Source organism: Aythya ferina (genome assembly GCF_964211825.1).
Source record: "Aythya ferina genome assembly, chromosome: 4".
Taxonomy (NCBI): Eukaryota; Metazoa; Chordata; class Aves; order Anseriformes; family Anatidae; genus Aythya; species Aythya ferina.
This window is the reverse complement of record NC_140300.1, coordinates 35407028-35551206: the sequence shown is the minus strand read 5'-3', so window position 1 is coordinate 35551206 and position 144179 is coordinate 35407028. Positions and strand designations below refer to the sequence as shown.

The 144179-nt window shown below is 37.8% G+C and overlaps 1 protein-coding gene, 1 long non-coding RNA gene and 1 pseudogene across 4 annotated transcripts; 1 reads left to right on the top strand and 2 right to left on the bottom strand.

Moving 5' to 3' along the window:
- Positions 1-17928: 17928 nt before the first annotated feature.
- LOC311436034 lies at positions 17929-25823 on the bottom strand. The gene is made up of 3 exons (XR_014692564.1): positions 25764-25823; positions 18559-18816; positions 17929-18202 (listed from the first exon to the last, which is right to left on the bottom strand). It is a non-coding gene; the product is annotated as an uncharacterized lncRNA (long non-coding RNA).
- A 51604-nt stretch (positions 25824-77427) lies between these two features.
- Positions 77428-142723, top strand: LOC311436696 (uncharacterized protein). 2 transcript variants are annotated; one of them, XM_084519056.1, is made up of 11 exons: positions 77428-77489; positions 77880-77956; positions 113606-113677; positions 117393-117559; positions 131481-131725; positions 133703-133971; positions 135603-135657; positions 136025-136105; positions 136290-136410; positions 142142-142201; positions 142395-142723. In XM_084519056.1, exons 8-11 carry the CDS (start codon positions 136057-136059, stop codon positions 142492-142494), a joined length of 330 nt encoding a protein of 109 aa, XP_084375182.1. In that variant the 5' UTR covers positions 77428-77489; positions 77880-77956; positions 113606-113677; positions 117393-117559; positions 131481-131725; positions 133703-133971; positions 135603-135657; positions 136025-136056; the 3' UTR covers positions 142495-142723. The 2 variants fall into 2 exon arrangements, 1 of the variants encoding a protein (XP_084375182.1); XR_014693035.1 differs by lacking the exons at positions 77428-77489; positions 77880-77956; positions 113606-113677; positions 117393-117559; positions 131481-131725 and adding an exon at positions 132500-132546.
- LOC311436694 (sorting nexin-7 pseudogene) lies at positions 108514-110255 on the bottom strand (annotated as a pseudogene). Its single transcript has one exon. The product of its transcript is annotated as a sorting nexin-7 pseudogene (transcript).
- Positions 142724-144179: the final 1456 nt, after the last annotated feature.

The window sequence follows — 144179 nt, the reverse complement described above, 5'->3', positions numbered from 1 at the left end:
GTTCTGAACTGTGACTTCCTCTTGTCCTAGTGCAAAGTGTTATAGCACTTTTGGAATCCCAAATTCTGTACAAACTTGTTATTCTAGTAAGGATCACTGTATACCTGGAAGATGACTTCTAACAGTCCTGTCTTGCATTGTGTATATATGTGTAAAGTGCTTTCTTGCCACTTGGGACAGGCAAAGCTGTAACCTTGCAACAGTCCAGGAAGCAAAACACACATCAGGAAGTTACTCTGGCTAATGTGCAATGCTAAAACCACTGGAGAGAGGTACACTGGAAGCATGGAGAATATCACTATAATAATAAAAAAGGGGCTGAGTCAGTCAAAGCTCTACATCCTTTAATTTCTCCAGCTGAAGGGTGAGCAAGTGGAAGACTGTCCTCAAGCAAAGAACAGACAGCTGCTGCCTCAGGCAGCTCAGCTACTATAGACACAGGTAAAAGAGTCAAATCTTGTGTCCTCAAGAATCCGCTTCTTCCAGTTTCTGTCTCTGGAAAAGACAGCCTGGACCTGGGGATGCAGGCCCTGTCCTGTCAAATAGCTGACCCTGCTTTGAGCAGGAGGCCAGACTAAATGACCTCCTGAGGTTCCTTCCAAACTGAATTACCACATGATCCTTTGATAATAGTCTTTATTGAATCACCCTTTACTACAAGAAATCTAATAGTGTAAGGAAAACCATCAGTACAAGAATGCAAAGTAATTGATGGCAATAGGATTTTCCAGCTTTCTCCTATGATCCCTTGATTTTGTTGATCCTTCTATCTGTGATCAGTCTCTGTATTTTTGCCTAAAGAAGCAATTGCTGCTTTACATCTGGGTTAAAGAATAAGAGTTACAGCCACAGAAAGTCCCTGTGTTTCTCTTGCTTCTGACCCTACTTAGGAACGCTATTTTCTATTACTGATGTTATTGCTATTAGTTTGAGAGACGTGTGTTATTGGGTTGCCCAGAAGAACAGATTGGATCTGAATCAACATTGGACACCATTACATTTTTGTTACCCTGGCTTAAAGACAAATATGACTGAAATTCATGTGGCCACCACACGTGAAACAAAGGTCTGGTAGTTGGAGTTCAGAAGTGAATTTACTGTAACGTGGAAGCACAGACTAAGCATTTTCTTCTGAGTTGAAAAGGACAGTGAGAGAACACAATGTCTTAAAATACTTTGGAATAAAACCAGTTAGTTTTTTAGCCCTCAAATGCCTCTGTTTCCCTGGAGTACTTTTATTTTTTATGACTGCATCCTGAAGCATCCTATTGGGATTCAAATGTTTTATGTTTCATGTTGTACTGTATGGATGGGAAATGCATCACTCTTGTCTTTCCTCTTGGATTTTGATTTCTTATGCATTCCTTTTGGGTGGCACTACCAGTTCAGAACTGGCTGATGTGTATTTTTTTGGGGCATTTACAGAATTTACTTGCTATGAAATGTTACTAATACACATGAAAGGCCAGCTTTCTGGGGAAAACAAATCATAGCTGTTTCTACTGTTAGTGTCCATCACTTTCCTCCTCACTCAGAAGAAAGCCTGTAAAATGGCTGCAGTGATATGCTGCTGAGTATTAGTGATGAAATGAAGGACTTGTAGCATGTCAGCCTGCAGATCTCTTTGCTGATCTGCAGGCCAGGTGAAGTTATGACAGAGGACTCTGCAATGTGCTTTCCACGCTGCCCTGCCAGGACAGTTCATACTTTTTCCATGTGCATTTCCCTGGATGGGCTCTATGGAGCTTCATTCATTGTACCCACAGTAGAAAATGTTTTTGTCTAGACATTTTCATTTTTTCATAAAAGTAAAGGAAAAGTGTTTTTAATGTATTTCTTCTGGTAATTTTCTGGAACCATCTATTTAGAAAAAAAAAAAAAAGTGCAGAGAATTTCTTTTTCTCGTTATTGAATATTATATTTTATATCAAATACCAGAGGATTTATTAAACTGAATCCTTTCATTACCTTTTTATAATGAGAAAAGTTTATTAGAGAACATAGGGTCATAAAGCATTTTTCTATAAACATCTTAAATGCTCTATTTAGGCTTCAGTCTGCTCTTTCAACTCTTTCAGACAATATCACCTCAGTCACTCATTGCCAGCCCGCCTAGTAATCTCTTCAGGCTGCTGATAAATGTCTGTTTTTCTTGCAGACCTCCCTGTGCCCTGCCTTCTGGCTTACTCTTGCTGTTCCTTCTGGCACAACAGCTTCCTACTTTTCCAGTCCAGAAAGGATCCATTTGGGGGCTCTGTGCTAACCTTTAGCACAAGGAGAAGAATTCCAAAATATAAAGGGGGAAATACCCATGTTTCCTCTGGCAAGTTTACCTGGGTTGAAGTCAGTGATGTCTCCCCCCAAAAAGTAAGTGCCTGCCTGCTATTTTATCAAGCTGCAATTTCACTGTTCTGTTCTGCTCTTGGTGGCCCAGGTGAAGGCTGTGGGCAGAGGAACTAATTTGCAGTCAGTGGGGTGTGTGAGTACAGCATTGTGCTGGACCTAGACCTGTTGTCATCTGATGGCAGTGCATGAGCTTGAGTGCACAGTATGGACTTCATGGACCGATGGTAGCTGAACAATCCTGTTGCATAATGTCCCAGCAACAAAATACTGGTTTCTGTATATAGAGGAAATAATACAACTTTTAAAATCAATTGGCACTGAGGAATTGAAGCATTTTGCTGTTTCCATTGTTTATTTTGGGATGTCTTGTATGCACAAAGTCAAATGAATTCTGAATTTTGTCTTGAAAATCAGTGAAAATCTGTTTGAGAAACCGTTGTGAGAAAAATCTCAAATAATTTTCTTCAGACAGGATCTTCTGTGAAGCTTATTTTATTCGCGATTGCAATGGTGGGTGTCCTGTCAGTGAGGAGTGCATTTTAGTAAACAAATCATAACCTTTGATTCCCTATCACCCAACACCTGATCACCTCCCCTGTTTCCTCATTGGCTGAGTACTACAGGTTCACAGGCTACTCAATGCTCCTCTACACCCTATATGTACAATTTTTCTATTTTTCTTTTTTTCAACCCTTCAATTTCTCATTTCTTATGTTTTGAGAACTTGTGATCTTTGTTTTACAGTTCTCACACTGGTCATCCTGTTTTTCTCAAGCTTCTACCTTATTTTTGAGTCCACTTATTTACTTAGCATTTCTCCTTATTTAGTATATCTCCTTATTTAGTATATCCAACTACCTTAGAATACAGAAAATTAGTTCTCTACTGCAAAAACACAACTTCGTTTCTCACACCATTAAATATGTAATTATTATTTAATTATTAATTCTGAATGCAGATCTTTTACTGAAATGCTTGAGAGTTTTTATAAGTTTCAAGGGAAAAAGCCTGGAGTAAAATATTCTTTAGGTCTGTTGCCCAATGAGTCTACACGGTTGTTGCATATACAGCAGTCTGTCACTTAGCTGTAGTCCCTGCATACCTGAAGGACATCTTCGTACTGTGTTTTTCTCTGTGTTTATCACTGATACAGCTGTATCCATCAGAAAAAATGTTGGAGTACACAGATGCCTTTTCTGCACAAATAAAAAAGAATTATATTGTTTCATGTCTCAAAAGTTCCTCTGGCAACTATAACATTGTATTAATTCAGTGAAATTGGCAAATTGACTGTATGGGAAGAGGTTCAAAAGTTGCATCAGTTGAATCTGAATTAGTTCCTGACTGGATGTTAGATATTTCTGCTGTAGGCAACATACTCTACACTTGAGATGCTACCTTCCCATGTTTGGAACACTCTACCCTCTGAAACTCTCAGAAGAATAACTGCATATAGATTTTAACTTATAACATAGAATTACTGCAGAAGTAACTTGGTGAATAAATCATACATGCTTTTTAGGAAAGATAAATGTTACTGTAATCTTCAAAAACCATGGTCAGGCCTTAAAAGTTTTAAGGAAAGGGAGAGAAGTAAACAGAAATGATGAAGGAAGTTTGAAGTTATTTTAAAGACTAGTTATAATGCTTTTTAATTGATTATCAAGAAAGAGAAAAAAAGTAAACAGTGAGGGTATGGAAAATAATTGCAATAAATTTAATTGTTTAAATTTAGCTGTATTTGAGAAAGTGCAGAAGCCTTTCTAATGATATACTATGTGTGTAAAGCTTCATTAGTAGGAAGTAATATGGTGAAAACAAATTCCTTTCCTGAATAATTTTCACATTTAAGGAAACAAAAAAATCTGCAACAGATTATTGGAGTAAAGCTTTTGGTATTGATCTTTCTTCTCGTTTTTGACTTCTTAATAAAAATTGCAATACTAACGATAGTATCTACTCTTTGAAATTAATACAGGAAATAAATTGAATATGTTTGGATTATGGGATTCATAAATGATGTGAAGCAAATGTTGTTTTAACTTCTGCAAATACAAAATTAAGTAGTGTTTTTTGTTTGTTTGTTTTTAAAAACTTACTTACATAATGTTTCCTAACTAGAAAAGGCAGCACCTAAAAAATATCATTGGAAAGTAAGTTATCTAGGATGAGTGTGTGTTACACACCAAGGACAATACTGAGAGGAGACTAGCAGGCCTTGGGAAATCTTTAGAATGTATAAAACGTTTTCCTGTCTTCTCCAAAAGGAGTAGCATTTGTTTTTGGCTATGTACCTGGACACCAGATTTAAAAATAGCTGGGTTCCTTCCTGCCTGAGGAAGAGAGAAAGACATAAGCCAGATTTATTGGCTGACCTACAAGCTTTACATTTAATTTCTTTCTGGTCACATTTCTTGAAGACATTGCTTTACAGACAGGGTGGTCAAAGGAGCAGTTCCTCTGCTGATCCACATTAATCTAGATATTTACGGATTTATATGCAAACGTATTTGTTCAGGTGCCTCATTCAGAGGAATACACACTCCCTCCCAAACATTTATGTACACAAAAATACTTTGCACAAATATTCCCAGAAAAGCGAAACAAAATTTAGCTTGCTTAATAATACAGTGGGGATTTTCCAAAGTGCTTAGCGTTGCTTGGATTACGCTCCCCATTGTTTGTGAGAGTCTTATCACTGCCTGCAGTGAAGGAAGAGTCAAATTTAGCTTAACCCTGTACAAAATTATATTAGTTTTTGCTTCCACTTTTTTTTTTTTTTTTTTTTTTTTTTTTTTTTTTTTTCAGAATTGGTGGAGATTCATTTACATAGTGGTACCTAATGGGTAGAGATTCTTCTGATGTAGGATGCAAAATGCATTATATGGTTTCCTTGGTGTTTTATCATGAAGTTATCATCTGAGGCAGCATCTGCCAACCACATAGGGAGATGGTAAGAGGAAGGACAGGTACATATTGATTTTTCAACTCAGTATATTTATAGTGCATAAGAAGATAGCTCACTCCAGGAGAGGTGTCGTGAAGCAAAAGTAATAAATAAAGTGACACAGCTGCAACTGGCTTGCTTTTTAGGAAGACTTGAAGGAGTGTGGTGGCTGGTCCTGACGTATTCAATGAAATTTAGGAAACATATACTCTTGAGTAAAGCTGTCCAAGATTATAATGTTTTTGCTACCATTTGCTCCACAAAATAACATTTTATTATAACAATATTTGACTTTCAGAAAAAGAAATCCAAGCACAAACTTGACTCTGTGATCTGTGATAGTTTATGTAGTGCTGATACAGATTAATGTAAGTTTTGCAACATTATTTACCTATTAATGACGATGGTGTCCAATTGTATGACTAAAATAGATGTCTAAAATTTATATAATAACTGATCATGCATGTCTACACAGTTGCAGATATGCACACTCTATATAAATATATATAAATATGCATGGGGTTTTGTGTATCATACCTGTCATTTAAATATACAAAGTCATATGAACTTTACAGAACTTTCCCATTTTGGGAGATGTTTCCTAAAGGCTCTCATACCCACTGCACTGCATTGGTTTCCAGCACCACAGTCAGTGTAACTTTTAATCTTAAGAGTAAATCTGTTTATAAAAACAGAGGTATTTGGCACGTGCTAGCATACCTGTCTTAACTCATTCTACTTAGCATGATAAAATAACAGTGAAGTTGAGATGGCACCGGTTTTTATATATATCAGAAATGGAATACCAACTCTCCCAAGACTGTGGTTATAAACTGTGATCCGAGACACAAGGTAGAACCCATGATACTTTTTATTCACTTCTGTTTTTACTTGAATTGGTTAAAGATAGGACACATACTGTCACATGTGCTTCAATCACCATTTTGAATTCTTTTTTGATGACATCTGAAGTCATTGCAGGATTTTTGAAAATCTTCTCTGTACCACTGCAGTACAATCAAGGAACAAAAGATACCAACTTTCAACATCTCCATTAGAAGATGAGAATTTTGAGAGCTAGAGAAAAAGCACTGAGACTAAAGAAGCTGTTGATTACACTATAATTAAGAAATTATTAAGTAATTTAATATTTTGCTGAGTTAAAGTTTCTGTCATCTTTTACCTGGTGATTCTAAAGCCTTGTTGTTGTCTGCATGACTGTTTATGGAGCCACGTGTAATTTTTGTATGTTCAGAGAGTGTATATCTTCATTTTCTTTTGATCGTTTTGCATAAACAAAGTGGCCAAATTGCCAGAAAATGCCTGAAGTCTTACTGAGGATTTCTCAGCAAGTCTGAATTATCATTCCCTGGCTCCAATGGAGGTGGAATTTGGTGTGGTAAACTGAATAATGTTGTATGCTTGGGACTTTCTGTAGTAGCGAAGCAGACAGTGTTTAGAGGCTTGCACCAGTAGTTTCCTAAGTCTAGATATGGTTTAAACAATTCTTTATTGGAGAATAAAGTTTATCATCTGAAAAAGCTGTACAATGACTCCATGTTCTGTAGACCTTGGTATTTAGGATCAGTCAAAAGCGGACAGTTCTACTCTGCAATGAGTAGAAATGGAAATGGGAGCATTAAAACTGCTGAACTGTTGAAATAAAATAGCAATAGTGGGATAAGAAGACATGACCAGAAATTTTCTGAAGAACCTGCATTTAGATCTAAAAATGAAATGGCCTGTGGACAATTGTTTCTCTTCTAAGTAGGATTGAAAGTTTACATGAATGAAGAACATGTCTCGTTTCCTTCTGATTCTTAATTTCTTTGTTTTCCAGGCACCTCAAGCATCACAAAAAGGCTAGGAACCTTGCATCCAGAGCCGAATATGGGCTTTCTCACATGAATGAATTTGCTTTCAGCTGAGAATTTACTTTTAACAAATAAGCTGTTTTACAGGTGAGCAAAATCTATCATTCCAAGTGCTAAGCTGTGAGCAACGGTTCTTTCAGTGCTCAAAACATTTGAAAAGTTGGAAACAACAACAGATTGGCTGTGAGATGAAGCGTCTCTGCTAACAGTAAGAGCGGTTTTCAAATAATATTGATTTTCATCACCAGGTTGTCATAACTGTGACCCTCAGTTTCTGATGTATTTCCAATACCAAAAGGAATCTATGAGAAGTCTTAAGACACAGCATGAGTAAGTCAAAGAGAAAGACATGGATTTCTGAGGACCTGGGACTTGAACCCAAGTAGGACTGATTTGCTTTCCAGTTTTTGAAGAGCTCACATTAAAACACGCAGCTCAGTCACTAGAGCTTGAGAGATAGCTTTTACATTGTAGTTACACTGTGTCTGCAAGGGTTCAGTTATTCTGCTAACTGTATGTGAGGGATCTGCAAAAAAATCTCCAGATTTGTAGGAGAAAAATAAAATGAATGCAATCTGCTTCATATAACTGCCTGTAGTGAACAATAAAATGGCTGTAACTGGGATCATTTCTTCCCATATGGAAAAAATATAAGTTTTCTATGTATTTGTAATACATTTGCTTAAAATTTATGGCACATATATTTAAAATATATATCCCCTGTATAAAATACTGTATGTTTAAAATGGGACAACTTTGCCAATTTTCATAATATTTCAAATATGTGGTATAACAAAATGCATTCAAAGTATCATTAAAAATTGATACTTTTGGAACATTTAAAGTCTAGTTATATGTTGTCCTGAGTATTTTTAAAGAGGCATCTGCGTGGAAGATTTTTGAGAGATAACTGATGAACAGAAAATGGAGATTTTTTTCCTACCCTTCTGTAGAACCTTTGATAAGATTTAGTCCAGAATGATAGTATTTAACAGATTGAAGGTTTTTTCATGTTATCTCCCTGTGCTTTGTGTAGTAGCAATGTAATACTTTTTACCAGAGAGACTCAGTAGAAAGTCCTGACTTTCCTGTGCTGCAATGATGCAAAGTATCCATAGGCTTGTCTAAACCCAGATAAGCCATATTTACAGCTGTTTTGAGTTGCCAAAGGAGTGCAAAGCAGCTGGAACTTATTGGTGAATCTGGTCTTATATCTTTTCAGTGCGTTCAGAAACCAATGTGGTTGTGTGTTTAAAAAAAAAAACACAAAACAACAACAACGAAACAAAAACAAAAACATACAGCAGGTTGTTCTGTGTAACACTACTCTAGAATTCTGTGGGAATGGCTATATTCTGTGGGAATGGCTGTTTTGTATCCTGAAACAAGAAGCGAGCATGGTTCAGAACTCACAGCGCCTTGATGTGCAGTGTTTGGGCCAAGCTCTGCCTTCAGAGATAGGATATAAGTAACTGGGAGCAATACATTTGCTTTGATGGGCAGATTTTTTTTTCTTGGAAGTTGCTCAGAAATGAGCCTGGAGCACTAATTCTCTGATAGCATTTTAACAAAAATGGAGAGAATAATTGAAGGTCCAGGAAATCCTTTGACAGCCAAATGGTGCGGGGGTGAGCAAGTTATGCCTAAAGCTGAACATGAAATAGATTTCCAGGCCTACTGAAAAAAAAAAAAAAAAAGAGTGGAGAACTTTTCCTACTTTATATTTGGATGAAAATAGCAATTAGAATTAAAAATAAAAATCAAGAACAAGAACCTTCTGCCCATATATTGTGTAGATTGCTTCAGCTTTGCAGGAGCCTGATGTTCAAGAACTTCTTTCTTAGTCACACCAGGATTACACCCTATTTTTTGTACCTGAGATGGGACTCCTGATGTCTAGCCTTTCAGATATTGTAGAAGGGGTAGTGGAAAGAAATCTTGCTGTTTAAACAGAATTTGTGTCATTGAAGTTTAAATAGATATAGTCCTAGAAAATTTTTGGTTTTGGCAGATCTGCTGTATTTGAAGAGAAATGATTTTTTTCCCCCCATTTTTTCTTTTTCTAAATCTTAACAGCTGTAGTTAAGCAGCTGTTTTGGGCCAAATCTGCTTCAGCACTCCAGCACCTAAATCCTGTGATTCATGTACTAAGCATCTAACAACAAAATTCCACTTTTCAAAAGTCATGTTCAGCTGCTGCCCAGCCCCAGTGCTTCTTGATGCTTCAGGTTGCTGCGCCAAAGTTTCTTGGGTTCCAAAAGCACTGTGCCCAGAAATGCCTTCTGTTTTGGGGGTATTCAATGTCAGTGTGCTGTGCTCTCATCAGTCTCTTGTCTGAGTAAACCACTGGGGTGCAAGTTCACATGAACTAGCTGAGCACACCTAATAAATAGCATGGGCTCCCTGAACAGAGGAAGCTCTGCTGTGGCTGCTCCCATCTTATCCAACTGCTCAATGTTCTGTCCGGTCTCCAGGATGACAATTGAGTTTTTCTCCCTGCCTGAAGTAAATCAAACACTTCTGCTATGATGCCTAGCCACTGGAACATGAGAGAGGGAAGATGATGCTTTCTCATTCCATGGATGCCTTTAACGTGTGCAGTGCTCCAAGGAGTACAGAGAACGTGCTTTACTGCTTAACACAAGATTTTGAAATGTTTACTAGAACAAGGACTGTAGCTCAGTTTTCCCTCATGCTGGGAAGGTCCATGGTGATCTCATGCTTACTCTTTGCTCCAGTTACTATATAATAATATTTAATAGAAGGGACTGAGACTATTTCTCTGTAAGCTATAGAATATTTTAGAACAGGGAATATTAGGGCACAGAAAATCTAAGCAGCCTGTTTAAGGGTATACAAAGAGATTCTAACAACTGAAAATGGAATAGGCACCTTTTGGTACCTTGTCCTCTATTTTAGCCATAAGCTCTGTTTTCTTGGTCAGTAATGGTACCAAAAGTATTTACAACTTTGATATTTTCCTGTAAACTGAGTTTTTGCTCTCTTGATTTTCTCCTGAATGCAGCACCTTTACTTGGCACATAGGTGTACAATGGCAGTTGTGATCAGCTGTGTTTATTTTGCAGGATGCAAAGGTAGAAGGGGTGGAGTGTCTTATGACTTACTACAGTGTGGGTGCAGCCACTCACGTGATTTCTGGATCCTCATGTGTCTGCCTTGCTTGTTTGGACAAGGTAATCAATTCTCATGGTCCTGTACCCTTCATTCATCCTAGAAACTAATTTCTTATTCTGCCTTTGTTACTTCAGGGAAGATGACAGGCAGTTTTTCTTTTTGAGATATTTAGCTCCTTAAAGTACCTTGTGGACAGGTCGACATTGTTCTCAGCTTTTTTCCTAGACTACCCAGATGCTGCCTGGAAACACTGGGACTGAGTTACAGACTATTTTTGAGGGAAGGAGAGCTTATACTGAGTGAATACCAGGAGCTATTTAGAACTGCCTCAGACAGGTTATTTTCCCCTCAGGATATGCAATAGTGTCTGTGGCTTCACAGCTGTTGAGCTCTGGTGGGCTCCATGCTAAAGAGCTCTAGTGGCAAGGGAGAAACAGGGCTTTGTTCTTCATTTCCTACAAATTTAATTATTTTGAAGGGATTGTCAACTTGATTGTGAACATGCTTTGACATTTTTGTTGACTTTTACATTTCTTTTCCATTAAATGGCTAGACAGTTAAAAAGTTAGGCATAGAAATCATAATATACTGCAACTAAATATGTAAAATCCAATAATAAAATTATGGGGAAAAACCCTGAAGACATTAATAAAGTAATATAGAATAAAAGTAAAAAACAGACAAAGAACAACAAAAAAGCCCCAAAGCATGGTGTATTTCATAGTTTCAACCATGATTTCTTTTTATAGAAAGATAGCCCACTTATAGATTAAGCAACTGTTAGAAAACTGTCTCCAGATATCTCCATTACTTGAAGAAGCACTGCAAGCTGTATTCTGTGTGAAGTAGGCTTCCTTCTCTGTAACTCTCTTCTAAGGGCAAGGAGGAAGTATAGGGATAGCACCTTCTCAGCTAATAAAATGTTGGGGAAGAATTGTTGGAGGGAAAGGATTAGGAATTTGGAATCAGCTGAAATTGGGAATAGTTTTATGCTTGTTGTAATGTAAAAGTGCATAAATTTTTTCTGTGTTTTGAAAACGTATTATCCTGTGAGCTTGTAAAGGACAACAAAAGACCTAAAAGTACATTGGATCAGTTTTGTATTTTCATTCAGAGTCTTACGTATTTCAGTTCCTTTTTTCTCACCGTTATAAACAGTACTCTTTAAAGTCTTTTTTATATATTTATTTATTTATTTATTTTTTATTTTTGTCCTGCAATTCTGTATCTTCTACAAACAGGATTACTTGCTGGATGTTGTGCTTACTGTTAAGTATTTACAGGTTCAATTAATTGGAAGTTAAACCTGGAGGCATCTTTATAATTGTGGCCAATAATATATATCCCTTGAAAAATCTTGGTTAAGTTGCTTGAGTAGCATAATGATGAACAATCTATTTTAACAGAATAATAACAATCCAATCAGACTAAATCTTAAAGGAAAACAAATACTAATTGTTTTCAACAAATTTCCAATGAAATGGTTAGCTTTCCAATACTGTTTGATTATGATGATTAAACTTAAAAATCTAGAATTATGAAGAGAGCAATCTTATAGCTCTTTCTATCCATTCAAATCGAGGACCACTATAAATCTCAGGAGAGATCCTTTTCTCACAAGAGTTATTAGACCAATCCTAAATCAGTTGCTGGCCAAAATGAAGTTCATAAAATGTTAAGCACATATTCTTTACTCCGTTTGTAGTTGTTTTGGAGGACAGCTTAATCTGTCCTCTCATCAGCATTGTTTTTTGGTTCCCAAAGGAATATTCTACAGTATGTTTCCTTTGACATATGATACAACTACATTTCAGCATAATCTGTTGCAAGATGGTTGTGTGAAATATATGGAAGAAATGTTTTGCAATAAGATTTTGGTTATTTCAGTAAAAATTAACTGTTAGGCCCAGGTACCAAACCTGTAAGATTCCTTAAAGTTGGCTGAACTAGTAAGCACAGGACCCTTTTATGCACTTTGAGTTTTGCGAAAGCAAAAGCAGAAACCTGAATGGAATGCTGAAATGAGTATTAGAGCTCACATGGATGAAGAGCTGCTATAAGACCCATCTCAGTTTTACCTTTATTTTGTTAAACTATATATAGATTAGGCACAGTCATGTCCATTAGTAATTTCTGTCTTCCACTCATGTAAGCATAAAACTAGTTTAACAGAGTTTCCTGGGAAGAGCATGATGCATCCAAAACACACAAGTCCTCATCCAGCTTCCTGTCTGTAGGTAATGCTGCAGTCATTTTGGATTAGCGATAAACGGTCATGAAATTGGAAACAGGTTCTCCCAGCTTTACACAAGAATCTGCAAAAACATGAATACTTGTACCCAGAAAGTGTGATTCCAATTCAAACATCATAAAATAATATACAGTGCATGCTTAACTGCATGCAGGGCCATAAGAACATATTAAATGACATTGCCAGATGCCAAAGACAAATACGGTTTCAGCATTCAAGTGCGGAGGAACCTGGAGGAGTCTATGGTTTAGCTTGAACTACTGTCAGGGCTTTATTTCTATAAAATTATTTTCTTCCCCCATCAATTTTTGCCCTTCATTTCTGTTATGGAGGAATGAAGGGTTCCTCATTAACAGAAGGATTATGCCTTGTTCCTGGCATTTATGTTTAAATGTCATATCATACATCTGAACCAGTTCGGATACAGCCTGAGCACTGTTCTTCTGTGCTGGTTGAGTGACCTACTGTCACCATTCTTTGAACCTCTTAAGTGTGCAAGTCCCCTCCTGGAAGTGCAAAGTGGTAGAGATACTAGGGAAGCCCTCATCAGGCTTAATGCACAATGTATATGTGCTTGCTTTCTTTTTCTTCCCCCCTCCCTCCCTCTTCCCCCAGGCTTTTTGATTGAATTACCACCCACAAGCTTTCAGCTGAACAGGTTTCATTCTTGTTCTCAGGTTGTGCAAGGTGGGAGATCTGAGAGATGAGAAGGTGGATACAATCATCTTTGGTTCTTCACACAGCTACTGTAGTTTCTACAGGGTACTACTGGGATCATAAAAACGACAACTAGAAATGTTGATCTGAACAATAGCCCTGTCCAGTTTGAGAGAAAAACACAGGTAGTACAGTGAGTGATTCATACTATTCATTATTCTAAGGATTTGGAGCATGAAACTATTCAAATTTAGAATCCAAACTAAAGAAATATGTCATAATAAAATGATGCAAGTTGGGAGGGAATAATCTGAGAAATCACTTACTCTGGCTATCTCATCAAAAAATTGGGGTGTATGTAGGGGGGTGTCATTTGTCAGCACATAAATCTAAATCTGGAACTCAGCTGAAGTAGTCCAGTATGAACATCAACATCTTTTTGCTTATGCTTCTTGAAATGTTTAGGCTGCAAAAGACGAATGCTAGCAAACCAAAAAGAAAGCCATGAGGAAGACCTGTAAAAAAGGCTAAACTAGCCAGACTGCTGCCTTCCAAAATGATTTCATGTTTGAAAAAAGTTAAGCATTTTCAAAGGTTTTGAAAGTGGCCCTGACATATGACTTGAGAGCCAGATGATAATATCTATCCCAGTAGGAACTGAATCAATACCCTAACAATATAAATCAATGATCTTCAGCTGAAAACGAAAGATCCTACATACTTACCATTGTAAATGTAGGTTAAATTCTGTGACTTTATTTCTTAATTTTTAATGGTAAATGCACACTTGCAATCACAGTTGCTTCATATCCTGTAATCTGTCATACCAATGGAGTTTTTGCAGTTCTCCCATCTAATGCCACTCTCCTGGTACTGGGGCAGTGACGAATTTGAGAGAGTCTTGTTCTCTCAAATAATCCACATTGGCCATTCATCATATCTAGTGTGATATTCTTCTCCTAGAAGACTAGGGCAAATATTTCAACAGCCAGATGTAGAATTGAAAGACCTTGTGGTAAGAGGTTTGCAGCTCTGATGTGACTGAGTCGTGAGCAAAGATCCAAGGTCTGTTTATCCACGCTGCCGGAAAGCACTCCTGCAAGCTGGTGAGTGAATTTTCAGCCATTTGCTTTTCCATTAAGCTCTTCAATAAGGGGTCTTCTACCCTTCTACCTTTTTTTTTTTTTTAAATAAATAAATATTATTATTATTATTATTTTTTATTTTCAGCAAAGCTTTGAATTTTCTTGCAATGTGAATGGAAATTTGATTTGCCTGGGAGTAGACTCATATTTTGTCTTTGACCTTTCTCTTTTATGGATGCAACCACTCCTCCAAAAGTTAGGTACAAAAATAAGTTAGCATTGTGAAACATGCACTTAGTGATTTTGTCATGAAGCAGAAGTAACAAATTAAACCCTTTCCAGCATCTACTTGAATGTTTTAAGATGGATTTTCTGTACAATTTGAATATTTTTTCTACAGTGTCTAATTTCACAGATAAAAATGATAACGGAGGAATATGGAAGCCTTGTGGATTTACTGGTAAAACTCCATCTCAAACATGTCAGTCATGGTACTTGTGAGAATCATTCTACTGTTACACTTTCTTTCACATACAATAGCAGTGGCAGAAGCCCACAATATTATTTCATGGTCACATTCTGGATTTGCTTTAGTAATCTCAAATTAAGTGTGAAGTGTAAGGAAAGTCCCCCAGATAATTCCTTCAGTTTTCTGTCTGATCTTAGATATTTATCTTTAGAATGTGAACTCAAACAGACATGCTAAAGCATTGTGGAGAAAATAAAGTAATTTTATACCATGTCCTTGTTTTAGCTATGTTTGACTATGTTAGTTATGTGTGACTATGTTTCTGCCCTTTTTACTCTTTTAGGCAAGTTTTGTTTACCTGTGTTGTCCCTTATCAGCAAGCAAAGCAGTTTTTTTTTTGTAAGAATAACAAAGATGGTTCTCTAGGATTTCATTTCTTAAGTTTTCAGATACTACTCCTATTCCCAGAGAAATGAGTTTCAATAAACTAACTAGTAATATAGTTAAGATATTGCCAGAATATTTTATTCTAATATCAACTGTATTAGTAGTTACTAATGATAATAATCAATTAATTAGCATTAGTATTACTGAGAGATTAATTTTACCTGCAGCCTTTTTTTATTTATTATTATGATTATTATGATTATTATGATGATTATTATTATTTAATTTTTCTTTTCTTTTTTAACCTAGTAAAGAAAAAATATCTAATAAAGCCAAGAAAAAAATCCCAAACCCCCTAGATACCGGTAAGCTCTAAGGGACTAGGATGTATTTGCAGTTAAATAACCAAACAGAAGAACTGCAAGCTAGCTTCAATGAGCCAGATACTTGAACTTTCACAAAGCCGATGTTGAACTGTTGTTTTTGCAGAACCACCACGCTCTACAGGTCATAAAGGATCAACTAGGAACATATATATATATACACACACACACATACACACACACATATATATATCTTAAAGCACAACAGTGCTGACTTGGGCATGTGTAATCTTTCTGGAACTGCAAACACAGAATGCAGTAGCTTAGGCGGCATGCTTCTTGTCAAACTGCTGCCCTGCTTTTCTTTAGGGGATCTGAAGACAAACAGTTGTGTAAATGGAATTCTTCACATCTTTCTTTCCTCTGTAAAAGTTCTGCTGCAGGGACAGTTCATACTCACTGCACTGATGTAACCTGCAAGCTAAATTGGTGGGCTAACCAGTATGAATGGTGTAAACTGGGTAGGCTGGGAATTGTGCTGCAGCAAGAGACGCTGTCTCTCAGCTCCATGGTCTGTAAAATGTACCAATTTTCTTATCCATTTTGGATCCAGAAGTCTTACCTGGTAACACCTACATCAGCTAGAGATGGGTTCAGGCTGGTCTTAGTCAGAGCTGTGATGGTGACAGCAATTAGTGAGGGGAAATAGAGCAAGGTAGTGAATCTGCTTGTTGGACCTAGCAACTGCTGTGAGACTTCTGGGGGCTTTTTTCAGTATTCCTACATCTACAGACTTAGTAGTGATGTTGGCAGGAGGTAAGGGCAACCTAAATGCAGGTTCGCACTTAGGTTTACCCATGTTAGCATTCCATATTTGAGGTCTCCATGGCATTCCTTCCTCAGGGGAGCTGTTGAATGAAAGAAGGTAATAAAATAATTCAGTGAGCCATGTAAAATACATAAATAAATAAACCTTGATTGTACAATTTTTCCCCAGTCCCTCAGGGACTGGTGGACCTAACACTGATTTCTTTTGTTTTGGATTATGTAATGACTGGAGAGACTCTGGTGGTGGAATTTTTAACCCTTTCTGCTCTGGAGAACCTATATACTGACCTTAAGGTTTCCCATGGGAAATAAGAGAATTTGCTTAATCTCTTTGTATGGGACTAGCCATGGGTTATTGAAAATGACCTGTTGTTATTGTGCCAGTGAATAAAATGTCACAAGTAATTTTGGCAGAACTAAAGAACAAATTAATTGAAGGACCAGCCAGTGAAAGTCAGAAAAAAGTCATCTGTTTTTAATATCTACATAGGCTCAAATTCAACTTTTATTTCACATATAAAGATATAAACTCTGAAGTATGCACAGCTCTTTCTAGTATTACCTATGGCACTATTTTTATGAAGTTGCATTAAGCAATTTGATCAATAATCAAAGGCACCCAGATTAAAATTTAAAGGCAAATTGCATTGGTTGTTCCTGGTTTAAAAGGAACCTTAGATGTCTGAAAGGAACAGGCTTCTCTTAAAAAAGATTATTTTAGGGGATATCTAGGAAAAAAAAAATTAGCAAAACCAGTTTGCAACTGGCAATGTAGGATTATGTACTTATGAATCCTCAGGCCACATGTTGCATGGAGTTGAAGCAATTCCTTAACCTTAGAGATGGCTGCTCATAACATAAGAATGTGTAAATACAGAACACTCCCTGAATAAATACTATGGTTAGGAGCCAAGGGTTCTGCAAGTTAACAATGAGTTATTGTTGCTGTTATTGTTTATGATATTTTTTAATGGAATTGAAGAAGCAAGATGTAACAGGTCTACACAGGAATGGACGTATTACAATGAGGAAAATTTGCAGCAGAGGCTGCACTTGGTCTTCAAATTGTTTACTGGTAAATGACATCATACACTATCTACTCACTCCCCAGCACCTTTTATTTATAAAATCCCAATGGACTGTGGCCTTTTATTTCTTTCACTACCTTCAAAAAGGGCCTGGCTAATGCGGAGTTGCAGACTTTCATATGATGTGAAGTTCCTGCCAGTTTATACCCTTTATTCTTTTAGTGTGTGTCATGAAAATAAATCCACTACTTCCATCAAGATTTTCTGAAGAACAAAGTGCGAGGACAAATTCTTTTCAGCATCACACTGAGGCAATGTGACTAACTAAGGGACTGTATGATGTAACTGGGAGCAGTTTGGCTTTTGCTGTATAGTATATGTATAATAGAGATGAATGGAAAAGTCAGCAAGGGAATATTTTAGGCTGAATGTCAGGAATTGTTTCTTTTTACAGTGAAATCTTTTACAATAGAGAATAGTCCCTGGAGGAAAATGGTGGGAGCTCCTTTACTCAAGTCATTAAAAACTGGACAAACCTCTAGGAACACTGGAACAGTCTTAGATTGGCAATTATATGAACCATGAGCTCTTTTTCATCTCCAATTTCCATGAAAGATGGATAGATTGACAACTATTGAGGTAGTTTTACTGGTGTACTGCTAATGCAGCTCTTATATTTGCCAGACCAGGTTTTCAAAAGACATTTGGACAACAGTGTTTGAAGTTGTTCTTAAATTACACAGCAAAACTCTGTTCTTCAGGGAGGTGGCTTTCAGCAGAAAGAATTCAGTGTGTTCACCATTGTCCTCATCAGATTTTTTGCTTGTTTTTCTCTTGGGCAGCTAGGTCCATGTGAAAGACTTTCCTGTGAACTAATGGAACAATGGTCATGATGTACCCATTAAACATCACCCAAACTGAGCCCCTGTCTATCACTTCAGTCACGGTTGCTATGAAAAGTGTCTGGCTTGGAGGATCTCTTCAGTGAGTTTTAGAGTAGTTGATGTGCCTTGGCCACACTAACGTCACCTCCCTAGTAGAGAGGATCTATTTACTTGTAGGGGGAATAGGGAAATCTGAGAATTAACTGAGAATGAATTGGAAAGGAGTTTCCACCTGACCAAAAAGTTAAGGAAGCTTAGAAGTGAAATAAGAGCACACAGATGGAAACATTTCCCACTGCTGGTGTAGAACCTTTTATAGAGAATTTAAGCCATTTAATACTCACTTGCTTTTCTCATTTGCCTTTCACAGATCCTTTAAAAGTAGTTCACGGGTGCTGATGAGAACCAGTAGTCTATGTTCACAAACATCCATGAAAGGAAATGGGAGTGAAGAGCTGTGCTCTGTACAGTGATTTTTGATCACTGTACAGTGATTTTTGATCATCAGAAGGTGACTTCTACTCACTTTTCTTCTCTGTCTTTAAAAGTAGCCATTACTGGACCTTGTCTTCTCACTTGCTTCAAGTTTCTGAAGTTGACAACTGTAAAGTAGATGTAAACAGTATGTCTTACCAGAAAAATTCTGAGTAGCCTGGGTTGATGCATGTTGTAGGTCTCTGCTTCTGGCAAAGAGTGTCTCTGCTGTAGTTGCAGCCAAGGAGCTCCAACAGCAAACAAGGAAAGAGAGAGGTGGATCTGCTTCCCTTTAAATAAAAGTTCTTCATTGCTACAGGAAAATAATTGGTGTTTCATGCCTTGTGATACTTTTTGTGTTCTTATTAAAAATACACCAAGGTCTGACTTTATGAAGTTTTGTATTATGACATACTTGGATTTAAGGAATCGTTTTGGATTCTCTGAACACAGTACAGAACTGCTGCTGATCTCCCTGTCCTCACTAATGCTGAATCACGTATCATTTATTTGTTTTGTATGTGTAGAACACATGACAGTGTTAATGCTTGTTAAGAATAAATGAAATAAAACTTCATCACCAGGTTTCCTGCTCAATATATTTCAAAAGTAGATAAGAAGTATACGATACACCTGTACAATAATTATTAGAAACTGCATATTAGCTGCTTTAGCACAGATGTTCCTGATGGTGGCATTTACTTTTGTTATTCCTTCCAGGTAGAGAATTTATTGGCTGTTGATGTTAATCTCTGACTCTTTTCCATCTCTTTCATGTTGGCTCCAGAAATCAGGATGTAAACCTTAGTTGAAGGTGCCTAAAATCCCAGGTAAAGATGAAATCCATTGTATTATTTAAACCGTACTCAGAAGTGGCAGTCAAGAAACTGCAAGTTAGCTTATTTAGTTAAACAATATGCCAGGATTGTCTTGTGGAATTAGATAAAGCCAAAAAGTTTTAGGTGAAGAATGTAGAGTGTGAGCGAAAACAAAGGTAAAGATGTTTCCTGCAAGACACAGTGGACCAAATTAACCTTAGAGTAATATTTTAAAATTTATTTTAAATGAAAAATATAATGATTATAAGAAACACCATGTTTTAAATGAAACCAAAAGAAAAAAGGGTTGTAAGTGGCTCAAAAGAAAAAAATGTGACTATTAGTACCTTTATTAGAAATATTTATAAAGCCTTTAATCAGATTCAAGTTCTAGAGCCATAATGCAGTATTTGCATGGTTTCAAAGAAGACCACTGCTGCTTACTACTGCTACTTTGTCACTTACAGATGAGCTGGGAGGTATCTGCTCATCTTATGTCATTTAATTTGAAGAAGTACTTTTTAGGAAAAAAGAGGAAGAAATTTGGAAGAGGAAGCAAAGATCTTAACCAATGAATAATTATTATTACAGAAATAATAAATAATGATCATGCAAACGATCTGACAGGATATTAACTGTGATGAAAAATCACCTCATCTTGTAAAGTAACCTGCCAAAAGCTGCATATATTTTAATATGTCATTTGCCTTATTGTGCTTATTTAAATCCTATGAACTAATACGGGGAAAAAACAAGACTTAGATCAGCCTATTTTTAGTTTCCAATGTGTGTGACAAGGAACTTCTCCCAGTGCACTTGGTTAAAGAAATAAAAAAATGAGCAAGAAGAAGGGAAGTTTGGTATAGCTAATATATATATATATATATATATATATATATATATATTATATATATATATATTATTATTATTATTTTTTTTTCATGGCACAGGCCATGAACTGAACTGTGTTACTAGCTGGGAGCAAGAAAACCAGTTGCCAGCCTTTCCTGGCAATTCTGGTTTTTGGCAGTGAAACTGGGAAAGCTTTCCAGCTGGGGAATCGTGGTGGAATCATTTTGCCTGGGGAAAAAGGCCTTGAAAGGAAGAGCACATGTGAAGAAGAGGGCCCTGCTCTGCAAGAGGGCATCTTTGGAGGGGTTGGTACAAGCAGTCCCACAGCTGCATGAAGGAATTATGCTGTGAATGCTAACAGATTAAAAAGAGCACTCTTTCAAGCCTCTCAGAAAGTCCTTACCTGACCTTGGGACAACAGAGTCAGAACGTATTAGATTAAACCAATCATCAAAGGCAGGAAAATTAAGTACTTTGAGCCTGTTTTATGAGCCATCTCTGTCTATCTGCCTTTCCTTCTACACACACACACACACACATATATATATGCATGTAACCTATTTTGACTGCACAGTATGTGAGTTCTAACACCATTTGGAAGTGTTACGCTTGGCACGTGTAGAGAATTTCTAACATGCCAGATAAAGCCTGGGTCCTTTGGAAAGTTGAGATGGCAGTCAGTCTGATTCCCTGCAGGGGTTATGCATCATTTATAAGCTTTTAATCATATCTCAGAGTTTTGAAATAATGTTTTTGGGAGCTCAGCCTATTGTTTTCATCAGTTCTGGCTCTTTCAGCACTGGGAAGCCAATAATTTGGGGATCATCACTTGCTCCTTCACAGAAGGTGTTAGGACTTATGAGAATATGAATGGAGCTTGATAGGTTGCAAACGGCTAAATATGTCAGCATTTTGCTCAGCCATGAACTTTTGACTAAGATCACAGTAAACAGACAACAGTCCTGGTGGGCCAGATTTCACAGAATTGCCTCACGTGAGGTAGAGGTATAAAACTGTGATTCTTAACGTGTTTCTTTGATTAAAAAAATTCCATTAGTTTTCCAAGCTGTGTCTTTGCACATATTCCCAAAAGTGTATTCAGTTTACATGGCAAGTGCTTGGTAACAGGAGGGCTGCTGGGGTGGCCTCTGTGTGCAGAGCCCAGGAGCTACCCTGTGTCAGATCAGAGCTGGCTCCAGCTGGCTCCAAAAGGAACCTGGCACTGGCCAGAGCTGAGCTAGGGAGTGATGCTGGTTGGGCCTCTGGGAGAGCAGATTGAAGACAGGGAAAAAAAACTGCTGCACAACAGTAGCTGGGAGAGAGGACACCAAGCTCAGAGAAGAAGGGAGGGCAGGAGGTGCTCCAGGCATGTAGCAGCAGTTCCCCTGTGGCCTGTGGAGGAGCCCCCAGTGGAGCAGGTGGATGTGGCCTTCCCCAGCCCCATGAGAATAGATCCTCTGCAGAAGGTATAAAGCATTACCCAGGATTTGGACTAAAGTTCATATGTGATGTGCAAATTGTGAAGCTATGTATGATAAAATAAGTATTATAGTAATTTAACAAACATGTATGCTATGGCAATATAAATAAATGTATAATATGCAACCTGTAGTTACTACTGGATTTATGCCCTGCCAGACTCTAAAAAATAATTTAGCGGCAACAACAACAACAAAAAAGCAAAACACCAAAAGCATAGTAATAACTGTCATACTACAGAGCACATTTGTAAACATACTCCTGATATTAAAGATGAGTTCTTTGGGGTTTAATATAAAATAAGAAAGCAATTAATTCCCTCCCCCCCCCCTTTTTTTTTTTTTTTTTTTTTTTTTTTTTGTGCTTTAGGAAATCCTATTTTCAACTCAGCATTGAACTATCTTTAATTCTTATCTGCATCAGCATGGTTATTATTAGTGCTTACCAACAAGAAAAAAGATTTAAGCATTAACATCTACAGGATGTAAAGTGACTGGTTTGTAAAATGAACTGGTCTTCAAAAATAGAGTTCAGCTTCTTGCAGTGTAGCTCTCTGAATTTTGGAGGAAATCAGGAACTTGGGTTTACATGGGAGGTATACAAAAAATTATTTTAGGGTATCATCAAAGTCACCACAAAAACTCATGAATTCAGAGCTGTTGTTTCTGAGCAGCCATAATGTGAGCAAATTGAGATTCTGAGCTTTGGAAAAAATGCAAAGATTTGCTTAGCAAGACTGATGAGCTGTTGAGGTTTGAAGTTTTAGGCTGGCAAGGGGAAGCTTCTGCCTTTGAAAGTTGTCTTTAGTGTTATTAGTGAAATTTTAGCTACATTGCAACAGAACAAGAGGAAGTCAGAACAAGATAGTATATTGTAAGAATCTCAGGCAGGCACTGTTTAACCAATTGGTATTTTCAACACGTCTAAATCTCATGATGGCCTGAGAGATGGATATTAAAACACAAGCTTCATTTCAGATGGATGAATCTCTATGCTATGCTTCTATTGATAGATTGTCAGGAGCTCTTCTAATCTATATAAGACAGGGAGTCAAGTGGATGGAGAACAACTTCACAGAAAGGGAGCTGGGCGTGCTACCTCAACGGAAGCCAGCAGTGTGCCCTGGCAGCCAAGAGGGCAAATTGCATTTTGGAGTGTATCAAGCGTAGCATAGTCAGCCAAACAAAAGAGGTGGTTCCCCTGCTATATTTAGTGTTGGTTCAGCATCACTTTGAGTATTGTGAACAGTTTTGGTCTCACAATATAAAAAGGATATTGATAAGGATAAAAGGCACTTGAAAACCTCCAGAGGAGGGTGATGTATCTGGTGAAAGGGCTGGAAGGCCTGTCCTGTGAGGGGAGGCTGAGGACACGTGAGGCGCCCAGCCTGGAGAAGAGGAGGCCGAGAGGCAACCTCCCTGCCCTCTGCATCTCCTGAGGAGGGGAAGCACAGAGGGAGGCGCCGGCCTCTGCTCCCTGCTCACTGATGTCAGGACGTGTGGGAACGGCACAGAGCTGTGCCAGGGGAGGTTTGATCTGGCCACGAGGGAGAATTTCTTTGTTGTGAGGGTGGCTGAACACGAACACTGGCACATGCTTCCTAGAGAGGTGGTTGATGCCCCACTCCTGTCGATGCCCAGGAGGCTTTTGGGCACTGCCCTCAGTAATGTGCTTTTAACTTTTGGTTATCTGTGAAGTGGTCACGCACTGTGACTCAATGATCTTTGTAGGTTTGTTTCAACTGAACTATTCTATATACATATTTGGTATATATAATCAAGATTGACAAACATAACTGCACTGCATAATAAACTATAATTTAATGTATAGATGTATATAATATAATGCTATTCCAACTACATCAGGTTGCCCATAGGTCAATCCCAGCGTGTACCAGTGTCTGAGTAAAATCAGAGCAGATTTTTTGGATGAAACTTCATTCTTCATTTATCCAAAACAGAAACTTGCAGAAAGTATTACACAGATATTCCAGATGCACATCTTATCTTGACTTTGAGGTCAAGAATTCTTTTATAAATATTTGATCTCTCAACAAATGTTACGAAAAATTATGTATTATTACTTCAGTAGGAGAGTGACAATTTTTTCTTCAGAGTTCCCACCCCCCCACCCCACACAGGCTAGCTTTGATTTAGACCTGACAGTTAAAAAGAGATAGTTATGTAATTCCAATTTAAAAAAGGTAAATTTTTATTAGATTTACCTATGTTATGAAATGTTATGTAGTTCACTCACCTGTTTTCCATGTGAAGTGGTATCAGGGAATCTGCATTTAATACCATTTAATAAATAGCCAAATGCTAATAAGTGTGACATTCCAGCTCTTTGAGATCAAGAGATTTCAAATCACAGGAGAGAAATGGTATTATCTCCTCTGCAGAGCCTTTTGAGAGGGGAAGTAACAAGGCAGGAGTTTACAAATTAAATTGGAGGTGCTGGATATATACAATGACATTTACTCAGTTTAGATTGTCATAATTTTGTCTTCTGAAACTAAAAAAGCTACAAATCTAAATGATGTCCTTGAAAATCCTTTTGAGACTGACTTCAATTTCTATCCACTTTGCATTCTAGGAGCTTTTTTTTTTTTTTTTTTTTTTTCTTTATGGGAATAGAGCACTACTGAATTATTATTTAGCCAGTAAAGACAAGATCTACTATGGGATTTAGCAGATCCAATGATGAGCAGAAGGAGGTGCATTGATAATGACTTCAGCAGAGCAAGAAACAAGAATGATACCCATTTAGTATCCTTCACGTGAAACAATGCAGCATCAAGGTTTTAAGCACAGCTGTTGCAAACCTCTTTGGGATCCTAACTCTTCTCTCTCTCTCTCTCTCTCTCTCTTTTTTTTTTTTTTTTCCCCCTCAATGAATCTTTGTCAGTGAATGCCAGAAATTTCTAGAAAGCTTATTTCATTATCTGGAGAGTGGGGGAAAACCTACGTAACAGTTAAGCAGATAAAGGATTCTATACATCTACCCATGTTTTTCTCATTCCTCAAGGGTATTTCTTTTTTCCTCTCTTGGAGCTGGTAATAATTTTTTATTTTCCTGTATTTTTGAGAAAACCCACCACCAATTTATCTTCCTTATATGTATTTTCTGGTAGTTCTAATTTCAAATGTGTTTAAGATACTACCTGTTTATTAAAATTGGTAATAAATGACCACAGCTAGTAAATCTTAATCCTAGAAAACAAGAAACATGATTATCGTATCTCCTTCTCTGGAGATATTCAAGGCCTGTCTGGATGCCTACCCGGGCAGCCTGCTCTGAGGAACCTGCTTTGGCAGGGGGGTTGGACCCGATGATCTTTCAAGGTCCCTTCCAACCCCTACAGTTCTGTGATTTTGTGATCATGTCATTTAAATGCTCAGATATGATGGAAAAAACAAAACAAAACAAAACAAAACAAAAAAAAAAAACATGAAATATGTAATGATTATGTGTAATATTGTAATAGGTAATTATTTGAACCCCTGAGCCTTTTATCATCCTTTTCCTCTGAGGAGGATGAGTGAGAGAGCAGAGTGGAGAAGCTTCACTACCTGCCCCTGTGAAAATATGACACTGTTCTGAAAAGAATTTCTGTAAGAAAGGTCAAGAATTTCCTTTCTGAATCTTTCTGAAACTGGGGAAGTTTAACTCCCTCTGTAATTCACCATGGGGTGCTTTTGCTTTGGCTGGTGAAGATGCGGGTAAGTGAAGGCAGTCATCACATCCTTGTAAAAGCTTTCTATTCATTTCCTTTCTGAGGGAAGAAGAGGACCTAAGAGCAGTTTCACCAGATCAGATCACTCAATCAGCAACCTGTCTTTGAAGCCAAAACTAGATGTTCATAGAAAAAATGTATGAGCAGAATCTGAACAGTGATGATTACATAAGAGATGTCTGTTTCTCACCTGTGGGTTGAAGTCTAGCTTCTGTGCATGGAAAAGAGAAGCAGAAGCTATGTCCTCACTGGTCATGTTCCTCCTAGCATGTTTTCTTAAATACATTTTGAGATGGGAGATTGCATTTTTTAATCAGGATGTCCAGCACCTGATACAAAAACAGGTGGCCTAGTGAGGCTGTTCATTTGAATTGCCTTTTTTAGAGGTATAGAACTCATATTTTCACAACACTGCATCTATCACTGCAAGATCTTTGTTCCCAAGAGGTAATCGGCATTTTTATGAACAGTACATTTTTATGAACAAAGTCAAGATTGTTTTTTCTTTCTACATGTGCTATATTGTACATTTGTCTACATTAAATTACTTCTATCACCTTATTCCCCAATCACTTAGGCTCATAATTTGGGCCTCCATAGTTGGATCTCATCTTTATTATCTTGGAGTCCCATACCATAGCATTTCCCATAACAAGCCAAACATTTATTTGGGAGCTGAGAGGAATAGGAATTTGAGTTTAGGTTTTAGTATCACTGTGTTTGTGTTTTTTTTTTTTTCAATTTTGCATAAATTTTTCTTCTTTTTTATTTTACTTTTGGAGAGGAAGGGGCTCTGGACTGGACCTGGGCTGTTACAGTCAGATACCAGTGTCAATTCCATCTGCTGTTGGCTTGAGAACTGTGAGGACAGTTTGGATGTTGCCATAAGCACTCTGTCTCTCAGCACATCCTTTGCTATGAACTTGTCAGTACTGGCTCTGCGGCCCCCCCAGTATCTGAAGCACAGTCCTCAAAGTCAAACTTTTATTTCCATTCTATTTCTCTTCTCAGGCTAATGTGACAGTGAAGGAAGTATATGCTGAAGTCACAGTCCATTTCTTAACACAATCACAATTCACTTCATGCGGTTATTTTGGATGACAAACACACTTAGAGTGATTATATTTGTAGCATTTTCATCTCTCTGTGGCATTCCTGGCAAAATTCTCCGTGGGTAAATGGAAGGGGCCAGGGAAAAACAAGAAATGCCTGCACTCTTACAGTTTCCTCACCAGTCTTAAGCATTGTTCATTTTAGGTTGCAGAACTCATCTTCTCAGATATGTTTTTCTGATTTGAATGAATCTTCTGCATTCAATCTGCTCTAGATCTGGATGATTCACAGCCAAAGACATGCCTTCTCCTTACACCCAGTCTTTCTGGTTATCTTCCTATTGTTCTGCTTTTCTAATGCCAAGAGCACAGTGTCCTCTCCTGAAGAAACTGCTCTGTGCAAAGTGCAGTGTACAGGTAACTTGGAGTTGTGTGCAGTGGGAACTCAGCAGTGAGGTGCTGTTCACCCCTAGTTTGCTGGGGCTACAGGCAGCCCAGAACCTGGAGAGCTGATGCAGCAGCCAAAAAGGCTTTCAGTGAACTGCAAGTTCCTCAGGTGCACCTGACTCCCTTGCTTTCCTCCCCAAATCAGTATTGACGTCTGAACTGTTTAACTTATTTATATATTTGTTTTAATATTTACTATATTGTTTAACCTGTTGCTCTGAATTTCAGTGTGTATGTTAAACAAATCTGAGGTTATTCTGGGTTATTTTCTTTGCCTTCTATCCACTTACTAATAATTATTTTTAATCCTAGCACTTTAATGCTAAGGAACATCCAGATCCTGGTAAAATAAGCAAGGGAGTTAGATTCAGCAAGATCACTATTTTCCACTCTCTCTGTTATGATGGCAAGTTGTAGCTCAGTATGATTTTTGCTGGTATTAGAAAAAGATCAAATGCTTGGTAGTGACCTGAAACCAGGGTTTCAGGGCTGATCTTGTCTCAGTGGCCGCAGTGTTGTTCAGCACCTCCCCTGCTGGCACTGGCTCCCACAGTGCTGGGGTGGAGAGGCCTGACCTCCATTCTCATTCATGGGGAACCAGCAGCAGCCCCCTGGATTTTGCAACTTATAGGCTTTTGCTAGGAGCCAGTGTTCAGGAAGGAGACTGCATCATCGTCGCTCTTTTGCAGCTGCCTCTCCCTTCGGTGCTTGTAACCTGCTTGCGTAGAACCTGACCATGGTATCGACCAGGCAGAAAACCGTGGCCTCCGCATCTCGTGAGGCATCTCCAGCCACGGTCGCCAGTGTGGCTACTCAGACGGAGGGCTCGGGGAAACACGCAGCCGTCCAGGTCCTGGGCTGCAGAGTGTGCCCCAGCCTTCTGTCGGTCTCTGACAGCAGTGGTGGGTATGCCTGTGGGAGGTGTGCCCAGGTTGAAGAACTGCTCAGCCAGGTAGCGGAGCTCCGGGAGGAGGTGAACAGGCTCAGGACAGGTTGGAGAGCTGGGCGATCACCAACCGCATGAAGTTCAATAAGAGCAAGTGCCGGGTCCTGCACCTGGGACGGGGAAACCCTGGCTGCATGTACAGACTGGGCGATGAGACGCTGGAGAGCAGCCTAGAAGAGAGGGATCTGGGGGTCGTGGTAGACAGCAAGTTGAATATGAGCCAGCAGTGTGCCCTGGCAGCCAGGAGGGCCAATCGTATCCTGGGGTGCATCAAGAACGGCATCGCTAGTAGGTCAAGGGAGGTGATTGTCCCGCTCTACTCTGCGCTGGTGCGGCCTCCCCTCGAGTACTGTGTGCAGTTCTGGGCACCACAGTATAAAAAGGACATGAAACTGTTGGAAAGTGTCCAGAGGAGGGCTACGAAGATGGTGAAAGGCCTGGAGGGGAAGACGTACGAGGAACGGCTGAGGTCACTGGGCCTGTTCAGCCTGGAGAAGAGGAGGCTGAGGGGAGACCTCATCGCAGTCTACAACTTCCTCGTAAGGGGTTGTCAAGAGGCAGGAGACCTTTTCTCCATTAACACTAGTGACAGGACCCGCGGGAACGGGGTTAAGCTGAGGCAGGGGAAATTTAGGCTGGACGTCAGGAGGGGGTTCTTCACAGAGAGGGTGGTTGCACACTGGAACAGGCTCCCCAGGGAAGTGGTCACTGCACCGAGCCTGTCTGAATTTAAGAAGAGATTGGACTGTGAACTTAGGCACATGGTCTGAACTTTTGGGTAGACCTGTGCGGTGTCGAGAGTTGGACTTGATGATCCTTAAGGGTCCCTTCCAACTCAGGATATTCTATGATTCTATGATTCTATGATTAAGCTGATGTATAAAATCAACCTCCTACCATGAATGTTATCCTCCCAGCAAAGACCTTGGGATTCTGATGGCTCATCAACATCCTCTCCTGCTCTTCTTAAGCAAGACAGAAACTTTCACCATCAGGATGCCCAGAGACACTGGAAGGGTAAGTGTAACACCTGAGAAACTAGGAAGGTTTTTTGGTATAAAATTTAAGAAAATATTAATGATGCTTTCCTATATTAGATAGTTTGGACTATGTTGTTAAAAAAAAAAACCAAACACCACAGTTGAACTAACAGTAAATTCCTGGTTCTATAGTGTTTTCCTTTTGGTGCATAACAAGATGTTGAGTGTAAAAAAATCAAGGGCAAGGACAGAGGAAGACAAAATGTATTTTACATATCTTAAGAGCAAAGTCTACTCTACTTTAAAGGACTTGATTTTTGTATAGGAAGAGAAGAGCAAAGAATTGTAAGAAAGACATTTTTTTACCAATTAAATTATTTTCTGAAAAAGGATGATTACATGTAAGCATTGTGGAATGGGGAGAGTACATGCAGCATTGTATGGATACAATATGCCACTTAAATACATTTTAACCAATCTCTGTGTGAGCAAAGACTCAAATAAGAGATGACAATTTTTAGAAAGTAGAGCAAAGGCTTATTGAGAAAAGGATTAATGCTGCAGAGGGCCTCTCTTTCCACCTCAGAGACTTCTGGCAGACATGACTGCCTTTTGGGAAGCAACAAAGGGAAATGGGTTTCTTCCCCAACACACAGACTTTTGGCCAAAAGTAGATGGTGTGAACTGGTGTCTGGCAATTTAGCTGACTTCTCTAGATGTTATTAGCAATGCAGATGTAATCAAAAGCCTAGTTTGTTTTTAAGAGAAGTCTTACTAGAAGTCTTTCCATGTCTTTGGTACATGTTGTAGTTCATAAAAAGCATTACCTAGACAGGAGATGTGGTTCCATGCATTTGACTGTGTGTTTACACTGGATTTTTTCTGGAGGCACAAACAAACTTGTCTGTGTATGTAGAACCAGAGGATGGTGATTTCAAAGTGTGCTTTTTTTTCTGGTTTAGCTAAACTCTTTGTAGAGTAACTAATGCATGAAGACTACTACTGTAAGATTTTGCAGATTTAAATGTTACGAAGGGGAACTCAAGGATTAAAACAAAGACATCAAAATATCATATGCTATTTTTTGTCTGCTAGAGAATCAATTCAGCTGCATGTAACTTTAGGTTCTTATTACTGCAGAGGTGAAAAATGCAACCTTAATGTGCCTTGTAATCAAATCCAAAACCTTGGATCCCAAGCCACCATGCAGTTAAATGCTCTGGGAGATTGTTCTTTATCTTCTTGGAGGTAAAAATAAATCCATGAAGAAAGTGCAGTAATTCTTCCATATGTTTGGACATTCTCATTCCCCTCCTGTTCATGAATGTTCTTTAATGTTTCCCCCACTAGTGGGTTTCTTTTAGCCTTGTACAGATACCTGATGGATGATCGATGTCCTGGAGCCTCAGTTCTCCTGGGGCTTCCAGCCTAACCTCGAAGCCTTCAGGTGTCATATATATTCAATGCCTTGGAATTTTTTTCCATCCATTTTAATCCTCTATCATCAATCTGTTAACAATCGCTGTATGTTTTGTTTCATCTCAAGAAACATCTGGAATAGTTGTACATATTTAGTATTTTTTGTTGAAAGGATCTTTTTTATTTGGTCTCATATGTCATTTTTCTTCTTTCATATACTTTGCCTAGCTACCTATTTTCACTTAAATATATCGGGTCATGAATTTGTAAAGTGGATCGTTGGCCTGCCATCAAATAATTTGTCTTTGAGCAATTGACTATGCAGCTTTTTAGTAGTGAGTAAGTCTTCTGTATTATCTAAGAGATGTTTGACACCCTTTTAGAGAAGTTTTCAAATCTTTTCTAAACAACCAATTGTTGTGACCAGACACAAACTTAGCAGTGCAAACATTTCCAAATAAAACAATAAACGATTAACTGACAGATAAAAAGCTAACCAAAGGCAGAAATGCAGAGTTTGTCTAACATCATGGTAGCCGTGGTAGTTTCAATTCAAAATAAAGAATAATAGTTATAGTGTAAATTTTTGGTATAACAGTCTGTTGGGAAGAGCACTTTTCTGGGGAAATAAATGGAAACAAACAAACAAACAAAAACAAAACAAAAACAAACAAACAAACAAACACTACATTGTGCCCATCTCAGTTCTCTGGTCACATCTTGGAGGACAATGCTTCAAACACCAAGCTAACAAATAGTAATAAAATGGTGGTAAATGGGTAGAGGTGGAGGAATCGTTTGTTTTTCCTGGAAGTAATGCTATGTAGAACTTGTAGTAGTGCAAGAATGTGAAAAAGGGCCAAAAAGGGCGCAAAGCAGGAGTCCTGAACGAAGGCATCCTTCTCAAATGGGTAACCCTGTTCCTGGGGTGATTTGCCCTGGACAGAGAGGAGACTGTGAGCAGCCTCTGACACTCATGCCAATGTAGATTGGGAGCATAGTTAAAGGTGGATCTAGGACACAAATACATCCCTGAGACCCATAATTTAGATGGAGCCTCTGAGTTGGAGGCCAGTTATCTTTACGTTGTGTCAGCTGCCTCTGCTTCTGATGTAATGGAGAGGCATCTTAAAAGGAAATGCTGGCCTCTAAAATTTGACTGAGCTCCCTCTCCCTCTCCCTCCCTCTCCCTCTCCCTCTCCCTCTCCCTCTCCCTCTCCCTCTCCCTCTCCCTCTCCCTCTCCCTCTCCCTCTCCCTCTCCCTCTCCCTCTCCCTCTCCCTCTCCCTCTCCCTCTCCCTCTCCCTCTCCCTCTCCCTCTCCCTCTCCCTCTCTTTTTGTTCTCTTCTTTTTCTCTAACTAGTACTTTGAAAAGAGCAGAAATTTGTAATTTGAACCATAAGCATATTAAATTAACTCTCACTCTTGGCTAATACACTTAAGGACTTTGCTTTCAACCTGATTTTAGAACTTGCTCATCTGTACTTCTGGCTCCTATGTTTTAGGAAAGAGGTCTAATGTCGCTGTAAGCATTAAGATTTGGCCATGTTCTGTTCCAATGTAACAGTTCTGTGGAGCTGCAGGAAGTTTTATTTCTGTTGCACATCTGCAGTAAAAACCAGGCATTTGAAACCTGAGCCCCTTAAGGGCCCAGGTCTCAGAGATATTGATCATCTCCTGCAACTTTTTGTCTGCTTTCAATTCCCATTGCAGTCAGCAGGAGACAAGGCTCTCAGCACCTTGCAGGATCCAGCTCACAGAGGCTACTTTTGGAGAAGCTTGTCTGCCTATGTATTCAACTGGCTGGATGATCTCTCATCAGATGGCTCCATATGTTACTGCACAACCCAGATATTTCTGCTGTCAACTGCAGGTAAAACAATGTCTGCATTGTCTGGACTCAATTTGAAAAGTTACTAAATGAAAGCGAGTTAGAGTAAATGGATTTAAGTGTTTTTTGAATATATATATATATATATAACACTTGAAGCTGCAGTTTAGAGTACTGCCTATATTCAGAAGGGAGGTCATTTCTATGAACTTCTCTTTTCGAGTCATTTTCCTGTTTAATAATTTAATAATTAAAGCAGTTTAACAATTAAAGAATAGGGGAGATTAAGTCCTAAATGAGGTTTCAGTCCAATTCAGAATAAGTCATGTAGTAATGAAGGACATAGGTGACTCTCCAGTTGACTGAGGTGGTGGAGGCAATTCATATATGATGAGGTCCACAAAGCATCTTCAAAAGGAATAGTGAAAATTTAGTATGACTGGAAATGCCAACTACCCCTGAACATCCCAGGCTGTCATACCAGTTGGACTGGGGGAAGAAGAAAACCTCATACAATGACTTCTGTGAAGAACTAGAGAAAATGTTTTTGTTTTTGTTTTTGTTTTTTTTTTAAATCAGTCCTGCAAATTTGAACATTCCCTTTTAGCTTTTCCTCATAGATGCATTTATGAATAATGCAAATTATTGAACTTAATGCAGGAGAACTTATGCAGAAGATGATAGTGGATGATCCCTTCATGATCCCTTCTACCTTACATTCCCTGAATAAAAAATAAAAATCTAGAGATAGACTATACTAAACTAAAAGCTAAGCTTTAACACTATGAAAAAAAAAAAAAAGAGAGATTAATAAAGAAAAAAATAAACCTGTGTCTAGCATTTGAGGCACTGAAAGAGCTAATTTCTAGAAATGTGAGAGACCTCTTAATCCAGTTGAAGTCAAGGAGAAATGGTGCAGAACCTCACAAAAACAAACCTGAACTATCTTAAATTAAGCAATAAAAGTTGAAAGAATTACAAAAATGTTGAGCTTAACACTTATTGAGTAAACTTTTTTTTCCCCCCATCTTTCACATAGCCATTTCAAGTATATTTAGCATACACTTTCACTACACTCCTGCCCCTCCCCTTCTCAAATGGGACAGAACACTTTAAGTTGCCTTCCCAGTTAGAGTTTTGGTCTTGAGTTTTCCTGTTTTCACTGGAGTTATACATATGCCACATGGAGCCAAAATGGACAGTATACTGACAGGTGAAAGCTGGTGATTTGAAAGAAATCCCTCTTCCACAGACTGAGTCTAACCTCATCCTGAGCAATTATTTTGGTAGTACAGTTTCCATTTTCCAAGCAGCAACACTGCCAAAGATTTTGGTCTGTTCAGTGCAAAACTTTCTACCTAAAAATGTTGAAGCTATATCAGCAGCCCATCGGAATCAGCTGGTGGATTGAGAACAAGAAACAGAGGAAAGGCACAAATATATATGCAAAAAATATATAAATTATAAAAAAAGGCACATACACATATATATAAAGAAGAAGAAAATCTTCATTTAAGCAGTTCAGTTTCTGTAGAAAAACAGTTATGCTGAAAAGACTGGAGCCGATTCCCTCAGGCAGCGACTGCTTGGGTGATAGCTTCGCACTGGCAATAGCAGTCTGCAGGTAGGAGTTCTTAGCTCCTTGGGGAGGTTGAAAATGCTGTGGTGTACCTCAGAATTCCTTGGTAATGCACACAAGCCTGATTTTTCTGTGCCCATGGAGGAAGATTACGTTGAGGGTGAGAGAGGAAATGGGAAAGTTATGGAGGGTGCCACATGGAGCTCTGTGCCACTGGCCACTAGCACAACCTCCTCTTTCCTCCCTGTCTCCTGGAGCACTCATCTTTACTCCATCTGTTCTTCTGGTAGCTGTATCCGAGGAAAAGAAAGTCACTGAGGTAAAGTGCCTCAGTTGAGTGGCTTAAGGTACAAGACCTCTTGTAGCAACATCTTCCTAGATTTATTTTTTTTATTATTATGTTTATTGTTTTAGTGTTGTGTTCCCCTACTTCCATTGACACAACTCACTGCTGGGCCTTACAAAGTCAAATATATGTTCAGAATTATGATCTCTAAATGTTAGATTTATTATTAATGAAGAACACGGTTTCTCAGTCAGAGCATTGCTGTGGCTAATGCCATGGCCAGGCAGAGTCACCCTCTGCCTCCTGGTGCACTGAGGCAGCTGTGCTGGATCCTCCCAAGCCTGCTGTGAGGGGCTGAGGCCTATTTCTGCTGCACGCAGCTGAGCTTTCATCCACCTGGCCTTGAAGAGCTCTTGCTGTGTGCCACAGGTCCAGGAGAGGAGGCCGCGCAGTACACCCTGAAGTGCTTGTACCACAGTCTGTTTTGGTGTGATGGGTTACTGCAGCATCTGTATTGAGTAGAGGAGCCTGCCTAACGCAATTTGGTGCTTGACTAGTGCCACTTGAAGTAAGAAATTGCAACACTTATGAGAAATATTGCTAATTGAATTTCAAATAACAAAAGCCATTGAAGAAACTGTTCTCCATGGGATTAATCTCATGAACAGGGAAGGGAGGATGCATACAAGCCATTTTGAGTTGCTTATTCCAACTCACAGTATATGTTAAACCAAGTCAGATTAAAAGGCTGCCTCTTTATGAGCAGGCGGTGCTGAGTATGATTGCAAACTGGGTCTTTTCACAATGATTGTGTATTTGGTTCACTCTCAAAAATAGTTATTCTAGACTCTCTGAGGAAAAATTTATTTGTGCCTTTATTTAAAGAAAATATTTGAAAACCTGGGTACAGCTTGGTCTTGCTTTTCCCAACCGGAAGAAATATTCCTGCTTTCAAACACTTTTAACAGCTGCAAGGAAGCCACAGTCAACTTTGATCTGTCAGTGAAATTAGTTTTCCTTGTTAATAAAACCTGATATCATGGACAGGATGTTTAAGAAGTGATTGTGGACCAGTTTTAACCATCGGTGTGCAAACAGGAGTCAGCGTTAAACTTGTGTTTAATAGAAGAGATACGCAACCTAAACAGACATAGCAAATTGAGTCCCTCCAGAGAAGCACACAGCCCGCCTTGCTGCAGGCCTGTTTCTGCCCCCTTTGAGGTCTGTCATAAATCTTCCGTTGCCTTTTTGATTCAGTGTCAGCTGATGTGACTGTAGCTGCTGTTGGGGGGAAGTTTGTGTACCTCCGAGCAGCTGCCTGGAGGGTCTTAAGTAACTTACCACTGGCTGGTGCAGGCTTTTGGTCAGGTATGACCTTATAGATAAGAATGTAGGCACTTCAAGGCTTAGATGTGGGTTTTCTGGGTATCTCTGTGATAGGTAGGTGCCTAAATGCCTATCTTGATTCAGGCTGTGTGTAGCTAGATGTATATTCGTATGTTTTAACTGATGTCAATGGGACTATTTACTTGGGTTATTCATGCCCTTAAATGGTTTAAGAAGGAGGCCTCAGTGAGGTGAATCAGGCACCGGAAACCTAAAATAGATTTCCAATAAACCTAATTAATTCAGAATTCTGATTTTCATTACAATGTATTAAGTTAAGTCAGATACTGAATAGGAGTAGAAACAAAATGATGGACATGGTGGCACTTCCTGCCAGGTTGCGGGTACAGTACTTGTCATCAGATAAAGGGGATCTAAAGGTTAGCATAGATGAGTAGATATTTTTAACATTTGAGAGACAATTCCAGAAAAAAAAAACATGTGAGAAAAGAGATGACAGCTTGCCGTACATGAGAAATCTGCCCAGTATTATATACAAGGAAACAATATAGTGGAGTTGTGTTGGGAAATACAAGAACTGTTGTTGATTTTATGAAGTTATATAGCACTTAACCTGGTATTCCCAGATGAAAAAGAATAAGAAGAAATCCATGTTTAGAAGTGAGGATGGCTGAAAAGAGGCAATCTGGAGAGGTGAAAATGTAATAATTTCCTCCAGCAGCAAACACAATGGAAATGAAACTCGTCTGTCTATACACTCTTACCATTTGAGATACTCTAGAGTATTTTGCAAGGCCTCCAACTGCAGTTCCAGAAGAGCTTGGGTCTCCTGTAGGTCCTGTGCAGACATTTTAAATGTCTTTCAGCAACCCAGATGTAGTGGAGGCTTTTGTTTAGGGAATGGAATCTCAATGTAGTAGACTTTACTTTTTTTGTGCTGACTTTTAAATGTGAAAAATTAGACTCAACAAAGTACTTATGCTCCTTTTAGTTCATTTTACTGGAAAAAGAGAAGACGAGAAAAAGAAGGTAAGAACTTAAGTGCTGTGCTGAATCTGGGCCAGGTAAGGAAGTTCATCGCACACAACAGCCAGGGCCAGCTATTCTCCATGTATTCATACAGCCTTCCTGGGAACACTGATCTTAAAGAGAGTGCCTTGGTTTCATGTGAGGAAACAATACAGAATTAGGAATTCGGCTGGATCATAGTGGGAGTACAGATCTGCTGAATGCAGGTGAGGGCTGTGATTTTATATAACCTGGGAACCTTCAGAGATACTTGCTTCATTAATGTTGGTCCTCTTAATGCAACTCCTTAGGAGACGCATAAATTAGCTTGGTTTCTGTATTACTGTCTATTTAGTCTGACTGCAGAGAGATGATTCTGGACATGGGCATGATGAGATGTTTGGTTGTGCATGAAATGAGTCATCTCAAATAAAGAAGGGAAGAAGGCCAGCGGAAAATGATTCCACTTGGATTGATAAAAAAAAGTGAATGTATGTGTGAATTTACTGTAGAAAGAAGAGACAGATTTACTATGTTTTTTGTTGTTGTTGTTGTTGTTGTTTTGTTTTGAAAATTTAATCATGTTGGTAAAGCAGTGCAATTTTAATGTTTAACTTTGCATTTCTTTAAGAAATATATAAATCTTAAAAAGTAGGAGCCTAAATGGTTGTTATGATCTGACCTAGTGGATAGCATTTATTAGTCCTGAATGTGAAGGGAGATGATTATCCACCAAAACAGCAAACATTAAGACCCCATGAATGTGTGAAACCATTGGTGAGTCCCAAGGTTCTCATTTGTGCTAGGCCAGAAGACCTGAACCGGTGTAAAGTCAACCTCACCTTAGATCAGTTCTGACGAAAGCCCTGCTTTTAAATCCAGTAGCATCAACTGCAAATGAAAGTCCACTCAAGTTTTAGGTAGGCAAAAGTAAAACATCTTCAAATATTTCATTGTTAACTTTGTGCTGTATTAATCTTCTCATTTGTCTTTCAATCAGACAACATCTGTTCTTTCTCCTATAAACTATAAACTCCAGCTATAAACTCTAGCTTTACCTTACATAGTTGTTTTTTAATTTCTAAATAAATACTTATGTGATTCTTCATCATACTAATAATTTTAGTTACGGTGGTTGCAATATGTACTGAAGATGCTTTTTTTTTTGGTTGAATTTGTCTCCATTTCAACTTTTGTTTAAAACCAACACTCATTAACTTCAACTCCACTATTAAAATAAATAAATAATAAAATAAAATAAAATAAAATAAAATAAAATAAAATAAAATAAAATAAAATAAAATAAAATAAAATAAAATAAAATAAAATAAAATAAAATAAAATAAAATAAAATAAATAAAATAAAATAAAGCAGAAGCACTGTGGGGAAAAAATGAACCAAGCCACCAACAAAACAAAACAAAAACCAAAAACCCACAAATGCTGATTAAAAACGGGGTAGTCCTGCTCATATCTGTGATCTTATCAGACTGGCCTTTTTCTTTCCAGATGTCACAATTTTATGTGGTGTAAATGATACTCTCTTTACCCAGATGGTCTAAGATAAAAACAGCTTCTGGGAGGTATACACTATTTAATTCTGTACATCCAGGATCTATAAAAAAAGAAACTGGTCAGTAAAGTGTCTGAATTTTGCAATATTCATTTGGGGATAGAAGCCCTGAACTGACTGACTGCACACTTGACCAGATGTGGTCTCATCTTTATAGAAAACAACCAGACCACCAATAAAATTATTCAAAATATGACTCAGAGTGGCAATCACAGGACTGCTATTCTCATCATAACAAGCTCCACTGTGCACAAACAGTAAGGGTCAGATTTAGTTCTCATTTACACTGGAATATAACTGTCTTGAAGGGAGGGGATTTTTTTTTTTTTCTTCTCATAGAGAAGAAAAAAAAAGTGACTTTCATCCCCTTTTTCTGTACAGGCATAACACACATTAGGAAGCAGATAGGTAATTCAGCACATATTAATAGAACCAATAATTGGACACAAAGGGCTTAATTAATTTTGTTCTTGGATGGTAGTATATGGTGTAGGAGTCTCACTGAAATGAAAGCCACATATCTGAGGGCAGAGCTGACCCATATAAACTGAGTGTGGCTTCCCTCTTAAATGCCAGAAGTTATTGGATTATTTTCAGAAGGTCTCCTTGGAAATGATTTGAAGTCAGCAAATAATCAAATGGAGAAGTATTTTAAATTACCTTATTTTTGTAAACATGGTGTTAGTTTTCCTAGAAACGAGACCAAATGCAACAAAGCTCACTATTTAGCTGAGTTAAGTTAAGGATGGGCTGAAGACAGTGTTTATACAGTGCCATAGTCTAACCTAACATAAGCAGGTGCCCTCACAGTGCTATTTGTGCAATAGCATCTGGTATTCTAGTTTTGGGTTTGACGACCCTAACTGCACTTCCCCAGAGCATGCTGTTTGCCTGCTTTCTGCAGACCCTTTGGTACAAAGCTCTGCTGAAATTCGCTGCCTTGGAGAGTTGTAGGTGATGCAGAATTGTTCGGTGACTCCCAGGTGCTAGGAAATCTGGAGTCAGTAGTATGGGCAGCAGCCACCCCTGTACTGCTGCCCCCGTCAGCATGGGTGGTTGTGGCAGGGAAGGCAGGCTGCCTGGTTGCAGCTAAACACATACCCTTGCAAAACACAGTACCAAGTGCAAGTTAAAGAACATTCCTGCTTTGTCTAGTCTACGTGGGAATAGGAAAGATTCATACAAAGCTTAGTGGAGTCCCTGAATGCCACCTTTTCTCCTTTGTCCCAGCTCCTTTGTATGCTGTATCTTCAGCTTCAGTTTCCTTGTACTCTTTTCTCTTTAAATAAGACAGGTAGAAGTTCAGGGTGTTGACTTAGTGCTTTTTACAAGTGAATTTATGACGTAGAAAGAGTAATAAATGCTAAGTAGAGTTTATATCTTAGTATGTAGGTTGCTTCTTCAGAGGTGATTTTTAAGTGTAATTTATTCTTCAAGAACTGATTTTCTTCAGGATTTATTTATTTATGGATAAAGTATTGAATGTATGTATGAATAAAATACTCATAAAGTATTGAATGTATGTATGAATAAAGTACTCATAAAGTATCAAAGGAAAGATACAAGTGTGTTTTTTTTTTTTTTTTTTTTTTCTTTAATGAAAGTCATTAAAGTTGGTCTTGAGGCGTACTGACACCAAATGCAGTTGCTTCTTCCATCTTTGATTTTCTGCTAGTCTGCTGGTCAGCTGACCTCTCAAGCACCTAGTTTTATTTAGACTCTTATATTTTCATGCTCAGCATATGTATTTTTTGAGTGTAGAAGTGTGAGAAAAATTGCCAAAAAATAAACAGCTGAAATATGAAGCCGAAATTTTATAATTTTATTTAGGTTGGTAATTAGAGACTTCAATGTTGTGGAGGCAATAGTGACTCTAGTAAGTCAAAGATGCTCACATTTGGAGGAAAGAGTTAATCTGACAGCATAACTGAAAACATTAAGATCTGTGCAAAAGAGACTTTGGCTGATGCTAATATAAGTGGCTAGACAAGGCCCAGAACTAGTAAGAGGGTCTAGCAAGGCAGTACTTCTAAATTGCTGAGTAGGCAGAAGATGAACTGAGAGAAGAAAGTATTCTTAAATCAGTCGGACTTGCTTTAGAGCCAATATGTGTATAAATGATCCGACCAGAAAGTTGGAAAGTGTTTGCCAGATTGTTCTGGAAAGATGCAGGTGAGTTACGTAGGTTGCAACTGGGAGGAAAAGAGGATGTGTCCCTGATGAAAACTCAGGATGTTAGCAAACATACTAAACTGTTTTGGTTGGGCAAAATGTCCTTGGGTGTCCGTGGGACCTGGGAAAACTTGGAGAGAGGTGGAAGGTCTGAAATTTCAAGAAGCGCATGGTGCAGCAGCAGAAGTAATTGCCACTTACCTTGCTGAGCTCCAATTGTTTTCTAAGAGGCACAGTTACATGAATCGCCATCTATACCACTGCAGCTTGTCCGGTAAGCATGGGCAAAGAGAGAAACATACTGGCAGAAAAGTATAAAGGTACAATGAGAAAGTCTGAAAGTTGGCTATGTTCTTTGCATTTCAGAAAGTTTTCAGCTTCATACTCCCTCTTGACACTCCCCATCTCTGAACGTGTTTCTTTTTCTCTGTTTCTACCAGGTAGTGGTTGAAGTTGTGTTCCTCTTGCCTGCCTGGAGCATCTCTGAATCAAATCCCAGCTGTTGCCTTTCCTGTGAGTATGTGGCTATTTCTTTTTACTTTGTCCTGCACCAGTGAAATTTGGCACCCAGAGGTGGTATGACCAGTAAAGTTTATCCAGATAAGGTTCAGTGCTTCAGTTTTGCTTTGAAACACCTATCTGAGCCAACCATGAATGATCACTATAGCTCCTGAAGGTGGCCACCCCAAGTCACTCAGTATGCTTCCATTATGCAGCTTCTGTTTCTCTTTTCGTTTTGTTTCATTTCTTCATTGTAAGTTATTTTCAGACTTAATTTCCTCTGTGGTATAGACTGTATTCTACCTGAACTAATTTATTTCCTTTTGTAAGCCAGTGATTAAACTATGATCTTTAAGGAAAATGTCACTTTTGCACTATGAAAAACTGAAAAAAATCCCTCTTAGGACCTTTGTTTAACTCATTTGTGGAGATACCTGTTTTATTTATGTATTGGTTTTGCCTTGTTGCAATATCTGAGCACTTCTTCAGCATTATTCATTTTATCACTATAAAGTGAAGTAGAAAACTCATTAACACTTTTGTAATTGATTAAGCTTTGCAATGAGATAAGAGAATTCTGTAAAAATTATAATCAGATTTCTCCATATTACTATTATATTTAACTAAATCTGCCAGTTATGTTGGGAGTTGCAGGATATCTCATTGCATCTGATAAGCACGAGAGGTCATTTAGCAAAATGTCAGTAGCAGTTTACCTTGTTCTTGCTTAGGCAGCGCCTACCTATTCTGTGAATGCTCAGAGCATCAGGCCACATGCAATGCCACCATAAGAAGAGTTTGAAATTTCCCCTGGGATCTGAGTACATGTACAGGGAATTTTTGTAGTGGAGGAGTATGTATATACAAGAAAGAGGCAAACAGATAATTAAAAAGAACTGCAGAGAAATATGTAGAGGGGCCTGTGTAGTAGTTGAAAGAAAGCCAAACAAATGCTTGGACTGCTTCTTCCTTTAGAGAAAAAGTAGCACATGTGAGAAAGGTGGCCAGAGACAGTGAGCATGCTGGGTAGCATTTGGGGTAGAAAATCTGACGGAAAGAGTCTTCGAAGTATAAGAAAACATCCCCTATCTCTTCCTGATGGATCCGTGCAGAGCCTGGGGAAGACAGAACTTTATGCACATTTATTTTAACTTAAGTGGGATTGCATCAAAGAGATGTCTGATGCCATTGCCAATTTCACCTTCTAATGCAAACAATATGAAACTCCCCACATATATTAGCTATATGCTTGGGTCAACTGGAACAGTTTTTCAGTTTGTATAATTTAAAGTTAAATACAAGTGAGGAAATTACCAATAACAGAAGAGCTACGTACTTTCTTTAGCTCTTGAGGAATCCTACTGGAACTCACTATGTTTTGAATTCCATTCTGAAAAATATACCAGTTTTCATGTTGCAAAACTAATATCCTCTTTCCTGTAAGCAACAGTTTTACATTCCCCAGTCTCTCCTTTGTTTCTGATCAACCTACTAAATGTGGCAAGCTTCTTTCTTATGTTTCCTTATGCTTCAGAGCTAATCATTCTTTAAAATAATCATTTATTTTTCCAACCATTTCACAGCACAGAAAATGCTAAGTCACAGAAAAAATGCATATTGCAGCTGGAACTGATATTCCGTACATTAATTAGATCCTTCCTCCAGTCTTATGAAAACACAACTGAACCATAAAAGAAAAACACTACACTAGCTCAACTAAACATGCATCAGTTACTCATCAAGGAGTGACTTTTGAAGCTTCTATTTTCCATTGTAGACTTCAACAATAAAAGTAAAGTAGTCTTCAACAAGTAAAAAGTAAAGTAGTCTTCAACAATAAAAGTAAATCCAGTAGAGCTTAGTATGGATTGATAGTGTTACTTAGTGCTGTTGCATTCATGCAGGAGGAGACTGAACAAGGCTTTAAAATATGAACTGAAGTGACAATTCCCCTGCTGTCCCCAAACAAATCTGCTTGGGTAAAGGGATAGGGGAGGCAGATAGAGGAAGAATTATCTCCAACTGTTGAGAGAATGAGAAAGAAAAATAGGAGAGAAACGATGGAAGATAAGATAATTTTCAGAAATAAGTAAAATTAAATAAATAAATAAATGCAACTGCTAAATAACAGTGACAGAAAAAAGAGATGCTGGGGCAGAGAAAAAGAAGTTTGGAATTGCATATCATGGTTACCAGGCAGTAGTGTAACCAGTCAATGTTTGAAAGTTTGCTTACAGACAGGACTAAATCATGTGTGATTAATGACTCCTAAGAAGGCAGGAATTGAGATTAAAAGCTGTCATTTCGAAAGCACCTGTTAGCCTAGCACTTGATTTGGGAGATAGCTGTTTTAATAGGTTTCTTACTTTTCAGCTTAATTTCCTAAGAAGTTACAGCTTTGGTCATTTGTTTTTTGTTTTTTAAGGGTCACTTACTGAATGTCTCTTAGTAGGTCCCCCCCCCCCAAAAAAAAAACCCAAACAAACAAACCAAAAAAACAACAAAGAAGCAAGAGTGCCTTCCCTCCCAGACTTTTTAACCAATTAGTCACATTTAACAGAGAATGAGGGACCTAAAGAGAAAACTATCCCAAACAAAAGATAGATGAGACCTAACATAGCAGAGATATTTCTTTAATGCTGCTCTTGATGGGAATATTCAGGAATAACTCAGCCAAATATCAAAGAATCAGTATGGAGGAATAAACAGAATGAGAGGTTATCCACTGAAATATCCATCAGTGACAGGACAAGAGTTGCCCTATTAGACAACGGAGAATTAATTCTGGATTCTTTCATGTCTAATGACCAGACCTAGCCTTACTACAACACAATGACAAAAGCTTTTGATTTCAAAACAGGCTTTTGAGGAAAACAGGATCCTGTAGTTCCCCAAAGCCTACAGCTGATTAGTTATACTTTGTTCCGTTGCCTGAACTTGAGTGTGGTGGATATCTCTGTGCCTACTTTGTGCACATATCAGAACTGAGTCCTCAGAGCAGGTTTTCCTACATGTGAAATCTCTGAAAGGCTCCAGTTAGTGAAAGTTTTTTTTTTGTTTGTTTGTTTGTTTGTTTTTTAATGCTTCAGGTCTGTCTCCAACAAAATACTGTTCTCTAAGCTTCTGTTCAGGTTTCTCCTTTTGAAAATGGGTCCTGAATTCTCAGAGGCAAGATTGGAGAACTGAAGCAGTTAACTCCCCTTCCTTCCCATGCAGTCATGCAGTAAGGTGCTTTCCTGGGAAGTGAGAAATGTACAGCTGTGGAGGAAAATTAATCCCAGTTTACCATTTCCTACATACATCTTGTGAGCACTAGTTTACTCAGTAAATGAGGGGGTATCAAGACATCAAAGTGACTGTCATCAGAGTGAAACAGGCATTTCAAAGAGATGCTTCATGCTGGCAGTCCAAGTAGAAGGACCTTCCTGAGAACTACTGTAGGCCCATTCTGGATATTTTACTGCTGAGTGAAAAATTGAGACAGTGCTCTTCTCAGTACAATATATGTTCTTTTTCCCATTCCGTGGTTCCTACCCATTTTCTTGCCTAGGAATGTCACAGAGGGTTTAGATGCCAGACATCAGAGTGTTTGGTGTGTTGTTCTGGTCACTTTTGACATTTGTGGAGCATGAGCCCTACTTGTTTTCTGTCAAGTACAGAACTGCTGTCATGTTTTCTATTGTTTTTTCTCCAGCAAGTCATAGGGTACAAAACATAAAGTAAAATGAGGCCAAATTAGTAGATGTGCATGAAGCAAATTCAGCTTATTTTAATAAAACTTCTCTTCAACGACACATAGAAAAAATAAACAGAACAGTAATCCAAGAGATTAAAGAAGGGATTGACTTGATAATCCTTAGTTTATAAACTGACAACTGTTAATATCAGTTGCAGTCATTGCTGAGTTGTAGATTAGCCTGTAGCTGTCAAAGGATTTTTTATCACCACTGTTGGAGGGCCAACAGATGATGATGTAATCCAAGCATGACCCAATCCCTAGAGTAAAAAATGTTTTGTATGTGGAAGTAGGACCCAGAATCAGTCCTCATCATTAATGTTAGGCAGATGGTGACACCCTAGGAAAGAAGACCCTGGAACCATATGTGTCATAAGGTATCTTCAAACTCAGTAAAACCCATCATTACTTTGTGTGCCATACTTTCATATTATTGGTTCCCAAGTACCATTATGGGTAATAGATTTAGTATCTATGGGTGTAGAAAACTTTTTTGTGTCTTTGTTGGACCAGATGTTCCTGAACAAGAGGTCAGTTGTGGAACTTGGGGTATCCATCTGTTTTTAAAGAGTGGTTCAATAAATCAGCTCCGCTGAACTCCTAGGCACCAGGGAACTTAGTGATTTTTTTTTTTTTAATGTTGGAGAGAAAGGAAATCTCTGCTAGTTGTCCTGTTTGTAGTGTTTTTCTGTCAGGTAAGCTATGCATCAGAAACGATGCTCACCTTGAATTGAAGAGTTACTCAGATACTTTTGTAATGGAGAAAAAGGTAAATGGAGTCTGTGACCTTGACAGTGTTGACTGATAGCCCAGAACAATTCAGGCACATTCAGGCACAGTTTCAGGTCACCTCTTTTGCTGGTTTCAGGGACAAGGTGCCCTCAGTCATGTTGGAATGCCCTGATCTCTTAAGCAGAAAAAGATTAGATTTAGTACTAAGTACTTGGTTGCTAATTTGACGCAGACGAAGGAATGGAAAAGCAATTTTAAGTCTGTGGAGTGTCTCACTGTATTTTAAAATGACAAGGATAATTTTATCCGTTCTTCATGTTAATGAGAATATTAATGAAAATAATTTGATCAAATCTGCTACAAGTTCTTTGAAATAGGAGCGTGCCTCTGCTGTGTGTATTCTTAGAGGATCTTGAAACTTATCTTGCCATAAATATTGAAGGACTTAGATCTAATTAGACTTTAAAGAGGTAGGAGAAGATAAACTGAGAATAAATTGGCAGTTTCAGAAACAGGAAAATGTAAGGCTCAAAGGTACATTTGCTAGTCACTTGTAACAGCCACCTCATTTCCTTTCTGGTACTTACAGAAGTCAGTTGGTCCCTTTTCTATATGAGCTAGCATAAAAACCTGTCAACATAGAATGAATTAAGTTTGGTTGTTCTATAAACCATATGGTCAAGTAAAATCAGAAAGTAAAGGCTTGACGAAGAAATCACTTGGTGAGGGTCTATACAGGAAGTTACATGATGTTATACAGGAAATAAGACTAGATAATCAAAATGGTACTTTTGGCCTCAAAATACACAAATCTGCCCAAAAAACAAATTTTGCCTATGTTTGATGAGGAAACTGGTGGTTGCTTTGAACTTCCTCAAACTGATAATAGATCTTATGTGTTTTAAACCAAATGGAAACACCTTTTTATGTCTAATTACAAAAATATTTTTCTTCATTTAAGAGCAAATAGGTGCTTATCTAATTAACTCAAATACAGGGATCTTTAAATTTTGCAAGACAACAATTACAATCCTTTTCTCACTTCCTGAAGTGGAATGTAATGCTGTTAATATGGTATAAATCTTTTCTCTCACTTTCCTTCCATTTGTGTGTGTGTGTGTGTATGGTAATAGAGATCAAACGGGATTAAAGAATAAACCTGAGGGGATTTTTGTTTTCTTTCATTTTATTTTATTTTATTTTATTTTTTTAAGATAATGACATTTACAGATAAATGCTAGAGCAAATACTTACCCATATGCATTTATGACATTTTTTGCTTACTATCACCAAGCTACTTGTCCAAGACCATAGTTGTCATAAACAAGATCACAAGACTTCAGCTGCCATTTGATTCATTGATTTTCCTTCTGGGACTTTATCCAGTTAGCCTTAAATAAAGCTACTCAGGAATTGGCCTGCTTTATGTATACATATGAATCAAACGGGAGCTGGAGTGCTTGCTATGTCTATGATCTTGCAATAGTAGCTTAATGTTGATGACTAAAAGAAGAAAATCAGAAGACAGTAAAGGTACTGTGTTTCTTAAATATTTATTTGAACACTTATCTAAAACACAATTTTCAGGGCATATAAATATCCTCAAAGCATGTTTGATCTCAGTTACTTTATTGTTCTGGATACTAACCCTGACATATAATATTATCCTTCTTTTTTAAAAAAGTACTCTTTTCAGAAAACTTTACTTTGCATTTAATTTAAAGATATATATGTCTGTTAGATTACAAGCATGTTAGCTCTGTTTAAGGCTTTGAACAGAACCTTCAATACTGAAATATATAATTAACTCTTTCTTTGTGATTTGTCTTAAAAAATCTTTTGACTTCAATGAGCTTAGCCAAAAATTAATGCTTAAACCAGATGAGAATTACTGCTAGTGTAGAATTTAGAAGATCATTGCTCAGCCTAATAATTTTAGTGTGATTAGAGACTATCTGTAAAGGAGTATAGATGACAAAAAATGCTTAAATCCGCATTCCATTTATCTATCTGTTTTCATTTGAGGCTAGAATCCAAATAGCTCTTCAAATGCTTTCTAATGAGATTTTGAATTTCTTGTAACAATATTGCTGGGAGCAATACTGCCTGTGAATTTGCTGAGATATAGCTCCTTCTTGATATCAAATAATTCTTTAGGAACATTAAGGATCTTAAATATTAGTTCAGGAAATAACATTCTCAAATCTGACTAAAATTGAACATTTATTTTATCTGACTGTGGTAGCATGTTGTTGTAAAGTAAACTGTTAGCAACAATCAAAATTTAATACCTTGGGATTAAGAATTTGATCAGACCTAACTGTATTTAATATAAATCATAAGTTTTATGATCACATTTAAAGATATAATGGGCAGATATCAACTTATTGTTGTCACTGAAGTCAGTATTGACAGAAACCAGTTTCTGTCTCTGTTATGTGTTGAAAGCAGTATTTACTATTACTTGTAAAATATTTGCAAGCATAACCACTGGAAAGACTAATAGTTTAATGCATTTAGAATTTGTATTAACCTATTTTCAGAATTTAACGTGCATGGTTAGATATTAGAGAGAAATTGAGAATTTCGTTTGTCATGCTGGTTCTCTCTCTCTCTCTCTTTTTTTTTTTTTTTTTTTTCCTACCGATGTGGGTAGAATAATCCACCTCTAGACTGGTAACGTAGAATTGTTTTAAGGAAAAAGTAAATTGGTTGGTTTAGGAATAGGCTTCTTCCCTGAGGTACAAGACTTGAACTGGTTACCAGCAGCAGTAGCCAACACCACAGCAAAGCGTGTTGCTGTGTGATGAAGACTTCAAGATAACACTGTGGTCCATGCATGGTTGCAATTTCATTTCCCCCAGCTCTGGCCGTTCTGTCATGCTGATATCCAAGAGGGGCCCTTACTGTCACAGGTACCACAACAGAGAGAGATTTACACAAATATATGTCTCTTTTGCTATTGCTTCGAGTAACTCTGAGCTCTCAGTCAGGATGACAACATTTAACCTTACATATTGTGTACATGTTCTGGGAAGTTACTCATGTACTTAGTGACTATTTATTTTCTGAGGTGTCAGAGCAAAGAAAAGATGTTTTTTTCCTGTACCTCTTTCTATTTTTTTTTCTCTCTCTCTCTCTTTTTTTTTTTTTTTAACCTCACTTTGTCTTCCTGCCTTGTTTGAAGAGTGGGAGTGAGAAGAGTGGCTTGTGGGTGTCTGACAGCTGGCCACTGTCAGCCCACCACAGCTGCCTAACATGCTTCAGACTACGAGGCTCACAGATTGGCAGTTTTTTGTTTTGTTTTGTTTTGTTTCATTTTTTTCCCCCAGGAAATTTTTATTCTTGGAAAGTCAATTACAAAATAAACGACGAAGAGATTTACACAGAGCTAAATTAATGTTTGTGTTCATGAAATGTGTGCTTATGGAAGTTTATATGTGTAAATTCAACATAGGCCTCTACATAAGTACTTCACATTTAGTTTGGTGAGAGCAATGTTAGTGAGTCTGAATCTGCCTTTTAGTGAAAAAAGAAAAAAAGAACAGTTACGTACTAAACATAAGGGCTCTGAGTTTTTTGGATTGATAAATAATGAGAATGTGAACTGTTTTGTTTATCGTAATTATGAAAGTTGTCTTGCAATGTAAAATTATAACAGGTTTTACAACTCCAACCCCAATTCTCATCTATTTCCTTCTCCTGGTAGTTAATGATGCAGTTTATTTAAATAATAAAATGAAAGCTCACTCCCATCAGACAAAAACGGTAGTTAAAAAACAAGCAAACAAACAAAATACTCTTCTAGTCAGGTATCTTCAGTAACATTGCTAGGCTTTAACAATTTTGTAGATTTTAACAGTGAACTAAAAATAATATTTTCTTTTAGACTGTGTCATAACTTATACTCACTGTCCTTCCACAGTTCCTTTATGTCGTGACAGATTTGAGTGTCCTCAGAGCTGATGATGATCTACACTGGAAGTGACTTTCCCAGACCTTGTGAGTAGCACCTGCATTTACTAAAAATGAAACAGTGCTTCAGAATTTCATATGCAGGTTTGATGTACTCACAAACTATTTTCCATTGACAAAAAGATAAGTACTGTCAACTTCTCTTTGGTTTGCTTCTAAACAACTTCTTAGTTGTGCTATCAAGGACAATTACTCCATCATTTGCCTGTGTTTATACCATATTAGAGTTTTCTGGGCTTAAGCACTGCAATCCATCCTGACTGCTACCAAGTAATCCTTTGCAGACTTGTAAATAAGAACTGTGGCTGATTTTCAGCAGCATGATTGTCATGTTTTTAAAACTTTGCTAATTAAAACTTTATGAGCATGCAATTAAAAAGCAGAGAAGTTTCCCTACATTGCAAATGGAAGCATGTCATAGAGTTTCAGCAAAAAAATAAGCTTCCTTAACACTGGCTTTTCTTAAAAATAAATAAATAAATAAATAAATAAATAAATAAATAAATAAATACAATAAATTGACATTTGGTGTTTTCAGGCTTTTCAAACTGTTTACCACATTTATCTTTGAAACTCTCATACAGCTAATTTAACAGCATAAATGTAACAAATCAGTCTTCTTAGTTGGACCTTTTAACTAGCTGCAGCTTTGGGTAGAGTCTTTGTCACTGTTTTTGTATGCTTAGTGAAAAGAGGCCTTTTAAATAGAAAATCTGCTGTTCACAAGTGTTAAATATTGCTTCATAAGGGTTTCTGGGATCCAAACCATGAGCAAACATAATTCTGTGAAGGCAAGGTTGTCGGAAATCTAGAATGAAATTCAAGATAAAAACAATTAAGGATAAAGGGAACAGATTAAATAAGATCTGTTAACTTTTACAGCATGTCCCTCTGATGTGTTTCTATAAACAATATTAAAAAAATGTAATAGATCCTATTGAAGCTATTAAGATGAGCTTGACTTTTGTAGGTTTTATCAAGTGACCCAAATCATGACTGCTTTGGTTTGAATTTCAAACTGGGTCATATATAGAGTGCCAACACTTAATAAGTTTTAGTGTTGACAAGTATTTAAATTCACTTTAATTATCTACTACCATTTGGAAGACGAACAAAACTCCAAACCAAAAATTAATTCACTTTGAAGTGCTCCATTCGGTCTCAATAAAGTCATCACAGTACTGCACAGAAAAATGAACATACGTTAAGCAGAATAGTTTCTCTTCTACTGCAGTTTTCACTTGAGCAATCACATTTCTGAATTTGGAATTAGAAGAAAACAACAGAACATGTTGAAATACTGTTTTCTAGAATGTGCAGGATCTGATATGATTTTTTTTTCCTTTGTTTGCAGCAACTGAAACCCAGATGAGGAGTAATAATGCTAATGGAGATCTAATAATTATTTTAGTTTTTGTTGTTGTTGGTGGTGGGTTTTTTTTTTCTGTTTGTTTTTTGGAGTTGTTTTGCTTTTTTATTTTTTTCTGTCTGTATGTTACACTACCTTTGATTTAGACATGCATATTCATTTTCAATGTCTGTTGTTTGGTGGCTTTAATCTTCTATCTACGTACAAGTCTTACCACACTGTACTTTCTGTTAATCTTTTGTCTTATAATCCAACAAAGTTAGCTGCTGGTGTGAAGCATGCATTTTTTTTTTTTTTCCCTTTTCTCAGTGATTTTCCAGGAAGTCTTGCTAGCATAAATGGCCAAGAACTACATAAATCCTATATAGATACTGGAGGACTACAAGACATAGGTTAGAAGAAAAGCACAGTTCAGTGAATGGGTCACTGAACAACCACAGAATGATTTCTGGGCTTTCTTCTCAGTGTTACCACTGGCTTTTTTGGGCATCTCTTTTCATCTTGCCTAACATTTAATTTCCTGGTCACCTCTTACCTATTGATATGGCAACCATTTTAAGGTTCTTATGGATAGATTATTTTTTTCTGGTAGGCATTGAACAAGGAGAAGATCTTCTGACTTTGTCTTGTATCACAGACTTGTTTAGTTCTTAGCATAATGCCAATCTGTGTATTACAGGAATCTCTCTTCCTGTAATAAATATAGTAAAATAAACTTCAATTTTTAGGACTTCTAGAGGTGAATTATTATGTTGGTGTAATGCAGGAAATGCATACGCAGAGAAACAAATTTTATCACAAAAAATAGAAAGCAAGTCAGAACAGAAGGCATACTTTGACATTTATTAACATGCAAATTAAAGATATAATTGCACAGAATGGATAGTGCCAGAATGCCAAATGGCAACTTCCCACTATATGTTATGGGATTGCAGTACTAATTATGTGTGCATTCAGTGAGAACCAACCAGTCTGGAGCAAAGTAGATGATAGTTCTTTGGAAAATGTACATATATTATTACATTGTGTATTGCCCTAGCAATACTCTTGGTTAGGTGTTAAATTGCAAACTTACTTTTCCAATTTATCTGTGCTTGACTTTGCATATTAAACATCTGTAAAATGTACTTTTTTTTTTTTTTTTTTTTTTTTTTTTTTTTTTTTTTAATGTTACAAACTAGGAAGGGAGGAAGGGATAATGAAAATGTTCACCCTACAGAGGTCACTGGCAAGTTTTAAAACTTTAGGTTACTGTGAGCATCACAGCAGTAAAGTACTAACTGATGGGTGCTTTTTTTTTTTTTTTCAGTATACTTGCCACTAGAGGGGAATGGAAGTACACATTTTGCCCTTGGGTTTCACACCTATTTACTCAAAATGGTGTTGTGATTGCACAGTCTTGGGATCCAGAAAGAGAGTCTATTCTGTCAGAGTTCTGTTCCTCCTCATTCCAGTCTGTGTCCTCTCTCAGACTTTTGTTTTCTCTCCCACATCTGTCCCAGAGTCTCTTTACTTTTCCTCTCTTGTTGTCCTGGTGTGGAGAGGGTGCAATTCAGGTGCTATGAGCTGTGCAGGGCTAGAGCATGCTCGGCACACAGAACATTTGGCAGTATTTAACTTCCGAACTCTTCATGTCTCTACTGACTGACTGAAATTGCCTGGCTATATGCAATTATATTGAGTAAGTCTTGGATAGTATGGGAAAATATGTCTGATCTGAGAGGAACATTGTAGAGGTACTAAAGCTTCCTGACAAAACAGAAATAACATTGTAATTAACCTGGCTGAAATAAGTAATTCTTCTGAAGGGGCCTGTTCACACCACCTAATCTGAGGTACCTGGTTTAAAGATCTAGGTGAGCCTAGTTGATACAGTTTTTTTGTAGTTAGTGATGAAAAATAGATTCTGTTTGCTAAACAGATAAGCAAACCCAGGATTTATTATGTAGTTCTGTAGTTAGTATTTGTACAACTTAATATATGCTGTTCACTGCCTGTGGGAAAGAAGTTGCTGGATAATTAATGTAGACAAGTAGCTAAGACTGAAAAAGCATTTGTTGAAGTCTCCTTTGAATCATTAGGTTCCACATTCAGTAAGACAAAAGTGAGATTAAAAAGAAAGTGTCAGAATCAGCTTTTATTGATCACTAATTCAGGATTTATGCCATTATTTACATATATTAAAATCAATTCAAAGGACACTTTGGTCAGGCCAATATTACCATTTGGACAAATTGTACAAATTTAGAAAATAAAACAAACTTTCTGTTATATGTGTTTAGTGATTAGTAAGCTAGTGATGCTGAGCTGTTAGTTACACTGAATGTTACACCAGAAAGTAGAGGGAAATAAATATTATGATCTGTGTATTCATTACATCCATGGAGTTTGCTCACAGTGATTCAGTGAGGGACAAGGAATGAAAGTTTTTGATATGACTATCTGTAAGAAATATTAATTACCTCTACGATGTATAAACAGGCCTGTATTTTACATAAATTTTCTTGACCAAAGTGATTGACCTAAAACCACTTGATCCCAATTAAGAGTGATGAGGAGGAAGTGAGTAATATTTTTTTTTTTTGTGTCTGATGTGGTGTAATTTGCTTTACTGTGAAAGTAGGCTGTGAAGGAGGAAAAACAGTAGTAGTACTCCAAATAAATCTTAGTGTTTCTCACATCATGCCTATAACGTAGCTGGTTAAAATTGATTATTCCCAACTTGAATCTGAATCAGCGAAGTTATGTGCTAAAAGAATATGTCTTATAGCTGCTAAGACCTTTCCGAAGTCATTTCTCCAAAGGATAAAATGTTGGGCAGTATTGATACATTAAACTTGAGAATAATTAATTTTTACTAAGCTCCCAAATGAAATGAATGGAAAGAGAACCAGAATGACTTTCTGCAATTATAGTGTTACAAAATATTACTTAGAAGTTAAAATGAAAAATGCTCTAAACATCTAAATGTTATTAATACTTTGAAAAATGAAAAGGTAACAAAGGCCTGAAGTTAATGTACTAGTCAGTCATCTTTTAAAAGTGGTCTCTAAAGTGAAAGTAAGGCAAACATTTATTTTTATATGACCATTTGCTTTTTTGTAAGTTAAAATATAAAGAATACTTGTGCATACTTGCATCCATAAAAGGCTAGGTAACAGGCATTCACCAGAAGTTACCATCTGTTCTGTCCCAGTGCTGCATATTCACAGTGCTGACCTGAAGAACAGTGTTTTGTAACCTCACAATAGTGAGAAAGGCATCATTTACAAAATAATATTTAAAGATATTTTGTATATTCCTCAATAGATGGATGATTGCTAAAGGAAATTAAGTATGATGATGGATTCAGTGGTTATGTGTACTCATATATGGAAAAATTCAGTTTTGCCTACCCTCAGAGGTATGTAATGCATTTATGTACCAAAGCTTTCTAGGAAAGTCCCCAAAGCATCTCTATATATTTATATTACTAGATATGTACACAGACACCTAAGTTGAAGGCAGCTGCCTCCAATTTGTGCCTAAGTCTGTACAGGACTCTCAGTGTACAGCTTAGGTACTTTACACACCCCACCTCAAGGTTTCATCTGGCAGGCATATGCAGAGCATGACTAAATTTCACACAAAGACGGTTTATATTTTAGCATTTTGGAACAGTCACATGGAAGGAGGAGACCAATGTTACAGTCCCCAGGTGAAATCTGATATCTCCCCTTCCAGGAGAGTGCCATAACCATTAGATTATATATGTTCTAAGATTGCACTCAATTAGATTTTTCTACATGAAAAAAAGTGAATGTGCAGTGAACAACAGTGTGAATTTACAGTACCCTTGCTACTCCCTGCTAACTCCCCACATGGGAATTAATTTACACATTTCAATTTTGGTAAGCTGACTTTTACAAAGGCACTTCTACTGTGTGCTCTGGTTATATACACACAGTTTTGCTAGCATCCAGTCTCGAGCTTTAACTTACTGACCGACATACTGAACTTTGTGTCAACCTTAGAGCCAGAGGAATGCCAGATAATACTGCTGAACTTGTTCTTCCTCTGTCATACAAGTTACAAATTGGTGGACGAAATAATTGCAAACATACAGAAACATGGGAATGGAATTTGGTAATTAAAGAGAAGTAATAGCTTGTTAAGTTCCCTTATTAGTGTAAGTGGTCGCCCATGGTTTGAGGTAACTATTTTGACTTTACGCAGAAAAGGACTAAGAGCATTCATGTGGTCATCTACTGCTGAGAGAAAATTTCAAAACCCAGTACTGTACAAGGGAGATGCTTGAGTGCTTGAGCATGTGAGCTCTTCTACTTTCATTGCAGTCAGCCAGGATAATTTAAACATATTGAAATACAATATTTGAACCTCGTAGAATGATTTTATTTTACCTGAGTGAAAAATCAACATCCTATCATGTTACATGGCCAAAAAGGCAATTTCAAAAGAAAACAAAACAAAACAAAAACACCATGAGATCATGATGGGCAAAGGGCAGGGCTCAGTAATTTTGTGAGTCATTCTTTTACATATCTGAATGCAAATATAAGAGTAGTCTGTTAAGCATTCAGTCTTTGAATATTTCTTGAATTTAAAAATTTCAAACATTTTAATTAGCCCCTTCTTGCTTAATCATTGTATTTCCAATGCAGCTTTTAAGAATTTTGGCATATTTTAGAGCAGGTAACAATCTTTTTTTTTTTACTCAATTTATATACATGCACTCTCACACAGATAAAATCAACATTCTGCAATTACTGTAAAGACAGAGAAATAACTATCCTGGTGTGTTGTTTGGGGACCATTGCCATACTGTAATTTTCAGTTTTGCTTGGATAATTGCCTTGCCTGTTATTCAGGTATATCATTTTTACTCTCACCCTCCTTCACTTTCTTTCCTCATATGTTCATATATTTCCTTTAGACACACCTGAAGAATAATGATACACTATGGATACGTAATGTTCTACCCATTTCAGTTGTAGTTCAACATAATTCAAATAATTAGTATTTAAGATGGTGATACTTCCTGCAGAAACTCTAAATGTTTCTAAATGCTTCCCATTCTACTAGAGTTTGAACACCTTTTCTACATTAGAAAATGCTCTTTGCTTGATGAGTGATAGATGCTTTTCTCTGATGGTTGAGCAGGGAGCTTTGGCAAAATTTTGAGATAGCTCTATCCAGTGAGATTCAGGGGAGTACCTGCAGGCACGGGAGCTGATGTGACTTTATCATATTCTGTATGCACTGGGAACCACACTTACACATAGAGACGCTGGTGAGTATCCTCTAGAGCAAGCATCAGCTCAGGAAGTAGGTAATATTCAGGCTCATGTTTGGTAGGTCAGACTACAAAGGCAGTGGGGTTCCCTTGGTGCTTGGTAACAGTCACAGATAAGTAGTGCGTAGCAGGCTGTTAGACTTCGTGCTCAAGGCCAGCTCTCAGAAAGAGATCTAGAAGTGAGTTGGGGGCCTCTGGGCTTTGGCAGAAGGTGCAGCAACCTATGGGTATCTGTAAATAGAGAGATGCTGTTGTCCTCATCTCCTTGAATTGGACTAAAGGATTTGAATATTTCCCAATCTGAACTACAGAGGAGGGGAATAGAGTCTTGTATCTGTTTTATCTCAGTCTCTGGAAAATACATGGTTAAATAAGAACTGTGGCCTTCTGTTCAAATTCAACTATTTCAGTGCCTGTGTCATCCTTTGTTCTGTTGTCAGAACCAATGTATGATGTGATGATGTAGGAAATGGCAGCAAATACTGTGGTTAAAATATTTCTAGGCTTTGCCTGCTTCAGTGTAGGCTCTGCAACAGATCATAAATGTCATGATCACATATCAAGTATTCTAAAATAGTAGGTTATTTTAAGAAATAGTATCAGATCATGTATTTGGATATCAGCAATTGCCCAGGAAAAAAAAAAAACAAAACAAAACAAAACACAAAAACAACAAAAAACAAACAACAAAAACACAACAAAACAAAACACAACACTTAAGGCTGACCCTCCAAATTCTCATATATGAATGTCATATGAATAATGTCCTTTGCATGGATAATCTCAAGTACGACTCCTCCATTGTAATTTGCTGCCACACTAATGCCAAAATTTGTTGTTTAAACTGGGGCTGTTTTCAAAGCGAAGCTGAATTAGTCCCCAGCCCTGTATTGCAGCATCTGGTTTCTGACATCTCTGTGTCTTGATGTGCCCCAGATCTGGAGATCTCCAGGGACCCTCAGAAATGCTTGTTCCCTGGGGGTGCAAGATGGGGCCCAGCAGAATTGTGCTGCCCCACAAAAGCTCCATCACCTTGTCGTAGGAAAGCTCACCTCAGCTGCAGTGTGTGGCATAAAGTACAGGCGGTGTTGAGGCCAGAAGGAGTTAGAAAGCAATTGGCACCTAGCAGGGAGTGAGTGATCATCACCCTGAAGTCATGGAGTGTATAACCCTCCCCTCCTACTCCTCTCTGGGAGACTGACCTAAATTTTTTAGATGTGTGGAGTGTGCAGACAGGAAGATAGATGTGTACAGAAAGTCTAAACAAACTGGTTGCACTGCCCCCGTGCTCTGAATTACCAGTCTGTTCCTTGCAGATGGCAAGGATCCTCCCGTTCTGCACCCGTGGTTCCTGTTGGTGTTAGGGAATTCTGCAAATCTGGTGGACATGGCCAACAAAGGCAAATTTAAAAGAGAGGATAATTTTGCCCACAGCTATGGAAGATGAGAATTATGTCTTGTTTCAGCTCTGTGGGACACCACACTGTTACATACAGCACGTTAATATTAGGGTGTTTTATTGTATCCGTCTCTCATGCTGTGTTCATTTGTAGGGACAACATGACTTCCATAATATTTGTTTTAGGGTCATTTTATTACTTTAATAATGAAGATTTGGATTGTAATTAAAGCCTGTATGATTTGTTTTAATAGCTAGCAGCTTGGTTCAGCATATGTTTGATATTATAAAACTGCTTCAATAGACAATGAATTCATTTGTCCCTTTTGCTTATTAAAATGCACGTGTACTTCATCAGGTTTATTCTCTGTGAATTTTATGAGTGTGGAATTAAATAATAAAGTCACATGCGAAGACATGCTAAATTTGGGTATTGATTGATTATGACTGCCCTTGTGAGAGAAAGAACTGAGAAAGCAAGTAATGATAATTGTATTTAACATTAAAATAATAACATTTTGCATATTTAACCACGTCTTAGGAATGATCCCACTACGTGTCATATGGCATTGTTAAAATAGATTGCTGACCAGAATAAATTTATATGATTATAGATTATAAATTTATATGAATTATAGATTTCATGCTTTTTACTTAGTAGTTCTACAAATGAAGTTCTTCCTTTTAAAACTCCACCTTTCAATCACATTTGATTAGTCCTGTTTTTATCATTTATTAAGTGGCATTCTCTGTCTTTTAGCGTGATCCTTACTGTCCTTTAGCATTCCTTATACAAAGATATAGTTTTGCTTCCCTTTCATTAATTTCCAGTATTTTCTGACAGTGAGCTTATGTTGTCCACATCATCTGCTACAAAGATTATTTTAACTTCCAGTTCCTTTAAACTGTTTCTCTTGTAACAGGACCCAGACCCGCGAGGTGTTGAACATTTCTGATGAGGAATTGTGTACCTTCGACACTATGTGACTGTGAAGTGTACTCCAAAGCAGCTGAAACAATATTTGGTGAGGATTTCATAGACTTTATTGTGATACCTAAATATCATACCCCAAGCCAAAGTCCTGTTAATCAGTTTTGTTTTCCATCCATATATTACAGGGAAGAGAACTGGAAAAACACGAACTACTGGGTTTTCTTTTGTGTTCTCTTTCCTCCGTTTCTTTTCAACGGAGAAAGAACAAAAGAATCCTACCTTGTTCCTTTTTGTTTTATTAGTGATTGTTCTAGCACAATCTTTTGTATACCTACATAACAGCATCACTTGTAGCCACCAACTACACTTCTTGCTCTGGAATATCTTAAATATCAAAATGTCTTGTACAATAATGAGGTAAATACCATCATCTCAAAAACTGTCAGAATAAATATTTAGATGTATCTGCTAATTTATTGTAAGTTCTAGATCGTATTATCTCAAGTTTTGGGATAGTTGTCATTAGAATCCATGTCTGAGTCTTAAATGGTGAATGCTTTTGTCTGTGGTCTACACTGCCTCATGAACTCCTGTTCTGTATTTCTAAGACAGTAAAAGACTTTCTATTGCATTTTGTTTTCATGTCCTGGTTGAGAAATCAATACATTTTTAAATGCTTTTGAACTGGGTAAAAAAAAAAAAAAAAAAAAAAGGATTAATGTACAATTTAAACTGTTTAAATGTACAGTTGTCAAATGTTCCACTGCAGTCTTCCAGAATAATCAGGTTATCTCCATATAAACACACACACATTTAGTCTTCAAGTTATGCTCAAAAGGGTCTTAAATAGTGTCCTTGGTTACCAATACATGTATGTGCTGTTCCAACAAGAGGTTCCAGCTCTGAAGAAGCATCTTAAGTTTTAATTTGTGTTTAAATACTTTACCAAGTCAGGGGCTAAAGTGTTGCAACTCAGCATTATTAATTTCTGTTCATCAATATAGCTATTTAAATAGATTAAGAGTTGGAGGGAAAAACAATCCAACAAACAAACAAGCAAAAAACAAACAAACAAATCCAGAGGTTTGCATGGCTTAACCAGTCAGAAAAAACAATGGGAAAGTGAAATGTGTCATGGTTGGAGTACATGAACATGGAGTACATGCTCCATGGGAGGTGTGGGACTCGGTACCATGGTTGGTATGATAAAAACAAAATATCCTCCTCCATTTATTTTTAAAATGGATTAGAAACAGATTATGAAAAGTATTTTATGACATGGTTGCCTGTGATAAGAAGGAACTGGATTCAGTAGCCTCAGAGGTCTTATTGTTGTGTTCCTAGGGAGGAAATTTGTTGCAGAGCCAACCATCCTGCCTCCTTGTTCTTGTCTGCCTTACTAGGTTTGACTGGGAAAAAAAATATAAAAAATATGAAAATGAGCTTCTATTTGTTTTGCCACTGGATTTGTTGAAGTCTATTTGGGAAGATAGTGAGGCTAATCTCACTAATGGCCTCATAAATGCTGCCCAGTTTGGAAAGTAAATGGCTGCTGTTGCAGCATTCAATTTTGAGGAAAGGGCTTATTTCAAAGAAAGTCTTCAGAAATCTGTGTTGGAACCTGTGTTTCTGGTTAGGGCACATCTCAGCTTTGTCCCTCTGCAGCTTCACAATCTAGAGATGTCATGATGATATAACAGAGATCTGTGGGGGTAGTTTTTATTTTTTTTTAAAGATTGTTTTCCAGAAGCAGAAGTGAACAAATCTGAGCCACTGGCTATCTGTCAGAGTGGTTACGGTGCTAATGAAAATTTGGAACACCACTGCAAACTGGAATGTTTGGCAGAAGCAAAACATTTCTGTGCTGTTTATGAGGTATATAAAAAGGTCAGTGTTACTTTATAGATTTTTAGCCTTAGCAGTATTTTCTTTTTTATAATATACCTTTTCTTGTTTTCTAACAGCCGTGACTTTTTGTTCTGGATATGAAATGTCACTTTTTGATTGGTTGGTGTATTGTTGGAAAATACAGTGTTTTTCTAAATTCCAGACACATTTTGACTGTACCATTAAGAAAACATTGCTCCTGGAATAATAAATAGTGGGGTTATTTTAAGCTGTTGTCTTACATGTCTAAATCTGCAAAAGAAAGTGTGAGAATAATAAAAGAATGATCAAGGCTAGATTTCTTTTGTTCTACCAGGCAGGACATCAGTTGGCCTATTGGCAAAACTCCATTCCTTGTAATGGACCTACATGTATTTCCAGAAGTTGCAGGTTTGGACAGTAAATGTTTCAGAATCACTATCAATAGGCATACTGATTTTTTTGGTACCAGGATCCTTTTTTTAATTATTTTTTAATATTTTTTAATTTTATTTATTTATCTATTTATTGTGATGCTAACATGCCCCTCTGTAAATAAAAGGAAGAAAATGATTTATTTATTTATTTATTTATTTATTTATTATGCTACTAGACAATTGTGTTGACGAGTAAGGGCCAGCATCACATAGTGAGGTAAGACTGTGCTAGAAATGCACTGAACCTGGTACAGCATATAAGTAGTTTGTTCCTCAAATGAAATCAGATTTTTTTAAAAAAATCTCCCTAATGGTTATTTAGGAGGGGAAAAATATTTATTTTGTAGCCCTCCCAGGTGCTTAGATTTTGGGAGGCACTGAAATGTCCTGAAATTCAGAGCCATGTATGTGTGTCTAGCACAGATAAAGGGCTGCAAAATGTTGGCGGTTTGCATTCTCTCCTGTTCTGATTCCCTCAAAGAATCTACCTACTCTCCTTTTACTAGCCACTTTTCTTCTAGGTACAAAACTGAATGCTAAGGAACACAATTAAAGCCCATTGATTTAAACTACATCTTATTATTTTAATAGTCAAGTGACTGTGCTCCCCCTGTGTGGCCTACAGTACATAGGTATAACACGGTATTAGCAGCTGTGAAAACAGTCTGCCTTCCCTATGTTTAGATACCTATCTGTGGCTAGGGAGTAACAGAGGAAGTCAAAACTCCAAGAATATAATGAGGGTAGGGAATGTACAGTCGGCGCATTTCTTCCAAATCTTGCTAAGTAAAGCAATTTGAAGACTTGTCCTTTTGTTCTGCCAAATTTACCAATCTGAACTTTCTCTGACAGATTATATACACTTAATCTCATTCTTTCAAAGACAGGCCTCTCCAGTGCTGTGAGGTTGTGGCTCATGACTTAAATCTTCCTCCCACAGAAACTGATGTGATTTAGCCTGTATAGAGGCATACGCAACAACGTTAGGTATGAGTAACACTGCTAGATCCCCAAGAAAAAGAGTTCTAGTGTCTGTTTGTGAAGTAGCTCTTCAACAAGCAGTATTTGTTGAAGTGCAGAAAGTGCAGAAAACTTTTCAGATCTAAATTAGGAGGTATGCTAAAGTTATACATGCCATTTAGTAGATGATAGGAGATGTGGTAGAAATTGGTCAAGGTAATCAAGATTTAAAGAAAAAAATAAAAATATAGATCCTCTTTACAATGGTAACATACACTTTCCAGAGCAACTGTTTCTGGGAAAAGAAATCTTTCTTTTTTTTTTTTTCTGTATATTGTATATTATATATATTATGCCTGTTTGAGACAAGTGATCAGTCTAGAAAAACTAGACAGTTGAGTGAAACCTTGGCAGTGAGAGGACAGATGTCTTTGAAAGGGCACCCCTCATTTCCAGCAGGATGTTGCTGCCTTTTGTAAGTCAGTCATTAGAATAATTTCTTAAAATTATACTTTGGTCTTGAAACTAAAAACCGTGTAGTGCAGGCATCCTGATGGGTTCTTATTCATCTGATGTAGAAGTTAAATAAGGTGTCAACAAAGCATGAAGTCCCCCCTTTAAACAGGAGTTGTCAGTACCTTTCTGGAGATGTCAGTACCTTTCCGGAGATGAGCAAACAGATTATCTAGATGTTTTGGCATAGATCACCCCTTGGGACTCTTATTGTATGTTTTCTTTCATGGGTCTAGACATTTGGAAGTGGCTGTTGCTGTTCTCTAGCTCACAACCTATTTATAATCCCCCACAGGAGGAGAATTTATGTGTTTTCTTTTCATTTCTTTTAATTTGCTGACTTTATGGCATTAAAAACAGTAGTAAGGCATATAAAATAAACAAAAACTTAGATAGACAGTAGTCTGGTGAACTGTTTCAGGGACCCAGTTTTCATGCATAAATTGTTAGTAGCCACCCAAGCTTAAGAATTTTGGTGTGATCTCTATTATTTTCTCTGTCTAGATGCAGTTGTCCTTCAGATCACTGTCACCTTCTGTCCCAGGTGATTGCATATGTTGTTTCTGAGTATTTTGGTCCCAAGTTACGGGCTTGATGTCAGTCACTTTATTCTTTCCATCATTGTCATCTTTTTCCTAGAATAATGTTTTAAAGCCCTAATTGGGAAAAAGCCCTACAGTGGTAAAGAATGATTTCTAACTGGAGCAGACAAAATAAACCAGAAATGAATTTGGTTGCCACAAATCAGAAGGAGAACCAGTGTAGAATTATATTTCATCTAGTTCTATATACTGTCTTTTTCAATGGTGCTTCCCATTGGACCTCCCTTCTTCAACCTAGCTACTCAAATGTTACATTTCTTCAATGCTTAAAGATGTTTTGTGACTTCCTTACTTTTTAATAAATATCCACTTACTAAACAGCTTCTTGATCACTGTATTGCCTTTTAATATCATTCCAAATTTTCACTGCAAGATTTTAGTTTGGTAGTTATTATTACAAGGATTTTATTATTACAAGGATCCAGGCTCTGCAATCTTTTGATTTTGTTAAAAAACAAACAAAAATGGGCAAAATGCTCACAAAAATCTGAAAACCTTTTACTCCTACAAATAGATGAGTTGAGAGAAGTATCTTATGTCAGGCAGAGAATAAGTAGCCAAAAGCCTTGTGTTACCTTGCTGATGAGATTAATAAAATAGTTTTCAAATCATATGGATTAGATTCTTACTAGGTCAATCTTGCATTATTTTTTGCTGCCTATTCAGTGATTCTTCGGTACAATCTTTCAGTAGCTCTTTACTTTGCATATTGCTGTTATGTGATACACATGTACTTTAAAACTGGCTACCTGATACCCTGAGAACCTGGTAATGTATATAGTTTGATGATACTTGTTTCGTATAGGAAAAACTAGACTGGCACAAGTAACTGCAGAATGATCTGGACAGTTGATTAGTAATCTGAGCTGGTGCTTATAGGGGTAGGACAACATGGAAAGGATCTTCTTAGGCTGAAATTGGAAGGGTGTCTGCACCACTTTGGAAAGGTGCAAGTGGCTGGAATAATTACTTTGTCACTAGGTCTGTGGATTGGTCTGTAGGTTTAGGGTTATGTACTGCCCTGAGCCATTAATGTATACATTGTATTATTATTATTTTTTAATCCATATAACAGAAAAAGTTGTTTTGAACACAAAGCTCTACAATGGTTTGTAAGATTTAGATTCTTTTTCAACTCTTCTTCTTCCCTGTTATCTACCTTGTTCCCGTCCTTATATGCTGCTATGAAAGCTGCTATGTTAGCATGATTCTTTCAGCAGATGAAGCAATCAGCAACATCTATACACCCTGTGACTGGGCTAGCCAAGACCCCATTTTTCTCATTGTGTCCAAGTCTGTATTCTCTAATCCCCTTGGTATTCATATTTTAAAAACACAGAAGCTGATTTTAGCAACACTAAAGCCAAGGAGAAATGCATGAGCTCCGCACCTCTGGGAATCCGGCCCACATCCCTTTTGTTTTGAGTGTAGAATGGACCCTAAATGAAAAACCTTTTGTATTTTGGAAACTAGGAGGAACTGAACCAAATTTCTTCATACTTGGCAAAAACAGAATTACTTTTGATGGAGAACAAGCATGGAAAGTTCTAGTCTGAGAGAATTATTTTTGTCAAGTTATGACAAGTCTGAACACAGAGTTTTGCATAGAAATCCCTTCTCATTTTACTGTCTACAGTGACAGTAGAATACATTTATGCAATCTCTCCCCCCCCCCAAAAAAAAAAAAGAAAAAAAAAAAGGAGGATTTAGATTTATATTCACCAAACAATTACTAGTAAGCAAAAACAAAACCAGATCAGCATAACGATGTTTTTGTGAAGCGTAACAATTTTGGTTTGGCCCAAATATACAGATACAGATTTGGACTTTCTGTCACAGGTTGCCAAACATTTGTTTTCATTTAGATCTGTGTATATGTGCGTGTGCATATTGACAAAGAGAATTTGACTCCAAGGAGAACAGAAGTATGATCCAAATCCCAATACAAATCCTTCCATTGACTTCACTGGGAGATGGATCAGCACCTTAGTGAAAATTTTCAAAAGAGAGTGTCCAGAGTTAAACTATCAGTTCTTCATCCAATTCTCATTGAAATCAATTAAATATTTCCATTAACTCTAATTGTTGTTGTATCCAGCTTTAAAATAGACAGAATTTATATAATCAGACATATAGAGTCTCTTCTTTTAGGTGTATTTTGAACAGTCTAGGGCATGAGAATTTACGGACAGAGGACTCAGGGCCAATATTAACTGAGTACAAACTATTAGAGGTTAGAAATACTTAAAATTGCTTGCTTTTAAAAGGGTATGTTTTCTGGAGTAAATCAGAAGTCTTCATTCTCTGTAAATTGTTTTTAGGGTTTAAAAAGGATTGAACTGTGGCTGCCTCTTTGTTGGTTCTGGTTCAGAAAAGCAACCCTATTCAGACAGCAGTAAAGCAATGCAACTTAAGTATATGCGTAACTCCTTTCTTAAGAAGGGATGTAATTAAACACATGCTTTAGTGATTTCCTGACCTGGGGCTTTTATTTTCCTTCTGTGAATATTAGTGAAAGTACCTTTTTGTTCATAGGAACACTCATGAAAAGCACATTTTGAGCCCCTGGCTCAGATTTGCTTAATCTAATCAAGTAAGAGAAAAATCACATGATGTATATTAGGTAACCTGTTGCACAATTTGTGGGTGACCATTAAATTATTTCAGATAGTAGAAGTTGTAATAACTTCTAGTGTAATCTCAGATAATTCATAAACATAATAGAGATCTGTTCTCTAGTTCTGGATGTACCCTCAGTAAAGAACATTGCAAGATGAGGGATATATTTTGCTAGAAAATAAAAACACCTGAAAGAAACTTCAGATATATATATATTTTTTTTCATAAGGCAAAACAAAAAAATAATTGTCTTCAAAGAGCTTCCATTGTCTACACTGCTCAGAGATTTTCTGATTGAGAAGAAATACATTCAGTCTAAACAGTCTCCTTGTGGTCAGACTTGCAAAACATTGTGCTTAAAGTACACCTGTGGAAATTACAAAAGAGCTAATAGCCCTTACAGATAGCTTCAGGTACCTTTCAAACAATATTACCAATTTTATTTATGCAAGCTCAGATGAATATGATATTTGTGTGAAGAAGTGTGTATTTGTGAAATGCTTTAGAAAACACTTGGGAAAACATATTTTATGTTTTATATGTTTATGTACATGTTCCATATGTTAGACAAACTTTGAAAAACTTTTAACCAGAGATTTCTGGGTCAAATGACCTCATTTATTATTTGTAAACTAAGCTATCTAATCTGGCCCAAGGTCTTTTTATCATATGGTGTAAATCAAATAAACTCATCTGTTCCTCAGGCTTATAATTATAGGGAGTTTTCAAGTCAACAGTTAAATATGAGCTCTGTTCAGCATAGGGCCAAAATGGATCAGCAATACTACAGAAGAGCACCAAGGGCCCCAGAACTCTGCACTACAAGACTACTCATTTTTCATTCTTCTGAAGGAAGTTCTTAGCTCAGCTAAGTTCAACTGGCTATTGCTGATGCCAGCCTGTCATCCAGAATCCATAAACACCCTGAAAAAAGAAGTGGCTCTAGGAATTGTTCACTGGCCTATGCATTTCTGGGCATCTTTCACAGAAGAGGATTTTCTTTGTTATTCCAGAAAAGCACTCTGCAGGGCGAATCACCTGTATCTTACAGGTGATAGGGTAGGGGCATTACATTAAGTATATTAAGGTAGTGGCAGGGGAACTCTTCATTAGCAGTCTCTGTGCTATCAGCTCTGATCTCTTGTTTGCCGGGAAGGTTCATCCAGCCAAGCAGGGGAGTTGAAGCAAAGCTGATATTATGGCGGTTGTTTTGATAGAGTGAAAACATAAGCATAAAGACCTTCATTTCCTTTTATCTTTTGTTTTCATCTAGAAAAAGATTTTCCACCTGCAAAATATCTGAACTACCCCTGCCATCTCCTACCCACATGTGAGCAGAAATACTTCCTTCATTCCATCCTTAGCTGAACATTTTTTTTTATTTTTTTTTTGAGAAAAATAAGGATACCGTAGTTTTCTTGAAGCAGGTTGTACTTCATTTTATTGTAGTCTTGTATGCAATTGACAACTTCTGCTGACACCAGCAGTGGGAAAATAACTACTGGGACATGCTGTGGTTACTGAATAATAACTGCTGGGACAAAATCTGGTTGTTGGACCAGGTTATTGAACAGCCTGACTAGATGCAAAAATCTAGGTATATAGCATCTATAGGATGACTTTCTGCAACATGCTTCTCCCACTGAATGGAGCGTGAGCGAGAGGTCATGGACTGTTCTAGCATGCTTGATATAACGAGAGACAACACTGAACATAAGCAGACTAGCTACAAGATTGTAGTATGCTGAGCCCAGTGGAGAGAAATTTAATCTATATGAATTCTTGAAGGAAGAAGATAGGATCCTGTTGTTTTAAAGTGTAAGAGAAGTGGATCATGATTTGAGACTGGAGACATGAGATAAAATCTGCATTGTGGTATACTTTCACTCAAGTGCCTCAAGTTGACCCTGAAATTAATTCAAATCTGTGTTATCCAGTGGACAGAACAACTACCAGGTTGAGTTACATCCTGCCAGTTTTGCAATTAAAATGGATTGCATTCCAAAATATTAATTTTGTGCAAAAAAAAAAAAAAAATCTATTCCTGGGAAACACTGTTTTGTGGCCAGAATTCTTATATGCTTTTTTAGCTAAATAAAGATGTGTTGTTTCAGAATTATGACTCAGCAAAGGTTATCTACAGTAGATGTAGATGTAGCATTATCATCAGTATTTCAATAGACAGAGGATGGCTAATCATTTATCCGCCTTCTTGAGTTCAAAAGTTCACTTTTGAACCATTTTGGGTTCAGTGCTAGGTTTTGTTGATGTCACAAAGTTCATTGAAACAGCATTTAACCCTTCTCTATATACATTTCATAGCATACCTTCAGTATGTTGTGATACAAATGTTTGAAAGAAACAAAAATAAATTATATCTAGTGTGTTCAGTTTAGCAGACCTTGATGCTACTGATGCAGGCATGGGTTTGATTTTCCTGTGACCATTTTACTCAGTCGTCTAGTAATCTAAGGATCATAAATAGGCACAGGGAATGCAAATACCTAGGCACAATAATCTCTGAGGGATGAATTCTCAGAGCATGTAAACTTGATTGATGATTTGTACTAGCTGTAGATCTCACCTAACATATGCTCATTCTAGTTTGTAAATTTGTAAGTGCATGAATATTTAATTTGATTTCAGGCATAACCTACATTTGTGAATGCTGTTTGTTTTGCATCAGTAAGTGGATATTTTGTGCCTGTCAGCTGTGCAACAGTCTCTAAAACTTATCTCTATTTGTTTACTTCTTTTAATTCTAGTCTTTAAGATAATGATTTTTTTGTTTGTTTTCTGCTTTTGCTAAATTCAATATGCTGTGTGGAATACTCTGCAGAAGAAAATTCTTTTTCTTGAAGCATGAAGTCAGTGCTAGAAATGACTTCTGTCATTACACTTGAAATATAACAAAGGTAAAGTGTACTTTTCCTTGTTTACTGGAGGAAGCTGCAGTTTTGACTCTATCTTCAGTTTTCAGGAGAATTAGTTGTCTTGGAGAATATGCCCTTGTTTGTGATTTATGCTTCTATATCATATTAGTGACTGGTTATATGTGTGAGGGATTCCTTTTCTTTCATACTCATTCTGTTTCTTTTGAACTCATACAGATGAGTTCATATAATTGTTTTATTTTAATTATGTACTTGGATTTGGATTTGAGAACAGAAGACAAACAAACAAACAAAAACTTTGAAAAATATTGCAATTCCAGTTATATTTCTAAGTCTGTTACATATTGCAAGAAGGAAAAAGTGAAACATCAGGAGTTGAAACTCTGCAGAGAACAGAGGTCCAGATCCTTGCAGGTATCTAACATGTATCTCTCATGGATTTCATTAGGAGACATTTAAACTAGAAAGCTGAAAGCATGGATGAAACTTAAGTAATTTGTTTATTTTTCCTTTTATTGATTTTTAATTTCTCTACATTCTGTAGGGTTTAGCCTGAATAGGTATTTTTGGTGGGAATATTACAAGTATGTCTGTGCACGTTTAAACTCTTAGTGATTATCTCTGATAAATGTGTCTACTTTAAACATATGGATTTTTTTTTCCTGTTAATTATATGTGATGAAACTAAGATTCTCCAAGCTACTCAAGACCTGAATACTGTTACAACAAACAAAATCTGAGTTTTAGTGAAGAAATGTGTTAGTATTCAACAGTTAAAAAAAAAAAAAAAAAAAAAAAAGTAAAAAGTCTTTTCTTTATTTTCTTTATTTTAAAAAGAAACTGCCATCAAACAGAGTTGAGAAAAAAAACAAAAACAAAAACAAAAACAAAAACAAAAACAGTGGAAGAATACAATAAGCAACATTCACAAGCTTTCTTGAAGTTCTCATAGTTGTCATATATCTGCTGTGTATATACATACATGTGACCAGTTATTGAGATTGACATAAATAGCAGGTGTGGATGTGGTAATGAAAGCAATAGAGATCAATAACCAATCACAATCCCCTTTTAGAAGTAATATATTCTGCATAATGCTCAAGCATATCTGTCACCCCAAAGAACGATGGCTGATTTAAGTCATTAGATAGAAGCTAACGTCCTTAATAATGGCAGCAGTACTTTGCTTCTCAGGGTGATTGCTAACTGACCAAAGCGTTTCTTGGTTTTGATGGTCTACTGAAGATATAAACACTCAAGGGTTTCTGCAAATCATCAATAAAGCATTATGCAGCTTCTGCAGTACTCGGCCACTGATGTTGCCAGGAACACTCATATCAAACTATTTACGATAGCTGTGAAAACACCACCACCAGAGATCAAGTGAATATCTTTCTCTGCAATACGTGACTCTAGATTGGTGCTTCCAGAAAGTTACATTCAATGCAGTTCTGTCAACTGCATTACAGACTCATGGATTTTTCTTCCTGTCAGTTTTTCATAGCATTTTCACAATTGAACTTTTAAAATCACTTTGATATGCTCATTCTCTGTCTCTATGAGGTCTCATTAAGGCATGTGATCATTCTTGGAGGTTTTGCATGACTTCTGTGTATTACGGTGTTGGTAGGGAATATGTAGTTTACAGTGAATATTACATGCATTTTCATGAACATACTAATGACTCTGAGAAGTAGCAGGTGTAAGACATACTTAAATAGCAAAGCTACTCTAGGGAGACTGTGACTAGGGAGAAGTACACTGAGGAAGGGCAGCTTGTTTTCATAGGTTGCTCTGCAATGTGAGATCATTGTTGATGAGAGTTTTGTTTTTTTTTCAGAAAGGTTGATGGCATGTGTGAGAGGCAGCAATGAGAAACTGAGAATGCTAGCTAGCCAGATGCTGATTCCTGAGCAATGTTGTTTACAGTGATAGGTATATGCAATTTTATTGTTAAATACCACGATATAGACAGAAAGATTAGGAAAAGCAACCCTCCCTGACTGTCAGACATGGATCTTGACTCTTCTTTGACCTCAGTGCACTCAGACCCTGACTTAGTTTTATGAGTTTTTTTCTCATGAGGTGATAACTGTAAAGAAGAAACAACACCAACCATTATGACATTTTCTAACAGGGGAAGAAACGTATATAATGACATGTCTTGCATTGTGGCCTGTTACTGATGGTTTAATTGGAAATTTTTATTGGAAAAATGATGTAGGGGAAATAAAACCTCCAGCAAACAGCTTGCTTAATACTTTAACTGTAAAGCATAAAGAGAACAAGTTTCTAACTGGTAAAAATGTTTCTGAACTCTCACAAGGTATGTTTTGTTTGTAATCTTAGGGTCTTGAAAGACCAAATCATCAAGGCTGGTACTTAACACCCCACACTCCAACAAAATAGCCTTTCAGTCTAGGCAGGATTTTTTATGAGCAGTTTATAATCCATATCAAAATAAGGATTTATAAAGGAAGTGCTGACACAAATTTAGAACAGGATCCAATAAAAATGTTGTATGGCTTATGGAGTTCACAAACCTGCATAAGGTCACAGCTTTTGTCCTCAACCCCCACAACCTCAAAATGTGCTGTTGTGAGGTGCATGTGGATTTTTGTGGTAGCAAAGCCAAGCAAAAGAGAGAATAATTGAATTTGGCCTCTAATGACAGCAATGCAAATGTGTCAGTCCATGTGTTCTACAACCTTTGCTTGTATAGTAAGTGACATGATATTACATTCTGAAGAGTAAGAAACACTTTTCTGACACAGAAGGTTGGGGAGAAAAGTAAGATTATATGAGTTAAGTTTGAGTGAGTGACAGATGGGTTGAGAAAAACAGATTTATTTAATGTTATCTGCACTTAAAAACAAACAAAACAAATAAACAGAAATTGTGATGCATCTCGTCTCCTTGCTGATTTTCTAAGCAACGCAATCTGCAGCAGTGGTCCTGTGTGGCAGGAAATTATCTGAAATAATGAACTGGACAGATAGATTAAAACTGATACTCTTCTCATCAGCATCAAAAATATAGAACCTGCCAAAAAATTCTAATTGCAGTATACTCTGTCCAAATTAGTTTACTACTTGCCAAGGAGGGCTTTGAAATATTTGGCAGAGTCTTCCACCAGGAGAAAATTAAACAAGGGAATGAGGTGGAACACAATAAACAAACAGCCCCCACAATAAAATAGCAGGTTTGGGGGGTTAGTCCTTTTATGAAGAGCTGCTAACTGCATAACTCATACTAGGTAACTGCAATCAGAAATAATTTATCAGCGTTATCAGAGAGAAACAAAACGCACTTAGGTAAAAAGCCTTCCAAACTTAAAGGTGATTATTTTTAGAACACCTGCCTGAATACTATGATATTGACAAGGTGAATTGATATTTAAGATCAAATAAAATATCTTTCCATTCATTTACCTTGACGGACAAATATGACACATTAAATAATGTAGAGAAATGTCATTGGCTAAGCCAATTGCAAATTAAGCTCTCATGAATAACTCTAAAATATAGTTTTAAAATAGTTCCATGATCTTGGTTCACAGCCCCAGGTAACAGGAACCTGTCACAACAGTGACTTAAAGAGATTTATGATCTGGTATTAGCATGAAACTAAATACAATCAAAATCTTTCTTATTTTTCCTTTTTGTTTCCTATATACACACGGTAAATTACTAAGTATTATTTTGTCTTCATCTATGTATTTGTGAGATGGGAGTAGCACAAACACTACTCATAGGATGTGTCTGAAGAAGCATTGTGAGATTTTGTTTCAGTTCACAAGGTGTATACTGAGCAGAAAGATGTTAGAATACAGCTGCTAGTTCTGTCTAATTGGATCCCAGGCTCTATTTGTTGTAACCATTCTGTTTTTAGTATTCTAAAAACATTTTCAGGTTTTCATATCTATTATGGTGTCTTTGGTGGGTATACTTAAGCATAGTGTGCCAGATCAAAGGTGTATTTAGGCAAGATTTTGACTAGACAACATTAATGCCTGTGAGTCCTGCTTATCAAACAAAATCCACAGGAGGTTTGAGCTGCACAGCTAAATTTCAGTCCTTTAAGTAGATCTTCCTTCTGAGCTCTGCTACCTTGGCCACAGACTTAGCGTGACTCCCATTTCCTCCAACACCTTTTCTTTTCTCAGGGCTGGGAGTGGGAAGCACGAAGTATTTCTGGATCATGTGTACCTGGGAGAACTCTTCTATGAGAGGATGGAGTAGTACCAGCAATGGTTGGTTCCCTCCACCTATGCAGCTCCCAAGAGAGGTCAGAAACTGATTAGAGGACCCAGGTCAGAGATTTTTGAACTCTGAATTTGGCAGGCAAATGGAGGAGAAACAGTTTTATGGTACTTTGTTTTAAGATGTATTTATTTGTAACTGTGAAAGCTGCAGCTATATTGTGTTACTGCATCAGGATCCTAAGCAGATGTTTAGATTTTACAGAAGAGGGCATATGGAGGAATTTTTAGTTTTCCATAAAAAAAAAAAAAAAAAAAAAAGTTACCTCGTGTTTTATATACTGATGCTCACAAGAGGACAATCTATGTCATTACACCAAACTGTTTTAATGTAAAGATTTTTTTTTTTTCCTTTCTGATAAGGTTAAGTAAATCAAGATAAATGTGTAGTCTCCCTCCATAATACTGGAGCCAGCACACTGCATCATTTTTGAAGAAGCTTGAAAGGAAACGACATAGGAATTTCTTAGGGTAGGATTTCTCAGACTTTTCTGTAATGTGATCATAACCTAACAGAAAGATGATGTAACTAATCAGTTTATTCATTTCATAGTTGCATAGACTATCTCTTGTTTCCATTTACATTTACATAGCAAACCTGTTGTTGAAGCCTGACCAATTGGTATGTGGAAAATATGTATTGGAGGGAAGGAATAATGTTGTATTAGTTTTCTGTTCATATGATTTATTATTATTATTAATTTTTATACAAGGACCATACCAAACGTCGTTGTTCCTGCAAACCAGTAGAAAAGGCTCTGTGAACTCTGCCAGTCTCCACATTGCAATGTGTTTGTTGAAGAACGTAAATGGGGAGCATCTACCTGTATGTTTTAGTTCAACCCATGTGTATACTTTCAAACAGTCTCCCAGTTGTCCCCACTTTTCTTGCTTTGATATGCATTGGCAAGTGATCTTGGAGTACAAGAACTGGATTCCTTTCAGATGAAACTATGTTGGAAGATACGCTACAGCACTGGGGCTAATGTATTCCAGCTGATACAGGACTTCCAGGCCATGGGAAGACTGATCCAAAGTTTAACAAAAAAGCAAACCAAAAAATCAGAAAGGCCCAAAGCATTATCCCTCAAATGTGTGGAATTTGGGTCCTCAGCTACAACTTTTTCACACTTAAATACTCTTCACATTGGTGTGTAGTGCACGATAATGTAGATGTAAGTGTTTATTATTAGTAACCATTGCTTTTACAGAGTTCTAGCTTTAACTTGTTGAGATTACATATTTGTACACAGAGTTTTGGATCTGCATCACCATTTTTTCTATGTGATTCATGATGATTGAGACTGTCTTGAAGCCGTCTTAAAGAAGAAAATCCTTCTTAAGGAAGATACCTCAAGTTTATCTATCTCTATTTTGTCAGTGGATTTCAAGATACAGGAAAAAAAAAAAGAAATCAAAGTTACTCTATTCTCTGTTTAATATTTAAGTGATAGTTCTTTTGTAGAATCTGATTTGAGGTATGTATATATAAAGAATACCTGTATATAGGTGTATTTACCTACAGAAAAGGATGCTCAGGGGAAACCTTATGACTCTCTGCAACTACCTCAAAGAAGGTTGTAGCAGAGTGGTGGTCAGTTGCTTCTCCCAAGCAACAAGTGATAGGACAAGAGGAAATAGCTTCAAGTTGCACTAGGGGAGGATTAGGTTGGATATTAGGAAAAAAATTATTCACTGTTGTGAGGCATTGGAATAGGCTGCCTAGGGGAGCAGATGAGTCACCATTCCTGGAGGTATTCAACAGACAAATAGATGTGGTGCTTAGGGGCGTGGTCTAGTGGTAGACTTGGTGCTAGATTAATGGTTGGACTTGATCTTAGAGGTCTTTTCTAACGTAAATGATTCTATGATTCTGTGTTTCTATATGCCTCCATTTTGTCCAGAGACAAATCTCCAAACACTGGAATAGCCTTTCCAAGCATTGGGAAATTCTAAGTACAAATCTGAATCTTTCACTTGGTCTCATATATAACATTATCAGGAAAAAAATAAAAATAAATTCGCTTCTTACATGGGCCAGTTCAGGTTTTCTCATCTGGCTACTAAAGGAGCTCTGCCAGATTTGAGTTCTTTGCTGAAATACTGTTTCAGGTGAAGAGATGTGCATACTGATTACTTGCATGTAGAGATTATTGGGTTCTGATAAGCTTCAACTGATGACTCTATGCAGTTGATTGGCATAGTCATAAAAAGCATATATTTTTTTTCTGCATTATGAATTAGAGTGTACCAAGTGGCAGATACTCACAAAATTGTAGTAGGTTATTACTACGTCTTTGTAGAGGAATTTTAGACTCTGTTGTAATTGTCATTCTGCTTACTAAATCTTCTATGTTTTGTAAATACATAGGTAGCAAAACCACTGAAGAAAAGCTGTTTTCCTTGGTTAAATTAGCATTCTGGGTTGGATGTCACCAAACTCCCTAATTAAGTTTAGTACAGTAAAAGAGGATGATATGCATGAGACTGCAATACCATGCACACAGTACCTAATGGTACAGGCCAATAACACAAACCTGGCAAAATGTTAGGATAAGTATGCGTTATGGATGAGGCATTTTTGCTGCTGCTGCTGCCTGATATGACACACATGGTTTCCAGTAGCTAAATGTATGGCAGTTAGTTTCTGCATCCAACACTGCTGTTCTTCTACTGACTGCTTACATCAACTAGCCTTACATTTGTTTTATTGCTTCTGTTGTCACTTTATTTATTATGCTTTTATATAGCTTTATAGATGTTTGCAGCACTTTATAAAACATAGAATTAGACAACCTTGTTGCCACAACAAGCTTGCAATCAAAGTTCTGATCTTGCACTGAACTTTTATTCAATGTATAATCCCACTGAACTTAATGGGATGCCACACAAGAATAGAGTCTACAAACAGATCCTACTGTAAGGCTTGGTCTTAATATGCCAACAACTCGATACTAATCCAGAAGTTGAGGGTGAGCATCCAGGCAAAAATATGTCTTGGCCTATGCCATAGCTATATTCTCTGCCATTCATGTCACAGTGCAAGGAATCTGCTTTCTCTGGTTATGATGACCATTAATCTTTCTAAAATAAAATATGGTCCCTACTTCCATGTCTGCATGAACCATGTTGGCCTCATTTTGCTGGAGTCAAGTAATGAGAAAACACTCATGACTGTAACTAAAATGGTTTGAGAACTGGGATGTCTTAAAATATTTCTTAATTTTCTCCTCGTTCTGGCACCAAGGCAAATGGGTAGGTGAGTCCAAGAAAAATAAGAAATATCCAAATATTATTTAACATAAGTCACGCAGGTCCCGAATTCCCAACAAGATACATCAGATGTAATAGTTAGCACTTTGTATCCTTACAATGGAAAATAGCAAGTGTTGTAAAGCTGAGATTATCCTAAATAAGGATTGTTCAAGTTCTTTAGACCTCTGTCCACAGAGGAACTTGTGAAGTCTCATTGCTTGTGAAAGTAAGTCCATTGTATTTTAGTAGTATAAATCTGGAATTAGGAATTTCACAGCAGGTACCTGAGACTGAGAAGATTTTTGTCTCTAAAATTTGTTGTTTAAGTTTTGGAATACTGCTATGACTTCTTTGTTCAAATTCTAATACCGTTAAATAATCTGCACTTCTGGTCATGGCAATAATTTGGTGTTAGCAAGTGGTTGGCTTGAGTGGTTACTGATGGAATTTTATATATAGAAATATAAAGCATGTAGTTTATTGTAAATGTAAAATCCAGATAATTTAAGGCCTGAGTCTAAAATGTGGCTTAATACCTTTTGATTCCTTACCAGTTCTGGAATGATCTGGCAGATAATCAAGTCTCCAATTAAGATTCGAGCAATTCATGTTCTTCTAGCCTACACCTCTCTGCCTCTGTCCTAAAGAGCATGGAAAGACCACTGAAGGTAAGGAACTACCAGTAGTGGTCTTGTCCTCAGCCCTCCTGACAGAACAAAGTGAAGAAAGTGAAGGCATGTCAGGGTTCACCTCCAGTAGAGTTTGATTTGAGCAAGCTTTTAAAGCTGTAAAACAAGAGTGCAGTCCTGTTTACCCAGCTGCTTTAACAGAGGGAGCTACTGGAATTCACTATGGCACTTTGTGTGTCTATCTACATGGATTTACTCCAAAAAGGAGTTTATCCCAGGTGGGGATGAACTCCCCACTGAGCCCACCAGCTTGAATTGCTTATGAAAATGTTAATTTCTCATGTAATTTCAGGATTCTATTTATTTAGTTATTTTTGGTGCATTCTTTGTGTAGGGGGGACATAAAGAAAAGGTCTTATCATTTCACAATATAAGCCTGTCTTTAGCAATTGGCCTTTCTAGGGAGTGGGTTAATTCATATCTGTCTAACATGGAGTTGTTTGTGTTCAGTGCTGGACACTGTCAGACAAGCATGCTGAAGCAGTTGGGATCCGATCCATCATAACGCTTCGGATAGTCCTGAAGTAGCTAACAAATATCCCATGAAAACAGGTGCCAAGAATATCACATATATTTGGGCTGATACATAAATGCCCTATTCAGTTTCTTGTTTTCTCTTGTCAAACCCATTGTACCTATTAGGGTTTTAACTGAAATTGTTTTTGGTCTGATTTTTTTTGTGTGAAGCTTGCACAAGTTGAGGAGATATGTGGTATAGCTGCTGAATTTGTCCCTCTATCAATGAAAATAAGTGGTCTAGAAGGCCAGAATGGTTTGAACCTAACTTTAGCCATAACAAAGCAATGCTTCAAGAAAGACAAAGGAAAGGGATACAACTGACATCTCAGCTTCACATCAAACCAATAAAAATAATTTGTCCTGGGACGGCATTTAAAATATTCCTCTTTAATTGCAACGAGTGGGTCCTTGGCTTTAAACTATCTGGGACCAGTATAGGCAGACAGATTTTAACACCCAATGAGGCTTATCACCCAATTTCCAAAAGGGAATATTTATCCTATTTTTAGATGGTTTTTGTTTGCTGAACATTTCTGAAGATATGATCATATAATACTGATAGTACTGTATGCCAGAGTGGTGGAATCATTCCCAACCCTTTTCTTACATCTTTTTCTTATGTCTAGATTCCTATTTGGAAGAAGAATATCACCAGATTTATAAATGTCTAGCCCTGAAAATGCTTAGCAACTGCATGTAATCTGCATTTTTATCCTGCAAAGAGTAAGTAGAAATCCTTTGGGTGTGTGTTGTATATGTTAATGGTCTGGACTACTGCTTAGTACTTCAGAATAGTTCCTCACTCATTTTCTGCAGCCAACTACTTGTAGATCTTTGCAGATTTTAGTGCTAAAAAAAGCCCTCAAAATTGTAAACATGTTCAGTCATGTGAGAATCTATCAATCTAGTACATCTTGGAAATGCAAACCATATTCTGAAGGAAAATGATAAATGAGAAGACGGTATAAAGCTGAACCCAAGACTGTACTTGAGGCTTGCTTAGTCTTTTCTTGGCAAACACTTTAATCTTTTCTTCTGATACTCCATATCTAGGGTGCCAGCTGTGTGGGCAATATGAATACTTCTTTCCCATGTTGTATTTTTCTCTTGTAGGTTGCCACCCTTTTCAGAACACATCAGCAGAATTAAAAGGGCCGAGGGGGAGTTTTCACTTGCTTTCTGATGGCAAGGTAGGACTATCATGTATGTCTGACTAGTTTAAGGAATGACTGCTTGGTAATGGAGGAGTGGATAAAAAATATTAAAGAAAAGTTCACACAGTATGGAAAATATATTATGCTGTTGCTCTGAAAAACACAAATTATGTTTATAGTATGTATCATCTAATCTCTGCTCCTCACTCTTTCTTTCTTTCTGAATATCTCTGCTTCACTTCAGTTCCTTTGTTCATTTTATTATTAGGAACATTTACGGGAAAGAGAATTTATGGTCTCCTTCTGCTAATAAATGTTAAGGAATATGACTTAAAATAGGGAATACACAGCAGGAGATGATGAACTCTTAATAAACAAATATCCTGTTTTCATGCAAATATTCTTAGTAACACAAACAAAACAAACCAGAAAGGGAAATGCAGCCAAAGTGTTATACAAGCTGTGGTGTAATTAAATAGGACGGATTTCAGAATTTTCCAGACGCCAAGAAGAGTTTCAAGTTATCCTTCAGATTTTTCCAACTCATTCCTTCACATGGTTTCATCCCATAATGTTGGATGGGGGGTTGGAAAAGGAGAATTGGAAGAATGACAAAGTAACCTGAGAACTTTGCAAAAATTCTTAGTGCCTGTCTTGCTCCATATCTTCTCCTTGACAAGAGACTAACCTTATAACTTGGCAGATTTTGTTGCTTGATGGTTTTGGAGTTTTAAAAGTTACCAAGGTCATGTTGTGATTATTGTTCTGGTGGAAATACCATCTCCCTCCATAACCATAATCATGATACTGTCTGCAAAAGGTATTGATGCTACTTAATTGGCATTAACTCGAACATTTGTCCATATTAACATGCTGGAATAAAATTCAGCAGTTTTCCTAATGGTGTAATAGTGGCATAAAAACTGGGGAGTGATTAATGAGAAAGGAAAATCTAAATCATACGGTCATTTGGATACAACAAATAGCATGTCTGAATATGGCCAAATTCTCCCTACACCTACAAGCTAAGGGGACAGCTGTAATTACAGGAGAGGGGTCCCAATTTTGGAAACAATGAATAAAGATTTGGAAATGAAAATGGATAATTATTGATTGTTACCTTCTGGGCCACTGCTGTGGCCAAAACAGCTGATATGATCCATACACAAATAAGCAAAGGAATCTCAAGACACATTTTATTTGGTCTTGATACAGTGGTTATTGGGTTCTAAGTGTGCCCAAGCATTAAGTTTTCAGGTTGGATAGTCAAAATCTGATCAGAAAACAAATGCCAGGATAAAGAAAGCATTAGGAAATATCTATGTTTTGCATTCATGTTTATATTGTTTAGTCTTACTATGACAAGGTGTTATTGTTGATACATACTTCTAAGGTGAATAAAACTTGAAAATTGGGATCACCAGTCTAGCAGAGAAAGTTGTCAGAAGATCCAATGACTACAAGTTGAAAACTTGGATAAATTAATATTAGAAAGAAGGAGCACATTATTAATTATCACTGGAGAATTTTCCTAAGGGTTGTTGTGGAGTCTGTTACACTGCCATTTTTTACATCACAATTGTGTACTTTGACAAAAGAGAAGCAAAATACTCACTTTCATCCAGAGTGTATTGTTTTCTTTTTGGGACAGATGTACCATCTGTCCCAAAGAGTAAATTAATGTCAATTTTCTCTCATTTTGGACTATGTAGATCTTAGCCCAGACTTAGTTTGTGCCCAAATTCAGATATGAACTTTGTGGCTAGTCCTTATCTTGTTTGTATATCAAACCAAAGCCTATTTCATGAAAACTCTTGAATTTCACAAAGTCATTTATGTAGCCAAAATTTGCGTCTGGCTCAAAACCTTCTATTGTGTTGAAACACTATATGGTTTCAGCTATCTTTAAATCTGGGGAAAGTCTGTACTTGAACTTCACAGTTTGAGAGCTTCTGTTTTTTCTTTGTTATACTCATGGGATTGCAGGCATGTACCATGCATACTGTTGTATAAATGCCTCATGGTTCCTGACTTTGTCAAAGGAGGAGGTTTTCTATCTGCTGAAATGTTGTGATACACTTACCAGGTTATAGCCAGAACAATCATATCATCCTTGGAAAGAGTATGGGACAGATATAACTCACTGATAATTTTGAATCATTACAGTCTTTTATTCTTTCCTACTTTTACTAGGTTTTATTTACATCGAGGGAAAATATCTCTAAGAGTAATAATTTGCAGGAATTTTGTTTGAAACTGTAGTAAATTTGCTTGATGGGTACATCATGATACTGGGCACACTTACAAGAGCTTAGTGGTGCGGTCCTGGGATGTATAAGGGAAATGGGGCTGTTCAGGTGCTTGGAGCCAAGCTGCAAACTCAGCTCCTCCAGAGCATGCTGGTTGTAAGTACCCAGCCTGAGAGACATGCATGTGGATATTTCTCCCCTTCCTAGGTGCTTTTTCCTCTGAAATTTGTCACATTTGAAATATTAAGAATAAATCATTTCTTCACTGTTCATCTTAAACCTGCTAAGAATAATACAGGGTGTCTGGCCTGGGCCAGCAAGTGCTGTCCCACATAACTGAAGGCCAAACACATGGCAGGTTTAGATGGCTTGAATAACATCTACTCCAAAGAGCATTTTGCTGCAGGTGCTGTAAGCCTCACAACAAACATTAGACCCCACAGTATAAAACAGAATGTCACAACTGTACTATATCTTCTATTTCCTTGGCATATAATTGTCATTTAAGCAACATGCCCACCATTTGCTGTGAGCCTACTGATAAGCCTTTTGCCTGGTTCTTGAAGTGAAATAATCTGACAATTCAAAAAATCTCTGTGTTGTACCATTGAGTACTAATGGCCATTAAAAAGTTCTTGGAATCATTTCCTTGGTAATTTTGAACCTATTAAATAGGCTGACCTTTGAAGTTTAAAGGCAGGATGATTTTGGATGAAGGTCCCCTTTTGCAATTTATGCCATAAATCATTTTACATTTTTCATTTCAATGTTGATTAAAAATATTTATTCTAGCAGGCTTCTGGCTTTTACTTTTTAAAACAGTAAAATTGATTAAATTCCTTTAATCAACTTTAATTCTTTTCTTTCAGAAAATAAATCCAAATATACAATCTATTTTATGGCAAATTCTTGATATATTTTATTCTTTCACATGATGTATGTAATTGATGTATGTTGATGTGTATATATTATTGTACTTAAAGGATTGATACTGTTTCCTTTGTGGCATGAGAAGCTGATGGATTTTAATTGCCAGATACAGCAGTGCATATAATAGTAAAATGTTGCTGTACCGCATGCTCAACTTTGTTGTCTTCCCTATTAGACTGGAAAATGTTTTAATTACTTCATTTTTTTTTTTTAAATGATGCCAGGACAACTATGGGCATTGCATGCTTTCAAAACTTCAAATAAAACATATCATTTCAATTTAATCCAAATTTTAGTCATATAAACAGTTGATTAGGAATGAGTAAAACCTTATACAAGAATAAAAAATAAATATAAAGCATCTGTTCCACAGTTTATGTAACATGATCTGTAGTATATTTAATTTCTTTTCTATCCAGAGGTTTGTATGAAATTGCATGGTCTGATTTAAAGGGCCAATATGCACTTCAAAACACCTATGGTTTTGCAGCAATGCATTAAGTAACACCCAAATCTTACCATAATATCAGAGCTTGTATTGTAGGTATTGGGTACTATAGATTATTTTTTTCCCACATAAGTTATGTTCTCCTGGTTGTCCTCCGTTTGGCTCTATTTGTTGTCCTCTATTTGGCTTGTTCTTGTGGAGAAGGAATGTTACCATTGGCTTTTATGTACTGCTCTCTCTATCAAACAAAGGTGTTAGTACAGAAGTTTATAGTGCTGTAGTCAACTTCTTCCTCTCTTGACAACATATACACCATAGTCTTTCAGGTTTATTTGGGCTGCTGTGTGAAACACTAGGATATCTAGAGTACTATTCAAAGGAACAAAGTGGAATTAAGTAGTCAACTTTTGCTGAGTCTTAACAATTAAAATGCTTCATTGTACTTTAGTAAGTCATCCCCCAAACAGTGGCCATTACAGCAACAGTAAACATCAACCGAAATGCTGCATCTGCCTTCTCCAAACCTTCTAAAAGGTTTAAAATAAGTTTTCTAAAGTTTGGACCAGAAGTGAAAGTGGACTGAAATTTCCTGAAGTTGAACTTCATGAACTTTTGGATTATTTGCTCACATATTTATACTGGAAAGGATGCATTTTGTATTTGTTTGGTATCATTTCATAATGTATTTATCTTCTGGTAACTTGGAAACATTCTCCAGAATACTTTGTCTAAATATAAAATATTAAAATTGGCCCCCAAAATAGGCATTCCCGCATAATTTGTATGTAATGTCTTTTGTTATTAAGTATAATGGCTTCTGGACTTATGCTTGGAACCCAAGACTGATCTCATTTTCAGCAATGGAAGATGTACATAGCTCTCTTGAAATCTTGAAAACAGACAAAGATCCAAACAGGCCTTTTGGTGAAAAGCTGCCTGTTTTGGAGATCTTTTTTTTTTTTTTTTTTTTTTTTTTTTTTCTCCAGAGTTATGAAGGGTTACTAGCATTTAATTTCTGTTTAGGGAATCTGTAATAATCTTGTTGTTTTGCCTAATCTGCTGTCTCTTAGAGTTGTAATACTGGCTATCTAGAGCCCATACAAATGCTTTTAACACTACTTGTTCAAGATTTTGCTTGTTAAGATGATAGTCCTGCATGATAGCAAGTCCTGTAAGGGCTGATGTTCAGAAACACAGAATGGTCTGAATAGGTTTTGATTCAGGGTGTCTAATGCCTGCCTCTTTCTTTGTCTTGCTTTCTGAGTACACTGGTGTAGTGGGTTTACGTGGCAAGGTTTTGGTAGCAGGGAGCCATAGGGGTGGTTTCTGTGAGAAAGATCTAGAAGCTGCCCCATGTTTGGGAAGGGCCCCATTGTTTTCAGAGCTGAGCCAATAAGCGATGTTGTTTTGCGCCTCTGTGAGAGCATATTTAAGACAGGGAAAAAAACGCTGCTCCACACAGCAGCCGGGAGAGTCAAGGGAGTGAGAAAGCAGCCTTGCAGGTGCCAAGGTCAGTGTAGAGGGAGGGGGAGAGGTGCTCCAGGCGCCGGAGCAGACGTCCCCTGCGGCCTGTGGTGAGGACCATGGTGAAGCAGGATGTCCCCCTGCAGCACATGGAGTACCACGGTGGAGCAGGGTTCCACGCTGCAGACCGTGGAGGAGACCATGGTGGAGCAGGTGGCCCTGCACTGACGGAGGCTGCCACCTGTGGAAGACCCCTGCCAGAGCAGATTCCGGGCTGGACCTGTAGCCCGTGGAGAGGAGCCCACGCAGGAGCAGGTGACCCGGCAGGAGCTGCTGCCCGTAGGGGAGCCAGGTTGGAGCAGTTTTCTCCTGAGGGATGGACCCCGTGGTACGGACCCATATCTGGAGCAGCTCTGGAAGAGCTGCTGTCTGTGGGAAGCCCACGCCGGATCAGTTCATCAAGGACTGCATCCCGTGGGTGGGACCCCACAGCACAGGGGACGAGAGTGACCGAGAAGGAGCGGCAGAGAAGAAGTGCTGTAGACTGATCATAACCCCCATTCCCCCGTTCCCCTGCGCCGCTCGGGGGGAGGAGGTGGAAGAGGGTGGATGGGGGGGAAGGTGCTTTTGGTTTGCTTTTTCCTTTGTTTCCTCACTTCTCTCGCTTGTTAGTAATAGGCAATAGATCTTACTATCTCCTTATGCCGAGTCTGTTTTGCCCGTTACAATAATTACTGAGTGATTTTCTCGTCCTTATCTCAACCCTTGAGCCCCTTTTCACATATTTTCTCCCCATTCCTCTTTGAGGAGGGGGAGTGAGAGAGCAGCTGTGGTGGAGCTCGGCTGCCCACTCGAGCGGAACCACGACAACTGGAAAACCCTATTATTTGAAATCTCATGATGTGATATTGCTGTTTACTGTGTGATTTGGTACGGGCAAGATCACCCCAATATGCTCTGCCCCAGGTCTTGATTGACAGTGAATATGTGTGGTGGAGGAAATGCACACACACACGTAAAAATATATATTTTTTGAGCCTCGTATTTTATTTTTAGTATTAGTACTTGTGCTAACTTTGTCTCAAACACACAAAGGCCTTTCTATAATCCACCTTTTTATTTATTGTGGCTGTAGCCACATTACTATCCCTGACTCCATTTCACCTACCCATAATGAACACAGTTGTTAACTTTTGAGTAATCATACTTCTTTCCTCACTGATATTCTCAGTTAGCTTTCTGGCACCAAATTCAAATTTCTTATTGTCACCTTTGAGGCTCTTCATAAGTTTTTTTCTCTTGTCAAAGTAACAGTCTTCCTCTGCTCTCTCACTATGTGAACCAGGGCTAAATATTCAATGTCTCTTTATGGAGCTTTTCCAGAAGGATATTTCTCCACTCACCCTTTAGAAAAAAAAAAAAAATCTATCTATCTATCTATCTATCTATCTATCTATCTATCTATCTATCTATCTTCAAAGCTCATATGTAATACCTGCATGAAAACACCGAATCTGGGACATAGATGCAAGGAACCAGGATTTTCATAGCTATTTACAGTCATATCATAGAATCATGGAATATCCCGAGTTGGAAGGAAACCACAAGGATCATAAAGTCCAACTCCAGCCTCCACACAGGACTACCTAAAAATTATACCATATATTTGAGAGTATTGTCCAAATGTTTCTTGAACTCTGTTTAGGCTCAGTGCTATGACTGCTGTCCTAGACAACCCGTTCTAGTGCCTGACCACCCTCTTGTTGAGGAACCTTTTCTTAATATCTGATCTGAACCTCCTCTGATGCAGCTTCATTGATAAAATTGCAGAACATTTTGGCCACAGAAGGGCAAAAGTCTGTAAAATCATAAATGTGATGGAGAGGGGAGTGGAAGAGGGGAATGATTACACCTTGTTTCTTTTAATACAGGAGTTAGGGCTTGGTCAGCAACAGGCTCAAAACTAACCAAAAGATGTAACTTCACATAAGGAATAGCGTAGCCTGGGACACAGTGGGTGCTTAAAATTTACTCAGAATCTGAAAGTTATCAGGTAACCTCATGGAATAAAAAGGAAAAACACTGATCACAGACACTGGATTTGGGACAGGAAGTTCCTGTTTTCCATATCTCATGCCTCTCTAGATATCTGCTAATGGCCACAGGAGGTCTGTGCATTTTCCAGAGAAATTTAATTTTCTCACTACCTCTGCTGCAGAATTTTCAGGTATTCAGGTAGCCTAATCCTGCTTTCAACAATGGGCACTAATTTACCATACTGGATTCCCATCTTATAAAACCTCATGGCTTACACTGCTTGTATTGTTGCTAGAGACACCTCTGAAAATATCTCCACATATCATGAGATAAGCGGTAAATTTGCTCCTACTGACAAACTGGTAATTTTGGTAGTCTGGAGCAATGCTACAGCCCCTGTACAGACTTTTTTTTTTGCACTTCCTTTCTCTGTTCCCACACATATTTCCATTAGCCCATTTCCACAGGCTGCTCTGTCTGTTTCCATCCTTGGTATTTGTTGAGCAGGCCCAGCTGCACTCTTGATTCCTCCTACAAAATGTCTTCCTTTAGTCTCTAATTGGTCTCCATCTTCACACTTCCAGACCCTACATCCAGTCACAGCTTCACTCCTTGAGATATAAGTCAGTGTCACAGAGGATAAAAAGTGTCATTACAAGTTCTCTTCTTATACTTAGAGGAGATGTTTTGCTCATCTCCATGTTACAGTGGGCTGAGAATAGTAGGGGTCTTCAGGGAAATTTGCAGTTCAGTTCCGACTTCCAGTTTGTGCTCAGTTTGCTTACATAGTCTTTTTTCTTAATAGGAGTCCGGGTGGGCCAAGTATAGGCACATTTTTACAGGTGTAGTTGAAAGAGTATTTTTGACATAGAATAACCTTTCTGCTTAATCCTATGCTTTGTTTCACAACAAAAATAATAAGGAAAGCTTATTAATACATTTTTATTTTTATTTATTTATTTATTTTTCAGCAGGAACAAAATCCCATGTTTTCTCCCTGTCTGTTCCTTAGAAACAGATAAATGTTTCTGGCTAAAGCTTCCAAAAGAAGTGCTGCAAAGCAGACCCCTGCATTGGGAATCATCAGCCCCAAAGTCACATTTGGCAGAGTCATGTGAGAAACAGCACAGTTATAGGAAGTACTCAGCTTCTTTAATATTAAGCAGAGCTTCAAGTCTCACAAGTCTTACTTAGTAGTAGTATATTACCCAGAGCACTATACTGTCTAGAGCATTTTTAAAATTATTGGTCTAAAATTGAAATTAGGTAAAAGGCTAATAAGCTAATTCCCTCCCTACCTCTCTCTCTCTCTCTGTCTCTCTCTCTAAGGTTAGCCTTGAAAATATTAAAAAGACATACAAGTGGTAGCCATTTTAAAGACTGTACAGTTTGTCAGCAGGGTACTTAAAACACCAAGTCCCATCATTGGTTGCATACAGAGGTTGTGCAGAAGGGTTAATCGGTGGACTAAAAGAGTCACTAGTGTTGTTTTTTTTTTTTGTTTGTTTGTTTGTTTGTTTTTTGTCTTTTGTTATAAATCTTGTCCTTATGTCAATTAAAACCATCTGTACATGTTCATTTTCAAATGATTTATAGACATACGTCCTCTTCTCAAACATTCCAAGGAATTTTAACCTGGTATGTTGACATTCTCTATTTCTCCATAACTGGAAAAAAATAGTGAATTAAGTAAGTATGGCATATTCATCCAAAGGATTTTGTGTGGTAGAAGATAATAAGAGATGGTTGTGAAATCATATGATACTATGGTTTAGAATTATAGGTGTAGCAAGTTTATGGTAGCAAGGCCTTTAGCAGAGGTTGCCTGATAAATTACGAGTGATGGGAGCCTATCAGGAAGTATACAGAGATTTGGTTTGCTGGAGAACCAACTGAGAACTCGTTTCTTGAACACTGGAGTTCATAAAATGGGCAAGAAATTAAATATCATAGTGTTCCTTTCTTAAAAAAAAAAAAAAAAAAAAAGTAAACTCAGTTCTATCTTACTGGTTTTAGCTCTGTATTGTGAAAGAAACAGCTATCTGCTATACAAGGTTGGCAAAGATTTTGTGAATATTTCTGTTTTAAGCAGGAGAGAAAAGTCAAACTTTTTCTTGCACACACCTATCGTTACTTTTTTTTTTTTATATCTATATATATATACACATATATACAAATATTTTCTCAGGTGTGGAGAAGTCAAGGAAGGAAAATTTCTCATAGATAATATATTTTCAATTTTTCTTCTGAGAAGTTAATTTGGCATAAAATTTTCTCTTGTCATTTGTTTTGTTTGCTTTCTTTAGAGAAAAAAATCTATAGTTATGTTGACTAATGAATCTGCAGCTGGTATTTCAGCTTCTGTCACTGTATGGTATAGTCTCAACTTCTGACAGGTATGACAGATTCTTTACTAAATGATATATAAATAGTAAGCAGGGCAGCAATAAGACAGGATTCCCCCCCCCCCCCCCCCTCCCATTGTCTTTCATTGTGTTGCAGAGGAAAAAGTCTGTGTGTCTGCTACTACTTTCTAATCTTTATTTTTCTTTCTGAGGATGGATTTCTGTGTAAAGTTTGATAATTAAGATGACTTGCTTTCAATTTAAAAAAGGGGACACCATGCAGTTTCTCTATATCTGCTTTTGGGACTTTTATGTGTTTCAGTAGCTTGCTGGTCACCAGAACAGGACAATCATATAGACCATCATAACCAAAAGAAATGCAAAAAGTTAGGCTTCTCAATTGCCGTTAAAATAATTTTTAAGATTTGCCAGCAGAACTCTATCCCTAAAATGGTTCACTGATTTCAGTGGAAGTTTGAGGTGCCTATGGAAAACATTCTGCTACTAATAATTGTTACAATAGTTTATTTATGGTTTTTTAACATTTGTTGTATTTCACTTATCTTCAGTTCAGCCTCCCCCGTGTGTCTTTTGTCAATATATGCATTCTGCAACAGGAATTTATCACCAGGAATTTGTCCAGATTCACAATCACACTTAAGACAGAGCTTTTATCCTTAATTTCTTGAGTCATGTGATAGAGGACCTTATGTTTGACATCATGGAGCTCAGTAAAACTTGGCCATTGAAACACTGGTTCCACTGAAAAGCATCTGGAAGGAAACCAATAGTCCAATATATCCTGCTAGACTACACTCAGCATATCCAGCCTCCTGGTCTTTCTCTTTGTGTTCTGCCTTGCAAAAACCTGGCTATCCTTACAGAAATGTACAAACACAGGAACAAAATGGATGCACTCCATGTTCCTGAAAATGTCATATCTTGGCTGTGCTGAAAGTGTGTTCCTACTTGGCCGTAGCAGTGACTGTTCTTTATGTTGCTCTTTATCATACTGATGCTAAAGTCAAAGACTGAAAAACCCTACAGAGCCATCTGATTCTTTTACTGTTACCTCTGCACCCTTTTTCCATATAGTGTATTTCTCATGTTTTACTTAATTGAGTTTTAAATAGCTCAAGTGGTCAAGTTTCTGTAATTTCTTTTGGACCTCTTCAATCACACATGAAATGGTTTGTTTAAAACTAACAAATAATATTATCAAATTAGAGTTTCCCTTTTCCTTGACCATGTTCCAAGATTTTTGAAGAAACCCTAACTCCTATTTTCTCTGTAGGTCAACATCCCTTTAGAAAACAAGCTTCTTAAGGTTTATGTCAATGTATGAAACTGTAAAGAAGTGATGTAACATAATCTCAGTGTACTTATCCAACTTTGGAGAAAGTTACTGATCTTGTTATGGCTATATTTGTACATTTAAAAACAAAAACAAAACAAACAGAAAACAGTTCATCCTGGTTGTAGTGGTTTTGTTAGTCCTTCAAAGCAAGAAGAAAATAGGAAAAAAATTGTTCTTGACATTTTTATCAGAGTTCCTAGCTTTAGACTTGTAGCTAGTGAAAAATGTTAATTTTAGTAAATAGTTTTGAGAAACAAATATCTGCCTTTAAAGTGCTTGTTAGCAGCTTTTGAGTGGTACAATTTAAAAACAGGAGAGAAAAAAAGTGACAGACTACTGTTTAATCTTGTATATCACTGTGTGGCACATGACAACCGGATACAGTACTTGTGGTAATTTAAATTTCTTTACCAATTTGCAAAAGTTGACAGTTACTAAAAGTTCTGTTTTGGAATGGGGGAAAAAAAATAATGCATGGTTTTCTTTTAAAAGTTAAATTAGTATTATCTCTACATGTCTCTCTTGTCTTTCTCTCTCTCTCTTTTTTTTTTTTTTTTTTCTGTTTTGATTATCTGTAAATATTCAGTGAGGATTAAAGAGTTTTTATTCTGTGCACAGCATCTAGTCCATCTCTCCTCTGTCCTACAACCTGGATTTGAGCTCTTCCATTCTTTTCTACCAACTCTCAGCATATCAGTATCTTCCTTTATGAAACAAAAAAAAAAAAAAAAAAAAAAAGAGACTTTAACAAAACTTTGAAAACCATTGATAACAACTTAAAATGTTTTCCTTAACTCTACATGGTCTACAGAAAAGTTAGCTAACTATTGGTGATCTGTCAGTGTGGGATTCAGTCCAGAGCCATCAGGTGTCTCTGACAGAAGAAAGGCTAAAAACAGACATCTTGACTTTGAAGCCAAAAACAGACGATGTCTTTTCACAACTGAGACAAAAATTTCTATTCATAGTGGCACTGCAGTCATCCATATGCATGTGCACGTATATGGAATTACAGGCTCTTGTTCTCATATGGTGTGTGTTGGTGGGGAGCTGGCAGCAGCCAGTTTTCACTTTTCTTTTTTTTTTTTTTTTTTTTGTGGTCCTACTTCATCTTCTGCTGCTCCTCAGGCTTCTCTGCTTTCCACTAGGTACAAGGGAGTGACTAGAGGGAGAGAATGAATGCGTTTGTTTATTTTCTAACTGAGCATCAAAATCACAAACTTGATGAAATTCCTAGGAAGAGCTGGAAATGTCAGGAAAAATTAAGTGCCATGGAAATACCAAAACTGCAAAATAACACTAATTAAAAGAAATCTCAAGGGAGAACATTTTTCCAAATATATGTAATAATGCAAGAAGGAAATTATAGGTTTGTCACTGGCCTACCGTCAACTTCAAAAGCTCCTATTGTCCTCCTTTTCTGCCAGCTTCCACCCATGCAAACATGTTGCTGTTGCTTCTGAATCAATGCTATTTAAGTAGATGGAATAAAAGCTAGAATTTAGCCTCTGTACCTTATCAAGCTATCAATCTTGTATATTCACAAATCCAAAATTAGCTGAGGATATTGTCCTTTCATTGTCGCATTGGCATAATTGGCATAAGCATTGGCATAAGCAACGTGGCATAATTATGCTGAGGTTTAAGATAATTGAATTTCAAATTAAAAATAAAATCTCTCTCTCTTTCTTTTTTTTTTTTTTTTTTTTTTTTTTTTTTTTTTTTTCTTGAAGGCTGATTCATTCATTTGAATCCCATTCTGAGAAACTTGTGTTCTTTCAAGATTGGAGACAACTCCATAAATAATCGAATCAATTGTTTTATTTTACAATGGACAGTTAAATGGTAAAATATAACCCATAATTGCTGTTTACTGTGGTTAAAATAAAAAATCAGTATGAAAAATACACAGATATGCACAATTTTCCCATCATTTCAGCTGGAAGAAATATGCAGGGAGGTTTCTGAGTAGAGAAAGGTGGTGAATATTTTCAAATATTCATATTTTCAAATGTGAGCTAGGCAATGAGGACCTGTTAGTTCTGATCCACCACCATTGATATATGTGTGTTTTTTGCCAGTAACTCTTCAATAGACAGGAAGGATAACATTTAAGAAAAAACAGTGTTTATATGCCACAGCCAGTGTTTACACCAATTTAAGGATTCAGTAAGGCAATGACTTCTGTGCATGTTACTTTTATTCTCTTTTTATCCCTTTGCATTTCCCTGTAGAGGTTATTTTTTTCTATAATTTTATCCTCTAGTTGGTAGATACTGTAAAAAATAACTTCTCAGCAATAGGAAATGACTGTATGTTTGAAAGTCTCTGTATTGAGTGACAGCTGAGAATGTTACGGTTAGTAGAGCAATACAAAATGTGACTTGTTTAAGCTGTCTACAGATTCAAAAGTTCAATCAGCAATAAATTTTACATGCACTGATACTTTAGCAACAAATCTAACTTAATGGTTTTCAGTTATATCAGACATACTCTGTGATTTGTTGTTAATAATCCAAGGATGTGGTTGCAGCAACATGCACAGAATGACCATCCATTCTGGTCTGACAACAAAGATAACTGAGAGCATAATAGGCTCTTACTTCTATCTACGGTCTGTCTTGAAAAGGCAGGAGATGCAGTACACAAAGCAGAATATAGAAAAAGGTCTACTGGAGTGGAAAGTTCAGTTTATCAATAATCAGAAAGAATAGGAAACTAAGAGAGAAGCAACATGATGAATGCAGCTTGCTCAACGTAAAGTGAGACTTTCTGAAAGATAGTTAAACTATTGTCTACCCTTCAAACTCCTCATCAGTATTCTGCCTTATGTGGTGGGAACATCTATTAATTACAATGGAATCATTACTAGGTAAAAATTGTAACCATGGCTATGGATGATGCACAACAACTTGCAATGCTGCTCGTGCAGCAAAATCAAACAAAGAGACCGCCACTTATACATGTCATCACTGCATTCATAGCCTGATTCCTGAACTCTGTGATTAAACACTGCTGAATATTTTCCCCCACCATTCTCTCTTGCCTGCTTTTATTTCCTGCGAAGATTTGGACCTCTGTTCTTTGCATCTCCTGCCATGGCTCAAAATCCTGCTTCTTGGTTCTTTCAACCTGCCACATCCAATAATCACGCACAGAAAATGCTTATGCAAGCCAGTTGGCTTAGATTTCTGTCTTAAGGGAAGAGTGCATCTGTTTTTTGGATTAAATCATGCTTATAAAGTCGTGCTTATTCAGTTGACAGAAAAAATGCATAATTTAAAGCTCTTGTGCTAAAAGATTTCAGAGCCTTAGTTCACCCTCATTTTATCCTTCTAGAGCAATACAAAATTAGAGTTCATTATGGTGATCCAATCTCTCCTTTTGTCTTGATTGGAGACACAGTAAGCTCTTTGCCAGAGATGTCGACTTTCCTGAACAAGCATTTCAAGGCTTGCGAGCTATTTGTTGTTTTCCCAGTAGCCTAATTAGGGTGGATTAGCACCCTAGGGATGTATGCTAGGGATGAGCCAAAAGCTGAAGGGAAAGGTAGATTGCGATGCCCAAAACTTCCACCTTTGCAAGGACTACTGCCCTGAGACACATGCTGAGACTCGATATGGTTGCAAAAGAGATTCTCTTCTGCCACAAGACAATACCCTAAATGTGGAACATGAGCTCACAACTAGAACTGTTGATTTTTTGGTTGGCTCATTCCAGAAGCATTTGTTCTGTGATTAAAGTGCAAGAAAATTTCAAAATAAAGTGTGGCTTCAAATACAAAATGTTTCAGTAGAAAAATGTCAAAACAGAAATATTCTCCTCAGGGAATAAGAAAAAAAATAATTTTATTTTGCTGACCAAAAGAATTAATAGAAACCATTCTATTTTTATTTTTATTTTTATTTTTATTTTTATTTTTATTTTTATTTTTATTTTTATTTTTATTTTTATTTTTATTTTTATTTTTATTTTTATTTTTATTGTGAAATATGTTACTTGACCAGAATCTGTGCCTACTGTCAGGACAAGTTTGGCTAAAACAACTCACTTGGATGTATGCTTCTCAAAGAGACTGAAAGGAAGACATTATGTAGAGACCTGTGCAGCACCTCTTTTAAAATGTGTCTGTAAGCAACCTATTCTTTTACAAGGTGGGTTAGCCATAGGGGGATTTATCTGACATTTAGACTGTCTTCATGGTCAGCAGAGAAGAAAGGAGTGTCTAGCACACAACTAATCTCTGCTCAAGTTAGACTTTAAAATAAGTCAAATGTGTAATCTGGAAGTGTTTATTCACTCTGTTGGCTAAAGAGGCAGTTCAGATGACTGGCTCACACATAGACATGCATACTGCGACATTTGAAATGAGATGAGAAGAATAATGGTTTTAAATCCTTCTGAGACTTTGGGGTTCAAAAACAAGGAAAGAAATTGAAGGAAAGGTAAAAAGCATAGATAGGTCACACAGGAACAGCCGGTGCTGGCTTGTGGCAAGTGCATGAGAAATTAGAGGTCCCCATATTCTGCAAATTGAGGCTGAAAAGATCTGTGTTGCTCTGGTGAAGTTGCATCTCTATACATTAGCTCTGGCAATGAGCCTAGTGCCCCGTTTTTCACAAATGAGAGAGAAAGTCCACCGTGGATAACTGGAAAATGTATTCAGGTTCACATGCTATACTTCAAACAGAATTAGTGAGATTATTCACTAATTTGTTGGAATTAGTTAGAATTATAATGCTGTGTTTGATAAACAGCATTTAATAAGAGTTGGAGAAAACTTTCCCCACTCCATTTCAAATGCCTGTAAGGTATTGAACCACTCAAGGTTTTGACAGAACAAAAGCAAAATTTCCTCGCAGCTCTGATAGGTGTATTTGTCTTCAGGAAGCAACCTAAAGATTGACAGCAGCTCAGTTCATGTATGCTGTTGATAGCTCACAGAGCTGACTGAAACATATGGTGACAGATAAATATACACCAGGATTTATGAGATACTCAGTAAAATGGCTGTGCGTAGTGGCAAATCTTCCAGACTGTTGCAGGATCTTGCATGCTGAGCCTGTGTCACTGCAGATTCACTGAACTTTTCCTCTGATAGTTTGGCTCTTCCCCCAGTCCTGAGGTCTGTACCTGTCATGGAAAAAGATTCATTAGTCCGTGATGCGCAGTAGCTGTGGGCTCCCTTTGTATGGCCTCACAGTATCCTGCCTTGAAGTGCGAGCGCTGCAGTAGTAAAAAGCTGTAAGCTGGGCCTCTGCTATTGTGAAAGCTTTATGAAAAGAAGAGTGTCTGTTACAGTTTTGGGGCTTGCTTTGGAGTCTCAAGGACCTCTTAATTTGGAAATTCCCTCAGTGGCTCTGTTTTTTTGTTTGTTTGTTTGTTTGTTTGTTCGTTTTTTTAAGTTCCTGGCAATTTTAGACAGTGTTAGTTAAAAGGGAAATATATATATATATAAAGTGTTCATTGCTTAAAAGGTGCATAGAGCCAATCATCATGTTAATTATATGTCCAGAATAATGAATAATCCCACATTTTTATTGTGTGGAGAGGAACCTGGGTTTTGTCAGCTGGAGCTTTGTATTTTAGATGAACACCCCCAAACAAAACTTAGTGCAGCTCCAGTTATGTGAAGACAGAGTCTGGTTCAATGCTTTCTTAAGTTTTAAAACTTTACAGCTGTGAGAACAGCAGTTTGACGCACACTGTTCTGCAAACACCAGAAGTCAAAGCATGTAAAGCATACAGTATAGCTGATTGGCTTTTTAGTATCCATACATATGCTCCAAGAGCCTAGTAGTGGTGAAAATAATAAGGAAAAAAATTTACAGAGCAAAAATCTGTTATGATTAGACAATTATACAATAATGTGTTGTAATTTTGCAACTTTGCAGAGTGTTTATGTTCTCAAAATTAATTAGTGTGGAGTGTAACTGCTTTTAAAAATGTCATTCCCCTCAAAACTATGTGGTTAGAAATGTATGCCTCAGTGAATATACACTTCGTTATTATTGAATATAAAAGTTTATTGTTCATTATATGGAAAATTGCAGCTGAGGCATTTCACAACTTCAAGTACAGTTACTATCCCTGATTAAATTATGGAAAACTTTTCATGGTCAGTAAATTGAAATAATTTTTATTTGCAATGTGTTCAGAGAGATATTTATGCAAAAGGTAAGTGAAGCTAATGATTTAACAGGAAAAATCAACAGACAGTTTAGAGAAAAGCAGAAAAGAGAATTTAAGATAAATTTGTGGAAAATACTCATTACTGTAGTGAGGAAAAAAATATGTCCCCCAAATCCCTTGCCCTGGTGTGATTAGACCTTGTTTCTGGAGATGGGAAATGTGCTGCCAGCTCCTCAATTTAAATGGCAACTTTGAGAGAAAAAGGAAGCATGCTTTGGGATTGCAATTGCAGATTGTCAATGGTGTTGTCTTTGTCTCTTTTTGAAGTAATGGTAACTCCTGAGGCCTCAGATCAGCTTTTATTATTATTATTATTATTATTTTATTTTATTTTATTTTTATTTTATTTTATTTAATTTTTATTTAATTTAATTTTATTTTATTTTATTTTATTTTATTTTATTTTATTTTATTTTTTATTTTTATTTTTGGCCTACCTGGACCCTTTACATTTCTGCATATTCCTAGTTCCTCTAATGTTAGTTGCTAATGTGGCAGACATTCATTTTCTCGCTTTTCAGTTAAATAAAAATGTCATCAGATGATGACCTAGGCTTCCTTGATACCTGCCTGTAACTGGATAACACTAAATGCATGGATCAGTGCCTATAGCATTTTCAATAGGCTATATATTATTTTGACACAATTTTGTATCAAGTTATTTTTGATTGAGTAAAAATTACATGTTTAAGCCCAGTTTTTGCTGCAAAGTTCTTGAAGTCATTCAGCCATCTGCAGCCCATGCCATCAAATTTAACTTCCTTAGGAAGAACTGATTTTACATGCAAGCACATGGATTAGGTAAAGTATCTTACACCAGTCCAAATAAATTAGAGCTACAGTCTAGAACAACTTCTGCCCAAGGTAAGCTAGTTGGCCGATTTTTCTGCACTGACTTAACTTTTCCTATTCCAGGAATAGGACCTGGCTTATATTTCTGGCATAGGGAAAAAATACCTTGGCAGTTTCTTCACTATTGCTGCTCATTTGAGACCAAAATAAATGTTGCTAGCCCTCTCAGTCTATTTTTTTTTCGATCCCTACATGACCTGTAGATTTTGTCTCTTATTTTTCTTAATCTCATCAACTTTCCCAGAAAAATGAACAGATCAATAACTTAATGCTGGTACAATTTTGACATTTTTTTTTTTCTTGTTAAATTGCTTATTGTGAGTAAAAAAAAAAAAAAAAAGTAAGTATAAAATGAAAAGTATCTAATTATGTTTTTGAACATATAGATACAGTTTTGTTTTGCCTCAGTTATTCAAGATTGTTGTCTCCAGTCTCAGTTAAATGTTGTAGGAACCAGAAATATGTAAATGGCCAAAGTCTGTTTTTTATTTACCACCCAATAGAAACACGGTGTTCAACAAAAGAATGCATTTCTGAGGACTAACTTCAGGAGTAAGCCATATAATCAGGACCTTTATTTACTTATCTTAATGTGGGTATACCTTAAAGGAGATAGGTCATATTAAGAGGCCCCATTAGTCCGGGGCAGACGCATTCTGCAGCAGAGTGGGGGATCGGACAGGCAGGGCTAATTTTTCCGGCACCGAGCCCACTCGAGGGAGCACGCAGGACCCAGCAGCCCTCGGTGAGGGAGGTGAATGGGGCGAGAACGAGGCGGAGGCAGAGCCAGCAGTGCCCCCTCCCTGGCCGTTCATAAGGTGCCCCTAGGGAGCGCAGGCGACCAGGAGCACGGTGAACAGGATGGGCAAACAGGGCGTGGCGCATCAGAAGGGTGAAGTGCGGCAGTTAGCAGTTCGTGCAGGCAGGGCAAGCAGGAAGGGCAGAGCGTTCCCACCCACCCATATGACCGCCTTCTCTAATGGTGGTCTACTGCTAGTTCAGCTGCAATGGTGTACACCAGGCACAGCGCACTCTCCAGGAAGTCTGTACGCACCCAGACCGACTGCCCGCTCAAAACTGCGGCAGTTCAGGTGTTTTCATCCATCCCTATGGTGGCAGGGAGGGATACAGAGAGGACACAGAAAGCCCACCTGATAAACACGTGGCTCAGAGGCTGGTGCCAACACAGAAATTTTGTTTTTTTTGACCATGGGGCGCTTTACTCAGCACCCGGCCTGATGCCTGCAGACGGGTCGCTATCTCTAAGGGGAAAATGGATCCTGGGCCAGGAGCTGGCAGGGCTCATTGAGAGAGCTTTAAACTAGGTGAGAAGGGGGATGGGGCTGAAACAAGGCTTGTTAGAGCTGTGCCAGGGGTAACAATTTCAAGGCTGGGAGAGAAGGCAATGGCTCAACTGAAGTGCATCTACACCAATGCACGCAGCATGGGTAACAAACAGGAGGATCGGGAAGCCATCGTGCAGCAGGCAGGCTACGACTTGGTTGCCATCACAGAAACGTGGTGGGACCACTCTCATGACTGGAGTGCTGCAATGTATGGCTGTAGGCTCTTCAGAAGGGACAGGCAGCATGGAAGGGGTGATGGTGTGATTCTCTATATCAGAGAGAGTTTTGATGTCGTGGAACTTTAGGCTGGGAATGATAAGGTTGAGTCCCTATGGGTTAGGATCAGTGGGAAGGCCAACAAGGGATGCATCCTGGTGGGGGTCTGTTATAGACTGCCGAACCAGGATGAGGAGACTGATGAGGAGTTCTACAGGCAGCTGACAAAAGTTGCGAAACCATCAGCGCTTGTTCTCGTGGGGGACTTCAACTTCCCAGATATATCCTGGAAACACAACACAGCCCAGCGAAAGCAGTCTAGGAAGTTTCTGGAGAGCGTGGAAGATAGCTTCCTGACGCAGCTGGTTAGTGAGCCTACCAGGGGAGGTGCCCCACTAGACCTTCTCTTCACAAACAGAGAAGGACTGGTGGGAGATGTGGTGGTTGGAAACTGTCTTGGGCAGAGTGACCATGAAATGGTAGAGTTCTCCATTCTCGGAGAAGCCAGGAAGGGGACCAGTAAAACCGCTGTATTGGACTTCCGGAGGGCTGACTTTGAACTGTTTAGGACACTGGTTGGTAGAGTCCCTTGGGAGGTGGTTCTGAAGGGCAGAGGAGTCCAGGAAGGCTGGGTGCTCTTCAAGAAGGAAATCTTAATGGCGCAGGAGCGGTCTGTCCCCATGTTCCCAAAGAAGAGCTGGTGGGGAAGAAGACCGGCCTTGCTCAACAGAGAATTGTGGCTTGAGCTTAGGAGAGAAAAGAGGGTTTACAATCTTTGGAAAAGAGGGTAGGCCACTTGGGAGGACTATAAGGATGTTGTGAGGCAGTGCAGGGACAAAATTAGAAAGGCCAAAGCTCATCTGGAGCTCAATCTGGCGACTGCCATCAAAGACAACAAAAATGTTTTTACAAATACATTAATGCAAAATGGAGGACTAAGGAGAATCTCCAGCCTTTACTGGATGTGGGGGGGAACTTAGTTACAAAAGATGAGGAAAAGGCGGAGATGCTTAATGCCTTCTTTGCCTCAGTCTCTAGCGGCAAAACCAGTTGCTCTCTGGATACCCAGTACCCTGAACTGGTGTAAGGGGAAGGGGAGCAGAATGTGGCCCTCACTATCCATGAGGAAATGGTTGGCGACCTGCCACGGCACTTTGATGTACGCAAGTCAATGGGGCCAGATGGGATCCACCCAAGGATACTGAGAGGAGGAGCTGGCCAAGCCGCTCACCATCATTTATCAACAGTCCTGGCTATCAGGGGAGGTCCCAGTCGACCGGCAGCTAGCAAACGTGATGCCCATCTACAAGAAGGGCCGGAGGGCAGACCCAGGAAACTATAGGCCTGTCAGTTTGACCTCAGTGCCAGGGAAACCCATGGAGCAGATTATCTTGAGTGTAATCACACGGCACTTACAGGGCAACCAGGTGATCAGGCTCAGTTGGCATGGGTTTATGAAAGGAATGTCCTGCTCGATGAACCTGATCTCCTTCTATGACAAAGTGACGTGCTTGGTGGCGTTCCCCAGAGCTCGGTACTGGGGCCAGTCATCTTAAATATCTTTATTGATGATCTGGATGAAGGGATTGAGTGAACCCTCAGTAAGTTCGCAGATGACACCAAGCTATGCGCGTGTGTCGATCTGCTTGAGGGTAGGAAGGCTCTGCAGGAGGATCTGGATAGGCTGGACTGATGGGCTGACATCAACTGTATGAAGTTCAACAAGGCCAAGTGCCGGGTCCTGCACCTGGGGCGCAATAACCCCAAGCAGAGCTACAGGCTGAGAGATGAGTGGTTGGAAAGCTGCCAGGCAGAGAAGGACCTGGAAGTGACAGTTGATAGTTGGCTGAATATGAGCCAGCAGTGTGCTCAGGTGACCAAGAAGGCCAACAGCATCCTGGTTTGTATAAGAAGCAGTGTGGCCAGCAGGTCTAGGGAAGTGATTGTCCCCCTGTACTCGGCTCTGGTGAGGCCACACCTCGAGTACTGTGTTCAGTTTTGGGCCCCTCGCTACAAGAAGGACATGGAGGTGCTCGAAAGAGTCCAGAGAAGGGTGACGAAGCTGGTGAGGGGTCTGGAGAACAAGTCCTATGAGGACAGGCTGAGGGAGCTAGGTTTGTTCAGCCTGGAGAAGAGGAGGCTCAGGGGTGACCTTATTGCTCTTTAGAAGTATACATTAAAGGAGCCTGTAGAGAGGTGGGGGTTGGTCTATTCTCCCACGTGCCTAGTGACAGGACAAGGGGGAATGGGCTAACGTTGCGCCAGGGGAAGTTTAGGTTGGATATTAGGAAGAACTTCTTTACTGAGAGGGTTGTGAGGCATTGGAACAGGCTGCCCAGGGAAGTGGTGGAGTCACCATCCCTGGAGGTCTTTAAAAGACGTTTAGATGTTGAACTTAGCGGTTTAGTGAACACTATGGTTTAGTGGAGGACTTGTTAATGTTAGGTCAGAGGTTGGACTTGATGATCTTGAGGTCTCTTACAACCTAGACAATTCTGTGATTCTGTGAATTTTATGGACCTCGATTGTGTTCCTATTCAGATTCACCTTCTAGAGAAACCTGTGCTATGCAGAAAGCTAGATGCCTAAGTCAGTAGACATGAATGAATTGTTTCCCTTTTTCTCTCATACATATGCACATAAAAGATGTTTTAAGACTCTTGCTCCAAAGAAGAAAAATCCTAACGGTCTCAAAAATCTTTGCTACTACTGCAATCATCTGTAGAAATCAGAAACAAAACCCTGCTAATTTTTTCAGTACAGTCTGTGGTAAAAATATGAGACAGTTCACTAACATAATCGTCCAGACTCCATCTCTGTTGAAGGTTTTCATGCAGCATTTGTTCTTTGTCCCATTGGATACGCCTCTCATGGAAACCCACTGGTTAATTCAGGTTCATTAGGGCCTCTCAGCAGTTTCTTTTTCCTTCTGTCTTGGTACATTTGCTGGTACCATATGTGTGGGCTGGCATCCTCATGCTCAGTGATGCACAATTCCTTCCTGCTATGGCCTACCTCGTACTTCTGCTTCTTGGATAACCATTGACTCTGGAACAACCAAAATGGTGAAAACTTTCCAGAACAGCAGCACAGGGAAACTTCATTATAACCATTTTCCTATTTATGCGGGCAAATTGGCAACCTGTCATAGTCTGGATCACAGAAGTTTGAATGGAGACGAGCCTCATACATTGCATTTAGCATTTCTTTTTCCAAAAAACCTTCAAACTCGATTTTATGATACACATATAAGTTAAGCATCAAGACCTTTCAGCTGCTGCTGCTTGAATATGGATGTTTTCCAGAGCATGTGAGCACGTTCTAGAAATTTCTTTTAAAATTTCCTAGAACAGGTCAGGGTTTTGGGGGGCCAAAAGCAAGGACAGAGCCCAAGTTTTGTTGGCACTGAAACTTCCAGGGAGAAGAGACTTTTATAATCCAAACAATCTGAGAGACAATGATAAGCTTTCTGCTTCATTTTCGTTGTTAAAGGAAAATCTGTGCCATCATATATGTTGAAATTAAAGTAAGGTTTTAAAATCTGTTTCAATGAAAACTTCTGATATACATATTTAAAACATAACAAGGTTGATTTTGTAGAAAAACTGAACAAAACAAAAAACCCTTCTGCTGATGAGAGATACTTGTGATACATCCTGAAGCATTTAGAAAGATCTTATAGTTACTGGTGAGGAATTAGGTAATTCCATATGGCACTGCAACATGCTTATTTGGGGATGGGAAGAACTGAAATTATCTGCAGGCCACAGAGAAACCTGAGTGCCCAGTTGGTGGATTAAGATAATATACATAAAATGTAAATTAGCTGAGATGAAGTCTTCCAAAAAATCTGTGGCATAAAATTGTCTCTGTGTTTTATGTCTTTTTCTAAACAAGCTAACCAAAAAGTCCTTGATAATATCTTGGAATAATTTCAAGTCAGGTTTAGGTACTAAACATACAGTAATGCTGGTATGTTACCTCTTCCAGTCTATAAACATGGTGAGTACATGTAACTGAACCTTTTAGCTGACTCTTGATGCTGATATGTTTTACTTCCTAGCTATCTTGGAAAAGTAGTACTCCATACTAAGAGAAATGTTCTGACCAAGCCTTCAACATTTTTTCTCATAGAGATTTGAGATGTATTCTTCTCTTCCACCACTTTCCATGTTTATAGCTCTCTATCTGAAATACAGAAGGAAATAAGAAAAGTAACATGGTTTGCAGTATACTGACAACTCTTTCAAAATCTCATTCTGTAAATCGGATAAGTAATTTATGCCACCCTATGGGTTTCTCAAAGCTTTGTTAAAATATGCTTTTCAATGGAAGATATGGAAGAAAAAGATGAACTCCATTTGAGACTGCACTAACACTGAGCTAGATTAATGGTCTTTGGAAATCCCTTCAGAATATCTCCTCTCTAATTACAGGCTGTTGTTTGAAAAAAATAATTTTTGCAGATATGACCAAGCCTCAAAAATGCTTCCTGATTCCAAATAGACACCAAACTTTTTTACTGTTTTACTGTTTCTGGCTGAGCACAGACGTATATCATACTGTGTGTGAATAGTATGATCTTTTGTATGTAGAAATAAAGCCAGCTATCTCCACTAAGTGTCTTGACACAGTAGAAAATGTAACAGCCTATGTGCTAACCTACTCCAATCAAATATATTTATATATTTATTTTCCCTGTAAAATCACACATAAAGTCAGTCCTAGCTACAGGGGAGATTGCTTTTCAGTAAACCTCTTCCTCCATTTATTCTTTATAAAAAATAATGCAGGGCTCGAGTTGATGGTGGAACCTTGGTGAAATTAAAACTAAAAAAATGTTAGAATATTTAGCATAACAATTACATATGATATACAGGTCATGGACTTATATTTTTAATTGCACAAGTTGGTACACAAAACTAACTTTCCCCTCTTACATGGATGTTATCTATTAGCACAATATTTGCTTTTAAAAAGTTCAAGTCAATGCTCTTTTACTTGGATATTTTAGACTAGCTGAAACCAAAGACACCACTTACACATGTGAAACCGAACATGCAGGTATTTGTTGTCATATTCTTTTCTCATGTGATGTTTATTTTGCTTACATGTCTTCCTGTAAAACCTGAATCATGGCATAGGGGATTACTCTGCCATTGTATTGTCCTGAGTCCTTCTCATGGTTGGAGGAGAGCAAGGGATGAAGGAGAGACAACACACTCCTGTAAGGTAGGACCTAAGGGTAGGTCCTGCCTAACTAACCTGATTTCCTTTTATGATAAGATCACCCGTATGGTGGACCAAGGGAAACCAGCTGATGTGATTTTTTTGGACTTCAGCAAGGCTTTTGACACGGTTTCCCATAGGATCCTACTGGACAAAATGTCCACCATACAGCTAAATAAAAACATCATACGATGGGTGAGCAATTGGCTAACGGGCAGGGCCCAAAGGGTTATGGTAAATGGGGCTGTGTCAGGCTGGCGGGCGGTCACCAGTGGGGTCCCTCAAGGCTCCATTTTAGGGCTGGTACTTTTCAATATTTTTATAAACGATCTGGATGTAGGAATAGAAGGTATTTTGAGCAAGTTTGCTGATAACACCAAACTTGGAGGAGTTGTGGACTCGAATGAGGGTGGAAAGGCCTTGCAGAGGGATCTGGATAGGTTGGAGAGCTGGGCAATCACCAACCGCATGAAGTTCAATAAGAGCAAGTGCCAGGTCCTGCACCTGGGACGGGGAAACCCTGGCTGCACGTACAGACTGGGCGATGAGACACTGGAGAGCAGCCTAGAAGAGAGGGATCTGGGGGTCGTGGTAGACAGCAAGTTGAATATGAGCCAGCAGTGTGCCCTGGCAGCCAGGAGGGCCAACCGTGTCCTGGGGTGCATCAAGCACGGCATCGCTAGTAGGTCAAGGGAGGTGATTGTCCCGCTCTACTCTGCGCTGGTGCGGCCTCACCTCGAGTACTGTGTGCAGTTCTGGGCACCACAGTATAAAAAGGACATGAAACTGTTGGAAAGTGTCCAGAGGAGGGCTACGAAGATGGTGAAAGGCCTGGAGGGGAAGACGTACGAAGAACGGCTGAGGTCACTGGGCCTGTTCAGCCTGGAGAAGAGGAGGCTGAGGGGAGACCTCATCACAGTCTACAACTTCCTCGTAAGGGGGTGTCGAGAGGCAGGAGACCTTTTCTCCATTAACACCAGTGACAGGACCCGTGGGAACGGGGTTAAGCTGAGGCAGGGGAAATTTAGGCTTGACATCAGGAGGGGGTTCTTCACAGAGAGGGTGGTTGCACACTGGAACAGGCTCCCCAGGGAAGTGGTCACTGCACCAAGCCTGTCTGAATTTAAGAAGAGATTGGACTGTGAACTTAGGCACATGGTCTGAAGTTTTGGGTAGACCTGTGCGGTCTAGAGTTGGACTTGCAGAGTTAGAGTTGCATCAAGAGTTGGACTTGATGATCCTTAGGGGTCCCTTCCAACTCAGAATATTCTATGATTCTATGATTCTAAGGTACCATTACCTTTAGGAATCACATACCAATCCAACAATGAGATAGATAAGATCCCAGGTTGGTGCTGTGTCAAAACTGGGATACTGCTATTGCTGAGGACATGGTTTCAGGAGAACTCTGCTTTGACTCAGAAGAAAGCATGTAAAATGGTTTCCAGTATATGAATGTTGCCATTCTTGGTTTCTTTTCTGGTGACAGAAACAGAATGGAAATATTTTGATTTGTTTGGTCTGATGCAAAGTAATGAGAGACTTGTCTGTGAAAGATGATTTTTCTTTTTTCAATGTGGAAAGGGAAATTCTACACGTTTTGTGACTGAGTGTCACCTTAGAGCCTGGAAGAGGTTTCTGCCTTCAGACAAAAATGCATTATCCCATTCTTTAATACAGAGGGCTAGTACAGAGAAATCCCTAATCATAACAGTGATTCAGTTTTGTCAAAGTGGGTTCATTTTAGACCAAGGACGCTTGGATGAATACATAAAAGCTTTGATGTTTGGATCATATACTTTATTACATGACATGTTAGCTGTTAAAAACATATATTTATATTTTTATTTTTTTAAAAAAGTTAACATTCTGAAATATGTTATTGATTTTTAATAGCACACGTACCATTAACTCTTAAAAAAAATTGCCAGCATTTTAAATTAAAAAAAAATTAAATTAAAAAAAATTGCCAGCACTCTACAATGGCAGTGTGGGGAAACTTTCAATCTGAGGGCAGCTACATTATTTTTACTAGAAGGGATAAGGTGGTGTTGTAGACGTATTACAGGTGTTTATTTTATGCGATACAATTTTAAAATGCTCAACTCTTTCTACTATTGTTCCACTCTTGCTAGCACCTATGGAGCTGTGGATGGAATTTCTTTAGCTAGTAATTTGTACTTCCTTTCACAGCTTTAGATGACTACTCTCTGTGTTTTTGTAGCTGCCTGCATATATATCTTTCCTTCCATTGCTGAATAGCACCTTTTACATTTGCAACTTGTATGCAAGAAATGAGGACGAATTTAGAAATGAGGTATGTGAAATGTAATGTTGTACACTTGGGTTTTTACATACCAGTTTTATTGATTTAGTCTTCCATCTCGCAAAGATAAGTGCTTGGAATCTTCCTGCTTACATAGTGTTTTTCACTCCAAAATACATCAAATAAGTATACAGTAGATGTACTTTAGTGTCTCAGAAAAGTTCAACCTAACTAAGTTAGACTTTATAGGTGAAGTCAGTTATAGACTTGATTTGTCTTGGGAATCAAGTCAGTGCGTGAATATTTCTCTTAGTATTTTTCTATCGTCTTACTACCTGCTTCTCATTTAGGATCACCATTCTTAACAACAGTGCCCTAGGGAATACGATTCTAGGAGGGAAGCAAGTTTAAATAACAAAATATTTCTCCCCCACCCCTAAACGATTCATCACTGCTGTACTTGAGGGATTGCAATCTATTATCATTTTCTGCATGTTAAAACAGTTACTGCAATTGATGGCATGCTGTCTTTATAATACAATCCAAAAGAATTCTAAACCATTCATCTATTTACATATGTTTTAAATTATCCCATGAAATTTAACAGAGGATTGGCAACATCTCATTTGAAATTGTAAAGGGCTCTTCTACAACAGTTGCACACAATGCTGTTGTGTCCCATGGCTTATGTACAACTGAAGGTTGATTTACCTGTTAAGGGGCACACAAAAGTACAAAAAACAGCACACAGCAGTGAATTGGAGACTGCATTTACAGTGGGATCATATTAGGCATTTAGTCATAATGTTTTAATTAGTCAATGGTTGAAGTGAGAGCATTTTTTCTGACTGAGAGGGAACCTAGCCATCCCCTATCAATGGGTCCAGCCTGTAACTTTTATAACTGGCTAAGGAGAGTGAGTGAAAGCCTCATTATTTGCCTGCTCCTACTTGCCCTAATTATTACCCATCTTACTTTTTGTCATTCAAAACAACTAAATTTCACCACAGGTGAAAAGGTCAAAAACAAAGGGTCCTCAGGTGGGACCTGTCATGACAGGCACACTGGATATGTTAGAGGGATCTTTTTTCCTTATGCTGTGCTGTTCAGAGGTACCAGTGAGGATTGATCTTTGGTGGAGTTATCCAGAGCTGCACTCTGGAGCAGAAATAAGCAAAGGTGTAATGGTTAACTTCATACTTCTCAGAGGGTGAAAGCATAACTGTGCTTTTTAATGATGACCAAATGCCTTCTGACTTATGCACCAGAACTGGCATCTCAGCTCTGAACACGTTTCAATATAGAAATCAAAGACATGAAGCTTGGTAGCTTCTCACGTAAGTACTTTGATTTTCTATTTGTGAAAAGGAGTAAAGAAAAGCTTCAGTCTGAATCTTATGTGCTGTGTATGTTATTCAGTAGGTTTGGAAAAGGCAGCTCTGTAGCCCACCCTATAGATCACCTCCATAGAGTGTTGGTGTCCAAAGTTCAACTCCCTTCTCTTCTCCTGAGAAACAGGATAAGAAATTGAAGTTTTCCCTCTGCCATTGTCTCTCAGGTATTTTATGGGGGTAGATGTTGAGGGTCTTGGCTTTATCCTGGTACAACAGTCTTTAACTGTCTAATAATTTCATGGGGCAGACAAATTATTTCTTGCCCAGGTTTATCTTCAGAGCTTGCAGACCTAGAATCATAGAATCATAGAATCATAGAATATCCTGAGTTGGAAGGGACCCTTAAGGATCATCAAGTCCAACTCTTTGACACCGCACAGGTCTACCCAAAAGTTCAGACCATGTGCCTAAGTTCACAGTCCAATCTCTTCTTAAATTCAGACAGGCTCGGTGCAGTGACCACTTCCCTGGGGAGCCTGTTCCAGTGTGCAACCACCCTCTCTGTGAAGAACCCCTTCCTGACGTCCAGCCTAAATTTCCCCTGCCTCAGCTTAACCCCATTCCCGCGGGTCCTGTCACTGGTGTTAATGGAGAAAAGGTCTCCTGCCTCTTGACAACCCCTTACGAGGAAGTTGTAGACTGTGATGAGGTCTCCCCTCAGCCTCCTCTTCTCCAGGCTGAACAGGCCCAGTGACCTCAGCCGTTCCTCATACGTCTTCCCCTCCAGGCCTTTCACCATCTTCGTAGCCCTCCTCTGGACACTTTCCAACAGTTTCATGTCCTTTTTATACTGTGGTGCCCAGAACTGCACACAGTACTCGAGGTGAGGCCGCACCAGCGCAGAGTAGAGCGGGACAATCACCTCCCTTGACCTACTAGCGATGCCGTGCTTTATGCACCCCAGGATACGGTTGGCCCTCTTGGCTGCCAGGGCACACTGCTGGCTCATATTCAACTTGCTGTCTACCACGACCCCCAGATCCCTCTCTTCTAGGCTGCTCTCCAGTGTCTCATCGCCCAGTCTGTACGTGCAGCCAGGGTTTCCCCGTCCCAGGTGCAGGACCTGGCACTTGCTCTTATTGAACTTCATGCGGTTGGTGATCGCCCAGCTCTCCAACCTGTCCAGATCCCTCTGCAAGGCCTTTACGCCCTCATTTTAGTCCACAACTCCTCCAAGTTTGGTGTCATCAGCAAACTTGCTCAAAATACCCTCTATTCCTACATCCAGATCGTTTATAAAAATATTGAAAAGTACCGGCCCTAAAATGGAGCCTTGAGGGACCCCACTGGTGACCGCCCGCCAGCCTGACGCAGCTCCATTTACCATAACCCTTTGGGCCCTGCCTGTTAGCCAATTGCTCACCCATCGTATGATGTTTTTATTTAGCTGTATGGTGGACATTTTGTCCAGTAGGATCCTATGGGAAACCGTGTCAAAAGCCTTGCTGAAGTCCAAAAAAATCACATCAGCTGGTTTCCCTTGGTCCACCATACGGGTGATCTTATCATAAAAGGAAATCAGGTTAGTTAGGCAGGACCTACCCTTCACAAACCCATGCTGGCTGGGACCAATGACTGCTTTGTCCCCCATGTGCGCCTCAATAAGTCCGAGAACCAACTTCTCCATGATTTTACCAGGCACTGACGTGAGACTGACAGGCCTGTAATTGCTAGGGTCTTCTTTCTGACCCTTCTTGAAAATCGGCACAACATTTGCCAGCTTCCAGTCTACCGGGACCTCTCCAAATTCCCAGGATCGTTGAAAAATAATTGAAAGAGGTTCCGCGATGACATCCGCCAGCTCTTTCAGCACCCGGGGATGAATCCCATCCGGACCCATGGACTTGTAGGGATCCAGGTGGAGTAGCAAATCCCGCACACGTTCAGGGTCAGTTGGGAGTTTGTCATCCCCACCGTCCCGGTCCTCCAGCTCAGGGCACCCTGGGTCCCGAAGCCCATCATCGGCATTGAAGACAGAGGCAAAGAAGGCGTTAAGCGTCTCTGCTTTGCCTACATCATCGTCTGTGAGGAGACCTTCCCTATCAAGGAGCGGCCCTATGTATTCTTTAGTTCTCCTTTTTCCATTTACATATCTAAAAAAACCCTTTTTATTTTCTCTCACAGACACAGCCAGCTTCAACTCTAGCTGTGCTTTGGCCACTCGAACTTTCTCCCTACAAACACGAACAGCATCCCTGTATTCTTTCCATGACGCCTGGCCCTCCTTCCAGTAGCGAAACACTCTCTGTTTCCGCCTAATTTTTTTTTTTTTTCTTATTAAACTTTTTATTAAAATTGAGCTATTTTTTACATATTTAAAATACTTTATATCCAAGTTATGCAATATGTATGAAAACAATTGTATGCAAACACTTGCATAAAAATATGTAAAATCACAACTAAGCAATATAAAGCAATATATAGCATGTTCCAAAATGTGTTTCAGGACTAGAATACCTGAGTTTTCAATAAGCTGGTTTCCTGCGTTTCACTGATTTTAACAGTTATATTTAACAATATATCTGATCTCATATAAAGCACTTCTTTGGTTGGGAGAAACTGCATGGAAAGGTAGAGATCAAGCAGAGATACTACTCAAGGCCTGTCTTCAGAATCTTCTTCTCCGTGACGATCCACCGTTTGAGATGCTAAGAAGGACTCCCATGTAGCAAGGCACTCTTCATAATAATGGAGATTATTGTCAGCCATATTACCGAATGCCAATCTCATATCACACTGCATATTTTGCTTCCACCTGTCCCAGTCTGCTTTCAGAGCATTATTGGCACATTCTACTTTGTCTTCAAGTTTCCCAATCTCTTCTGAGAACAGATCCTTGTCTGCCTTTTTATTGGATAAAGCATCAATTTTGGAATCAAGCTCACTTTGAATGTGGTCTCTCCTTTTCAAAACACCCATCAGAATTTCACTGTAGAGAACATACTCATGTAAGATCGGTAGCAGATTTTCCGAGAGCCCTGCCATTCGTTTCTCTGTAGCCTTGCAACACTTGTCAATGCAGCTGGCGATGCCTTTTAGGGAGTCTGCTATATCTTCTTCTGATGCTGACCAAAGTGTGTGGATGGGGCCGTATTCCTTCATTTCATTAAAATACTCCCTTTCTTCCTTGTAGATTCTATGAGCTATTTTGTCCAGTACATTTATTTTCTGACTAAATGTTTCCATATAATCATTCATTTCTGTAAACATTTCAGGACGATTTTTAACTCCTCCTCTTACTGAGGATGCTACAGCTCTTACAGTCTGTCCCATTCTGCTCAGCAAACCAGGGCCCTGCTTCTTGTGTGAGGAGAGTTCCCAGGCTTGTGCAGTAAGAAAAATTTTGAAGTCTTCATTAAAAGTTAAAGTTGGATGATCAGCAATGCGGTTCAAAAATTTATGTAAAGCTTTTCTTCGAGTCTCAATGAATTCATCGCTAAATCGTTCCACCATTCCTTTCATTATGAATTTTTCAGGCAATGGAGGAATAATTAGTGTTGGATGTGCTTCTTCGAGTTTGCTCTTCAACCAAAGGAAATCCTGATACCGTCTTCGAACTTCATATTCACAGGAGTCAAGTTCACCACGAGATGTCTTTGTGATTACTCTGTATGTAATGAATGTTTCAATGGCTGTAATGTGGCTTTCAGGATCATCGACAGTAATGAAGAGATCTTTTAATTCTGGTTCATCTTCAAATTTCTACTGGTTTATCATAGATGAGGGGGATATTGTCATTGAAGGACTGAATGAGTTTGCTTCAGCCAATGATGTATCCTTGCTGAACACCTCCAGGTCGTCCTCCTCGTCGTCCAACTCCAGCACCTCTGCGGGGGCGCCCAGCAGCGGCACCCGGGCGGCGCCGGGGGTGCTGGCGGGGAGCTCAGCCCCGGCCCCGCTCCCGCTCCCTCCCCCGGCAGGGGGGAGCAGCGGCGGCGGCGGCCCCGGGACCCGTCCCTCTGCCTCCATCCTCGCCGCGAGCGCGGGCGGCCGCCCCGCCGGAGCCGCTCCCCGGGGCACCGCAATTGGCCGCCCGCCGCTGCCCCGGCCCCGCCCGCGGACCGCCCTCGGACCGGCCCCGGCCCCAATCTGTATTTTCATTTCTGAATCATCACAGACAGTTGTGACTTGCACATCAGCTGACATGTATCTATTTCTGCACGTGTTGGTGCAAATAACTAAAAGTTTTCAGTTTTGCTATTCTTACTCCTCTGCTTCTATAGATTCCATCACACAAAGATGAGTCTGGTTATCAACTGCATGAAAAATACTTCAGTCTACTATATCTGTAGTGGGTGTATTTATCATTTATATACGTACCTGTGTAATGGATATATTTGTGTTAATATTCCAATGTGACATCTAACTAACATTTTTGTATTTTTTTGAGCAGAGATATTTAGATTCCTTTAGATTTCTTTTTAAATCTGCTCACAAAAATCTACAGTTTAGATCCACCTTTTTTTTTCACCATGCTTTGTTAAAATAAAAATTGAGATTTTTACTTTTAGATTTATATAATATGAGGAAATAGAAGTTTCCTCTTTAATTTTTCTCTATTCAGAAGTAGAAAAATCATCCTTTGTGCTATCAGTGCTGTTGTCAGAGGGATGGGAAGCTGCTCCTCCTGCTTCCGGGCAGAGGAAGACATAATCATACCCACCTCTTCTTTTGACAGCTACACACGTAGGCGACAGTGTGCTGTGGGTTTAAATTTTGATTCATGTTCAAAACTTATGAGGCCTGTTGTTTGAATCAGTAGTAGCATTTGAGTTTGTCAACATCTACATGGATTTTAAGCAGAAATTATAATTTTGTTTAACAGAACACAATTGTTTAATTGTGTACAATGTGAGTTGCAAACATAACTTGGATATAATTTCAAAACCACTTGGTTTTAGTAGTTACAGAATGGAAGACCAACAATGGTGAGAGGACTGAGAACGGTCTTAAAATCTGGAAGCATCCAATCATCTAGAATTGCTTATAAAGGAGTTTAAACAAGATCAATTTGGATGAAGTTTAGAACCTTCAGAATTTGAATGTCAGTTTTCATAAATGTGCAAGAACTGAAAAGTCTTTCCTCGGCAAGCCCCATTTTTTTCCCCCCTCTCTTTTCTTTCAAGATGCTATCAGTACCTCTTCTGCTCCCAGCAACTGTAAATATTTTCTGATGCAAGAATGCAAGAACTTCTGTGAAATTCTAAGTGTTAATGATCTTGAATTTCTCATATTTTGAGATTCTGTTTTTGTAACCTACCCCTCTTTGATAGCATTTTTTGGGAATAGTACACTTCAAATCTGTTATGCAGTGCACCAGAGGTGCTTAGTAGCAGATTCCATGACAACTGGAGAAACAGAGTTAGGAACTGTGATAAGAAGAAAAGAAGTAGGTTTGGGACAAGAGAAGAGATTCTTTTTATATGAATACAGAGCAAGTTCTCAGTTTTGTTGAGTTCAGATGGAGGTCAAAGTGTGGGTAGAATCTTACGTTCTTTTAAAAACTGCTTCGCCTAGCTCTGGAGATGCTTACTTTAGGACTACAACTCCAAAATGTTTCTAGCCAGATTCCATTTATTATCAGCACATTTTGAAGTTTCAAGTAATACTGTGCAGGATTTATTTCTCACTTTCTATTAGTGAATTCTGTAGAGTTATGAGCTTTTTCATTCTCAGCTTTCCAAAACTTCCAACAGATGTCTTGCCAGAAGCAAAGATGATTAAAGGTTTCTGAAGAAGTAGACTGCTGCTGGAAATCTGAAAGGGATACCATTGCAGTGCCAAAAGTCTTTGGAAAATATGTATGGCCCCCTTCTTACTGGAAATTTGTATAGCCCCTTCTTGAAGAAATCTTCCTCAATAGAGCCTACTTCATTGGAGTTTTGTGTGATTTTTCAGAACTAGACAGAATAGATAAGTGAAATTCCTACAGGTAGGCTGAGAAGAAGGTGAAAAAGGTTGAGTTTTGGCCTTTGTCTTGGCAGTGTTGGATAGCATCTACAGATATGCTAAAATATGCATCTAAGCATCTGCCTGAATGTATTTCCACAGATTCTCTTTCTGTGATGCTAAGTTGGTCCCCACTTAATTTTTAGAATACTGCTCTTGAGCATTTCCATCTGTCTAGGAATTTTCAGTATTTTTCCTCCTAACACCGACTTCACCATTATAATTCATTTCCTGTCACCTTGAAACTAAATTAATGCAATGAATTCTGCTTGGTATATGAAGCATTGTTTGATTCATATTCATCATCAAAGTCCCTACTGAGCTGCAAGTGAAAAGTTCAAACATTACACTCATGTATAAATAAGCAGAAGTTACTGTATTTTCAAACAGTCTGTTTTCGATGAGAAAATATCCATGCTTCAGTTTATTGAAAGGAATTAGTAGAGTTTTGAAAGGGTTGTGTGATGTCATGGTTGGCATAATGAGGAACTAGATTTAACATAGAAAGTAGTTTCCTGTTCTAGATTTTGCTCTCCAGTATTGGGTACCATACAGGCAAAACACCCATTTATTTAGGCTTACCTATTTAGTTGTTTTCTCCTTACCTTCTTGATTAAGGCAACAGAAATGGCTTCACCAATATCCAGAAGTTTGTAGCATTTATGACCCCTTTCTATTGCTTTCTACAGAATGTTTTAGAATTCCTATCAGTGGTAGAGAAATACAGTCATGAGCCTGTGATTTTCATCAAGGCACTAGGGATGTGGAATTAGCAAAGCTACAAAGCCACAAAAAGCTACAAAAGCTACAAAAACATAGTGATTTTTTTTTTTTCCTGAACACTTTTTCCATTGCAATGCTAATTTCAATAATTGCCTTACACTGCTGAAGATCAGAAAACAGGAAAGATGCAACAACATTTTTCTTGGCTAAAAACCTGAGCATTGTATAGGAACAGAAATCTATGTTGTTTTTTTTCTTTAGGTCATATTCTCCTCTGATTGGAAGTCAAAGACAACATTAGTAACTCTGACATTAGTAACTCTGAGATGGTACCTGAGAACATTATTCATTAAAGTATCCTTTTGTTTTAAGTTTTCATTATTCATGACAATGACCTTTAGGAGTCAGCATAGTAAAGGTTTCTTGCCCTTACTCCTGTGATAGTCTAACCAAACATTTCTTGAGGTGTCTTGGAAAATAGAGAAATGGTTCTTTTGCTATCAATATTTTACCAACCATCAGCTAATACTCTTTAAGGACGTATTTTGACCACATTCTCTATTCAAGTGGCTTACAGAACTAAGTTGAAACAATTATCTAATATTACAAGATGATGAAGAGGAACTTAAAAATACCCCAGTGCAAGCCATGCAAGCAGCTGAATGCTCCTTTTTCTTTTCTTTTCCAGATAAGTCTCTGTTAAAGACAGCTTTACCTTACCCCTCAGGAATGTTCTGTTTGAAGCAGACCCAGCTAATCCGTGAGTCATTATGGAACAATTTGTAGTATATGCTGATCCACACTACCCTCATTCCATATCACAGAATGGGACAGACGTGTAGATAGTTGTTTCTTTTAAAAGATTACTGTGTAGTCCTAATGACACAGTTACAGCAGGCTTTTTAATGGTCAAGCTGGTGCAAATTGGGTTAAACTAAACCTACAGCTGACTCATTCATAAAGTGAACAATCTCTGTATGCTTGCCTGAAAAAAATATGCTTGCAAATGGTTTTCATCATGGGTTTGCAAGAAATACAGGATGGAACATCTCAAAACCTGCAGTTTTCACTGTATTAATATTTAAACTGAGCCAATTGCTGTGGAACTCGCTGCTGTTGGAATCTATTGCAAATGAGGAAATAGGCATTTGATTGAATATTGAGTCCAGCCTAGACAGATATTTTCAAACCTTCAATACTTTTTCCAAGATGCAGATATACACATTAGAGTATTTAGTGATGTTTCTGTTGGAAATGAATTTGAAAATCTCTGACTGCTACACATTCATTTTATTTAATTGAAAACAAGTTTATTTTTCCCTGGGTTGAACTGGAACTGAAAAGATTTGACCCTTGGTATTTGCTACCAAAATCTTTTACAGGTAGTTTAATGGGAACATTGTGATACAGCCAAGCTTGTCTTTAACACTTCTTCCTGAGATTTCATAGAATTAGTGCCAATTGCAGGACTCTACTGAACAGGAGCAATTAGCAGCTGCTGCTGAAGATCTGGCCTGTAGTCAAAAATAAAACCTAGGATTTTTGTTGCAGTTTAGATGTCACTTTGCTTAGATTGCAGGAGATGCAAGAAATGTTTGTGAATTGTTCTAGTGGTCCTTGCTCATTGAACTGTGCCCTGTGCTTAGGACATCTGCCAATAGCTTTAACACAGTGCATGCTATGTAGTGTCTGACTATAGACTCAAAACACAGTCCCTGACTGGATGGGACTTACAGGCATGATGTAGTACAGCATGATGTAGTATATATAGTACAGAGAAGGGGACAATAGGTATATCAAAAAACAAACAAAAAAACAGTGCAACGGTTTTAATATTTTGTTGGTAGGATAGGGAATCTGGGGTAGGATAAAAGATGCAAATATTTGTAAGTTAAACCAGAGATTCCTGGAAGAGTGAGAAAAGGTGAATACATGGTTTAGTGGGATAATAAGTAGAAATGTTAATGTGCCAGGAAGAAGCATATATTCTCTTGTATGAGGAAATTCTGGCTCCAGAAGTCCTGTTACTGAATTACCAAGTCCAGTGTTCATGTGTGTATTGAAATGCCTTAGAAAAATCTCAGTGCACCTTAGATTTTTCATCTACAAATGCAGGCCAGCATTGTTTTTAAATGCTCTGTCTAGATAAATAGTCATAGATCAGTGAGATCTACAATAATGATAAGAATGGCAAAGTTGTCATCATTTTGAAAAAGGAAATTCATATTAATTATTCACTGTGACAAAAATACTTACGATACAACATAGAGTTTGAGGCAAGTGGGCAGCATGGCAATATCTCAGTTGTAGTGTTGTAGCTTTGCAAATTTTTAAGTGATTGAAAACAATGTCTTAAAGTGAAGATGCAAGAAAACTTAAAAATTAAAACCTACCCCTACCCACATTTTTCCCCTATGGATATTTTGTGCTTCTTATTGTTTTTACCATTGTCATACTATTATTACACAAATTGCACACTGAGGGAAAGATATAATTTTTGATCTAGTTTAAATTTTGGTGGCTCTTGTGCCTTTAATAGTTTTAAATGTCACTTCCATTAATCTTTACTGCTTATGATTGTCTTTACTGTTATAGTCAGACTGACTGTCAGTGCAAACTGTATGAGCAGATGAAAGCCAAGAAGCAATATATGTGTGCAAAGCATGGCTTGGGCATATGTGTAACAGCCTTGTCACAGTGCTTTGAAAACATAAAGGATGCTGCTGCTGAAGAAGCAGTTGTGCTGCTATATGTATCATATACTTACTTTGCCTGGAACAGTGTCTGTACTTTGCATATGTATTTGCAGCAGTGAATATAAGGAAGAATGTGTACAGCTAAAAATAATATAATACATAAATTGCAGCTTGGGAAGATGTTTTCTGGCTATTCTCACAGTCTGGTGATTGAAAGTCCCACTGAAATAATTAAAACTTTCTTTAGTTTACTTCTTTAGGGTGAGGCCACATCTACCCTTTAATTCAGTTGCACTTTCAGCTGGGAGGCAAACTTACTACTGAAGTAAGTGACAAAAGCTTCCTGCCTTTAGTAAAAAATATGCCTTGGCATAGCGTATATTATGAGATGTTAAGTGTTTTGAAAACTTAAAGCATCTGTGTTCTGTTGAGCTCTGAGATGGCATCCAAGGGGTCACAAGATAACAATCTGATTACATTCCTCACATTGGTATTACAATGGACTCTCCACATTTTGTCTATTATTGCATATCACCAGAGCATCTTCATACTCTGCAAATTTGTATTCTTCAGAAATTTTTGTCACAAGAATAGATTTTTTTTTTTCCACGCTATTTTCCTGAGTTAATAAACCCACTTGGGGCCAAATTTGGAAAATTTAGCCCAAGAGCTCTGGTTTGTTTTCTCATTTGCATTTATTTATTTTCCAGATCTTACAAGCGAAGGATGCCAGATGAATTAGTGAACAGGATTGTCTAAAACTGTTAACATAGAACAGCACTTTTACTTTGTATTCCCTTTTGTCTTGGGAAAAGTAACCTTCTCTGCTTCACTCTTCTCCTGCACTGTAAAATGAGAACAGTAATGCTTTTGTATTTCCCTAACCAAACTGTTTTCAGAATCACATTGAGCCAGACATTCCTGGTGATGAGCACTTTCATGCATGAATGCCTTTGTTGCAGTCAGTGAAATTACTGGTTTGATGAGCTGGGGTTCGAAAACTATCCCTGAGTCATCTCGTTTCTGTGGAACAATGAGGTGAACACTTATAGAGAATACAAGGCCATGAAACTCTTCTTAATATCAGTGGAAACAAATACCTAAATCCTAACACTTCAGTTTTTGGAATACTTCACCTTTTGACAGCCTGACAACTTTCTAACATTATCATGTTACAGCTATTAGTCCAAATCCCCTAGACTCCTACTCAGTCTTTATGTGGGCAAATCTCTTTAAAGCTTTAACAGAGGAATGTTCTTTGGTAAGGTCTGGACTGTTACAGAAAAAGGAAAGCAAAGGACTGACTGGCAATTTATTTAATGAAAGGTAAATTCAAGAGTGACAAGGTTTACAGTTCAGTTTTACAAATCAGTAAATACGAATACAGTATTAAATACAAATCAGTATTTGTATTTACAATGAGTACATTAACTATAAACAATAAATTTTTCATCCATTAGCGTGAAAACCTAAAACTCATGTGATTGTTTTTTTACTAGTTTTTGACAGGTATTTAAGTGAAAGTACAGCATAATATGGGAGGGGTGGTTGTCTGTGAATGCCTGACAAAAGACAGTCATACAGGCATGTCTTCTGTTTGTTTGTATTTTCTCTAATATTTCGTCATAAGAGCAATTTAAGCATCAAGTTACATTCCACTCTTCATCAGTTTCATATTGTGAGCATCTGAAGAATTTTCAAAGTAGTGCTATACAGATCTGTAATTTTGGTACTTTTTTTTTTTTTTTTTTTTTTTTTTTTTTTTTTTTTTTTGTCTAGGCCACCTCTTGTAGTCACTTCTGTTTATGATAATTCTGGAGACTGGCTCTGATTTGGGAGCCCCAGCATCCTCAAGCCCTACCATCATGCCTGATCTTTGCATGCAGTGCAGCTGAAAGTGATGATAGGTGACAAACTTCTTTGTGTTCCTCCTCTTGTTGAAGCATGTGAGTTATCATTTCAACAGCCCAGAGTATTGTGCATGTTCGATGTGGAAGAATGTCTTTAAAGGAATATTAATTGACTGTCCTAATACATTTCAATAATGGCAGACTGTAGACATCACTCTGGTATGGGAGCACAGGCAACTTTCTCTCAAAAAATCCTGTTCCTGCAGCATAATCTTAGCTCTGGTACAAGGTAATGTATCATTTGTTTTATTTATATAGTGCTGGCAGTTTAATCAACAGGACCAGATTTTACAATTTTGCCTTCTAATGTCTGCCTGTCTTCTCTCTGAAAATGGTGAATGTTCTTGTAGATGTATTCCTGTGGTTGGGATAGATTGAGAAGTATTTTGAGTTAGGTCTTCTAACTATAACATTGCATAATTAATAATACTAAGCTAACAAGCATCAGAGGTAAGGGGGTTGGAAGAAATATTCAGAAAGCTAAAGGAATTCTTCTGTTTGAATGCAACTCAGCTCATGCAGTGACACAGAGTTTTGTCTATGCTGTATAAACACAGGCATGCCTGAGTTATACATCTGAAAGTAGTCATACAGCAAGGGACATGCCTATCACTTCATTGGTTTTAGCTGCTTTAACTCCTCTTTCAGATGCCTGCTTTGTTAAAGCTGTAGAAATAGTGAACTTACTACAGTGAGCATTACAGACGTTTCACTGAAAAAGAAAACCGTGGGACATCCATTTTTACATATATTCTATGCTATTTTTGGGTAAATTGTGCAAATGAATTCCACCATTAATGGTGTGTAACCTCATTAGTAATTTAGGCCAGAAGCATCTTAAATTGTGCTTGCATTCTTCAAAATAATTTAATGTACTCATACAAGTTGTTACTGTTTGAATATGTCCCTGAAGCATACAATAAATACATCAACAGATTTTGGTCCCAGAGAATTTAAATGAAAGGAGCATGGGGGGTTATGGGGGAAAACAACAACAACTATACCATGAAGTGATAATGAAATGTAGACTAGCCAACGTACTGATATTTCCTTTAGGAGACACAGGAAAGTGGGTTTTGGCTCTTGTGTTTTATAAAGCCCTACTTCTAATCTGTCTCTCTCTTTCTCTTTCTCTTATTTATCTATTTATTTTACTGCAATGAAATATTCCAGTGTTCTTTTTCCCCACTTCTCCTCGGGGATTTTTTTTCCTATTAGAATATGTTATATAAAGGAAAGACAGCTCTCTTGTTCTATAGATGAAATCTGAAATGGCAAAAGATGTGTTGATTTTCTTCTACAAACAGAGAAGACATCTGGAAGACAGGTTTTAAATAACATTAATTACATCCCTTAATTTTCCTTTTTATAGGAGTAATTGGACATTTATATGAATATATATATATATACACTGTCACTAGAACTAACAGTACATTGGGTAAACTTCTAGGTTTTATCAGTTTCTTTCTAGCATTTATATCCGAAATTGTTACTCATAATTTACAAACCATTTCTTTTCTGAAAAGAATGTTACATGTGTTTTCCTTTGTTTATATTTAAACTATGTGTGCTGAGACAGAACAGGCAGCAGAGGAGTAATTATTTTTCCCCTGGTCAAGAGCCTGATTTCATCTCTAAACTCTATTGATTAGGAAAAGTTATGGAATAAATCCCAAATTATGGACTAATGAAACATACAAATGGGTTCTGGATGAATTTTGGGACCTTGTGTCAGTGTAAGATAAATGAAGAGGATCTTTAGGAAATGCCTGAAAGTGATTTGGTTTTGGTCCCTAAAATCAAGGCTAGGAAAATAATTTGGCTTGAGTTGCACTTTTCCCAGTTCTATTTAACATTTTTTATTAAGACTTGATTTGTATTAAGACTTGAAAGAATTATTGGGCTGACACATTGCACTAAAAATTCTTTCATGAAAAATGTTTTGTTTTGTTTTACTCAAACAGGGCATGATTTTATTTTATTTTATTTTATTATATATATATATATATATATATATTTTTTTTTTTAAGTCACAAAAAAAGACTTGTCTTTCCAAATTAAAACTTCAAGACCACAAAATGCTTGAGCACTTCCATTTCTGTAGGCGTGGAGGAATTATACTTCATACATAGAAATACATAAGCACGTGCTTAACTTTTAGCAGGTATTAAGTCCCATTGATTACATTAAGACTTAAGCATATACTTGCGTCTTTGGGAATGGGGGCCTGCATCGTGTTAACTTCTAAGCTGAAAGTTTCATAAGGTGTTGAAGGTGGCCCAGCAGTCACTGACCAACAGTACTAAATGCTTCCAATGCAGCAAGCCAGATAAAGACCTGTTTTAATGGGATTCTGAATTACAATAAGTAAATTATAATAAACCCTGTTGACAGAAGCCTCTGGGCTAGGTCCAGGCCTGAAGCCAGACTGAAATTTCTCATATAGCAGGTAATCAGTAAGATGAGAAACCAGCTGCAAGGGAAGGGCCTCTTTTATGAAACAAGAAGGTATTCTGGGAGCCAAGCCTTATCCTGGTAACCTTTTTCAGTAACACGGAGACAATCATTGCTCTTCATTATCAGGACTTCAAAGGACTTCAATTAATTAGGGAGAAACTGATTACGGTATTGGAGCATGTCACTCTGTTGGTCATATGTGTGATGAATGGATCATTAGGTTTACTCACTACCATTCTAAGTATTTCAGCATAAGCAAAGCCTGTATGTAATTTCAAATGAAGGGTAATTGGTTATAGTGGGACAAGGATTACTAGACTAACATTATCTCCTTTGTAGCATTTAAACTGAGCAACGTGATGACATTTTAAAACCATCTGGGACTTTTTTTTTCCCTGAGAGACTCTAAATACCTATTTTACTTAACAACAATGAAGCTGGTGTTTCCTTGTCCTTTGTGATAATATTTTTAAAGAAGATGTCTCCAGGGTTTGACACATTGCACAACACACACAGACACCAGATTGACTGATACACATAGGCAATCATATCTGTCAGTCAGCCATTCACCCTTTCTTTATGTGGAGATCTTTTCGAAGTAATACTAGAAGTGTCTGAACAGCCTAAAAGGGTTTAGAACAGCTTCAATGTAACTTGAGTTGATTTTGTAAAATACATGAGGCTTTGTGGTATATATCCAGACCAATGTGATGTGGTGAATATTTCTGATGACGTTAAGAAACAACTAAGTGTTAGGACAGTTTCCCATTTTTCTGGGGCTAATTCCTTGTGACAAATGACAGTCACTTTCTCTAGGAGATCTGAAAAGTGGAGCTCATTGTCTCTCTTTGCAGAAGGTGGCATTCCTGAATTCTTGTTCCTCGTCTAACATCTGCAGCAGCCAGTCACAACGGTGGGATTGAAATCGGTTACTGTCTTCCTGAAAGACAATAGGTTTTTAATAGGAAATTGTTCACATGGCAAAACAGCAGGAACAATATCAAATCAGGAAAACAGCCAATTCAGGGCATCATAGCATGGGGTATGTAGGTAGTGGTAAAAGGAGCTGACTGAGGGAGCAGCAAGGTTTGGTGGGATCTGTCATGTCTCTGACAGTAACCTGTCAGACAGGCACAGTGAATGCACCCATGCAGCTTTAGAGGTAGCCTGGAATCCTGCAAAGCAGAGCCCTGGCATGGAGTGCCTCTACTGCGGCACTTCAGAGAGAGACAATGCTAGTGTTAGTGTCCCTAGCAGAGCTGCTGTCAGGCACAAACATTGATCAAAGCAAACCTGGCCCAAGGGTGAGAAGGTTTATGTATAACAGACACAATTCCCTCTCATTCCACAAAACTCATTTTTTTCAAAAGAAACCTGCTGTACGTTTTTCTTCATTTCATCTCCCTTTGCTATTCTTCCCTTCCCTCATAGTAACTGGGCATTACTACAGAACTGTTGAAGTAGAAATCATTTCATTTACTTCACTTTTTAGTTTTAAAGTAATATAGCCTATGTTAGTCAGTAAGGAAAATGTACTCCACTGGAGTTAAGTTCATCTACCTTACCTGCATCTTTCTTGGTCCAGTCATTGAATCAAATGACAAGCATAGATGAAATTATGCCTAGTTTTTCAACACCCAAAATTTTCTCAGATGGATCCAGCTCTTTGCAGAACCTTTCCCAGTGCAAGGGAAGGTTGATCTTTGAACTTTCAGATGTAGGTTTTGGAAGTGTAACATACTTTTGATGAATATTTTTAGGACTGATTTTCCTAGCTTTTAGAAATCAGCAAACAATAATGGATAACAATGTTTGCTTAATAAAATAACAACTCTCCTTCCCTCTGAAAATTAGACAGAAATTCCTTTCTGTTCTATAGATTTCTGTGGTTTTGTTTCCATAGTAAATATGAAAATTTTATAATAAAGTAGTGTGGGGGAGAGGTGAGGTTGTGGTCCAAAAATGTGGACCCTTTATACAGTACATCACTGATGGGAGCTAGAAATTCTGATTTCCATTCTGGGTCTAGAGAGAAGCATAGTGACCTATATAGATGGCACATTAAAATAATTAGGCTAATATATCCTAACTAGAAGCATGGCATTCACTGGCTACACTAGGACCATGGGTTAAGGTTACAGTTCTACTAGTTTCTCCTGTGCAACCTTTCAGCTGTTTCATTAATAAAATTGGATGGCTGCTATTCGTAGCACAGATTATGGCAGATTTAATTCAAATTGTTTCCTTTATATATGGATGTGTGAGAGAAATTGAGTTTTTGACCAACTGAAATTGCCATTGAAAGTCTGCCTTCGGTGAAACTTCATAATCTTTGTGCTTGAGAGTCTCCTCCCACACCCTTTTTCCTGTTGTTTCTGACTTGACAGCCAGAATTTTCTGGAACATAATTTTATGTAACTACGGACAATGACAATGACTACTACTAAATCCTTGCCAGATCCCTTTTAAGAGCTTATTCCATAATACTGAAGGTGTAATTCAAGGAAAGGAATGGATCACAGGTCAAGGTCAGCTCCTGTTCCCAGTTTGATGCTCTGTTCTGAGTGTTAGTAGTAATATCTTCTGCTGTATTTCATTGTAGAAATTAGATTTTTTTTTTTTTCATGCAAATCATACAGGATGCCCAGTGTAGCCCAGGCACATTCCAGTTTATTTTGGCATACTTGTGACTACTGGGAGCTACAGCTTGCTCTTAGCAAATTGTCTGTGAAAACGATATAGTGGCTAGCCCCTAAGAAGCTCTACTGGATATGTGTTCTAAGCCTGAACTGATGTATTTGTATTTGTGTGGATTTTCCTGCAGGCACTTGTGAGTGCATTACTCATCTTAATTTCTTCTTCATTGCATAGTAATACAACATTTCTTCAAAAAGTAGTTGGGGCAGAGAGGAAGGATAACTCTGGACAAGATATTTCTCAGAATTTCACTCAACTATCCAGAACATTTGAGCCTAAGCAAAACAAGATGCATGGAAAATATCAGGCTAAAATTTCCATTTTGAAAAACTCACAAGCAACCGAAAACAGAGAAGATAAAGAGTTCTTTGGCAGCCATAACTATAGATAGAGCTACCACTTAAAACACAAATGTTTCCAAACCGTAAGTGCTTATATCACAGAGATTACCATATCATCATAGGCTGTCACTTGTCCTCTTATCAATGCAATGTGAAATCCCTGTGAACATAAATAAAGATTAATCTTCAAGATACTTGACATACCAGCTCTGTAGTACTGTCAGAAAACACATTCTGTGCAGCCACCATATGGCCTCACTGAGGCTTTCAAATGGCTGTGGGGTCAATGTCCAACTCCTAGCCTTCTGCAGTCACAAAAATTTCAGCACTCTCTGAGCAATGGATTTGTCTCCATTATATTTTGAATAACATTCTCTTGTGCAGGAAGCAATAATCCAAGAGTAATTTTCTACTACTATTACTAATGTTCTTACAGGAGCTCATACATTATAATTAGGCCTCTCAAATATTTTTAGGAGTGCGTATTTTTTCTAGCTTTTTTTTTTTTTTTTTTTTTTTTTTTTTTTTGTAACTCCTGAAAATGTTTTACTTAGAACAGTTTCAAAAAACAAATCCTTTATGATTACTAATGTATGACTAAAGACATTCTGAGCATTAAACACCTCCTGTATGTGAAATCCTTGGAGTTTTGCTACAGTATGGCCCCAAATTTTCAATGAAATTGCAGAGCTAGTAGAAAAATCATAACTGTATAGAAGAAAGCTAATGCAGTTCCTTACATGTCTGTTTAATAAAGAATCCTTCAGTTCTCAGTTAAGAAAAGAAAAAAAAAAAAAGTAAAGGTTCATTAAAATTGGTACCATAATACATGCTACATTTATTGAAGAAAAACATGAAGTCAATACCCAAGACACTTAACTGCAGTGTGTTCAGAAAGTAAAATAATTAAATTGATATTGTTTCCTCTTTTGACAAGGTCTCCCATGAGACTGAATATTACTTAGCTACACCAGTAATGGCTCTCTATCTATGCAAAAAACTGTTATGTTAAATTAAAACCTCTCTATATTTATCAGACAGACAAAACTAATAAACAAAACTATGGCATTAAGAGTAAACTGCTACTAGACTATTACTTCCTTCATCGGAGTATTATAATTCAATTTAGACAAAGTGCCTGATCCTCAGGGAATGCTGAGACACAGTATTGACACTTCACTATTTGGACACAGGAATCAAATTATTTTGCAGTCACAGTGGTTGCAAAAAGATTCTACCAGAGAAAAAACCACACCAAAATCCATTCAGATGTTTTTAAGAAGTAGATTATTGAAAGAAATTACTAAAGTGTTGTTTGTAACAGCTAATGCTGATTGGAAGGCAGTAATGCATATGTAAAAGGAAGGAATTTGAAAAAGAAAGACAAAGATAAACATGAATGTTAAAAATTTTTGCCCATATGATTTTATTTATTTATTTTGACAATAATTAAGAATTATTATTAGCAACTAGGGTTTTAACTCTAGAAACATGCTCTGTTCTTCAGTGTAACAGTTTACTCAGTGCACACCAGACTGGAATTTTGAATTTGTAAGAAATCATTCAAATAGATGTACTGTATGGAACCTGCATGTTAGACCGATAGAAATACGAGGTTCAGTTTAAAATTCATGGAAGAGGTTGCGTGACAGGGATATAAGAGAAATATAAAAAAAAGGATAAAAGGAAGAGCAAAGTTTGAATTTACAATCACTTTAAACCATCAAATAGTGTATTTAGAAAAATCCTTTCTTTAAGTTAAGGGAACTTCTCTGGGAGGCTACCAGACATCCCAGTAACGCCTATATTTAATACACCCATGTGTAAGAAAAACAAGGAAAAGAAAATCTGATACATCAACCACTGCCAGCCAGTAATGACCAGTGGAATTCAGCTAACGTAGACAATTTAATTTTAATGCCTAGTGGGAATTTGATTAAAGCAATTAGGGAAAATTCTGAATGTAGTCCAAATCATGCATCTCTCTATTTCTTTTTATTTTCTTTAAGAGTCCTCAGCATTCTTGGCATCTGAAAATATATGTAGTAAGTCTCCTGAAAATTTTATGCAGGGATTTAACTTTGTTCACATAATAGTGACATTGAAGTGAGTGGGGCTATTTGCAAAAGGGAAATTATATACATGTTTAAGTGTTTTCAGGATCTCCTGCTAAGTACTTGGAACAGAAAGCTCTTCCATAGCCTGTGTAAGCCCTAACCCTAAATACAGCCTTTCCAGCAAAGAGCACAGGAAAATGATGACCAACCCTGAGAGACAGGGAAATTCAGGGGCACAGTTGCAGGCCCCAGGTTCAGTGTTCAGGGTGAAACAGATGGTGCTGAAATACTCTAGTCACCAGGAAAGTTCAGTGACCTCTTAGAAACAGACTGCTTAGAGTGTCTGATTGTTATTATGATATAGGTGGAAATTAAGGAGAATAAACCTCTCATAAACATATATGGAGCTGCAGCCATGGCTATGACATCACTGGTAGCCAATTGAGTAACTGACTCCATTTTGGTCCATCAGCTTCTACAGCCATTTAAAATTTTTTATTATTCTACCACATGAATCTGGACTGCAGCCACTCACCATAAGACAGACTGGACTAATAAATCTTTGGCACATGTAACCACCATGTTTAATATAAAACAACTCATACACTTTTTAAATATGATTTATAAAACAGAACATGAAGCTACCTACATGATCTTTCCTAGCTACAGCAGATACTGTTATTTATCGCACATTTAATTGCTAACAGCAATTCAGTCATGTTACTTGACCTTAAGGCCTTATGATTACCTGATCCAACATATTTCACATGATAAAAATGTCAAGCTCAGAGAAACCCACCAGTTTGACTTTCTGTGAAATCTAATTATAAACAGAAATGTTAAAAAAAGGTTAACAGTTTAAATAGTCAAGGCAGTTATTCATTTCGTAAGTGTTTGTTGTGATTGAGATGATAACTGAGAGGGCACTGTGCAGCCTGGTACTCTATGAATAGTGCAGTTTCATCCTAGCCACCTTCATTTTGGCCTCTTGGCTTGAACTCAAGGAACTCAGCAGGGCCTCTAGGAACAGCTCTTTGCAGTGCTGTGGGATGTGTATGTCTCTCTATTACCTCCATCTCCAGCCTGCATTGGTTTACAGTGGGGAAGAAAAGACAGAATCTGTGAGAAGAGACTTCCTTTAACTTTTAACATGTGGGCCCACAGATCTAGATTCTTAAAAATGCAGTCAAATTGTTGAGTTTGAAGTTGGCACCTTGTTACAACAGGTCTTGTTGATGGCTAGGTAAATTGACAAGGTGAAATCTTGGACTGCTGCAGTTAGAGTTATCATTGATATCCTAGGTTTAGGAACTTCTCTTAGCCTGTTAAATTCAGAATGTTTTCCTGGGTCTTACACCTTTGTCTTGCTCCAGACTGTGTTTCAGTCAAGGTAGAAGGGCTCAGGGGCAGGGAGAATTCAAAGGAGCATACTTGTGAGAAACTCTCCTACAGGGTTGTGAAGCATTGGAACAGGCTGCCCAGGGAAGTGGTGGAGTCACCATCCCTGGAAGTCTTCAAAAGACGTTTAGATGTAGAGCTTAGGGATATGGTTTAGTGGGGACTGCTAGCGTTAGGTCAGAGGTTGGACTCGATGATCTTGAGGTCTCTTCCAACCTAGAAATTCTGTGATTCTGTGATTCTGTGTGATTGGCAATAGCAATAATAATAACACTGGTAACAATAATGATAATTTCTGTGTACAGTGGTGACTAAGAGTCTTAGCTGGAAACTTTGATGATACTGTGACTGTTCAAGGCAGATCTTGTACAAATAGAATGTAAAAAACAGTCCCGAAGAATTGTTGGTTTGTGTCGTATAGTGCCTTAGATTAAGGATGAGAAATGTGTTTTCTTATATAGATTTTATGCCTTTTTATTTAAAAAGTTAACTGATAGTTGTATAACGTTAGAAAGAATTAATTTACTTTGATATTTTAGTCACAATTTGACATGTATTAATTCTATAGTTATAACTCATTGCATTATTTCTCAGGATAGAAATTATGAGTAAATATATATTTATATATATATTATAACATGTTACACATGATGACTCTAAGTATGTTCTAACATACTAAATTCTGTAGTATACCAGATATTCTTATTCCTGTATTTTATTTTATTTTATTTTATTTTATTTTATTTTATTTTATTTTATTTTATTTTATTTTATTTTATTGCGGGATAGCCAGTGAACTGAGATGACCTCACACTACAGCTTTGCTTCTCTGGAAAAATGAAGCTGTCAACAACACAGGGAAAGACTTTTAACCACAGGAAAAAAATGTTCACAGGAGCTGGACTGTGCCAGGCAAAATAAGAATGACCAGCACATGTGCCCCACTAAGAACTGAATGCAAGAAGCCAATTATTCAACCTAGCTTTCCCATTATAGTCTTTTCAAACATTCAGAATCCTTAGAATACATGTTTTTCAGGATGTAAGATTAGGAAAAGTGCAAAAATGTTTAGAGGTTAGAAAAAAATTGCAACACATAATTTCCCTGGAAAATGGCTAGACATTACAATGACAGTCTGATACAATCCTGGATCAATAGAAAGTTACTTAAAAAAAGAAATTTATATATTCTCCAGAAAATATAAATCAAACCACTGGGCAATATGGACTTAGTGTCATGTGTCATAAAAAATTCTATGTAATAAAGTATAAAAATACAGAATAAGTGTCTGCACCTGGTGCTCTCCTGTACATTAGAATTTTTAGTTTCTTGTGCGGTTGTGTCCCAAATCTCATAGTACCAATTACAGAAGTTTAAACTGTGATAAATATTTGATATTTCAATAGCTTTTAATAATAAACACTTTTTTAATGACAAACACTTTTCACAAAGCTTTTAATGAATATATTTTATATCACATGCCAAATCTTCAGTAAAATTCACAGTAGCACTGGGCTGGGATGAAGATGATCCCTCAAAACAAACAAAAAAAACACAACAACAACACAAACTGAAATAAACCATCAATTTAAAAAATGCTTTTCTGTTAACCAAACTGTCTCAGAAACAGCTACTCATGGTATTCAGAGTGCTATCATGGTTGTTGTGTGCCTGATATTAGGAAGTAGAATGGGAATAAATCTTCCTTAGAGAAAACCAATGCTTTTGCGTAAAATAATCTCAACAACAACGTGTCTGATTTGAGTCATTCCTTCTACTGTAAAAGACAGATACATATGCAGCAAGATGTGTGTGGTATTTGGATGCTAGTGCTGGTTTGGCCTAACTCCTTTTTTCTGAGTCACATACCAAAATCTTCATGTGATCCCAAGCCACAGAAGATGCATAATGTCTACAGAGGGGCATGGCAGGTCCTGGAGTGATTCACAGACAGTAGCTAACTCCAGTTCCCAGAGGACCCATTCATTTATGGTGGAGCAGGTCTGGCTCATGCCAGCTGTGTTGCTGGATCCCTGAGCAACCCATTGGTTTTGGCTTTTGCAGCTGCTGTTGGCTCATTCCCTTCCATGGCCAGACATTTGAATTCTTCATCCTTTTTTGCCAGCACAGTCTTCTGACTGCCTGTGTGATTCAGCTATCAACATAGGCCAGCACTTAACTATTTGTGCAGGGCCATGCTTTGGTGTGTAAGCAGTTAGTGAAGGGTGTAGGTTGCCCTGGTGCAACAGATTCCTGTATCTATCTGCAGCAAACAGAAGGTAATGGACTTCGGTCTGCGAGGAAAAGCTAAGAAGAACATATTCCTTTCCAATAAATGAATAAATTGGGCTTTTTATGAGAACAAAACTGGAATTGCACAGATCAATTTCTTAAGACCAAAGGAAGCCAACAGGAAACCCTGGGAAGCCATCTCTAATGTGTGCAAAGCTGAACGAACTCCAGCAACTTGGAAATACTTGAAGGTGACTGTTACATAAATCTACAGTAAAGTAGACCTGGACAGGAGGAAAGAACGTTGAAGTAGAAAAAATCAGCTCTGACAGAAAACAGTGTAAAGGCATAACTTTGAAAAAAGTCACGTCCCAGTTTTTTTGCTTTTATAGATTTTCATACGTATAAATATATTTCTTTCTCTCCATATATATGTATATATATACATAGACACTAACCTAAAGTACCTTTGAGGACTGAAAAATTGCTCAGCAGTGGTAGAACCAGACAGGCAGTCTCCAACTGTTGGCTCTACTTAAAATAAGAAATCTTCAAAAGCTATAGTGATGTGAAACAGTACAAAATATCAACAGAAAAACAAATGTGGGTGAGTAGACATGATGTGTTTTCCAATTCGCTGGCCAAAAACATACCTGAAGACAGATCCCTTGTGAAAGGGTCCTTCAATGTTTTGCCTGTCTGCTTCTTTTGGGAGAAATGACACAGGGAGCCATGCTTTCTTCACACAAGTAAGGCCAAATGGAGCTTGAAACAGTTCATCTCATCTGCATCCTGACCTGCCTTTTTCCTGCCATCAGGCAGGAAAACAGAAGGGTGTGAGTGAGCTGGAGTCTTACATTTGGAGCACTTTTGTGCACAGGGCAAGCATGGGACAAAAGACTGCTTAACTTTTAAAATCAGATACCATGTGATACAAAAAAAAAAAAAAAAAAAAAAAAAAAAGTGGGGATAGGGACAGGGGAGAGGGAAGAAGAATCCTTCCATTCAGACCAGTGTTGTAAATACTTAAGTGTGGTTGAGCAGTGCTTACAGAATAAAATGGTGAACTAAAGAAAGAGATATTTAATAGCTGGGGACAGGGTTTCAGTTCATCAGACTCTCTGTGACGATAATAAGAAATGTAGGAAAGATAGAGGTGTTTTCTTGTTTGTTTGTTTTTGTATTTTTTCTTTGACAGCAGCAGTTTCTGAGGCATCTTGTGCAAACCAGGAGCATAAGAAAATTTCAATTTCTCAGAATTCTCAAAAAGAGAATAAGAGTGAATAAGTCACAGAGATGACATCAAAAAAAAAAAGTGCTTCTAGCTAATGCAGACCTGTTCCAGTAATGAAATACTCTATCGCTAAAGGTGTTAAAATGCACAGAGAAACAAAAAGGAAATGTGATGCAAAAGTGAAAGAGAGAAACTCTCCTGAGCATTAGTTAAATAATCAGAAGACTAAAAGTACTCCATTACCTGTTCCAGAAGCTTTCAGAATAACCAGAATGCAAGCAGCTACTTTTAAGACAAGAGTGAATTTAAAGCTATAAAAAATAAATTAAAAAATTAAAATACACACAGATTTAAGGCACCAAATCGCAGTATTACCTATCAATGTTTGAAGTACAGGCTTTTAATTTTGATGGCATTTTATGTCAAAGGGCTGCTAATGAGATGAAGGATAGCAATGGCAGAGAGTTGTAGAACTGTGACAGTGATAATACTTCCTCTGTAAGAACAAGGTGATACAGATTTCCAGTAAGGTTAATGTAGCATAAATTGATGTGACATTTTAACATTCAAAGATTTTCACTTTACACGTTCTAGGTCATATCTAACCTCCTTTGAAAGATCTAATTGCAGAAAAAGAAGTAATAGTTTGGCTGCGAGCATGGTGGCAGTAGCAGAAAAGTAGGTGCAGCAAGCCTCTGACACACTTTACCACATAATGGCTTTCAAAATGTCAAATTTACCATGATGTTACTGTTATTGGCACTTCAGCTAGTTGGGTTAAACTCAGTTATATCTGCTATGTCCACGGGTACTAGAATGATACCTTTACCTACAGCATAGTAATACACTTGAGATGAGGACATTTCTCTCTGATGTGTATACCCACACAGGCAGAAATCTGTACTCCAATGCATGTAAAATGTACATGACACAGCTTCTTCATTAGACAACATTTTGTAAATAAAATTAAAAAAAAAATAACCTAACAACTGACCAAAAAACCAACTGAAAAGCAGACACCAGAATAGTGATTGAAGCTGACAGAGGCAGTGAATCTGCTAATCTGTGTTAACATGCTTATTATTTAGTTGTTGATTTTTGGGGAGGAACATGATAACCATTACAGACTACAGTAGAATTTTATTTAAAGACTTTTAAGTCAGACTTCTGGAAACTGAAAAATATATAAAGCTGATGGTTGGAATTCTTCTCAATGATTTCTTGTAGTATAACATTTGCTGCAATGAACTATGTCCTAAATTAGACCAGAGTAACTCCATTAACTTTAGTTATATCATAGTACTAACTGAGAGTATGTTTTGGCCCTCTGGATAAAAATGTATAATGAAAACTCCACAGGGTAGAACAGGCAGAAGAAATTTGCCTTTCAGTTGGAGCTGTCAAAGAAATTATAGGTTGTTTTAGTTATTCTTTCCAAACGTAATGAATCTTATTAATGACGTAGTTATAGTTCATAGTTGCCAGTCTATGGTGGTGGTAGAACAAGTAGTGTTTATGCTCTTTGTCTTGCTATCTTGCAGGTGAACAGAGATCAGCAATTAAAGCTCTTGGGCATTGACTTTTGCTGCGGAAACAGGGAGGCTGAAGCTGAGTAAACAAGATGAGTATATTCGCAGCAGCTGGCTGTGTGCTCTACAGAAATTGGCAATCACAGTTTGGGGCCAAGCTGAGGCAGAGGATGTGGAGGGCTTGGAATCGAGGACTGAGGAGTACTTTTTGCTTATTTGACATAATACCATAGCAACAAGCTGTTATGCTGCACAAGGTAAGCCAAACAAAGAACTGTAGGCAGGTCTCTGTGATAAAAATGAACTATTTTTTCATCCCAACTGTTGCAGTAAAAAGCAAAGAGTTGACAGTGTTAAGCACTATTGTTAGCCAATTCAACTCCTTTAAAATTGTGACTGAGAAATAATATGCTTAGATTGTAAGAGTAAGAAAGGAGAATTTCTGTCTTGTGTTTTTCATTTCCAGAGGGAGAGATCAGAGGGGACTTTACATGGTATGCAAGGTCATTTTCTTATTTGCTTTTGGTTCTTCTTCCTAAGATAAATGGGTTGGTTTGTCAGTGTCAGAATTCCACCATTCCACATCTGGTGGAACTCAAGGGCTTGAAATCAGTGAAAGACAAATGAGGACATTGCAAATTGAAGTTTGTACTGAAAGGCTGCGGGACAGTCAGGGAACATCAGCTAAAACAAGCCACTAAATGTTTAGGCTATGCTAAACTCCAAGTGGCTATGCTTGGGAGACACCAGAGCCTGCGGTGTTTCTGCTGGTTTGGTGCTTGAGTTTCATAACCTGAATTCAGTCTCAGACCAAGAGCCCCCAAACTCCAGCAGTTTTTGCATCAGAAATTTTCTCAAGGAAGAATCTTTGCATCGGGTCTGATTTTTGACACCTGACATGGTTAGCAGGGACGGGTCCACACAGTTCCTCTCATTGCTTAATCTGTATGCTTTACAATCAGATCCCACTGTCATATGTTTACAAAGAAGCATGGTAAAGTACTCCCCAAGTATGGCAGCCTAGGTACGTTGGGAGCAAAAGGTTTCCTGCATTGGGAGCTAACTCCTGCCCTGAAAGGTATTAAGTTTCTATACTGGTGCAGTTTGTGTGTGCCCATTACCACTGAGTTTTGGGCTCTTCTCAAATCAGTTCCAGGTTTAGATAAAGCCCTGCTAAAATGAGTAGAAACGTTCAGCTCCCAGTGCCATCCTGCTTTCAGTCTTTGCTGGCTTAGGCAGAATTACTACTTGGCTTGTACGTAAGACATGGTTACAGGGTTATCAGAAGGGTCAGACTGGCTATAAGCACATCTTGATCTGTGTCTAAGACATGAGAGGAAGTTGAAAATGATGAGGAAGCTGAAGAAAGTAATGTCAAAATTAAAGAAAACTCCCACAAAACCATCTAAAACATGAATAGCTTGACTATATAGAAAATGTATGTGATATTCGAAGCAATAGGAAAAAAAAAATAAGATTTTGGGGGAGTAGAACCTCCACCTATACACTTAAATTATGGGATAGAAAGGAAACAAAGGGAAAACAGAAAATTTTGATGAGAAAAGAAACTTTTTCAAATCTGTGAGTATATGGAAACATTTCAGTTCTTGTTTTAACAGAATTGGCCTGAAAAACTGCAATGAAAAAGACCATTTGTAAAATTTGAAGTGATCTGTGAAAATAGCACTATGCTAAATAAACACCTAGGAAATCCAGGCTTTTTTTTTTTTTTTTTTTCTCCAGAATAGGACCCAAGATGTTTCTGTTTTCTTTCCATTCTTCTTCCTTTTTATTTATTTTTTTAAATCTTAATGCATAAAGAAGAGGTACAAGACATAATACATATCATTGCCTACTTAGATAATTTTGAATTATGCACTGCAATACGTTCTGAATATCTGAATAATTAACTTGTCATTATCAGCTTCCTGAATTTTCATACAGTTTACGTAGCCTTAACTATTTAACTGGAATAGGAAATTCATTTACATTTATCTATTTTTTATCTAATTTTTATTTCTATTAAAAGTCCCAACTGTTTCTTTAGGCCTTTTTTTTTTTCCTCTTATTTTTATAAACTACTTCTGCTTGTGCATTTTATATGACTGTCATTCCTATATTCCTTTGAGACAATGGCAAATATCCATTAACTTTTAAAAATCCTGTTTTATAAATGCTTAGCTTTCTTATGATTTTGGTATCATACTGTGAAATTGTGCTTCCTAATTCCACAGCTGGTCTCATTAGGAGTGTTGTTTGCATCCTTCCCTTGGAAAGGGGACACAGCACTGCACCCTGTGGCTAAGACTGACACAGTGCAGCTGAAGAACCAGAGAACTGGAGAATGGTTTGAGAAAGTGTCCTCCTCATTGCAGTTGATACCTTCTAGTTCACGTGTTGGAAGGGGCAGTGACTTCTTTATGTCACCTGTAATTTTGTGAGATGGCTGCCTGCTCCAAACAGAAATGGAAGACTAAAAAACTCCACAAGCCTCGTGATTAATGTAAGCATGCTTAATAGCAATTTGTGGGTGGCATTCTCTACTGGTTTGCACTTGCTGCATCAAATACTGTGAAAATGGAAAGGATTATATTCCCTAGGTATAAATGAATGTATAAGATGAAAACTCTGGCTATTTGCATCCTGTAGTATCACATGCATTGGGAGGTAACTTGTAGCTGGGAAATCTTGGGCACATTTCATTGGGCCTTTCCTGAGTCTGACAAGAGACAGGCACACGATGGCTAAAAATGACTAAATGTTGAATGGTGTTTGCACAGCACTGCTTCTAGAAAAGTAATATGTAAAAATGTGTTGAAGAATCCTCTTTAAAGATGAGTAGGTAACTGAATGTAATATTTGTATTTTAAAGATGCTTTGTTGAGCTAGACACAGAGAGGCCTTGTTCTGGCCTTACAGAGCCAGGACAAGGAATATTTAACAGTAGAAATGACCCTGGAAACATCATGTGGCCTTTTCATTCTTGCTGTGTTCATTGTGACCTTTGCTGATCTTCTTAAAGTCTCTTGCTAGCTTTTCAGTAGTCACTGTTAGCCTGCTTTTCTGCAAGACTTTTGGGGAAGAGCATTGTAAATGTATACATAAAAACTAAACCAAACAAAATCCACAAAAACAAACCTTTTGCTTCATGAAACAAATTTAAGAGTTGAATGTGATCCTTTCAAAGTGTTAGAATTATTTTTTTTTTCTTCTAAATATCTGAAAACTTGGCTATCTTGAAGTATATATTAACAGATAAACTCACATGAAAGTGAATGACTTTTTCTGTGAAAATTCTCTTTTTCCCCTCATGACATTTTGTCTAAGCTAATGGTATCCTTGTGATCTAATGGTGTGCATATTCTTCAACATGGGTGGGGAGTCAGATAGCCAATTATTTAAATGCAACAGCTATTGAATTAGTAGGCTAAATGAAAACCAGATTATCATAATATATAAATTACATGACCACATCAGAGTGTGTGACGCTAAATAGCTGTTTGGAGTTGCTATCAGGTTCTGAGACATTTTGTGTAAAACACTGATTTCTGCTTGGCTGCTTACCACAAAGCTTGCATAAAGGGCAAAGAGAGGAAAACCAAGTACTCCTCCATTCAGAGCACTACATTTCTAATTCTGTGGTCTTTTCTTGGATGTGACACCTAGAGTAGGGCAGATTACATTACCAGTTAATGATCTGCAGAATGATATGCAGTGGTCTTTTGGTTACTCTCCTTTCTGATGCTTAACTTTTCTGATGCTTCTGATCCTTTCTGATGTCTATCTAAAACTGGGACAGGAGTTTAACCTGCACTTTGCCATCCATCAAAATACCATGAAGTGCATTCATTGAAGGGAGGAAGATTTGACAGGGGAAAAAAGGAAGTGGTAGTAATTGTAGACACACCAGGTGCAAGCTGGCAGCCTGCATGCATGCAGCTCATGCTTAAGAGGGCATAAAAGCTCCTCTATGTGCATGTTGGGTGGTCAGACCTTCATCCCAATTATATGGCTTGGAATCAGAAATGTCTCAATTTTCTTCCCTCAATTTACTCCAGATTAATTTAAGTGTAACTGAGATAAAACAATTAATGGTAGACTGGCTGATTTTTTCTTTTTTTTTTGTTGTTACAGACAGAACCCTGTAGACAGAAGACGGATTGGCTCACACTGGATAAATGAGTACATGGTAGTAGCTCATGCTGGTTAATAGCAATGAAGGGGCTCAGTACTTATTAAACTAAACTGGTTCTTTGCTAACATAACTACTTAAAGGTGACGTGGCTGTACCTAGTAATATAGTTTGATTTCTCAGTGCCTCCTTCAAACTGCAGCTTGGAGCAATTTCTTCCCTCTAACAGAAACTTTACTGTTGCTTGGCTTATGTGTGTTTGCTACCTTGCTGCTCACTGCTACTTGGCCTACCACAGGTGGATGGTATTTACCAAACTGTTAAAGTTCAAAGGCTCTGTTTAGGTGGAGGGGCAAATATGGTCTGTGTTAAGCCTTGAGATGAGGTTTGCTAATTATAGTTCCTTTGGGAATCATGTTGACAGGCAGATGGTGTGTGCTTGACTGTCACCTTGAAATGCATCCTGGATGCAACCAAGCTGGGATACGTCTGCAACTGGGAAATGGTGAGTGATGCCAGGTCCTATACCCTAGGCACAGCCTTAGACCTTCAGGGACTTCAGATGCTAGCATCTGGCTTGTGATACTGTTTTGTGCGTATAACAACTGTTTGCCTTTGCCTTGCTTAGCACTTCTCTGTTAGTCCTCTGTCCTACTCATCACTATAATTCTTTTGCTTTGCTGATTCAGACCACCTGATAAAGAGGAATTTTTTACCGCAACCTTGGAAGTGTAGGAGTGTCACTCTTCATGCATTCAATTTCATCTCTATGGATGCTATGGGCACCTACTACAAGGACTGCAGGATTTGGTGAGTAGCAGTTTTACACACAATTTATCCTTTGCAAACTTGCAAACATTCCCTTTCAGCCCTCTTCTCTCCAAAATAAGGAGACAGTCTCCCATGAGCCAACTCTTTCATATGTTCCTCCACTTTAGTGGCTCTTTGTATGGTATTGAACTCCACTATGTCCTTGAGATGCATGTACTCAAAGCAGCTAAAGGGCAATTGAAGGGATGTTTCTTGTTGTTGTATTTGGTAACATAAATTACCAAGTTACTGTTACTTGATAATAAAAATATCTTGTCTTTTTTGTTGTTGTTATTCTGAGGCCAGATTATTACAATTATGGTTTGAGATTTGACTGTAGATTTATCAGAGTAAGTACAGATGGTATTTGGGATATGTCTTTCATTCCATGGAATTTTGTTTGATAATTTTGTGTAATAGCTCTGTATTTCACCACTTTTTTTTTTTTTTTAAACTGAATATGAGTACTCCTCAAGTATCTCACATTCAATTATAGTGCACTGATAGCACTGTCTAGCAACTGCTTTTCTCATTTCATCCTCTTTGTCCCGTGTAACAATGTAAAGACCTGTCTTAAATTTTATCATCTTTATTTCCTGTGTTCTTCTCTCTTTACACTCTCAGCTATTGACTCCTATAAAGATTTGAGAGGAGGGAAAAAAGCTTGTTTGGAAATTCAATGTCCCTGAAATCGTCAGAGTCCAGAGGCTATAAAGTTTTTCTCTGCTGTGTGTTGTCTGTGGCAATACTTTCCTTCCTATAAGTATCTCTAAATGGGTAACTGCAGTGTGCTTCATACATCATATGCTAGATTTTGTTTGTCTGTAGTACTAAGTCATGTCTTTTAAACAGAACTGGAAACTTCAGGTATGCTTATTGCCATATGTACACTGACTGATTTTTGCAAGTTTATTTCATATTCTTAAACCTTGCAGCTTTGTACTGCTTTCTCTAAAGAGTGATGTGCTTGATTATTTAGTCAAATGAGGCATTTGTTCTACTATGATTTCTTTTGGACCAGAGGCAGCCTGAAGCAGCAATGCAAAACAGCTTGTTATAATTTGACTGTTTTATCTCCCAAAGGAAGAAAGTGTGCTCCATCATTAAAAATAACAGTACCGGACTTATTCCAAACCAAAATATAGCAGTATTTATAAATTAATGTTGAGAAAGGATAACAGAAGCAATTTTTGCAGGAACACTTGTAGTGTCACAAGCAAAATTGGGTACCATGGTCATGAGATAGTTTAAAACCTGAATGTGTTTCAAAATGGCGTGCAGGGACATTTAATGAAGCAGTTATTTAGACATGTTTAATGAATAGTTTGCAGTGAACACAGTATCACAAGAAAAGAGAAGACACGTCAGTACATTAAACTGTCTCAGGAGGTAGATATTAGTAAAGAACTTTTAGCTAATGTACAGGAATAAAGGTCAAGAAACAAAGCCAAAGAAGACAGAAAAGGTAAAAGGAAGGAAGTCTGCTAAAACAAGGTAGAATTTGACAGGACTAGAGGAACTGGTATTTAGTAGTAAAGCTGGCAATCAGGGCCTAAAGGAGGACAGAAGGGAAACGTTGAGAACATTTGTGAAATAGCAATAAAAACTTGGGCTGTTGTAGGAGGGTCAGAGAGAGTGATAAGTATTTAAAAGTGCCTGTGTGAATGCAAGATGCGTGTCGAAGAAAACAGAGAGACCAGAAACACACAGAATATTGGCATCATTAATCTAACTGGAATAGGGAGAGGAAGCAAAAATCTGTTAGGGATAAATACCATAAGATAATATATAGATCACGGAGAAGGGAACAGATGGGGGAGAAGGTTTGGAAATAAATAATTCTGAGAATTATGGGAGAAGACATAAGTTGGTTAAAAAAAAATTGGGCGTGCTTAGAAACTCTGCTTAACCTCAGCTCCCACTGTCTGTGAAAGTGGTTTTCCAGTTGTTGAACGTGTTTCTGGTACACCTAAGTAGGACAGTTTGGAGAATTTTGAGATATTTCTTTAACAAAACAACAACAAAAAAAATAGAACTACAGCCACCCTCATTTTACAGTGCTGTTTCTAATCTGGCAATCCCATCCTTGGCATCTGCTGAGCTGTCCTGAGTGTTGTTGCATCCCCACGTTATCAGAGCAGCTTTATTAGAGGGCAAGTGAATGACTTATAAACAACAGACCATTGATTCTACTGGAGTTCCTGGTGAGATGCAGCACATGGAAATCCTGGGACTGTCATGACAGCTTAAGCCCAGCTGAGGAGTTTCAGAAGAAAAAAGACATAAGGCTTTTAATGGTATTACAGTATATTTATGGTGTTTTTTTCTGTATCATGGTACCATACTCTCATTATACTATTTCAGAATAAAAGTAGTTTTTTTTTCTTAATTTGTTTTTAATCAAACATTGAAGCAAACATTCAAAAGAGCATTGAAAATTGCTTCAAAAAACAAACAACAAACAAATCAATCTATGTGGAAATGCAGTCACACCTGTTTTGAAAAGGAAGTTTACAGCTAATTAAGCATACCTGAATGATTGCTGAGCTGCCCTGAATCCTCACCATTTTAATGTAAAGTTTAAAAATCTTTCACTGAATCAGATATTTAAAGCATAAAGGAGTAGATGTCCCAGACTATATTAAAAGAGTTGGACCTGAAATCACCACTGAAAGATTTATTAGCTAGGGTGGAGCACAGTGTGAAATTATTTCTAGTCACAGTTACGTATGAACTCTCCATCTGGTCCTTAGCTTGCCTCCCTGCTCCAACTCTAACCCCCCCTTATCCTGCCTCTTGCCCACAGCTTCAGACTTAGAGGAATTGCTCACTGCCCTCCAAGTGCATGGTGCAGCCAGGCTTGTCCCAGTTGAATAAGACTGGGCCGGCAGCATCGCAGGCAGAAGACATAATGCCAGCTGCTCTGGCAGAGCTGATACCCCATTCTTTTTGCTTCTGCCTTGTGCATGGTATGCCTCCATACCAGCTGCAGACTGATATTTGCAGGCTGACAGACCACAGCTTGAGTGGAGTTTTCATGCTAGTAGATCAGCTCAGGTCCAGAAGCAGGAAGGGGCACACCGGTGAAGTACTGTGCTCTGAGGACTTTCTTGTGTAGGTCAGCACTGACTGATTCACAGACCTCCCGACGCTTGACCTCTGTTGCAGCCTTGTTGCAACTTCTTCCCTCCTAGTGTTGTAGTATTTGTAGTATTTGCACTTCTGCTATAGCTGGATTATTCTCCCTCAGTCACTTCATTTGATTAAATTGATTAAATAACTGAAATTTGACCTTTTTTTTCTCCATGTCTGTGGATCTGTTGTCTTAGTTAGGCAGTGCAGTTTTGCTCTGTATATGCAGTTGTTAATGTTTCTACCAGGTCAGAGGTTAATGTAATGCTTGGTATTTATGTGGTATTTTTCTCAGTATATTGGAGAATGATTGTATGTAGCATGAATCTTTTAAAAAATTCAACATTCTCAGCATTGCCAAGGCTGCAATAATCATTGTAGTACTTACCACTTTTTATTTTTAGTAGCAAAATAGGCATAGTTGTGGTAGATGCTATGTCCTCTTGCCAAGATGGATGACAATGTTCTCATCTCTCTCTCTCTCTCTCTCTCTCTCTCTCTCTCTCTCTCTCCCCCCCTCTCTCCTTCTGAGGAGCCATATTTAGCAAATTGTTTGAGCATTACAACTCAAATAAGGTTTTACCTTTTATAGCTTTTAGCTCGTCTAGTTAAGCATACTATTTTCTGTGGATTTCAGCTGCTAGAGAATGTCTAAGGCTCTGAACATAAAAAAACAAAGACATTTTTTCTACATCTTGAGGATACTGAAACTCTCCAACAATCCTGAAATAATTGTTACACCTCATATTTTCAAGTAACTGGCAGGAACAGTAATCTTCTACAGCTTAGTACACTCTATTAAAAATGAGTAATATACATATTGATCATAATGCTTCTCTTAGCTGATGAGGCATCTCTTGGGGATGAAACCACAGTACCATATGGCTTTAATGTACTCGATATAGTTCTCTAAATAACCGCTATAAATTATATTTCAGAATTATGCTGGACAGCAATTGAGCTTGTCTTCCAAACTGTCAATAATATATTTTGAATGTAGGTAAGAAGTTGTTTATGCAAAAGATGCAGCATTTAAATTACTAACAATTAACCATTCAATTTTGTAAGTGTGTTTTGTGACACTTTGAATTACACTAATTTTAACTTCAACATCCAATGATAAAATGGGTGAGTAATGTACCCAGCTAATTAAAATTTATACAGGAAGCAGAATGCACCATTTCTCTAGCATTGTAGCTAAAGTAATGCAACACAGTTTCCTCAAAAAGAATGAGATCCAGCATCTTAATGCAATTTTAAACGTAAATTTTTAATGGAAGCATTCTTTTGAATAGGAAAGCAGTTTACTGCCCAATTCTGGCAGAGTGATGTAATAAATAGTTGAATTTAAATTTAGGGCAAATTTAAAGATATAGTTTGGTTTTCTGAGCTTATATTATACATCTTTTCCTCAAATGTTTATTTGTCAACAAGTTAAGTCATTAACACAAATCAATTTGAATCCCGATCTGGAGCCAAATCTACCCCATGAAATAAGCACTATTACCTGTTAATCAGTAACAGCAATATTATTTTTTACGATGTTACCAACTGGCAGAAAACACGAAGGCCTTTTAAAAATCTAAACAAGGAGGGAATAAGTCAGATACCTAGTCATCAAGTTCAGAATATGTATAATACCTGTACCCAAAGATCAGTTTCTGGCAATACTGATTCAGCCTTTCCTCCTTCAAAAGGTAAGGAAAGTGGATAACATGCAAATATCTTATGTGCTCTGCCTCACATTTGAAAATGCCATGGCATTTTCTTAGGGTAGACTTTCAGCATTTTGATGAACATAATGTTGGCCCTCCTCCCACCTTTTTAACAGTCCTCTTTGTTCTGCTTTTCAATATGGCTGGAGCTGATATTGCATAGATTCTATATTCCAGGGCTGGCATGACAACAACAATTCTAGGTAGGACATAAAAGAGAATAAAGAAAAATGACAGGACATATGCAGAAATGTTGTTCCTTCCAGGAAATTCATGGAGACCCTTGCGGTTTTTCAGGAGAAGTGAAAGAGGCGTTGGTTTAGCATAATTAAAAAAAATAAAAGTTATTTGACCTGTGTTTGCATCAGGTGGCTATTATGACATGCAGTCATCTCTGCTCAGCTTTTCTTGTCAGACAAGCTCTTTTTAATTTTTTTTTTCTTTCTTTCTTTCGTTTATTATTATTATTTTTTTTAATTACCAGTTGTGGGATCAGAGAGAGAAAGTGAAATTCTCAATTATGTTTCAGACATTAAAAATGTCATCAGACATCAGGTTTTTATAGGTTTAATATTCAACTGCGGCTGCTGTCAGAAGGTGTGCCTCAAAGATTCACTGAATTCACTTAAATAACAAGGTCTCCAAGGTTTTAATAAGTCAAAATGGAGATCTAATTGTACAGGTTAAAGGAGCAGGAAAAGATGCAGCCATGACATTTACTTCAGTCAATTTGCATTAATGCATTCTGCTGTTTTCTTGACAGGGTGCTTATTGGTATATCTTGACAGGGATTTTTTATTTGGGGCTGAAGATGAGGGTGGGGAATGAGTCTTTGCCATAAATGTTTCAACAGAAGATGATTGTGGGCTTTTCTCTCCCAGTAGGCCCCTCGTAGTGGAGCTGGAAAAGATGCAAGCAATGCTTCCAGCTGCAGGAATTAGAGGGTAAATGTCCTACTTCTGATTTTCATTTTTTTTTTTTACACATATACACAACCCTTGCATAAGGGCTTTGTATTACTGAAGAACTATAAAGTAATATCTGGCCATCACTAACCTCAGGCATGGTGGAAAGTTTGTCTTTTTCCCTTCTCACTGCCATCCTGTTACAGCTTTTTTTTTTTTTTTTTCCTTGCAGTGTACTCAGTACCATTGGGGTGAAGAATAGAAGCTCTCTAATTGTATTGTCAGTGAGTTCATTGTTTATTTCTGAAGGCTACCAATTTCTGGAATATTGAGGCAGAGAGGTATTGATTGTCTGTTATTATTCCAGAATAAGTTTTAGTATAGCACTTTGAGGTGGAGAGGAAAACCTGATCCAGTGAATCCAGGAAGCGAATAAAAGTTTCCCCACGACCAATATATTTTGTACTCAGCATGATGTAAAACAAACGTACATCTCTTCTTTTTCTGGCTCTTGCTTATGGCAGTTATTTAAAATATTAGATAAAGTTTTAGACATCCATATGTGTGTGTGTTGGGTGGTAAAATTACATTAGAACAGAAATGCAATGCTAAAAATAAATTATCCTCATTCTACACATGGTCACAATCAGTATTCTCCAACTTTGCCCTCTCTAATGTTACAGTACTTGTTGTAATATAGAATTTAAAGTTAGTTTATAGTGTGTAAATGTCATGCATTTAATGCTAGTTTTCTATGATCTGTGCGAGCTACCCTTGTGGATAGTTTACTGCATCTCTCTCCTGATATATCAGATTGTGGAAGATTTGAGGCATTCAAGACTTGCTTGGCAAACCTATGGAAATTTGCAAGTTTTAGTAGTATAATGGTGCACAGACCTGTGTCTCTTCACCAAAAAAAAAAAACAAACAATATTTTACAACATCCAGGATTCATGAGATCACACATACTTTCCCTAAAGCTGATGAATTATAGGTTACCTCTTTGAGTTGGAGACCAGAAGTGAAAAACAGAATCATATCCAAATGGCACAAAAGGTAAGAAGTAGTAAACATTGGCAGTCATTGCTTTTTCATAGGCGTAACAGTCAACTGTGTCTGCTGTCAAGAACGTGTGCCTCAAAGATTCATTGAGCTCACTCAAATAACCCTCCAATGTCTCAGCAGTTTGAAATTGAGATCTAGTTACATAGGTGGAAGGAAGGGGAGAAACAGCTATGACGTTCACTTTAATCAATTCAGGTTAAACCATGTTTTTGTTGCTGCTGCATGTACTGTTGGTGGGCTTAACAACTTCTGTGGGCCTAACAACTTCTATTCTCTGCCCTGCACTTTCTAAATCATATTTTCACTCTTTTTCATTCATTTTCTTTGCCAGGCTATTTGACCAGTAGGGCTATCAGAATCCCAGTCTTCCAAAACTCTGTGTACTTTCCAGTGCTGTTTGTAGCATGCTCAGCTGTCCTCGTTTCCCATTATCCCCAGTCCTTCTGGCCTGCATTTGTTCAGTTTTCTTTCCTTGGCAGCCTGGGCAGGGAGGGCAGGGAGATGATGCACTGTAAGTTTTCCCTTAGTAAAAAGTCAGGAAATGCTTCTGGCTAGATATTAATCATCAAACATTAGTCATAGCTGAAGGAAGCATTTTTTTTTTCCACTCCACGTGCTCCTAAAAAGTTCTTTTTGTCTCACGCTAACAGCTGGCTGAAGCAGCAGATACATGCAAACAAGCACAAAACCAGTTTGAATGATCCCATCTCACAGGTTCCTGTTGCACTGTGGCTTCTCCAAGTCTGTCTGTTGAGCTTACAACACAAACCATCTTTGTGCTTTTGCAGTGAGGAGCACACTTCTAGGACCAGCAAATAATCCATGTACTGAACTCATACAAAAGGCATATATATGGATTATCATTCATCTAAATAATATTTGGTATGCAAATACAAATTCTCTTCCACTTTTTTCTCCTCATACACCTCCCCTTTTTTGCCTGAGGTATTGC

Coding starts and splice junctions, on each gene's coding strand:
- LOC311436696 (XM_084519056.1), top strand. CDS start 136,057: ATGCATCCTGGATGCAACCAAGCTGGGATACGTCTGCAACTGGGAAAT. Junction 136,411..142,141: donor TACAAGGACTGCAGGATTTG/GTGAGTAGCAGT, acceptor CTCTCCCAGTAG/GCCCCTCGTAGTGGAGCTGG. Junction 142,202..142,394: donor CCAGCTGCAGGAATTAGAGG/GTAAATGTCCTA, acceptor TTTTCCTTGCAG/TGTACTCAGTACCATTGGGG.